General features: G+C 43.2%; 2 protein-coding genes across 2 annotated transcripts; both read left to right on the forward strand.

The window, feature by feature from the left end:
- The first annotated feature begins 56,678 nt into the window (after positions 1–56,678).
- Positions 56,679–83,075, forward strand: EDDM13 (epididymal protein 13). The gene is made up of 11 exons (XM_069457378.1): positions 56,679–56,763; positions 59,504–59,521; positions 63,970–63,993; positions 64,394–64,420; positions 67,878–67,910; positions 75,330–75,338; positions 75,678–75,704; positions 76,455–76,481; positions 77,394–77,521; positions 79,271–79,308; positions 83,051–83,075. Exons 1-11 carry the CDS (start codon positions 56,679–56,681, stop codon positions 83,073–83,075), a joined length of 441 nt encoding a protein of 146 aa, XP_069313479.1.
- A 15,944-nt stretch (positions 83,076–99,019) lies between these two features.
- On the forward strand, positions 99,020–119,027 carry ZNF667 (zinc finger protein 667). The gene is made up of 4 exons (XM_069457584.1): positions 99,020–99,228; positions 100,654–100,780; positions 103,396–103,488; positions 116,966–119,027. Exons 1-4 carry the CDS (start codon positions 99,169–99,171, stop codon positions 118,531–118,533), a joined length of 1,848 nt encoding a protein of 615 aa, XP_069313685.1. The 5' UTR covers positions 99,020–99,168; the 3' UTR covers positions 118,534–119,027.
- Positions 119,028–119,240: the final 213 nt, after the last annotated feature.

Here is a 119,240-nt window from a genome sequence, read left to right on the forward strand (position 1 = left end):
TGCACAGTGTGTACACACAACATTTTCTTGATCCATTCCTCCTTCAGTGGATACGTAAGGTTGTTTGCACATCTTGGCTATTGTGAATATGCTGCAATGAATATGGGAGTTCCAATATCTCTTTGACAGCCTGATTTTAACTTCTTGCGTAAATACTCAGAAACTGGACTGTTGGGTCAGAAGGTACTTCTTCATTTAAGTTTTTGAAGAAAATTCATACTGTTTTACACATAGGCTGCACCGTTTTGAGTTCCCATGAACAGTGTACAAGGGTTCCAATTTCTGCACATCCTCGCCACAGAGTTGTATTTGGCTGTTGCTAATACCATACCCACTATGACAGATGTGTGGTGATACTTCATTGTGGTTTTGATTTGTATTTCCTACATGATTAGTGGCACTGAGCATATTACTATATACCTCTCAGTTATTTGAATTGCTTCTTTGGAGAAATGTCTATTAAGTCTTTAGCACATTTTGGAATCGGGGTACTAGTTTCTTGTTTCTGCAGGGGTTTCTTTGCTCTTGAGATATAGAAATTAATTTCACTATAATTCCAACATCTATGATGCTTAAGATTTTATGTTCTCCAGATTCCATTTTACATATGTCTCTTGTATCTCAATTTGTTTCACAAATTTGGCTTCACTACTAACAGTTTTACTTAACTAGTACTTAACATATTGATGAGTAACCAATCAGAAATTAGTAATAATTCAGTTTCTATCCTACACGACTTTGTTACATGTCAACAGTTTTCATGCATCACTGTTTAAGGACACAGAAATATTGTTCAATTATTTCTATCTTAGGCACCCTGGTGTTTTTCCTCCTATTGTGTCAGCAAATGAATCTTTCTACCACCAAAACAATATTGAGCCAATCATGCATTCAGGAAATCCAGTCTGTGTATGTGATAGATTCCTTTAGGATTGTCCTGTGATTAGTGCATCTACACATTATTAGGACCTGGAAGGCTTTATTTATAGTTGATATTGACTTATATAGCAAATAGTTACACATAAATGAAAATTTGTTTTGCTCAAAATTGTAAAATAAAATACAAATGATGTAAATTGAAGTACCAGTACTTAAAATTAAATGGAATGATATGCAAACCAAACTAAGTATAGGTCTGGATTATAAAAACAGAGCTGACATGGTTTGTTAGCACAGCACAGTCATCTGGATAGTGTCCTTGTAACCAGCCTAGTCAGGTTCGAGGCTCCACTCTGACTCTAAGCAGTTTGTGGTGTTAGATCATTTACAGTCCCTGTATGTAATTTTTAGTTGTCTTTTTAGAAAATTTATGCCCATGAAAATATCATGCACTTCTGAAATCAAAGAAGGTAACATACACATGGCATTATAGCAGTGATTCATATGTTGTAAATGCTATTCAAAGTTTATACATTCACCTCTAAAAGACGCTTAAGGAAACAAAATTTTAAATAAATACTTCTCATTTCAATTGATATGAACAATGTAGCTCAGATCTCATGTTCCCTTGCAGGACGTACTGACTCTCCACATGAATGTTAGTACCTTGGACTTGAAGAATGGCCTCCATGGACTTGGCAGTAATAATGTTCTACTCCTCTCAGGATGTAGTTGGAATCCTAGGGCATTTCTCTCTTCCTTACCATCCCGCCTTCTTTACTTAACTGGGTGCTGCTTGAGGACCACAGATTAGACTGTCAGGCACCTGAATACAGAGCAACTTCTTGCCCATTCTTTGTAAAGGGATCTGCAAGATACACCTCTGTATGCAGCACCAAGACTGTGGCTAATTTTTGGTTGATGAGTGTTTTTATTGACTTAGATTCGAACTTTTTTTTTCTGTCTTCACAGAGTTGGCAGGGTATGACCACGGACACCACCTGTGTTCAGGTGTCTCAAGCCATCTTGATGAGCTGAAGGAACCTCAGGGATGTAGAACTTAAAATAAATTCTCCCAAGCATACTGGCTTTTCCAGTTTCCTCTACTGGATGGTGTATATGCTGGTAAATATAAATTTTCTTGGTTTTTGATTAAAAATAGAGGAGCAAAACCAACACATCCACATACATAGATTTAGAATACTGTTGTGATGAGTATCATGACAAAATCAAAGAGTCAGTGTAAACAATATTGCTACAGTTTCCTGTTGATTCTTGTTGGAGCTCATGATCTGTACCTGTGGCTACTAAAGTTTCATACTGTGCAGACACAAGTGGCAGTTCTAATGTAGCAGCAACATTTGCCCCAGATACATTTGTTACTTTTTTCAATCATACATATTTCAAAAAAATGAAATGGTCCTCACAGGTTATAAGCCAAAACTCACTGAAATTTCACCAGTAGACAAAACTCTTTATGCAACACATAGATCAGGCAACTGAATGTTGTCAGGGGCCCCAGAAGCCTCCTTCTGCCCCACGAAGCCACTACCCCAAAGACTAAATAGTTCTGTTGGTTATGTTTGTAGAAGTGGAAGTATTGGGACATAGGTTTACATCTATGTAATCTCTTAAGAGATTAGATAGCTTTTTCCTGTTTAGCATCTTATATACATGAGACCAACAGGAATTCCTTCATATTTCTCTTTTGTATACAATTCATAAGACTTATTTCTTGAACATATCCCTATTGTTATACATTATTGACAGTATCCATTAGCATTGCTTATAGGATCGTATTGTGTAAATAGGAGACAGTCAACTGAGTCATTCTACTGCTAATGGGCATGTGGGTGGTTTGGGTTTGGTGCCATTATGAGTAAGAATAGTGCCACTGTGTAAAGTGTGCAGCTTGTCTCTTGCTGACTACATGTCGGAATGTATGTTGAGTAAACTCACAGAAGGGAAATAATTGCAACTTTCTTTGGCATCTGGTAAGCTTATGCAGACACTAGCAAACAGTTTTTTAAAATGTTTGTAACCTTTTTAACATCCACCAGCAGTGTGTGAGCTCTTGGTTTGTCCACGTCCTTGCATACCTCAATATTTCTTTTCATTTTCCTTTGAGCTTTCAAGTTGTTGTATGATGGTTCCTGGTAGTGGTTTTAAGTACATTTTCCTGATTGCTAAAGACATTGGATACTTTTCAAGTGTCCATTATCCATGGACTAACATCTTTTTGATCTCTCAATGGAAACTTTTTGCCTGTTTTTAATTCACTTGTGTGGTGTGTGAGAGTTCTCTGGATGGATATGAAACTTTGTCACTCTGTCTCTCTCTCTCTCTCACTGTCTCTCTCTGCATGGGCATTCTGTCTCTCTGTCTGTGTCTTTCTCTTTTACTCTTTCCTTGTAAATATGTATGCGTGTCTTTTCATGAGACAATTCTTAATTATCATATAATTTATTATTTCATTCATATGGTTAATGTTTTTCTGTTTTGCAGGAAACATTTTCTTATTCTTAGAACACAGAAATATAATTTTCCCCTAAAACTTTCATTATTTATCTTAAACATTTAGATTAGCAATCCGTTCAGAATTAATGTGTTGTATGCTGTGAGTGATGATTGCGGTTTTTCTTTTTTGCAACATATCTAGAAAAAAACTTTAGATTATAAAAAATGTGTTGTGTTTTGGTTTCTTTCCATTTCCTCTCACTGGCCATTCTTTCCCCAGCTCACCACCTCATTCCTAGAAACATATTGGAAATTCCTCTTATCTCCTTCTACTCCTTAAAGATTCTGGCAATCCCACTAGAACAGACCACCAAAGCTATTCTTGATGTCAAAACTCTATAGTGAGCCTTTCTGATCAGAGGAAGGATTCCTGCTACAATTTCAAGAAAAACGTGCTGAATGACGGAGTAGCCTCCAGGGACTTGCCAATAGGGATGATGTTCTTGTCCCTGACTACAGTTGGAATCATGGGCAATTTCTCTCTTCTTTTTTTTTTTTTTTTTTTTTTTTTTGAGACAGAGTCTCACTCTGTTGCCCAGGCTAGAGTGCCATGGCGTCAGCCTAGCTCACAGCAACCTCAACCTCCTGAGCTCAAGGGATCCTCCTGTCTCAGCCTCCCGAGTAGCTGGGACTACAGGCATGCACCACTATGCCCGGCTAATTTTTTCTATATATATTTTTAGCTGTCCATATAATTTCTTTCTATTTTTAGTAGAGATGGGGTCTCGCTCTTGCTCAGGCTGGTCTCGAACTCCTGAGCTCAAACGATCCGCCCACCTCGGCCTCCCAGAGTGCTAGGATTACAGGCGTGAGCCACCGCGCCCGGCCAATTTCTCTCTTCTTTATCATTATTTCTTCCTTTCCTACACTGGACGCAGGTTGAAAAACAGAGATTTGATTCTCAGGCACCTGACTATAGCCAACTCCTTGGTCCTTCTCTCTAGAGGAGTTCCCCAGACAATGGCAGCATTTGGGTTGAAACATTTCTTTAATGATGTTAAATGCCACTTTTTTCTCTATGTCCAGAGAGTGGGCAGGGGTGTGTCCATTGGCACCACCTGTCTCTTGAGTGTGTTCCAGGCCATCACAATCAGCCCCATGAACTCCAGGTGGAAGAATCTTAAGGTAAAAGCTACAGGGTATGTTGGTGTCTCTATTTCCTTTTGTTGGACCCTATACTTGGTGGTACATGCTTTTTTTCCTGTGTATAGGTTGTATGTTTCAGCTAAATGGGGCAGCAAAAACATCACAAAGAAAAGAGATTTGGGATACTGTTGTTTTGTAGAGGATGAGAATATCAGTGGCTCAGTTTATACTGCATTAATAGTATTCCCTGAAGTTTCATTTTCTGTGCTCATAATCTGGGCCAGCGCTTCTATGATTTTCATCCTGTACAGGCACAAGCAGCGGCTCCAACACATTCACAGAACCAATGTCTCCCCCAGAGTCTCCCCTGAGTCTAGAGCCACCAGGAGCATCCTCGTCCTGGCCAGCACCTTTGTATCTTTCTACACCCTCTCCTCCCTCTTTCACGCTTTTATTGCTCTTTTTCATGATCACAGTTTGTGGTTGTTGAACATCACTGGGCTAATTTCTGTGTGTTTTCCAACTGTCAGCCCCTTTCTCGTGGCAAGCCCTGATCTCACTGAATCCAGGTTCTGCTTTATCTGGGTAAGAAATAAAAATTCCTCAGATCTTATAAAAAATGTGTAAATTGTATGCTTTTCACGGGGGCCCCTTATTTGTTCACTCATCTCCCTGAAAAGAGTATAGGAGAACTTAAAGGGGAGCCACGTGTCTTTCTGAGATTTACCCTAATGGCTATGTGGTTTCTTTGTTGGGTGAGGGGAGGACCTACATGGGCACAGTGAGCGTCAATAAGCAAGATGGCTTAACGGGGATGTGCAGTATTCTGTACACAGTCGTCTCAACCACATGTTGCTGGAAGGAAACTGAATGTATTCGGTTTTATCTCCTGCACCTGATAAATCTGAGTGTTTTTCTAAATGGTGAACTCATGGAAAAATCCATGCCTGCCACAGAAAGATCAAGTTCTTTGAAAAGCTCAATTTGAAAGGAAAGTGAGACATATGTACCTGTTACTTCACCTCAGGAAGTAAAGAAATAACAGAAAATTCCTTTGCAAAAGATACAAATGAGTGTTACGCTCTGACAAAGTCCATATCCACTTAAAATCAGAATCTCCTGAGAATCTGAAACTCAGGAGAATGAGACCATCATTGGCCCAGTCCCAGGGAAGACATAGGCTTGGGCGTGTCCCATGGACATAGAGGAACCACCTGAGGGAGGAGCTCCACACCGAGACAGGCCCTGGGGACCCTCCTGAGACTGCAGGGCTCCCCCCTACCTTGAGCACAGGACAGGTGTGGGTCCTGCACCAGCACGTAAAAGGCCCCTCTGACAGCCAGAGCTCTCTCTTCTCTGTAGGTCCTCCCTCCCTCCTGTCATGTCAAGCCAGGGCTTCACTGGGGACCTGCCATTGTACAGACCCGTCTACGGAGAGAGATTGAGCAAAGAGATGAAGAAGTGAAGAAGTTTTTAGAAAGAGAAAGACGGTCTAAAGACTTGAGCTCCCTCATGCCAAACACAGCAATTTTCTAACAAGTAAAGAATGTGGTCTGCCATCCAAGTACTAACCAGGCTCCGAAGTGAGGTATCCCAACAATGGAAGAATAAGCACCAGGTGTACTGGCCATTAAATTGCACTAACTGTTCAACACTAAGCTGCTCACACGGTAGTAATATTCATTGGTTGTTGGGGGGATGGGGGTGGGTAAACTCACAACTAGTGGATGCGGTGAGCATTGTATGGGAGAAATCCTGGTTTGGGGGGAGGCAAAATCATAACATGTAACCAAAATGTTTGTACTCCCATAATGTCCTGAAATAAATAAAAAAAAGAATGTGGTAAGAATTGCTTGATTAATGTGCAATCAGTGGTTTAATCTAGTTTGAGGAAACCTTTTACATATTAATTCCTCTCTACTGAAAAAATGGCCAGTCATTATCGATTAGTAATGAATATTAGTGATAATTTTTTATTCCCTTTTCAAGATTGTGGAATTAATATATTAAAACTTGGCTCAAACTAGCTTAAAGCCTTTGTTTGGGAGTCAACCTACTCTTGTATAAAAAACAATGGGAACCGGAGAAGATCCCCCGCTCGTCAGTTTGTAGTCGCTGCAGGAGGGTGGGGAGGGAGCTGTGTGGATAAACGGAGGCTTCCACGTGGAACCTCAGTTCCTGAACCCTGAATTAGGACCCAGAATATCTGGAAAGCCTCAATGATGGGTCTGAATTTTGTGGTGTGGATGTGAAGTAAACGTGGCATAATAATTAAGTGCTAGACATGATTAGCTTACAACTGGACACACAGATCCATTCAAATATAGTGAATTGTTTCTTTTAAGTTTAGGGTAAACTTTCTTGTTTAACATTTAAGCCAAGTTGGAGGGCTGCTGGTAATAGATGGAGTCTGGTTTAAATCAATGGAAATCTTAAGCAAGCTACTTAACTCTCTGAACTTCAAACTCCTTGTGAGGAGAACCAGGGAATATTACCTCCATTACATGTGGTTTTGATGGTTAAATAAGACTATGTCAGTAAAGTGCCTGATACAAGGTCATTTTGCCAAAAACAAAAACGGTGATAATTATTTTCCAATTCATTTTCTGATACTTTCTGGTATTTTTCCTTCTTAACAATTGATGTACGGACAGTGAGTCAGAGTTAAGAATTGCATTATTCAGCCCCCATGGGCAACATGGTGAGATGCTGTTTCTAAAAAAAAAGAAGAAGAGGAAGAAAAGGTAGCACACCATCCGGGGGTGGTGGCGTGTGCCTGTAGTCCCAGCTACTCAAGAGGCAGAGACAAGGGGATCACTTGAGCCCAGGAGTTTGAGGTTGCAGTGAGCTGCTGTGCCACTGCACTGCTCCAGCCTGGGTGACATAACAAGACCCTGTCTCTCTCTCTCTCTAAAAAAAAGAAAAAGAAAAGAATTATTAACTAGGATTAACTAGAATCTGCCAGAAACCATCACCTGTCATCTCAATTTCCCCAGATCCTCCCTCTTGAAACTAGTCATCTCTTCTGGTTTCCCACCTTCATTATCTTTTTTTTTTAAGAATTAGTATAACTTTTTACTAAGATGGTATTGTTTTTATTAAATACATGAAAATGGTTAAATAAAACCAAATAGTTCCAAAAGTCTTAAAATGCAAACAACAGTCCCCTCCTGATTTCTTTCCAGAGGCTAGTGCTTTACACCACCACTATCTTCACTTTCCCTCCATATTGTCCCAAAATAGTTATCAGATTTAGGGGTTAAGCAGTTACTTACTCGTTGTTGAGAAAAACAGCATATGATGCTTTTACTTCCTATCTTGTATTTTTTTTTTCTTTTTCTTGGAATTAATGATTACCTAACCACCCCTACCCTGTTTTTTTTTTTTTCACATTTGCTTTATCTTCAATGAACTTGTTTCCAAATGCCCCAAATCAATCAATAACCTATGATTATTATTATTTTTTTTTTAAGAGAATGGGACCTCAGTATGGTGCCCAGGCTGGCTTGGACTCCTGTGCTCAAGCAATCCTCCCAAGTAGCTGGGACTACAGGCATGTGCCACCATGCCCATCTAACCTATTAATATTTATATAGTTTGTTTTATAAGCCAGCTATATAGCTGGAATATTGCCTATGTTAGATCCTATTTCCTGGATCCCATGTCATCCTCTTTTTTGGTTTGTGCACTCCTTTCATTTTGCTGGAGAATTTCCTCCAGTAGCTTTCCAAAAAGGTAACCCCTGAGTCTTTGCTTGTCTAAAAATTTCTTTATCTTATCTCTACCCTTGATTATTTGGCTGAATATAGATTTATCAGTTGAAAATAGATTTTTTTCTTAGAATCTTAAAGCATGCTTCAATTGTTTTCTGTTTCTTTTTCTTTTAGTCTTCCTTTCCTTTCTTTTCTTAAAGGCATCTCAAACTCAGCAGGCCTAAAACCAAAATCAAACTCCATCAGAAAATCTTGCTACCTCCAATGTTAAAATATATCCTAAATCATGATTTCTCACTATGCCCAATCCTCTGGTCCAAACTACCATCATCCCACACCTGAACTTTTAATTGGTCATCCTGTTTCTGTATTTTTTAAATTAGAAAATATTTCGAATAAGCCACGTATGTCTTTATACTTTTTACTCCATAAAAAGTATGAAGATCTTACACACATAAACATACAGAATTGCTTGAAGTGTTTGTTTAGCATTCACTGTTGCTTTGCACACCTGCAGCTGCTTACTGCAAACACCTGGGACTCTCTAGCAGGTGACGTGTGTTCAGCCCACCCACAGGCAAGGGAGTTAGCCCTGGATAAGCCCCCAACCAATGAGTGGTGTACTAATACTCCGGCTTTCTTCCCTCCATTTCCCAGGTATCTCGGCAGTATTGAGCTTATTACCCAGTAAGAAAGGGAAGCCTTGATCACACACAGGAACATGGATGAGTCTTAGAATGATGACGAAGGTGGAGAGGGCAGATAAAGAAGGATGCACGCTGTGTGATTCTATTCATACAACATTCTAGAAAATTCTATCACTGATCTGTAGTGACAGAGAACATTGGTGGTTGCCTGGGATGGAATTGGGGTGAGGAAGGGATGACAGAGGACGTGAGAAAACCGTGGGCAGAGTGAATGCGCCCAGTCTCCATCATGGTGGAGATTTCACGGGCACTCACAGGCATCAAAACCTGGACTCCACATAGAGGGGCAGGAACTAGAGAGGAGGTTGTTGATTGCACAACACTGTGAATGTGCTAAATGCCACTGAATTGTAGAGATAAAAAGGTAAATTTTATGTTTTGTGAACTTAAACTCAATAAAATAAATAAATTAGTTAAGTACAGGATTTGTTGACAATTTGCAAAATAAATAATGACAATAAAATTACTTGTTCTCACAGACAGAAAGTGGCATGTGAGAGAAAAGAAGAAATCAAGGATTACTCCAAAATCTTTTGGACTCAGCATCTGGGAGGCTGGAGCCACCCTGAACCGAGACGGGGAAAGACAGTGTGGGTTTGGGTGTGTAGGGAGTGAGATGTCTGTGAGACGTCCTAGTGCAGAGACCAAGAACAAACGCCAACCTCAACCTTAGAGGCAGGAAGGATTGTGGTTGGATACAAATTCTTAAAAAAGCTTTCATTTGATTTTTATTATTATTTATTTTTTAAACAGAAAAAAATCGTGTATAAATATATATGGTGTACGACATGCTGTATCTATATATTGTGGAATGGCTAAATCAAGGAAATTATCGTATCCATCAACTCACATACTTTTGTGTGTGTGTGATGAGAACACTTAAACCCTACTGTCTTAGCAAATTTCAAACATTCAATACATTGTTGTTAACTATACTCACCATGTTGTAGAACAGATTTCTTGTACTCGTTCCTCCTTCCTAAGTGAAACTTTGTGCCCTTTGACCAACATCTTCCCAATGCCCAGCGTCCCCCAGTACCCTGTGACCACCATCTACTCTACTGCTATGAGTTGAACCGTTCTAGGTTCCACGCGTGAGTGAGGTCACGTGGTGTTCGTCTTTCTGACCCTGGCCTATGTCAGGGGCCTGTTGAGCTGCAGTGAGAGGCAGAACTTCCTGGTGCTGACTTGGACACGCTGTTAACTCCTCCATGTGTGGATTCCCTCAGTGAGAGGACGCGTTGCCTGCGATCCCCACAGGGACACTGCTGGTCTCAGAGGGGACTCTGTGTGTGAATCAGGTGAGAAGCACATGTCACTGCACGTGTGTGAGGATGCCTATTATACTGATTGACCATTTGACCTTCTATGCTAATTTCTGATGCTCACAGAATCTGAAATTACAAGATTGAAACAAAAGGGCATTTCCTCATCCTCCCATGAAATCCCTGGGCTCCTAATTTCTCACATCTAAACCAGGCTTCTGTCTCCTGCCTTAGAGAGAATTCAGAGCTTGGGACTTACCTAGAAAGGTGACTGACAGACAACTTAGGGAGGGTGAGAATATTAAAGAAGACTTTATTACTCATGTTTCCTGGCAGAAGGTGACCCCACCATGCCACCTGGGCCCCCAGGAACCTTAGTCTGTGGTGAGAAGGCAGACGCAGGAGAGAGGGGAAGCCCAGGATGAGCCTCACTGGGGTCTCAAAGGGAAGCCGAGCAGGCAGAGCAAGCAGTTCCAGGTCAGCTGGTTGACAAGTGTCTGAGGGCCTTGGGGCAAAGGGGCTGATCCTGGTTGTGTGGTACGTGGCCCTGTGTGGATTTAGAACAGCAGGATATTGGCTTTGTGTGTGAGTTTGAGAAGGAGCTGTCTGGGGCCTGGGTCTGGGTGGGTAAAGTTTCCTGTGCAAGGCGATTTCCAGGAAGCCCATTTCTACTGCTAAACATCTCCCAGCCCTGGGGGAGGCCGTCTGTGTCCTGTGTGGGAGGCCACAGTGTCAGCTGCAAGAACACAGAAAACAAGACAAGGTAGGAAATACAATTGACTCTGTGATAAATAGATGCCAAATAGACAAATACAGAACCTGAGGAAACTCAGTTAGAACAGAGTTTGTCAGAGAAAAAAAAAGCTCAAGTCCTTGGACGTTCTCTTTTTAAAAAGACCTTCACTTCTTCATGTCTTTCCTGAATCTCTATCCCTGAGGGGTCTATGCAATAGCAGGTTCCCAGAGAGGCCCTGGGTTGACACGACAGGAGGGAGGGAGGACCTACAGACAAGAGAGAGCTCTGGCTGTAAGAGGTGTCCTTTAGATGCTGGTGCAGGACACACACCTGTCTTGTGCTCAAGGGAGGGGGAGCCCTGCAGTCTCAGGAGTGTTCCCAGGGCCTGTCTGGGTGTGGAGCTCCTCCCTCAGGTGGCTCCTCCATGTCCCCAGGACAGGCCCAAGCCTACTTTCTTCCCTGGGACTGGGCCAATGTTTGGGTCTTCCTCCTGAGTTTCAGAATCTCAGGAGATTCTGACTTTAAGTGGATTTGGACTTTGTCAGAGGGTAACACTCATTTGCCTTTTTTGCAAAATCAATTTCCCATTATTTCTTTACTCCGTAAGGTGAAGTAACTGGTACATAGGGCTCACTTTCCTTTTGAGTTGAGCTTTTCTGCTCCTTCTGTGGCAGAAAAGGATTTTTGCATGAGTTCAGCATTTACTAAAACACTTGGCTTTTTCAGGTATAGGAGATGGAACCAAATACATTCAATTTCCTTCCAGCAACATGTGGTTGAGACGACCGTGTACAGAATACTGCACATCCCAGTTAAGCAATCCTGCTTATTGACACTCACTGTGCCCATGTAGGTCCTCCCCTCATGCAACAAACACACCTCACAGCCATGAGGGTCACCCTCAGAAAGACATACGGCTCTTATTTAAGTAATGTATACATTGTTTGAGGGTGAAGAGTGAATAAACCACTGGTCATTTTGAAAAGCCTACAATTTACACATTTCTGATTAGATTTGGGGATGTTTTATTCTTTACCCAGATGAAGCAGAGCCTGGATTCAGTGAGATCACGGCTCACCACCAAAAAAGGGCTGACAGTTGGAAAAAACACAGAAATTAGGTCAGTGATATTCACCAACCACAGACTATGATCATGAAAAAGAGCAATAAAAGCGTTAAAGAGGGAGGAGAGGGTGTAGAAAGATACAAAGGTGCTGGCCAGGACGAGGATGCTCCTGGTGGCTCTAGACTCAGGGCAGACTCTGGGGGAGACACTGGTTCTGTGAATGTGTTGGAGCCGCTGCTTGTGCCTGTACAGGATGAAAATCATAGAAGCGCTGGCCCAGATTATGAGCACAGAAAAGGAAACTTCAGGGAATACTATTAATGCTGTATAGACCAAGCCACTGATATTCTCATTGTCTACAACAGAACAGTGTCCCAAAGGTCTTTTCTTTGTGATGTTTTTGTTGCCCAATTTAGCTGAAACATACAATCCATGCAAAGGAAAAAAACTATGTACTGCAAAGTTTAGGATCCAACAAAAGAAAATAGAGACACTAACATACTTTATAGCTTTTACCTTAAGATCCTTCCACCTGGAGTTCATGGGGCTGATTGTGATGGCCTGGAAGACACTCAAGAGACAGATGGTGCCAATGGACACACCCCTGCCCACTCTCTCGACATAGAAAAAAAAGTGGCATTTAACATCATTAAAGAAATCTTTCCATCCAAATGCTACCATTGTCCGAGGAACTGCTTTAGAGAGAAGCACCAAGGAGTTGGCTATAGTCAGGTGGTTGAGAATCAAGTCTGTGTTCTTCAACCTGCATCCAGTGTAGGAAAGGAAGAGATAATGGTAAAGAAGAGAGGAATTGCCCACGATTCCAACTGTAGTCAGTGACAAGAACATCATTCCTATTGCCAAGTCTCGAGGGGTTACTCTGTCATTCAACATGTTTTTCTTCAAATTGTGGCAACAGTCCTTCCTCTGATCAGAAAGGCTGATTGTAGAGTTTTGAGAGCAAGAATAACTTTGGTGGTCTGTTCTTGTGGGATTGCCAGAATCTTTAAGGGGCAGAAGAAGATAAGAGGAATTTCCAGTATATTTCATGCAGAGTCAGCTCTGGGAATGAGTGGGTGACCTGGGGAAGCAATGGCAAGTGACAGCAAATGGAAAGACACCAAAACACAACACATTCCTCATACCCTGAATTTCATTCTACGTATGTTGGAACAAACAAAAACCTCAAATATCACTCCCAGCATGCAACACATTAATTCTCAATGGATTGCTGATCTAAATATTAAATTTAAATAATAGAAGTTTTAGTGGAAAACTAATATTTCTGTGGTCTAAAAATAGGAAAATATTTCCAGCAAAGCACAAAATACAGTAACCATAAGAATGAAATAATAAATTATATTTAAATTACCATCTCTCGTGAAAAGACACACAAGTATATGTAGAAAGAAAGAGTAAAGGAGAGAGAAACAGAGACACAGAGAGAGACAGATGCACATACAGAGAGAGAGAGTGAGAGACAGAGTCTGAATGGTTTATATCAGTCCAGAGAAATCTTACATACCACACAAGTGAATGGAAAACAGGCAAAATGTTCCAGTCAAAAGATAAAGAAAGAAGTGATTTCATGGTTACTGAATAAGTGAAAACTATCCAATGTCTTTAGTAATCAGGAAAATGTATATGAAACCACTACCTGGAACTGTCATGCAACAACCAGAAAGCTCAAATGAGAACAATAAAAAATATCAAGGTTTGCAAGGTTGTGCACAAACCAAAGCTCACACCCTGCTGGTGGGTGTTGAAATGGGTACAAACGTTTTGAAAAACTGTTTGGTAGTGTCTGCATAAGCTTACCAGATGCCAAAGAACATTGCAATATTTTCCCTTAAATGCATTTACTCAACATACATTCCTGCATGTTGTCACCAGGAGACAAGCCGCACACTTTATATAGTTGCGCTATCTTACTCATTATAGCCCTAAATGCAAAGCACCAACATGCCTATTAGCAGTAGAATGACTCTATTACCTGTTTGATATTTAGCCAGTAGGATCCTATAAAGCAATGCTAATGAATACCACCAATCATGTATAGCAATAAACATAGCTTTCGAAAGTATGTCTTAGGAATTGTATGTAAAAGTGAAACATGAAAGAATTCCTGTTGAACTCATCAATGTAAGGGTCAAACATGCAAAAGTCAACTACCTCATAAATATTACCATAGATGGAAACCTAGGTCCCAACAGGTTCACTTCATCCAATATACCCAACAGAACTATAGTCTTTGAGGTAGTGACTTAAAGGGGGCAGACGGAGGCTTCCGGGGGTCCTGACAACACTCAGTTGCCTCATCTATGTGTTGCATAAAGGCTTGTGTCCACTTGTGGAATTTCAGTGAGTTGTGGCTTATCACCTGTGATGAGCATTTCATTTTTTAAATATATATATGATTGAAAAAATCAACAGAGGATTCTGGGGAAAATGTTGCTGCTAATAATGAGTGAGAACTGCCACTTGTGTCTGCACAGGACGAAACTTAAGAAACCACAGGCACAGACCATGAGCTCCAACAAGAAACATCAGAAAATGGTAGCAATATTATACACATTGACTCTTTGATTTTGTCATAAGACTCATCAGAAAAGTATTCTAAATCAGAGTGCGTGTGTGTGTGTGTGTGTGTGTGATGGTTTTGCTGCTGAGTTTTATAATCAAAAACTAAGAAAAATTATATTTACCAGCACATACAAGATCCAGTAAAGAAAAACAGTAAACCCTGTGCGTTTGGGGGAATTTGAGTTCTACATACTTGGAGTTCCTTCTGCTCACCGTGATGGCTTGAGACAGTTGAAAACAGGTGGTGTCCGTGATCATACCCTGCCCACTCTGTGAGAATAGGAAAAAAATTTGAATCGAAGTCATTAAAAGCACTCATCAACCAAATATTTGCCAGAGTCTTGGTGTTGCATACAGAGGTATACCTTGCAGATATCCATGATTACAAAGAAGGGGCAAGAGGTGGCTACGTAACCAGGTGCTTGACAGTCTAAGCTGTGCTCCTCAAACGACACCCAGTTAAGTAAAGAAGGTGTGATGGTAACAAAGAGCGAAATTCCCTAGGATTCCAACTACATTCTGAGATGAGCAGAACATTATTACTGCCAAAGCCATGGAGGCCATTCTGCCAGATCCCAGGTACTGACATTTGTGTCAAGAGCCAGATCTTCCTGCAAGGGAACACAATATGTGGGCTACATTGTTCATATTCCCTGAAATGAGAAAATTTACTTAAACTTTTATTGTCTTAAGAGACTGCTTAGAGTAGAATGTATAAACGTTGAATAGCATGTACAATATATATTATTCACTGTTAAAATGCCATATTTGGTAGCTTCTTTCATTTTCATAACTGCATGATGTTTCACGAACATTACTTGCTTATAAAGAGAAGTAAAATTTAGATACAGGGACTTTAAACGGTTTAATATCACAAACTACTTAGAGTCAGAGTGGAGTCGTGACCTGGTTTCGCTGGTTGCAGGGAAAGTATCCTGATGACTGTGCTGTGCTAACGAACCATGTCACCTCCATTTCATATAAGCCAGACCTATAGTTAGATTTGTTTGAATACCATCCCATTTGATTTTACATACTGATAGTTCACTTTACATCATTGGTATTTCATGTTACAATTTTGATCAAAACAAGCTTTCATTTCCCTGAAAATATGTACTGTGTAGGTCAATATCACATAAGAATAAAGCCTCCAAGATCCTAATAAAGTGTAGATGCACTAATCATAGCACAATCCTGAAAGAAACTACATCATTACAAATTGGATTTACTGAATGCAATATTGGTTCAGTATTATTTTAGTAGAAAGATTCACTTGGGGACAGAATAGGAGGAAAAATACAATGATGTCTATCATAGTGTTAGATCTGGTTCCCCTTGGCCCCAGGAACAGAGAGGCAGAGTCACTGAGGCTGCAAAAAGGCAAAGGAGTTTATTAACTAGACCCGAGCCAGGGTCCAAATTCCAGAGCACCAACGCAGTGGCCTCTCCAGGAACTAGGACGCCGCCCTGCGGTAAAGGTTAAGCTTTTATACTTTTCTGTATGCTAGTTTTCACACGACACGTTATTCTGCACACAACACGTTAGTCTGCACATGACATACTAGTCTGTACACGACACACTAGTCTGCACACGACACACTAGTCTGCACATCATCCCCCTTCAGTTTATTTGTTCCTTTTGTTTAGAAGTGGCTGATCGCGTTGGCTTCAGGTTTGTTGACTCTAAGCTTCGGGCTTTTTGCACTGGCGCCAGTTGTAGTTAACATCATCCAGGGGAAGAGGAGGGTCTCCGACGGGGAGGGGGGCTGTTGTTGCATACCTTCTAGTTTTTGGTTACAAGCGATACTGGGAACACACGCCCTGCACAAGCCGTTCATGCACTGATCATGTCTTGCTCTTCTTATCTACTTAGTTAGTTGGAGGACACCTGGATTCTCCAGCTCTTTATCAGAAAGCAACTTGCAGTTACCTCCCCAGGGCTTTGTTTTCCTTTACTTTAGTGAAGCCTGCCATACGCTAAGCACCAAGCCAGCAAGCCATATATACAGAAGCAGAACTAGGCTTCTCACATCCAGGAAGCCTAGCCTATCATGGAGTTACCTTTGTTCTTATCTCTGTTTTTTATTCTGATTAACTATATTTATTAAACAACTAAAAGCAAGCATAGTCACAGAAGCGAATAGCATCAGTTAGAATCAAAGAGAGCACACATTTTCCTACTATCAATTTCTGTTCTTCAATAGAAATTATTAAACAATATTTCTGTGTCCTTAAACAATGATGTATGAAATACTAACATATACCAAAATAGTGTAGGATGGAAACTGAAGTATTACTAATTTCTGATTAATTATTAATGAATTTTTTTAATTTAGTAGTTATATAAAACCATTAATAGTGAAGAAAAATTCGTGATATATATTGAAATACAAGAGACATATGTAAAATAACATCTGAAGAACATAAAATCTTAAGTATCATAGATGCTGAAATCATAGTGAAATTAATATCTACAACTGAATAGAAATAAAAAACTGCAAAAGCAAGAAACCAGTAGCCTAATTTAAAAAAGGGCTAAAGACTTGAATGGACATTTCTGCAAAGAAGAAATACAAATAACTGAGAAGTATATACAAATATGCTCAAGGCCACTAATCAGGTAGGAAATACAGATCAAAACCCTAATGAAGTATCACCACACATCTGTCATAGTGGGTATTAGCAAAAACAAAAGATAACTGTGTGGTCAGGGTGTGGAGAAATGGGAACCATAATACAGTGTAGTTGGGAAATCAAAATGGTGCAGCCTCTCTGAAAAAGACTATGAATTTTCTTCAAAAAATTGAATGAAGAACCATCAACTGACCCAACAGTCCCACTTCTGAGTCCTTATGCAAGAAATTAAAATCAAGTTGTCAAAGAGATATTGAAATTCCCATATTCATTACAACACATTCACAATAGCCAAAATGTGCAAACTACCTAAGTGTCCATTGAAGGATGAGTGGATGAAGAAAATGTGGTGTGTACACACTGTGCAATATTATTCAGCCTGAAAAAAGAAGGAAATTCTGCAATAGCTGACAAGATGAAGGAAGGATATTATGCTAAGTGAAATAAAGCAGTCACAGGACAAATCTGCATGATCTCTCTTATCTGTGTGATCCAAATAATCAACCTCATAGAAGCAGAGAGTGGAATGGAGGCTGCTAGGAGCTGGGGAGGGGTTAATGGGGGCTTGCTTATTAATGGCCATAACGTCCCAGGTAAGCAAAATGAAAAGCTTCCAATATCTGCTGTACAACATTGTACCTATAGTGAACAACGCCAGATTGTGCACTTAAACTTTGGTGAAGTGGGTAAGTCTCATGTTAAGAGTTGTAACTATAATCAAATAACAATATATTAAAAGAGTTATGTAGAATATCTTTAAGTCAAAGCAAATAACACAGGATGCATTTGACCCCGACAACTGTTGTCTGCAACGGTTAATAATAATAACATTACCTTTTCCTCAACTGCTGCTTCTCTAACGTCAGGAAAGAGAACAGCCTCATGGAAATCATTATGAGCTTAGATGTAATCAGTGGAGCACAATTACTGTCTTTGTTATGTGCATGATATGTACAGAGTTACATAACCAAAAAACACATTTTTTAATCCCAGAAACGATTTCAGAGACATGGCTTTTGCACCTGCTAAGGAAATTCTCAGTTTCATCGTCCTGTTTATTATTCTATTACCATGAAGGCTTTATATGTATATGGCTAATAATACAGTGCTTTTATTCTATAATGTATGTAAAGTTATGTGAATAACAGATATATTTATTGCCACATTCATTAAACACCTAAATCTTACATAATTATCACTGGGAATGTTCACCAACAATCACCCTCAGTGAGGATTCCATCAAATTTCTTTAGGAGTCATTGGAGATTGGCGTAAGGTACAGTACTCTCAAATTTCTATATCTTTTAAGCTTATGACTAAGGAATTATGCCTCCCCCTGGTCTAGCTTTCCCACTGTTTCTCTTTCTTCCGCACATGAATCCCATTGCCAGACATAAGCACTTACTCAGACGCTTTATCTTTGCAGACTCTGCCTCTGAGACGGCCGAAATACACAGACACTCACCCAAACCTTTCCCACCAGCACGATGGCTGGCTCAGTGTGCAGGTCACAGCAGCTGGCATTGCATGGGACAGAGGCAGCCAGGCCCTGAGATAAAGGTTTGTGATTCTGTGACCTCCAATCCCCTCTCCTCAGAACTGCAATTATCATCTCACCTGTAGCAGCAATGACAGTGCAGACATGGGGATTCAGTAAGTTTCCTGGAAAACTTTTTCTCAGGTGCTAATTACCACCTGCCAATTACAACTTCTTGTGAGTTTCTCCAAAGAGACTGTGAAGTGTGGCGGAGGCTCTTACTTTTTCATGATCCCTGAAGGCCGCAAGGAGCAGGAAATATTGAGGTTTAATGTGTGAGAAACTAGCAGACAAGTATGTGGATCTCACTGATTTTATGCTTGTGTGAGATTTTCTTCTTGTTAAAATCAAGTTCATTCTCAATCTTCTGACCACGAAGCTGCTCCATTGTTTAACTATTCACCAAGAGAAGAAATCAGACAAACGAATGACAGAGAGTTAGTGATGAAATAAGTGTAAAATGAAAAACATGACATCAATAAATTACAATAGAATTCACTCAACTCACTTTCATAACTAAATGTAGGTCAATTTGAAAGTAATGATATGGACAATTTATAGGAAAACATATGTTACCAATGAGAACCTGGCAGGGAAGGGAAAAGTCCAAAGAGGAAAATTATCTAAAAGAGAAGAGCGATATTTATAACAGTGTCTCTCAAATAAAGCTCCAAGATGGTTTCATTGGCAGATTTTACCATTGTTTCAGCTATTAGATGAGCCAAAATGATTTTCTCAATTAAACAGCACTAGATGGTTAATGGAGTTCTCCACATTTAGTTATGTTGAATTTCCAATAAGGATCACCCATCAATTACCTAAGTAATATGGTAATTTAAAATATTGTAATAAAAATTTGGATTTCAGGCCGGGCGTGGTGGCTCACGCCTGTAATCCTAGCACTCTGGGAGGCCGAGGCGGGTGGATCGCTCGAGGTCAGGAGTTCAAGACCAGCCTGAGCAAGAGTGAGACCCCGTCTCTACTAAAAAATAGAAAGAAATTATATGGACAACTAAAATATATATATACAAAAAATTAGCCGGGCATGGTGGCGCATGCCTGTAGTTCCAGCTACTCGGGAGGCTGAGGCAGTAGGATCGCTTAAGTCCAGGAGTTTGAGGTTGCTGTGAGCTAGACTGACGCCACGGCACTCACTCTAGCCGGGGCAACAAAGCGAGACTCTGTCTCAAAAAAAAAAAAAAAAAAAAATTTGGATTTCAGACACCCAAATCCACAGTTTGATCTAGGTCCATGATGCATTCTGCCTTGAGAGGTTTTAGGCCAACTGAGAAGATGCAGAGAATACATTCCACATAAGGGCAAACTCGGTTCTGACACCAAGTGCAAGTCCATGGATTCCCCAAATCACCTTTAGATTCGATAATTGACTAGAAGAACTCATGGAGCTGCCTGAAACTGTGATGCTCAAGATTACAATTGTTATATGGAATGAGGTGGGGAAGATTGGCTACAGCTGGTTTAGCACCAGACCCTCATCAGCAATCTCCACGTGTTCAGAATTGAGTGATCCATCCACCCCAGGGGCGGCCTCATCAAAACATGGAATATTTTACCTGTGGTGTGCACAGCTATAAGTAGCAAATAATCTCCACGTGCCAAGCATGTCCCCTTATTTCATTCCCAGCACAACAATGACAGGTGGGTGTCATTCGAAGGACAAAAATTAGATTCCATTTATACAGAGAGCAGCTGTTCAAGGCACAAGGATACAGGGACTTGATTTCCTCAAGGGCCCCATGCTAAATGGAAATGAACATAAACCTAAAGCCAAACCCACAAGGACTCAACCTGTGAGCACAAGTGACCTGTGAACTTTTGACCCACTGAACTATCAGGTAGAGGGGCCACTCTCTGAGTCTTTCACATGGAATCGGGTTGACACTACCCACTCCTAACACAGAACCTCGACAACGCAGGGACATCACAAACAGCTGAGACACATGGCCTGCCTTCACAGGGTAGCCCTCTGGATCTGTTTTACATGTTGTTGGGATTATTTCTTGGAAATCGCCTGTAGAGGGGAAGGGGAGAAACAGGGAGCTCAGTGAGAACAACACTCTGATCATCCAGGAGAGAGACGATTGCCTTGAACAGCTGGTCTCTATATAAACTAGATCTAATTTTTGTCCTTCGAATGACACCCATCTGTTGTTGTGGTGCTGGGAATGAAATAAGGGGACATGCTTGGCATGTGGAGATTATGTGCTACTTATAGCTGTGCACACCACAGGAAAAATGTTTCATGTTTTGATGAGGCTGCCTTGGGGTGGATGGATCACTTAATTCTGAACACATGGAGATTGCTGATGAGGCTGTGGTGCTAAACCAGCTGTAGCCAATCTTCCCCACCTCATTCCATATAACAATTGTAATCTTGAGCATCACAGTTTCAGGCAGCTCCATGAGTTCTTCTAGTGAATTATGGAACCTAAAGGTGAGTTAGGTAATCCATAAATTTGCACTTGGTGTCAGAACTGAGTTTGCCCTTATGTGGACTGTGTTCTCTGCATCTTCTCAATTGGCTTAAAACCTCTCAAGGCAGAATGCATCATGGACCTAGATCAAACTGTGGATTTGGGTGTCTGAAATCCAAATTTTTATTACAATATTTTAAATTACCGTATTACTTAGGTAACTGATGGGTGATCCTTATTGGAAATTCAACATAACTAAATGTGGAGAACTCCAGTAACCATCTAGTGCTGTTTAATTGAGAAAATCATTTTGGCTCATCTAATAGCTGAAACAATGGTAGAATCTGCCAATGAAACCATCTTGGAGCTTTATTTGAGAGACACTGTTATAAATATCGCTCTTCCCTTTTAGGTAACTTGTCTGTTTGGACTTTTCCCTTCCCTGCCAGGTTCTCATTGGTAACATATGTTTTCCTATAAATTGTCCATATCATTACTTTCAAATTGACCTACATTTAGTTATGAAAGTGAGTTGAGTGAATTCTATTGTAATTTATTGATGTCATGTTTTTCATTTTACACTTATTTCATCACTAACTCTCCGTTGTTCGTTTGTCTGATTCCTTCTCTTGGTGAATAGTTAAACAATGGAGCAGCTTTGTGGTCAGAAGATTGAGAATGAACTTGATTTTAACAAGAAGAAAATCTCACACAAGCATAAAATCAGTGAGACCCACATACTTGTCTGCTAGTTTCTCACACATTAAACCTCAATATTTCCTGCTCCTTGCGGCCTTCAGGGATCATGAAAAAGTAAGAGCCTCCGCCACACTTCACAGTCTCTTTGGAGAAACTCACAAGAAGTTGTAATTGGCAGGTGGTAATTAGCACCTGAGAAAAAGTTTTCCAGGAAACTTACTGAATCCCCATGTCTGCACTGTCATTGCTGCTACAGGTGAGATGATAATTGCAGTTCTGAGGAGAGGGGATTGGAGGTCACAGAATCACAAACCTTTATTTCAGGGTCTGGCTGCCTCTGTCCCATGCAATGCCGGCTGCTGTGACCTGCACACTGAGCCAGCCATCCTGCTAGTGGGAAAGGTTTGGGTGAGTGTCTGTGTATTTCAGCCGTCTCAGAGGCAGAGTCTGCAAAGATAAAGCGTCTGAGTAAGTGCTTATGTCTGGCAATGGAATTCCTGTGTGGTAGAAACGGACCAGTGGTAAAGTTAGACCAGGGGGAGGCATAATTCCTTAGTTATAAGCTTAGACGATAAAGAGAGTTGAGGGTCCTGGATGACTCCGCCAATCTCCGATGACTCCTAAGGAAATTTAATGAAATCCTCACTGAGGGTGATTGTTAGTGAATATTCCCACTGATAATTATGCAAGATTTAGGTGTTTAATGAATGTGGCAATAAATATATGTTATTAACATAACCTTACATACATTATAGAATAAAAGCACTGTATTATTGGCCATATACATATAAAGCCTTCATGGTAATAGAATAATAAAGAGGACGATGAAACTGAGAGAATTACCTCAGCGGGTGCAAAAGCCATGTCTCTGAAATCATTTCTGGGATTAAAAAAAAAAATGTGTTTTTTGGTTATGTAACTCTGTACCTATCATGCACATAACAAAGACAGTAATTATGCTCCACTGAAAACATCTGAGTTCTAGTGATGCCGGTGAGGCTGTTCTCATTGAAGTCAGGGAAACAGCAGTTGAGGAAAAGGTAACGTTATTATTATTAACCGTTGCAGACAACAGTTGTCAGGGTCAAATGCATCCTGTATTATTTACTTTGACTTAAAGATATTCTACATAACTCTTTTAATATATTGTTATTTGATTATAGTTACAACTCTTAGCATGAGATTTACCCACTTCAGAAAATTTTAAGCGCACAATCTGGCATTATTCACTATAGGTACAGTATTGTACAGCAGATATTGGAAGCTTTTCATTTTGCTTACCTGGGACATTATGGCCATTAATAAGCACCCCTCCATTAACCCCTCCCCAGCTCCTAGCAGCCTCCATTCCACTCTCTGCTTCTATGAGGTCGATTGTTTCAGATCACACAGGTAAGTGAGATGATGCAGATTTGTCCTGTGACTGCTTTACTTCACTTAGCGTAATGTCCTTTCTTCATCTTGTCAGCTATTGCAGAATTTCCTTCTTTTTTCAGGCTGAATAATATTGCACAGCGTGTACACACCACATTTTCTTCATCCACTCATCCTTTAATGGACACTTGCCTTGTTTGCACATTTTGGCTATTGTGAATATGGTGTAATTAATATGGGATTTCCAATATCTCTTTGACAACCTGATTTTAATTTCTTGCATAAGGACTCAGAAGTGGGACTGTTGGGTCAGTTGATGGTTCTTCATTTAATTTTTTGAAGAACATTCATAGTGTTTTTCAGAGAGGCTGCACCATTTTGATTTCCCAACTATAGTGTATTATGGTTCCGATTTCTCCACATCCTGACCACCCAGTTATCTTTTGTTTTTGCTAATACCCACTATGACAGATGTGTGGTGATACTTCATTAGGGTTTTGATTTGTATTTCCTACCTGATTAGTGGCCTTAGAGCATATTTGTATATACTTCTCAGTTATTTGTATTTCTTCTTTGCAGAAATGTCCATTCAAGTCTTTAGCCCTTTTTTAAATTAGGCTACTGGTTTCTTGCATTTGCAGTTTCTTTTTCTATTGAGTTGTAGAAATTATTTCACTATGATTTCAGCACCTATGACAGTCGAGATTTTATGTCCTTCAGATGTAATTTTACATATGTCTCTTGTATTTCAATATGTATCATGAATTTTGCTTCACGACTAATGGTTTTATGTAACTAGTAAATTAACAAATTCTGAATAGTTAATCAGCAATTAATAATACTTCTGTTTCCATCCTACACTATTTTGGTACATGTTAGTATTTCATGCTTCACTGTTTAAGGGCACAGAAATATTGTTTAATAATTTCTATGATAGACACTATTGTATTTTTCCTCCTATTGTGTCCACAAATGAATCTTTCTACTAAAATAATATTGAGCCAATATTTCATTCAGTAAATCCAATTTGTACATGGAACAATTTCCTTCAGGATTGTGCTGTGATTAGTGCACCTACACTTTACTAGGATTTTGAAGGCTTTATTCTTATTTGATATTGACCTACACAGTACATATTTGCAGGGAAATGAAAACTTGTTTTGATCAAAATTGTAACATAAAATACCAGTGATGTAAAATGAACTATCAGTATGTAAAATCAAATGGGATGGTATGCAAACAAATCTAACTATAGGTCTGGCTTATATGAAAACGGAGCTGACATGGTTTGTTAGCACAGCACAGTCATCAGGATACTGTCCTTGCAACCAGCCCAGCCATGTTCAAGACTCAAGTCTGACTCTAAGTAGTTTATGATGTTAGATCATTTAAGGTCCCTGTATGTAACTTTTACTTCTCTTTGTAGACAAGTAATGTTCATGAAACATCATGGAGTTATGAAAATCAAAGAAGCTACCGACTATGGCATTTTAGCAGTGAATAGTATATACTGTACATGCTATTAAAAGTTTATACATTCTACTCTAATAAGTCTCTTAAGAAAACAAAAGTTTAAGTAAATATTTCTCATTTCAGGGAATATGGACAATGTAGCCCACATATTGTGTTCCCTTGCAAGACGATCTGTCTCTTGACACAAGATCTGCCAGACCTGGGATCTGGCAGAATGGCCTCCATGGCTTTGACAGTAATAATGTTCTGCTCATCTCAGAATGTAGTTGGAATCCTAGGGAATTTTGCTCTTTGTTACCATCACACCTTCTTTTACTTAACTGGGTGTCGTTTGAGGAGCACAGCTTAGACTGTCAAGCACCTGGTTACGTAGCCACCTCTTGCCCATTCTTTGTAATTACAGATATCTGCAAGATACACCTCTGTATGCAACACCAAGACTCTGGCAAATTTTTGGTTGATGAGTGCTTTTAATGACTTCGATTCAAATTCTTCTTCCTATTCTCACAGAGTTGGCAGGGTATGGTCATGGATACCACCTGTTTTCAACTGTCTCAAGCCATCATGGTGAGCAGAAGGAACTCCAGGTATGTAGAACTCAAAATAAATTCTCCCAAGCACACAGGGTTTTCCATTTTTCTCTAGTGGATCATGTGTGTGCTGGTAAATGTAATTTTTCTTAGTTTTTGATTATAAAACTCAGCAGCAAAACCACACACACACTCACACACTCTCTCTCTCTCTGATTGAGAATACTGTTCTGATGAGTCTTATGACAAAATCAAAGAGTCAATGTGTATAATATTGCTACCATTTTCTGATGTTTCTTGTTGGAGCTCATGGTCTGTGCCTGTGGTTTCTTAAGTTTCATCCTGTGCAGACACAAGTGGCAGTTCTCACTCATTATTAGCAGCAACATTTCCCACAGAATCCTCTGTTGATTTTTTCAATCATATATATATTTAAAAAATGAAATGCTTATCACAGGTGATAAGCCACAACTCACTGAAATTCCACAAGTGGACACAAGCCTTTATGCAACACATGGATGAGGCAACTGAATGTTGTCAGGACCCCCAGAAGCCTCCTTCTGCCCTCTCTCAGTCACTACCCCAGAGACTATAGTTATGTTGGGTATATTTGAAGAGGTGAACCTGTTGGGACCTAGGTTTCCATCTATGGTAATATTTATGAGGTAGCTGACTTTTGCCTGTTTGGCACTTACAAAGATGCCTTCAACAGGAATTCTTTCATGTTTCACTTTTACATACAATCTCTAAGACAGATTTTCCAAAGGTATCTTTACTGTTAGACATGATTGGTGGTATTCATTAGCATTGCTTTATAAGATCCTACTGGCTAAATATCAAACAAGTAATAGAGTCATTCTACTGCTAATGGGCATGTTGGCGCTTTGCATTGGGGGCTATTATGAGTAAGAATAGCGCAACTATATAAAGTATGCAGCATGTCTCCTGGTGACAACATGCAGGAATGTATGTTGAGTAAATGCATTTAAGGGAAAATATTGCAATGTTCTTTGGCATCTGGTAAGCTTATGCAGACACTACCAAACAGTTTTTCAAAACGTTTGTACCCATTTCAACACCCACCAGCAGGGTGTGAGCTTTGGTTTGTGCACAACCTTGCAAACCTTGATATTTTTTATTGTTCTCATTTGAGCTCTCTGATTGTTGCATGACGGTTCCAGGTAGTGGTTTCATATACATTTTCCTGATTACTAAAGACATTGGATAGTTTTCACATATTCACTAACCAAGAAATCACTTCTTTCTTTATCTTTTGACTGGAACATTTTGCCTGTTTTCCATTCACTTGTGTGGTGTGTAAGATTTCTCTGGATGGATATAAACCATTGACACACTGTCTCTCACTCTCTCTCTCTGTACGTGCCTCTGTCTCTGTCTCTGTTTCTCTTTCCTTTACTGTTTCTTTCTACATATACTTGTGTGTCTCTTCATGAGAAATCTTGATTTCAATATAATTTATTATTTCATTCATATGTTTACTGTATTTTATGCTTTGCAGGAAACATTTTCCTATTTTTGGACCACAGAAATATTAGTTTTCCACTAAAACTTTTATTATTTAAATTTAATCTTTAGATTGGCAATCCATTCAGAATTAATGCATTGTATGCTGGGAGTGATATTTGAGGTTTTTGTTTGTTCCAACATATGTAGAATGAAATTCAGGGTATGAGGAATGTGTTGTGTTTTGGTATCTTTCCATTTGCTGTCACTTGCTATTGCTTCCCCAGGTCACCACCTCATTCTCAGAGCTGACTCTGCATGAAATATACTGGAAATTCCTCTTATCTTCTTCTGCCCCTTAAAGATTCTGGAAATCCCACAAGAACAGACCACCAAAGTTATTCTTGGTGTCAAAACTCTACAATAAGCCTTTCTGATGAGAGGAAGCAGTGTTGCTACAATTTGAAGAAAAACATGTTGAATGACAGAATAACCTCCCGAGACTTGGCGGTAGGGATGATGTTGTTGTCCCTGACTACAGTTGGAATAGTGGGCAATTTCTCTCTTCTTTACCATTATCTCTTCCTTTCCCACACTGGGTGCAGGTTGAAGAACACAGACTTGATTCTCAATCACCTGACTATAGCCAACTCCTTGGTGCTTCTCTCTAAAGCAGTTCCTCAGACAATGGTAGCATTTGGATGGAAAGATTTCTTTAATGATGTTAAATGCCACCTTTTTTTCTATGTCCAGAGAATGAGCAGGGATGTGTCCATTGGCATCATCTGTCTCTTGAGTGTCTTCCAGGCCATCACAATCAGCCCCATGAATTCCAGGTGGAAGGATCTTAAGGTAAAAGCTCCAAAGTATATTGGTGTCTCTATTTCCTTTTGTTGGATCCTAAACTTTGTGGTAAATGTTTTTTTTTCCTGTGTATGGGTTGTATGTTTCTGGCAAATGGGGCAACAGAAACATCACAAAGAAAAAACCTTTGAGACACTGTTCTGTTGTAGATAATGAGAATATCAATGGCTTAGTCTATACAGCATTAATAGTATTCCCTGAAGTTTCATTTTCTGTGCTCATAATCTGGGCCAGCGCTTCTATGATTTTCATCCTGTACAGGCACAAGCAGCGGCTCCAACACATTCACAGAACCAGTGTCTCCCCCAGAGTCTGCCCTGAGTCTAGAGCCACCAAGAGCATCCTCGTCCTGGCCAGCACCTTTGTATCTTCCTACACTGTCTCCTCCGTCTTTCACGCTTCTATTGCTCTTTTTCATGATCACAGTCTGTGGTTGGTGAACATCTCTGACCTAATTTCTGTGTGTTTTCCAACTGTCAGCCCTTTTTTGGTGGTGAGCCGTGATCTCACTGAATCCAGGCTCTGCTTCATTTGGGTAAGGAATAAAAAATCCTCAGATCGAATCAGAAATGGGTAAATTGTATGCTTTTCAAAATGAGCAGTGGTTTATTCACTCATCACCCTCAAACAGTGTATACAAAACTCAAGGGGGAGCCACATGTCTTTCTGAGATGGACACTAATGGCTATGGGGCATCTTCATTGGGTGAGGGGAGGACCTACATGGGCACAGTGAGCATGAATAACCAGGATGGCTGAACTGTGATGCTCGGTATTCTCCACACGCTCGTCTCAACCACATATTGCTGGAAGGAAAGTGAATGTATTCGGTTCCACCTCCTATACCTGAAAAATCTGAGTGTTTTACTAAATGCTGAACTCATGCAAAAATCCATTTCTGCCACAGAAAGAGAGAAAAGCTCAATTCAAAAGTGAGCCCTACCTACCAGTTACTTCACCTCACAAAGTAAAGAAATAATGGGAAATTGCTTTGCAAAAAAGGCAAATGAGTGTTACCCTCTGACAAAGTCCAAATCCACTTAAAGTCAGAATCTCCTGAGATTCTGAAACTCAGGAGAATGACACAAACGTTGGCCCAGCCCCAGGGAAGAAACTAGACTTGGGCCTGTCCTGGGGACATGGAGGAGCCACCTGAGGGAGGAGCTCCACACCCAGACAGGCCCTGAGGACACTGCTGAGACTGCAGGGCTCCCCCTACCTTGAGCACAGGACAGGTGTGTGTCCTGCACCAGCATCTATAGGGCACCTCTGACAGTCAAAGCTCTCTCTTCTGTGTAGGTCCTCCCTCCCTCCTGTTATGTCAACCTAGGGCTTCTCTGGGGACCTGCCATTGCATAGACCCCTCTAGGGATAGAGATTCAGGAAAGACATGAAGAAGTGAAGGACTTTTTAAAAAGAAAACGTCCAAGGACTTGAGCTTTTTTCTTTTTTTTTTTTTTCTTTTTTTTTTTTTTTTTTCCTCTGACAAACTCTGTTCTAACTGAGTTTCCTCAGGTTCTGTTTTTGTCTATTTGGCATCTATGTATCACAGAGTCAATTGTATTTCCTACCTTGTCTTGTTTTCTGTGTTCTTGCAGCTGACACTGTGGCCTCCCACACAGGACACAGACGGCCTCCCCCAGGGCCGGGAGATGTTTAGCAGTAGAAATGGGCTTCCTGGAAGTCGCCTTTCACAGGAAACTTTATCCACCCAGACCCAGGCCCCAGACAGCTCCTTCTCAAACTCACACACAAAGTCAATATTCTGCTGTTCTAAATCCACATAGGGCCACGTACCACACAACCAGGATCAGCCCCTTTGCCCCGAGGCCCTCGGACACTTGTCAACCAGCTGACCTGGAACTGCTTGCTCTGTCTGCTCTGCTTCCCTTTGAGAGCCCAGTGAGGCTCATCCTGGGCTTCCCCTGTCTCCTGCGTCTGCCTTCTCACCACAGACTAAGGTTCCTGGGGGCCCAGGTGGCATGGCACAGTCACCTTCTGCCGGGAAACATGAGTAATAAAGTCTTCTTTAATATTCTCACCCTCCCTAAGTTGTCTGTCAGTCACCTTTCTAGGTAAGTCCCAAGCTCTGAATTCTCTCTAAGGCAGGAGACAAAAGCCTGGTTTAGATGTGGGAAATTAGGAGCCCAGGGATTTTATGGGAGGATGAGGAAATGCCCTTTTGTTTCTCATGTCCTCTGTCATCCCTTCCTCACCCCAATCCCATCCCAGGCAACCACCAATGTTCTCTGTCACTACAGATCAGTGATAGAATTTTCTAGAATGTTGTATGAATAGAATCACACAGCATGCATTCCTTCTTTATCTGCCCTCTCCACCTTCATCATCATTCTAAGACTCATCCATGTTCCTGTGTGTGGTCAAGGGTTCCCTTTTTTACTGGGTAATAAGCTCAATACTGCCGAGATACCTGGGAAACGGAGGGAAGAAAGCCGGAGTATTAGTACACCACTCATTGGTTGGGGGCTTATCCAGGGCTAACTCCCTTGCCTGTGGGTGGGCTGAACACACGTCACCTGCTAGAGAGTCCCAGGTGTTTGCAGTAAGCAGCTGCAGGTGTGCAAAGCAACAGTGAATGCTAAACAAACACTTCAAGCAATTCCACATGTTTATGTGTGTAAGATCTTCATACTTTTTATGGAGTAAAAAGTATAAAGCCACACGTGGTTTATTCAAAATATTTTCTAATTTAAAAAATACAGAAACAGGATGACCAATTAAAAGTTCAGGTGTGGGATGATGGTAGTTTAGACCAAAGGATTGGGCATAGTGAGAAATCATGATTTAGGATATATTTTAACATTGGAGGTAGCAAGATTTTCTGATGGAGTTTGATTTTGGTTTTAGGCCTACTGAGTTTGAGATGCCTTTAAGAAAAGAAAGGAAAGGAAGACTAAAAGAAAAAGAAACAAAAAACAATTGAAGTATGCTTTAAGATTCTAAGAAAAAAATCTATTTTCAACTGATAAATCTATATTCAGCCAAATAATCAAGGGTAGAGATAAAATAAAGAAATTTTTAGACAAGCAAAGACTCAGGGGTTACCTTTTTGGAAAGCTACTGGAGGAAATTCTCCAGCAAAATGAAAGGAGTGCACAAACCAAAAAAGAGGATGACGTGGGATCCAGGAAATAGGATCTAACATAGGCAATATTCCAGCTATATAGCTGGCTTATAAAACAAACTATATAAATATTAACAGGTTAGATGGCCATGGTGGCACATGCCTGTAGTCCCAGCTACTCGGGAGGATTGCTTGAGCACAGGAGTCCAAGCCATCCTTGGCACCACACTGAGGCCCCATTCTCTTAAAAAAAAAAAAAGAATAATAATCATAGGTTATTGATTGATTTGGAGCTTTGGAAACAAGTTCATTGAAGATAAAGCAAATTAAAAAAAAATCAGGGTAGGGGTGGTTAATCATTAATTCCAAGAAAAAGAAAAAAAAAAAAACAAAAACAAGATAGGAAGTAAAAGCATCATATTCTGTTTTCTCAACAACGAGTAAGTAACTGCTTAACCCCTAAATCTGATAACTATTTTGGGACAATATGGAGGGAAAGTGAAGATAGTGGTGGTGTAAAGCACTAGCCTCTGGAAAGAAATCAGGAGGGGACTGTTGTTTGCATTTTAAGACTTTTGGAACTATCTGGTTTTATTTAACCATTTTCATGTATTTAATAAAAACAATACCATCTTAATAAAAAGTTATACTAATTCTTAAAAAAAAAAAAAAAAGATAATGAAGGTGGGAAACCAGAAGAGATGACTAGTTTCAAGAGGGAGGATTTGGGGAAATTGAGATGACAGGTGATGGTTTCTGGCAGATTCTAGCTAATCCTAGTTAATAATTCTTTTCTTTCTTTCTTTTTTTTTTTTTTAGAGAGAGACAGGGTCTTGCTGTGTCACCCAGGCTGGAGCAGTGCAGTTGCACAGCAGCTCACTGCAACCTTGACCTCCTGGGCTCAAGTGATCCCCTTGTCTCTGCCTCTTGAGTAGCTGGGACTACAGGCACACACCACCACCCCCAGATGGTGTGCTACCTTTTCTTCCTCTTCTTCTTTTTTTTTATTTAGAAACAGTGTCTCACCATGTTGCCCATGGGGGCTGAATAATTCAATTCTTTTTTTTTTGAGACAGAGTCTTGCTATGTTGCCCGGGCTAGAGTGAGTGCCGTGGCATCCGCCTAGCTCATAGCAAACTCAAATTCCTGGGCTTAAATGATCCTACTGCCTCAGTAGGGGGCTGGGACTACAGGCATGTGCCACCATGCCCGGCTAATTTTTTCTATATATGTATTTTAGTTAGCCAGATCATTTCTTTCTATTTTTAGTAGAGATGGGGTCTCGCTCTTGCTCAGGCTGGTCTCGAACTCCTGAGCTAAAACAGTCCACCCACCTCGGCCTCCCAGAGTGCTAGGATTACAGGCGTGAGCCACCACGCCCAGCCAATAATTCAATTCTTAACTCTGACTCACTGGCCGTACATCAATTGTTAAAAAAGAAAAATACCAGAAAGTATCAGAAAATGAATTGGAAAATAATTATCACTGTTTTTGTTTTTGGCAAAATGACCTTGTATCAGGCACTTTACTGACATAGTCTTATTTAACCATCAAAACCACACGTAATGGAGGTAATGTTCCCTGGTTCTCCTCACAAGGAGTTTGAAGTTCAGAGAGTTGAGTGGCTTGCTTAAGATTTCCATGGATTTAAACCAGACTCCATCTATTACCAGCAGCCCTCCAACTTGGCTTAAATGTTAAACAAGAAAGTTTACCCTAAACTTAAAAGAAACAATTCACTATATTTGAATGGATTTGTGTGTCCAGTTGTAAGCTAATCATGTCTAGCACTTAATTATTATGCCACGTTTACTTCACATCCACACCACAAAATTCAGACCCATCATTGAGGCTTCCCAGATATTCTGGGTCCTAATTCAGGGTTCAGGAACTGAGGTTCCACGTGGAAGCCTCCGTTTATCCACACACCTCCCTCCCCACCCTTCTGCAGCCACTACAAACTGACGAGCGGGGGATCTTCTCCGGTTCCCATTGTTTTTTATACAAGAGTAGGTTGATTCCCAAACAAAAGCTTTAAGCTAGTTTGAGCCAAGTTTTAATATATTAATTCCACAATCTTGAAAAGGGAATAAAAATTATCACTAATATTCATTACTAATCGATAATGACTGGCCATTTTTTCAGTAGACAGGAATTAATATGTAAAAGGTTTCCTCAAACTAGATTAAACCACTGATTGCACACTAATCAACCAACTCTTACTACATTCTTTTTTTTATTTATTTCAGGACATTATGGGAGTACAAACATTTTGGTTACATGTTATGATTTTGCCTCCCCCCAAGCCAGGATTTCTCCCATACAATGCTCACCGCATCCACTAGTTGTGAGTTTAGCCACCCCCATCCCCCCAACAACCAATGAATATTACTACCGTGTGAGCAGCTTAGTGTTGAACAGTTAGTGCAATTTAATGGCCAGTACACCTGGTGCTTATTCTTCCATTGTTGGGATACCTCACTTCGGAGCCTGGTTAGTACTTGGATGGCAGACCACATTCTTTACTTGTTAGAAAATTGCTGTGTTTGGCATGAGGGAGCTCAAGTCTTTAGACCGTCTTTCTCTTTTTAAAAACTCCTTCACTTCTTCATCTCTTTCCTCAATCTCTCTCTTTTTTTTTTTTTTTGAGACAGAGTCTCACTCTGTTGCCCAGGCTAGAGTGAGTGCCGTGGCGTCAGCCTAGCTCACAGCAACCTCAAACTCCTGAGCTCAAGTGATCCTCCTGTCTCAGCCTCCCGAGTAGCTGGGACTACAGGCATGCGCCACCATGCCCGGCTAATTTTTTCTATATATATTTTTAGCTGTCCATATAATTTCTTTCTATTTTTAGTAGAGATGGGGTCTCGCTCTTGCTCAGGCTGGTCTCGAACTCCTGAGCTCAAACGATCCGCCCACCTCGGCCTCCCAGAGTGCTAGGATTACAGGCGTGAGCCACCACGCCCGGCCAGTTTCCTCAATCTCTCTCCGTAGACGGGTCTGTACAATGGCAGGTCCCCAGTGAAGCCCTGGCTTGACATGACAGGAGGGAGGGAGGACCTACAGAGAAGAGAGAGCTCTGGCTGTCAGAGGGGCCTTTTACGTGCTGGTGCAGGACCCACACCTGTCCTGTGCTCAAGGTAGGGGGGAGCCCTGCAGTCTCAGGAGGGTCCCCAGGGCCTGTCTTGGTGTGGAGCTCCTCCTTCAGGTGGCTCCTCTATGTCCATGGGACACGCCCAAGCCTATGTCTTCCCTGGGACTGGGCCAATGATGGTCTCATTCTCCTGAGTTTCCGACTCTCCGGAGATTCTGATTTTAAGTGGATATGGACTTTGTCAGAGGGTAACACTCATTTGCCTCTTTTGCAAAGGAATTTTCTGTTATTTCTTTACTTCCTGGGGTGAAGTAACTGGTACATATGTCTCACTTTCCTTTCAAGTTGAGCTTTTCAGAGAACTTGATCTTTCTGTGGCAGGAATGGATTTTTCCATGAGTTCACCATTTAGAAAAACACTCAGATTTATCAGGTGCAGGGGATGGAACCGAATACATTCAGTGTCCTTCCAGCAACATGTGGTTGAGACGATTGCGTAGAGAATACTGCACATCCCAGTTAAGCCATCTTGCTTATTGACGCTCACTGTGCCCATGTAGGTCCTCCCCTGAATCAGCGAATAAACCTCATAGCCATTGCAGTAAACCTCAGAAAGACATGCGGCTCTCCTTTAAGTTCTCGTATACCCTTTTCAGGGAGATGAGTGAACAAACAAGTGACCATTGTGAAAAGCATACAATTTACACATTTCTGATAAGACCTGAGGATTTTTTATTTCTTACCCCGATAAAGCAGAACCTGGATTCAGTGAGATCAGGTCTCACCACCAGAAAGGGGCTGACAGTGGGAAAACACAGAGAAATTAGCTCAGTGATGTTCAACAACCACAAACTGAGATCATGAAAAAGAGCAATACCAACGTGAAAGAGGGAGGAGAGGGTGTAGAAAGATACAAAGGTGCTGGCCAGGACGAGGATGCTCCTGGTGGCTCTAGACTCAGGGCAGACTCTGGGGGAGACACTGGTTCTGTGAATGTGTTGGAGCCGCTGCTTGTGCCTGTACAGGATGAAAATCATAGAAGCGCTGGCCCAGATTATGAGCACAGAAAATGAAACTTCAGGGAATACTATTAATGCTGTATAGACCAAGCCACTGATTTTCTCATCCTCTACAACACAACAGTATCCCAAATCTCTTTTCCTTGTGATGATTTTGCTGCCCCATTTGCCTGAAACAGACAACGCATATACAGGGAAAAAAGTATGTACCACCAAGTATAGGGTCCAACAAAAGCAAATAGAGACACCAACATACTTTGTAGCTTTCACCTTAAGATTCTTCCACCTGGAGTTCATGGGGCTGATTGTGATGGCCTGGAAGACACTCAAGAGACAGGTGGTGCCAATGGACACACTCCTGCCCACTCTCTGGACATAGAGAAAAAAGTGGCATTTAACATCATTAAAGAAATGTTTCAACCCAAATGCTGCCATTGTCTGGGGAACTCCTTTAGAGAGAAGGACCAAGGAGTTGGCTATAGTCAGGTGCCTGAGAATCAAATCTCTGTTTTTCAACCTGCATCCACTATAGGAAAGGAAGAGATAATGGTAAAGAAGAGAGAAATTGCCCACAATTCCAAATGTAGTCAGTGACAAGAACATCATACCTATTGCCAAGTCCCTGGAAGCTATTCCGTCATTCAGCACGTTTTTCTTGAAATTGTAGCAGCAATCCTTCCTCTGATCAGAAAGGCTCATTGTAGAGTTTTGACACCAAGAATAACTTTGGTAGTCTGTTCTAGTGGGATTGCCAGAATCTTTAAGGAGTAGAAGGAGATAAGAGGAATTTCCAATATATTTCATGGAGAGTCAACTTTAGGAATGAGATGGTGACCTGGGAAAAGAATGGCCAGTGAGAGGAAATGGAAAGAAACCAAGACACAACACATTTTATATAATCTGAAGTTTATTCTAGATATGTTGCAAAAAAGAAAAACCTCAATCATCACTCACAGCATACAACACATTAATTCTGAATGGATTGCTAATCTAAATGTTTAAGATAAATAATGAAAGTTTTAGGGGAAAATTATATTTCTGTGTTCTAAGAATAAGAAAATGTTTCCTGCAAAACAGAAAAATACTAACCATATGAATGAAATAATAAATTATGTTATTATTAAGAATTGTCTCATGAAAAGACACACATACATACATACAAGGAAAGAGTAAAAGAGAAAGACACAGAGAGACAGAATGCCATGCAGAGAGAGTGAGAGAGAGAGACAGAGTGACAAAGGTTCATATCCATCCAGAGAACTCAAACACACCACACAAGTGAACTGAAAACAGGAAAAATGTTCTAGTTAAAAAATCAAAAAGAAGTTAGTCCATGGATAATGAATAGGTGAAAAGTATTCAGTGTCTTTAGTAATCAGGAAAATGTACTTAAAACCACTACCAGGAACCGTCATACAACAACCAGAAAGCTCAAAGGAAAATGAAAAGAAATATTGAGGTACGCAAGGATGTGGACAAACCAAGAGCTCACACACTGCTGGTGGATGTTGAAAAGGTTATAAATATTTTAAAAGCCTCTTTGGCAGTGTCTGCATAAGCTTACCAGATGCCAAAGAATGTTGCAATAATTTCCCTTCTATGAGTTTACTCAACATACATTCCGACATGTAGTCAGCAAGAAACAAGCTGCACACTTTATACAGTGGTACTATTCTTACTCATAATAGAGCAGAACCCAAACCATCCACATGCCCATTAGCAGTAGAATGACTCAGTTGACTGCCTCCTATTTACACAATAGGATCCTATAAGCAATGCTAATGAATACCGTCAATAATGTATGACAATAGAGATATGTTCAAGAAATAAGTCTTATGAATTGTATACAAAAGAGAAATATGAAGGAATTCCTGTTGATCTTATTTATATAAGATGCTAACCAGACAAAAGTTATGTAATCTCTTAGGAGATTACATGGATGTAAACCTATGTACCAACACTTCCACTTCTACAAATATACCGAACAGAACTATTTAGTCTTTGGGATGGTGGCTTAGTGGGGGCAGAAGGAGGCTTCTGAGGCCCCTGACAATATTCAGTTGCCTGATCTATGTGTTGCATAAAGAGTTTTGTCTGCTGGTGAAATTTCAGTGAGTTGTGGCTTATAACCTGTGAGGACCATTTCATTTTTTTGAAATATGTATGATTGAAAAAAGTAACAAATGTATCTGGGGCAAATGTTGCCGCTACATTAGAACTGCCACTTGTGTCTGCACAGTATGAAACTTTAGTAGCCACAGGTACAGATCATGAGCTCCAACAAGAATCAACAGGAAATTGTAGCAATATTGTTTACACTGACTCTTTGATTTTGTCATGATACTCATCACAACAGTATTCTAAATCTATGTGTGTGGATGTGTTGGTTTTGCTCCTCAATTTTTAATCAAAAACCAAGAAAATTTATTTTTACCATCTAGTAGAGGAAACTGGAAAAGCCAGTATGGTTGGGAGAATTTATTTTAAGTTCTACATCCCTGAGGTTCCTTCAGCTCATCAAGATGACTTGAGACACCTGAACACAGGTGGTGTCCGTGGTCATACCCTGCCAACTCTGTGAAGACAGAAAAAAAAGTTCGAATCCAAGTCAATAAAAACACTCATCAACCAAAAATTTGCCACAGTCTTGGTACTGCATACAGAGGTGTATCTTGCAGATACCTTTACAAAGAATGGGCAAGAAGTTGCTCTGTATTCAGGTGCCTGACAGTCTAATCTGTGGTCCTCAAGCGGCACCCAGTTAAGTAAAGAAGGCGGGATGGTAAGGAAGAGAGAAATGCCCTAGGATTCCAACTACATCCTGAGAGGAGTAGAACATTATTACTGCCAAGTCCATGGAGGCCATTCTCCAAGTCCAAGGTACTAACATTCATGTGGAGAGTCAGAACGTCCTGCAAGGAAACATGAGATCTGGGCTACATTGTTCATATCAATTGAAATGAGAAGTATTTATTTAAAATTTTGTTTCCTTGAAAGTCTTCTTAGAGTTGAACGTATAAACTTTGAATAGCACTTACAACATATGAATCACTGCTATAATGCCATGTGTATGTTATCTTCTTTGATTTCAGAAGTGCATGATGTTTCCATGGGCATAAATTTTCTAAAAAGACAACTAAAAATTACATACAAGGACTGTAAATGATCTAACACCACAAACTGCTTAGAGTCAGAGTGGAGCCTCGAACCTGACTAGGCTGGTTACAAGGACACTATCCAGATGACTGTGCTGTGCTAACAAACCATGTCAGCTCTGTTTTCATATAATGCAGACCTATACTTAGTTTGGTTTGCATACCATTCCATTTAATTTTAAGTACTGGTACTTCAATTTACATCATTTGTATTTTATTTTACAATTTTGAGCAAAACAAATTTTCATTTATGTGTAACTATTTGCTATATAAGTCAATATCAACTATAAATAAAGCCTTCCAGGTCCCAATAATGTGTAGATGCACTAATCACAGGACAATCCTAAAGGAATCTATCACATACACAGACTGGATTTCCTGAATGCAAGATTGGCTCAATATTATTGTGGTGGTAGAAAGATTCATTTGCTGACACAATAGGAGGAAAAACACCATGATGCCTAAGATAGACATAACTGAACAATATTTCTGTGTCCTTAAACAGTGATGCATGAAAACTGTTGACTTGTAACAAAATCATGTAGGATAGAAACGGAATTATTACTAATTTCTGATTGGTTACTCATCAATATGTTAAGTACTAGTTAAGTAAAATTGTTAGTATTGAAGCCAAATTTGTGAAACAAATTGAGATACAAGAGACATATGTAAAATGGAATCTGGAGAACATAAAATCTTAAGCATCATAGATGTTGGAATTACAGTGAAATTAATTTCTACATCTCAAGAGCAAAGAAACCCCTGCAGAAACAAGAAACTAGTACCCCGATTCCAAAATGGGCTAAAGACTTAATAGACATCTCTGCAAAGAAGCAATTCAAATAACTGAGAGGTATATAGTAATATGCTCAGTGCCACTAATCATGTAGGAAATACAAATTAAAACCACAATGAAGTATCACTACACGTCTGTCATAGTGGGTATTAGCAACAGCCAAATACAACTCTGTGGCGAGGATGTGCAGAAATTGGAACCCTTGTACATTGTAGATGGGAACTCAAAACAGTGCAGCCTATGTGTAAAACAGTATGAATTTTCTTCAAAAACTTAAATGAAGAAGTACCTTCTGACCCAACAGTCCAGTTTCTGAGTATTTGCGCAAGAAGTTAAAATCAGGCTGTCAAAGAGATATTGGAACTCCCATATTCATTGCAGAATATTCACAATAGCCAATATGTGCAAACAACCTTACGTATCCACTGAAGGAGGAATGGATCAAGAAAATGTGGTGTGTACACACTGTGCAATATTATTCAGCCTGAGAAAAGAAGGAAATTCTGCAATAGCTGACACAATGAAGGAAGGATATTATGCTAAGTGAAATAAAGCAGTCACAGGACAAATCTGCATGATCTCGCTGATCCGTGTGATCTGAAATAATTGACCTCATAGAAGCAGAGAGTGGAATGGAGGCTGCTAGGAGCTGGGGAGGGGGTTAATTGGGGGTTGCTTATTAATGGCCATAAAGTCCCAGTTAAGCAAAATGAAACCCTTTTAATATCTGCTGAACAACATTGTACCTGCAGTGTACAATGCCAGATTGTGCACTTAACATTTTGTGAAGTGGGTAAATCTCATGTTAAGAGTTGTCACTATAATAAAATAACAATATTTTAAAAGAGTTATGTAGAATATCTTTATGTCAAAGTAAATAACACAGGCTGCATTTGATCCTGAAGGCTGTTGTTTGCTACAGTTAATAATAATAAAGTTACCTTTTTGTCAACTGTTGCTACCCTGACGTCAGGAAGGAGAGCAGCCAGACCGAAGTCACCAGAGCCCAGTTGTTCTCAGTGAAGCACAATTGCTCTCTTTGTTATGTGCATGATATGTACAGAGTTACATAATTAAACAACACATTTCTTATCACAGAAATGGTTTCAGACACCAGGTTTTTGCACCTGCTCAGGTAATTCTCACATTTTATGATCCTCTTTATTGTTCTATAACCATGAAGGCATTATAATTACATGGCCAATAAGACAGTAAATTTAGACTATAATGTATGTAAGGCTATAAGAATAACAGATATATTTATTACGACAATCCTTAAACACCTAAATCTTGCATAATTATCAGTGGGAATATTTACCAAGAATCACCCTCAGTGAGGAGTCCATTAAATTTCATTAGGAATCATCAGAGATTGGCATAAGGTCCAGGACCCTCAACTCTCTTTATCCCCTCAGCTCATAACTAAGGAATTATGCCTCCCTTGGTCTAGCTTTGCCACTGGTCTGTTTCTACCACACAGGAATTCCACTGCCAGACACAAGCACTTAACTCAGACTTTCTTTCTTTGCAGACTCTGCCTCTCAGATGGCGGAAATACACAGACACTCACCCGACCGTTTCCCACCACCAGGATGGCTGGCTCAGGGTGCAGGTCACAGCAGCTGGCATTGTGTGGGACTGAGGCAGCCAGACCTGAGATAAAGGTTTGTGATTCTGTGACCTCCCCTCCCCTGCCCTCACAACTGCAATTATCATCTCACCTGTAGCAGCAATGACAGTACAAACTTGGGGGATTCGATAACTTTTCTGGAAATCTTTTTCTCAGTTGCTAATTACCAAAGGCAATTACAACTTCCTGTGAGTGTCTGTGAAGAGACTGTGAGGTGAGTGGCAGAGGTTCTTACTTTTTCATGATCCCTGAAGGCTGCAAGGAGCACGAAATATCGAGGTTGATGTGTGAGGCACTAGCAGAGAACCATGTGTTTCTCACTGATTTGGTGCTTTTCTCAGATTTTTTTCTTGTTAAAATCAAGTTCGTTCTTAATCTTCGGACCCCAAAGCTGCTCCATTCCATAAGTGTTCAGCAGGAAAATGAATCAGACAAAGGAACTAAATAGAATTAGTGATGAAATAAGTTTAAAATGAAAAACATGACATCAATAAATCACAATAGAATTCACTGAACTGACTTCCATAACTAAATATAAGTTAATTAGAAAATAATGATATGCAACACCTAAGTGCATATATAGTATTAACATTTATTGGGCTTCGGGCAGATGGGAGTGGGGAGGAGGGGATGGGTGTATACATACATAATGAGTGCGATGTGCACCGTCTGGGGGATGCACACGCTTCAAGCTCTGACTTGGGGGGAGGGGGTACAAGGGCAATATACGTAACCTAAACATTCGCACCCCATAATATGCTGAAATTAAAAAAAAATAATGATATGGACATTTTATAAGAAAATATGCTTTACCAGTGAGAACCTGGCAGTGATGGGAAAAGTCTAAACAGGAAAATAACCTAAAAGGAAAGAGAAATATTTATAACAGTGCCCCTCAATTAAAGCACCAAGGTGGTTAATTGGCAGATGCTAACATTATTTTAACTATTAGATGTGCCAAAATTATTTTCTCAATTAAACACCACTAGGTAGCTACTGGACTTCTCTACATTTAGTTTTGTTGAATTTCCAGTAAGGACCACCCATCAGTTACCTAAGTAATATGATAATTTAAAATATTGTAATAAAAATTTGGATTTGACACACCCAAATCCACAATTTAACTTAGATCCGTGGTCCATGCTGCTTTGAGAGTTTTGTAACTGAGAAGTTACAAAAACACAGACCACACAACAGCAAACTCAGGTCTGACACCAAGTGCAAGTCCATGGATTCCCCAAATCACCTTTAGATTCGATAATTGACTAGAAGAACTCATGGAACGCCTTCAAACTGTGATGCTCAAGATTACAATTATCACATGCAATGAGGTGGGGAAGGTTGGCTACAGCTGGTTTAGCACCAGAGCCTCATCAGCAATCTCCATGTGTTCAGAATTGAGTGATCCATCCACCCCAGGGGCAGCCTCATCAAAACATGGAACACTTTACCTGTAGTGCGCACAGCTACAAGGGGTAAATAATCTCCACCTGACAAGCATGTCCCCCATTTGATTTTCAACACAATAACAAGGGATGGGTGTCATTTGAAGGACATAAAGTGTATCCCGTTTATACAGACAACAGCTGTTCAGGGTAAAGGGATATAGTGACTTGACTTTCTGAAGGGCCAAAAGCTAAATAGAAATAAACATAAATCTAGGCCGGTTGCAGTGGCTCATGCCTGTAATCCTAGCACTCTGGGAGGCCGAGGCGGGAGGATCACTCAAGGTCAGGAGTTCGAGACCAGCCTGAGCAAGAGCGAGACCCCTATCTCTACTAAAAAATAGAAAGAAATGATCTGGACAGCTAAAATATATAGAAAAAATTAGCCGAGCATGGTGCCGCATGCCTGTAGGCCCAGCTACTTGGGAGGCTGAGGCAGAAGGATTGCTTGAGCCCAGGAGTTTGAGGTTGCTGTGAGCTAGGCTGACGCCACAGCACTCTAGCCTGGGCAACAGAGTGAGACTCTGTCTCAAAAAAAAAAAAAAGAAAGAAAGAAAGAAAAGTCCTGTGCACCAAATAAGGCAGGAACCAGCAGGAAAACTCCAGAAATCTGAACATCTTGGTTGCAATCCATGTACAACAACAACCATAAACAAGTTGCTCCCCTGGGTGTGCTTGCAGGACACAAACTGGTTGGGGTGGGGGTTGTGATAGTAAAGAGAACTGAGGTTAAAAGTTTAAATGTTGGGAGGTCACCAGAATAAGATCTCATGGGGAGAACTAATCTTGTGATCTAGACATTCAATTTAAAAAAGTTTTTTTCTTACAATGAGAGGTTTAAGGTCTGAGGTGTGAATAAGAACTGGAGAAATCAGGGAAGCAGCATTTTTGTCAGTTACTATTACATTGCACAAGGTGGCTATGACTACGCTGGTGCCACTAGCATCATACCCATCTTGCATATTTGGAAAGTTTTAAATTTTAAAATCCTAACTTGAGTTTACAGCTAATTTGTACAGCTATTATGACAGGTGTCCAGCAGATGGCAGCAAAGGGCATGTGCTGGATGGTATGCCAGGTGGTTCTGCTTCATGTCACCTACCAACGTTTAAAACACCCAGCCAGCGGCTCAGCCTGTAATCCCAGCACTTGGGAGGCCGAGGTGGGCAGATTGTTTGAGCTCAGGAGTTCGAGACCAGCCTGAGCAATGAGCGAGACCCCCATCTCTACTAATAAAATAGAAAGAAATTAGCTGGACAACTAAAAATATATAGAAAAAATTAGCCAGGCATGGTGGCACATGCCTATAGTCCCAGCTACTCGGGAGGCTGAGGCAGAAGGATTGCTTGAGCCTAGGAGTTTGAGGTTGCTGTGAGTTAGGCTGACTCCATGGCACTCTGGCCTGGGTTCACACCATCTGACATTTTTTCTTTTACTTTACTAGAATGTTTTATATATTTAAATGTTATCATAAAGTATTTTATCATTATACAAATCATTATTATTAACCCTAAAGTATTACATAGAGAGAAACTGTGATTACTACGTAATGATCATCTAGATTATAATCTGTTTTATTTATTATGCAATTTTATGAGACCAAAATTATCATCGTTTTACATATTTTTAAATTTTAATTGTAACAAATTCTGTGGTAAACTGATAACATTATTATATCATCTCTCCAAATGTCAAAAAGAATTTTTTAAAGACTCAGAAAGAGAAACCAGAAAGGCAATAGAAATTAAAATGGAAAAAGATTAGCTCGATGATTGAATAAGTTGTTCAAAAAAATAGGTGAAATGCCAAAGACGAAAATATTTTAGAGCTACTAGTTTCAGCAGAACAGGGTGTAGATACAACAGTAAGGAATAGGAATGTTCTCAATTAGTCTTCTGCCCCCACGTTAATCATTACTGATGAATTCCAAGAACTGAAACAGAAAAATAAAGAATAAGTTCAAATGAACATACTTTTAAATCAATATAGGTACGTGGCTATGTATAAAAAAATAGGATACCCTTGTTAAAAATAATCCCTCAATTAAGAAACTTTAAATTTCTAACAGACAGTAGACCCTTTTGGAAAATTTACTATCCATAAATTAGTGTTATGACAAAAAATTGTCAGAACAATTTGCTAGGCAATTTGTTTTGCCTCAAAGGATTCCCTATTGTCTGTATGGCGGTGACCATTAACAATACGTTAAACATTTAACGTTGTAATTTACCTTGAAAGAACAAACAGGATGATTCAGAACAGAAACTGAGAAAAGGAGGGCATTTGGGCCATAAAACGTCACTTTTCGTTTTGCATGGAATCCTTCTGTATACGGTGGGTGCGTTTTTAGACTCTCTGTCCTGTTCTTTCGATCTAATTAGTATCCTTGTTCAAATAACACAGTGGTTTTTTTTTTTTTTCTTTTAAAGTAATTAATTTGTTTCTGACCACAATATACAGGGAAGGAGCAGGGGTGACGCCTGTGCCCCTGGTCGCACGTCTTCCCATCTGGGAGTCTGTAAACGCCCTGTAGGACACCAGGCTCACTGTCCCCACGAGCGTCTTCCCACATTCTCACAGCTGCGGAGGACTGTGAGCGCCAGGAGGGAAGTTGAGGCAGAGGCGCGTCTGCAAGGCAGGGCTCTCTCCAGTTAGGGCTCTGGCCCACTTTTGCTAAAACTAGAACCCGGATAATGATCTTCTGACCCTGTCTCATGAACAAGTAGGTCACAGGCAAATTACGTGTGCACAATGCTTACTGTTTGACGTAACCTTGTAGAAAGGCAACGAGTACGTCTTCTAAATCCTGGCAGCCTGTGACATGTGCACGGCGACCCGTGCTCCCCACATCCTGGGGTGACAGAGGAGGGGCACCGGCCACGTGCGAAGAGCGAAGCCCGTAAGGGGCTCCGACCAGGGAACCCTGGGTACTTGTCATTTTCTTTCCCGCTTTCTGTTCAGCCTGTTTCCGTGGCCTCACGAGCTGCCTTTTGCTCCAGTGATGGACCTTGGCCTTCTCGCCCCCTCTCCCCAGAGTCCGTGTCTGCCTGGTGTCCGGACCCCAGGGAAGCCACTGCCCCTTAGACCTCAGACGGGCAGCCTTGAGGGCAGCAAGGCAGCGGGGCCCATTCATTTGGTGTTTTTTGGTTTTTGTTTTGTCACAGGGCTGCGGAGATCCCGTCAAACACCTGGGCCTCGGGAAGGTTTGGTGTTCATCACTCATGGAGGAAGACCAGGTACTTTATGGCAGCGCTCGACCACCCAATAGGACCTACCCCTCTGACACCCTTGGCAGCCTCCTGGGGAGGCTCAGATAACACACTGTTTCTTATTACTGCGGTTTTAACGTATTTTTCTCCTGACCTTTCTTTTTATTTTATTTCTAGTTTTTCTTTTTGGGGTGTGTGTGTGTGTGTGTGTGTCTATGTGTGCACTTTCTCTTCTGAAGCTACTTAAGTTCTGTTCAAATATCCCATTAAAAATCCCATTGGAATATGTTTTTATCACTTTTTCTTTGCAACCACATGCCCAGTTATATACAATATTTGTTGCTTTTTCCTTTTCTTTCTTTCTTTTTTTTTTTTTTAGAGACAGGATCTCACTCTGTTGCCCAGGCTGGAGTGCAGTGGCCAATCGTAGCTCACTGCAGCCTCAAACTTCTGGGCTCAAGCAATCTCCTGCCTCAGCCTCCAGAGTAGCTGGGATTACAGGCATGCACCCTCATATCCAGATAAATTATTTTACTTTTTATTTTGTTGTAGAGATGGGGGTCTTACTATGTTGCCCAGGCTGGGCTCAAACTCCTGGGCTCAAGCAACCCTCCTGCCTCAATCTCCCAAAGTGCCTGGCCACTTTTTCTTTACAACTATATTGCACAGTATTCCGCATATGTTATGTACCCCATAAATATTTGCTGAAAGGGTGGATAACTGTATGTATATCCATAGAATGCAAGAGTAGTAGCCATGGACAAAGAATAGATCATTATTTACTGCCCTGGGAAAATATCCATAACAAATTGATAACTTAAAAAGAAAAGCAAGTTACATAACCATAGGCATGATGTAGTCTTGCTGGAAAATTAGGTATATGTGCACACAGGTGTGTGTATAGGTGTGTGTGCAGGTGTACGCAAGCAGGTGTATATGTAGGTGTGTGCAGGTGTGCATGTGAAAGTATATGTGTAGGTGTGTGCAGGTGTGTATGTAGGTGTATGTGTGCAGGTGTATATGTAGGTGTTTTCAGGTGTATGTGTGCAGGTGTATATGTAGGTGTTTGCAGGTGTGTGTGTGCAGGTGTATATGTAGGTGTGTGCAGGTGTATATGTAGGTGTGTGCAGGTGTATATGTAGATGTGTGTGTCCATCCATGCATGTAAAGCTCTACACCAAACTTTAGCCAGGTTACTATGAGGAGAACAGAATCAGGGGAGAGGAATCTACAGGGAGACCTGGGTTTTCTCTGTGTATTTAAAACTGCTATCATGGAAACAGGAAGGTTGCTCCCATTTTAGTTAAAAAAGCTTTTTGATGAATACTTAGATAGTGAAAAAAATACACAAAGTTGTATCTAATCTACACCTGCAGGAATGTCAATATTGAGGCAAAATGTGGGCCACAGCGCATGGGGTTGGGAGGGGGGCAAACGATGGATCTGACAGTGGCGGGGAGCTTTGCCCGGATGGCTGCAGAGAGTAGGAAACTCTGCCCGCAGTTCCTGCCAACAGGCAAGCAGGAAAAAAACCTAGAAGCAAAACAGCGTCAGCACTCACAGGTGCATGCTGCCTAATTACAGCCCAGTATAACTCTACTCTTGCTATTTCAGAGTTTTAATTCCCTTTAATGTGTTCAAATTGATTTATTCCCAAACCCCTCTTGCTTGGGGCCCAAGGCTATTTTTTGCTTTGGCATGTTTTACCCCTCAAAGAAGCTGTTTTTCCTGCCAGCCCTGAGGTGGGGTGAATAAATTGATCATAATTACATAGCCTGCTTGGACAGATGAAAAACAGGATGCCGTCTCTTCCCAGGGTCCCCAAGAGAGTTGTTAGGACGATTATAATGAGTCCCAGAGCGCACAGCTCAGTTTCTGCCAGGCGAGATGCTAAATTGGCATCAGAAAGTTAACTCTGAGGATCTGAGGATCTGGAAAACATTATTTGTCAATTGCTGGCCTCAAGGGTGACTTGCTTTGTTTGAATACTTATTTTAAAAAACAGTGATTATTGCCTGCTTCTGATCCTAAGTATAACATATGTATATTGAGTGAATACATTTGGAAAATACAGGAAAAAAAATGAAGACTATGTCACCCATAATCCCAGAACGTAGAGACAATTTCATATGTTTAATATTTAGTGAGTTCTTCTTATTTTTGTGTGTACACATACATACATATATGCATGTTATATATGTATATGTGTGTATAAATACATGTTACCCACACATACATTTTAAAATGCAGAACCATTGGGGGGCATTGAAGAGACTTAAACACAAGAGTGACATAATCCAAATTTCCTTTAAAGAAGGCTGTCTGGCAATGGGTGTGGAGACGGACGTGGGGCAGCCCCTGGTCAGTGGAGAGGTCACCAGGACACGGCCTGGGACCTCCAGACATGTGTTGGTTGTGCCCTGAGCTGAGGCGAGGACCATGGATGGAGCCGGAGAAAAGTTGAGAAGCGTTGAAAAAACTGGGGAGCGCAGCCTTGGGGCAGGCTATCTGTTGCAGATGGTGGTAAGGAAAAGCAAACAAGTGGTTTTAGGGTCTCCCCAACAAAAGGAAATCCTAGATGAGGAGCAGGTCAGAGGGGAGATTAAGTGTGGGGCATTGTGGGTCGTCCAGAGAGACATCTGCAGTCAGTGGGGTACCTGGGCTCAGGGCTCCAGAGCGGACGCCTGACTCAGCGCTGCCTCTGGAGGGGGGGACTCGCCCAGAAAGCTGAGAGAGGTGTGGCGAGAAGAGCCACGGGTCAGAGGAGTTTGTGCAAGGACTAAAGAAGGGATCTGGGACCCAGGGACAGCTCGAGTCCGGACAAGGGCAACGTAAGTGGAGACAAAATGAGAGACTGGCGTGAGGTTTAGAGTCAGAGTCCCTAGAACCAGGTGACTGATCGGGGCTGGGAAGAGAACAAGGGTGGCAGCTGGAGCTGAGCCCAAGGGCTGAACTGAAGAGACCTCAGGGGAGGATGCGGAACACTTGTTCCCTGAGATATGGACTGCAGCGTCCCTCCTGTACTGAACGGATCATCGATGTGCTGAAACCAGACGCCCACCCTTGTCACCAGGCTGAAGTGCTGGCCCCTCTCATGCCTGTGTCCTGCCTCCCAGTACTGCCTGGTCTTGGCCTCAGCCTCATCCTGATCTTGGTGCTGTCCCAAGGGAGTGACAGGTGGGGAGCAGTTTCAGGGCACTCAACCCCATTTCTCCCATGAGCCTCCTTCGGGTCCCCTGGAGTGCTCCCCCGAATACTGGGCACGAGCTCTGTGCTGGGTCTTGTGTGGGCCTTGGAGGGGCTGAGAGAAATCAGAGTCTTGCCCATGGGGGTCTCATGGTCCAGTCGGGGGCGGCAGACACACAAACACCCTCACCGTGGCTTTCAACGATGCTCACAACCCTGTCTCCCGTCCAATCCATCCCAAACATGCCAGTTCCTCTGCAGGAGGTGGAGTCTGGTTTCCTTTCCCTGTATCTGGTCAGGACTGACATATTTACTCGCTGGCCCTTCACAGAAAAACTGTTCCCACCCTTGCTCTAGGTCACAACGGGCCCTAGGTGCCACATTAAGGCTTTTGGATGTCATCCTATGTGTGATGGTCAGAGCGGGGGAGAAGCATGGGCCCATTTCGGAATTATAACCACCACTCTCAAATGCAGCCTCACACAGCACACACTCTTAGTATAGGCATCCACAAGAGAAAAATCCTAAACTATCCCCACCTCTCAGCCTTCCACCCCGAATCCCACTGCAACGGGTATTATGTGAAGCACCTAGTATGTACCTACACTCCATGCAAGTGATTACAGCAGTCAACAAGGAGGAAGTCTTGGACCTTGGAAAGTAAACTAAAAAAATGAGCTTCTCCTTGAGGTATTGTAGAAGGGAGACTGTCCCAGGAAGGGCAGAAGTCAGAGTTGTCTTGGAACACACAGCTAAGCCTTCTGAGTCAACCAGGTTTTTGGATTCCAGTGACAGACATGGACTTCAGCTAGCTTAGGCTAAGAGGGAAATTACCGGAAGGAATTGGTAAAGGCGAGGGAGGCCTCCCAGGATTGCAGAGAAGTCTGGAGAGCAGGCTTGGGACAGTCAGACACCTGGGGGCCCTGGAGGCTTCTGTGTCATGAACCACTCAATCCTCTCACCTGGAAAGCATGAAATCTGCTCCTCTTAGTCTTGCTTTGCTCCACTCAAGATTTAAAGTGTCAGGTAAGTACCTGATTCTTGTGGCTTAGGACACAGGTTGGTTGTCTTTGGTGGTAAAGGAACCATCTGGGGCAGGGAGCTTCGAGAGACCCTGTTTGCCTTCCATACGAGAAAATGGGCAAGTGCACTAACTATGCCCCCAGGACCACACACAGCGGGGTAGAGGTCGTTCTTCCAAAGAAAATCAGGGAACAGAATGCAGCAGCTAAGTAAGTTGACAAATGTCTGTCATACCTGGATGGGTTCGAATCCTACCTCTTCCAATTATTAGCTTCAAGAGTTGCCTTCTCTACAAAGAGTGAATAATAAATAATAAAACCCAACTCTTAAAACTATGAGTTACTAGATGTGAAGTGCTTAGATCCACACCTGGCACGTTGTAAGCCGGTCTGTCAGTGGTGTTACGATTATTACTGCATCCTTGCAAAACACAGCACCCAAGTGATGAAGCCAGGGTCAGAATCTAGGGCTGCTTCATTCCAAATCTCCCCTCTTTCTGCCAAGCCATACTGCCTTTTCAGGGTCTCGCGTGAGTTAAGTAAGACAATATGTGAGAAGTTGGTGGGGCCAGTGCCCAACGATGATGCTCAGTTAGCGTTCAGGGCTTTTTCCTTACTTCCCAAAGAAGTAGGGTTTATTTTCTGCATTGGAGGTGCCCACAGTGAATAGAGGGCCAAGTGGGCCTAAGAGGGGCCAGGGAAAAAAGACAAGAGGAATGTGCCTGGTTCTTACTCACCATCATTGTCATGTCGGAGACCACTCGTGTTTATTGACAATCTGGGCCCTGCCTATCGCGCTAACATTTCCCCCTCAGATTCCCACGAGCTTACTCGGCTCCATCCACATTGACCTTCTTTCTGCCCATCCAATTCTTTCTGTTCTTTTCTGCCTCTGGGCCTTTGCACAAGCTGTTCCCTCTGTCTAAGCTGCTCTTACTCCCGGTCTTCACCATTCGGATCTAAACTCAAATGTGACCACCACAGTGAGGTCTTTCCTGACAACTCTAGCTAAGGCAGCATCTCAACCCATCACTCTCTAACACGTGGCCCTGTTTTAGTTTCTTTGCAGCAATGACCAGTATCCGAAATTACATATATATATGTAATTACTAATTACATATTATATTTGCTAACGTTGTTTGTCTCCCTGCTCTAGAATAGAAACTCCTTGGGGCTAGAGACACTACATCCCCTCCACCTACGCTACTTGGCACACAGAGGAGCTTTACATAAAGGGCTCTCTCTTCAGCCTCACAGCAACCCTGTTAAGTAGAGTGTCTAATGGGGTTGAGAGGAGGCTTAGTATCATGGTTTAGAGCAGCGCTGTACAATATGGTCGCCACTAGTACATGTAGCTGTTTAAATTTAAATGAGGTAAAATTAAGTAAAATTAAAACTTCATCTCCTCAGTTACATTAGTCTCATTTTAAGTGCTCGGTAGCCACACGTGGCTAGTGGCTACCACCTTGGGCAGCACAGATAGAGGACGTTACTATCATCACAAAGTTCTGATGGACGAGGCCGGTTTAGAGCATACACTGCAGGTCCATACGCTTGGCTTCAGCCCCAGTCCTGCCGGTTACAAGCTACATGATCTTGTGTTAACTGTATGCTTTCAGATCTCAGTTTCTTCATCTGTAAAATGGGGCTGATAACAGCTCCTGTCTCATAGGGTTGTAAGTCAGTGTAGGCAAAGGCATTTAGAAGAGCATCTGGGATGCAGTCAGTGCTAGAAAAAAATATCAGCTATTGCTCTGATAGCTCCTTTTTACTCCTCATGAAACTGAGGTCCAAAGAGGAGAAATCAATCGTCCAAATTCACAGAGCCAGGAGGTGGAGGAGCTGAGGTTTGACCCACACCTTCCTGATTTCACAGCCAGGCTCATTCCCATCACACCTTGCCAATCCCTCCTGGGCAAATCCCTTAAACTTCTGACTCACTGCTGCCTCATCTGGGAGGGAGTTGGGGACAGAAGACCCCAAGAGACCCTCCATCCAGGAGAAGTGTGAAGGAACAGACCAGAGAGCCAGCCAGGCCCCCCAAAATGGGCTGTCTATTCCAGGACCTCAACAGTGGCTTGAGACTCCTTGGAGCTGAAAATATAAGCCTAGGACAGAGAATCACCGGTGTGGCCGGGCAGGTTCCACCAGCTGGGGCTGAGGCCCCTGGTGTGGGTGCAGCTTCGTAGGAGTAATGGCCCCTGTGGCAGGGACAGAATGCTCACCCCTCACACCCCAATCAGGCTCCGGGATCACCCTGGGAACCACACGGAGGGATTGAACTAATTCCACTGATTCCCCCGTAGAAAGCTGAGAGGCTGCTGCTGCTGGTTTAACTTTTAAATTTGGTTAGTTTTAACACGTACAGTCACTGCGCTTGTACTTTGTTTGTTTGTTTTGTTATGGTAACACAAGATTCTTTCTACTGATGTTTTTATTTAAAACTTTTTTTTTTTTTAATTTTTGGTAGGACAGGGTCTCGCTCTGTTGCTCATACTGGTCTCAAGCTCCTGGGCTCAAGGAATCTTCCCGTCTTGGCCTACAAAGTGTGGGATTACAGGTGTGAGCCACTGTGCTTGGCTTTTTAAAGAGATTTTAATATATTTTTCCACACATATTTTTTTAAATTATGGTAAAATTCAGGTAACATATAATTAACCATTTTAAGTGTACAATTCAGTGGCGCTTAGTGGATTCACTATGTTCTTCAGCCTTCACCTGTACCTAGTTCTAAAACATTTTATCACCCCCTACTCTCATTAAGCAGTAATTCCTCTTTCTCTCTCTGCCCCTAGCCCCTGGCATCCACTAATCTACTTTCTGTCTCTAAGGATTTATCTATCCTGGATATTTCATATAAATGGAACCGTATCGTATGTGGTCCTTTGTGTCTGAGTTCTTTCACTTAGCATGTTTTCAAGGTTCACCCACATTATAGCATATGTCAGTACTTCATTTCTTTTTATAGTTGAATAATATCCTAGTATGTAGATATACCACATTTTGTTTATCCGTTCTTCTGTTGATGGACATTTGGGTTGTTTCCATCTTCTGGCTATTGCAAATAGTGCTGCTATGAACATTCATAGGAATATACTTGTTTGAATACCTGTTTCCAATTCTTTTGGGTACATACCTAGGAGTGGAATTGCTGGGTCATATGGTAACTCTGCATTTAACCTTTTGAGGAACCATCAAACCATTTTCCACAATGGCTACACCAGTTGATATTCTCACCAGCAATGTAGAAGGATTTCAATTTCTCTACATCCTCTCAGTATATGTTTAATTCAAAACAGTATGACATAATTATAATAATTATTATCATTATTTTCATTATTAAGAGGAAACTGAGGCTCCGACAGATAGTCAATTGACCAAGTTCATGGAGCTGTATGGTTGGCAGAATAACGGTCCCCAAATATGTCCATGTCCTAATCCCTGGAACCTGTGAATGTGTTACCTTCTATGGCAAAGGGACTTTGCAGATATGATAAAATTGAGGTTGTTAATCAGCTGTCCCTGAGGGGAGAGATTATCTTGGATTGTCCAGGTGGGCCCAATGTAATCACTATTTTATGAATGAAAGAGGAAAGCAGGAGAGAAGTAAAAGGAGACATAGTGATGAAAGTAGAGCAATGCACCATGGGAAAGACTTGACCAGCTCTTGCTGGCTTTGAAAATGGAAGAGGGTCAGAGAAAGACTTGAAGATGTTATGCTGTTGGCTTTGAAGATGGAGAAAGCAGCAAGAAGAAACTCATACCAGCTGTATTGTGGTGAGGCAGGGATTCCCATCTATGTCTGACTGACCCCAGCGTATGTCATGACAACCACCATGATTTTTGGCCTCCTGCAGGCCCAGCACCACGTCTGTGTGCCACATAGACAAGAATGGATCACCTAAATATAATGTTGAGAAAATCAAAGCAATTTGTGAAAGAAAGATTCAGTGGCATACCATTCATAAAAAAATTTTAGGCCAGGTGAGGTGGTGCACACCTGTAGTCCCAGCTACTTTGGAGGCTGAAGTAGGAGGATTGCTTATGTTCAAGAGTTTGAGGCCAGCCTGGGCAACATAGTGAGACCCCATCTCTAATTGATAGATAGATAGATAGAAAGTAAAGCAATGAGTTCTAGAAACTCATCACTTCCTAACTGTGGTGGGAAGAATTTTGGTCTCCATGATCTGTGCCCCCTGTTGCTACTCCAGTGGCTATGTCACCCTATATGGGAAAAGAGACTTCACAGAGGTAATTAAGGTTGCTAATCAATTGACTTTGAAATAGACAGTTTATCCTGGGTTTTTCAGGGAGGCCCAGTGTAATCACATGAGCCTTTAAAAGTGGAAGAGGAAGGCGGAAGAGTTATTCAGAAAAATTTAGAGTTATTCAGAAAAAATGAGAAGGACTCCATCTTCTGTTGATGGCTTTGAAGATGGAGGAAGGAGGCCATGAGCCAAGGAATGTGGGGCCTCTGGAAGTTGAGAATGACTCCCTTCCAGCAGCCAGAAAGGAAATAGGAACCTTAGCCCTGCAACTGTGTGGAATTGAATTCTTCCAACAACCCCGAGTGAGCCTGAATGGTTAAAAATTCTATGATGAGTGTGTGTTGCTACAGGAAGGTGAGAGGGAGGTCATACTGGGTGGATATTAGGGAATATATTGAAATGTAGACAAAGAGAGTTGCCCACTATTTCACAGTTAGAGCCTTTGTGGGACATCAACTGTTGAGTGAGGCCGGGCGTGGTGGCTCACGCCTGTAATCCTAGCACTCTGGGAGGCCAAGGCGGGAGCATTGCTCGAGGTCAGGAGTTCGAGACCAGCCTGAGCAAGAGCGAGACCCCATCTCTACTAAAAATAGAAAGAAATTATATGGCCAACTAAAAATATATATAGAAAAAGTTAGCTGGGCATGGTGGCGCATGCCTGTAGTCCCAGCTACTCGGGAGACTGAGGCAGTAGGATCACTTAAGCCCGGGAGTTTGAGGTTGCTGTGAGCTAGGCTGATGCCACGGCACTCACTCTAGCCCGGGCAACAGAGCGAGACTCTGTCTCAAAAAAAAAAATTAACAGCTTCATTTTTTAGAGCAGTTTTATGTTCACAGAAAAATTGAGCAGAAAGTGCAGTGTTCCCATATACCTTCCCACGCACAGCCTCTCTACTATTAACATCTCACATTAGTGTGGTACATTTGTTACAACTGGTGAACGAATGTTCATATGTTATTATTAACTAAAGTTCATAGTTTACATTAGGGTCCACTCAGTGTTGCACAGTTCTGTGGATTTTGACAAATACATAATGTCACGTATCCACCACTATAGTATCATACAGAAGAGTTTCCACTGCCCTAAAACCCCCCTTGCCCCACCTATTTATAATAAACTTCACTTTTATGATAAAAAAATATAAAACTTGTGCTTACAAAACTTTGCAGTCAATGAATATCTGAATCCCTGGAGGAATGTTCAGTACACATTGTACATAAATAATAAAGTATTTTAAATACTTGATCCATGAAGTACTCATGTCTTAAGATATGCATGCACACGTTAGGTATCATATATACATATATTAAATGAATGTACATATGTGATATAACCATACTGTATGTATATTGTATTCTTAATGTATATACCCAGAGAATATGTGTATTGTTCTATGTGCTTTTCAGATAAAATACAATTAATTTTTTCAACAACGCTGTGAGATAGGAAATACTGTTATTCCAGTCGTATAGAGGGGAAACTGAGTTGCACAGTGGTTGAGTGACTTGCTCAGGGCACTTGCTAGTCAGTGCCAGAGACAGGTATACATATAGACATCTCGGAAGGGAATACACACAAAACTGTGAAAATAATACTTATCTCTGAGAAGAAGTGTGATAGGTGCTGTTGTTCGCTGGCTTGCTTTGCTGTTTTCCTGCAATTTTTAATTTTTTCTGGGACAGGGGCCCACAAACTTTTTCTGTAAAGGGCCAGACAGTAACTATTTTAGGCTTTGTGAGCCAGACAGTCTCTGTCACTGTTAGGTCCAGGGCCGAGAAAGAGACAGACGAAGCCTCACGTGTAGCAAAATGCTGTTTATTTTGAGCATCTGGGTGCAGATGGGTGGAGGCGAAAAAGCATCCACGTCCATGAGAGAAAAGGGGAGAGCCTTGGGTTTTATAGAGGGCTTTTCGGGGGGGGGGGGGGAGAAAGTGGGCCAGAACAGCTGCTTGTAATAAATTCTCCTTCAAAGAAACAACTCCTATGACTCCCTTGCCCCAGCCACATCCATCCTTCTGCTCTGGCGTCGTTCTTATCAGGAGCGCTAGGGAGGGATAAACTTCGTCTCTATCAGGGAGGGAGGGGGAAGGAATGCTGGCTGCAGCTGTCTGTTAGATTTACAAAGTCCGGGAACTCTCCAGACTCCAGCGACTATTTTTTTACAAGCCTAAGTTTTGCATTAACCACATTCTGTGCTATACATACTTTTCGGGTTCCCACCTGAAACAAACCTTACATTCCACCCTTTTATTATATACATATAAGAAAAGGACGGGTAAGGTATGGGAAAAGGGTAAAAATTAAAAATTAGAAAGACTGGGGAAGTGGGCGTAGTTGTCTTTCTGACTGCTTCTTGTTTTTTCTGTTCCTGGAGATCTGGTCGTCTTTGAAATGCAGTCAGGCCCATTGCAGGGGATGCGATCTTTGTACCTGAGATTTGGTTTTGGGGCAGGAAACAAAGGCCTGGAGTTCACCCCCCTGCCGTCGGTCCCCGAGCTTATCAGGAACACCTTGAGGCTGTAAAACAAATTCTAAAAGCTGTGAGCTGGGGAAATATAAAAAGAAAGATTTACATTTCTTTTCTGGGCTGCTTTAGGTGTTTGTGAAAAGAGAGTCCCAGCGGGTTGCCTGCTAGTTTGGGAGAGAGATAGCAAAGAGTAGGGAGAGCTCAGAATTGATTTTTAGCTGTTATTAGAAAATTGGGAGATTCAAGGCCACTCTAACAGTCATTACTGCTCAACTTTGCCTTGTCGCCTGAAAGCAGCTGTAGATTATATATAAACGAATGGCAAGTCCATGTGCCAAAAATATCTTACTTATTCACATTCTGTATAATTTTCATGTCATAAAATATTTTTTCTTTTGTCTTTTTTTCCCAACCATTAAAAAATGTAAAAATCACTCATAGCTCCTGGGCCCTATAAAAAAGCAGGATTTGGGCCACAGATCGTGAGATGCCAAGCACCACGCTCAGCATGAAATTGTTCTGAAGTGGTGCTTTAAGATAAATCAGCAGGTGACGTGAGAAGCAGCAGCTCCTTGTCAGTGGAGGGCAGTGTGGGCGCAGGTCTGGACGCCTGCCAGCGTCCAGGCAGGCTGGAGGGCGTGTGGGGGCAGTTGGTTTTGCCCTTGGAGCCTGGGAAGGCGCTGAGCGGCCAGAGTTCTGCTTCTCCTGGGAAGACGCCGTCCAGCCCGAACCCCAGCCTCACTATGCGCAGATCAGAGCCATTTCTGAAGATGTCCCTGTGGATGCTGCTTTTCCTGGGCTTGGCGGAAGCCTGCACTCCTCGGGAGGGTAATGCTGCCCCCAACGCCTTGTCTCCCCCGTGTTCCTTCTTACGATGGGGGGCTCCGTGGGCTGGATTCAGATTGGGCCTCATGAAGTCTAACCAGACTCCTTCTTGCTTCAGGTTTAGACATTCTCTTTTCCGTTGGTGGAGACAGTGGGGTGGAGGAGTAGCTGGTTGGTAGCCCCTGCCCTGGGAGACAGATGACTGGTGTCTGCATCCTGGTTTTTACCACTGACTCTTTGTCACTTTGGGGGAGAGACATTGCCTCTCTGAGCTTCGCTGTCCCTGTCTAACAGGAATCACAAGAATTCCCAATTCGTAGGACTGTTGTGTGTCATCGGTGAGGCCAAGGTTGGGGTTAACGTTGCTGTGGTTAGAGAGTTCTAGCGAGACTTCAGACCATTGCAATGTAAAGACAGCAACGAATATATTGGGAAGAGGACTTGAGTCTTGTGACAATGCTGAGTTCCTGTTTCCTGGTTTGAGCCACAAATATTTATTCCTGGCTCCTTCCATGTGCTTGATGGAAACAAATAAACACATTCTAGTGTCGAGATTCAGAGAAGGCCTCTCTGGAAAAGTGACATTTGAGGCGAGACCTCAACAAGGATTAGGAGCCAGCCAGCTAAACGGTTACGGAAGTCTGTGCCCGGCAGAAAGAATTGCACATGCAAAGGTCCGGGGGTGGAAGGCACTGAGTCATTTCAAGGATCTGAGAGAAGCCATTGTGTCAGGAACATGGTGGACAGAGGGAGGGTGTGGTTGCTGGGGATTGTTACAAATAAGAACAGGGAGGAGACAGGAGCCAGAAAATACAGGGTCTTGTGGGTCATATGAAGGATTTTGGATGTTATCCTAAGGCAAAGGGAAGCTGTTAAAGGGTTTTCAGCCAGGGAGTGTCATGTTTATGCACGTGTGTGTTTATTTGTGTGTGTTTGTATATATGTGTGTATTTAAACAATCAATGTTGGCCCTAGGGAAAGAATGGATTATGTGGGAATCAGAGTAGAAGGAAAGACATAAGTTAGGAGGACAATGTTTCAGTCATGGAGGTGGAGATGGGGACAAATGGAAGGTTATGGGACATTGAGAAGCAAGAGTTTATGGGACTGAGTGATGGATCAGGTGCTGGGATTAGGGACACAGAGAAGTGAAAAAATTCTATCTATAATTTGCAATTGGGCGATCGAGGCTGCCCTTAACTGAGATGGGAAAGCTCTGTAGAGCAACAGATTTTTTTAAAAAAAAACTTTATTTTGAAATCATTTTAGACTTGCAGAAAAATCACAAAAATAGGGTTTCTGAATATTCTTCACCCAGTTTCCTCCGATGTTAACATCTTACCTAACCATAGCACAGTGATCAAAACCAGGACCTAACACCAGTACAAAACGACTGAAAAAATGGACCTCATCCAAATTTCACCAACTTTTCCACTAATGAAAAAAACTATCCCATTCAAGGATGCACTGCAAGATCCCATGTTGCATTCTGCCATCCCATCTCCCTCAGTCCTGTGACTTGTCCTTAGACCTGGTGATTCTGGTTGGTCAATCTTTCTCTTGGTCTTTCATGAATTGGAACATTTGAAGAGTTCTGATCAATTGTTCTGTAGAACGTCCCTCAATTTGGGTTTGTGTGGAGACTACTCAGGACTAGATTGAGGTTGTGCATGTGGGGCAAGAATAGACACAAGCAGTGTTTAGCTCTTCTCAGCAAACTATGTCAGGGATCACATGATGTTGACACGTCTTATTACCCATGATGTGAGAGCTTTGATCACTTGGTTAAGGGGGTGTCTTCTAGGTTTCTTCATCAAGTTACTATTTTCCCTTTGTAATTAATAAATATTCTGAGGGAAATACTTTGAGACTAGGTAAATATCCTATTTCTCCTCTAGCGTTTGCCCACTGGTTTTAGCATACATCTGTGGATCTTGCTTGAAGAAAGAATTATTATAGTGTTTCTCCAATGGTGATTTTCTACTCTCACTGTTCCTTCTAAATGTATTCATTGCAATTCCTCTGTAAGGAAGAGATGACTTTCCTTCCCTATTTATTTATTCAAGTACTGTATTCATTTATATCAGTGTGAACTCAGAGATATTTATTGTACTAACAGATTACTTTTTGAAGGATAGGAGGGGACCATAAATTCTTTTTTGGACAGGCTAAGTCTGAAGTGCCTGTAAGATGTTTGAGATACCCATAGGTTGAAAGTTCCACGAGAACAGGGTTTGGAATGTCTTGTTTACTCCTGTACTGCACCTCCCTTCCCAACCAGCCTTGCAAAGGCCTGCAGAGCAGGGATTGAGTCCAACTCATCTGTGTCTCTAGCACCAAACATAGGCCAGTGTCCACAGGATTTACCAAGTGAATGTTGGTGGGATGGAGAATGGCTGGGTGGGTGGATGGTTGAATGGATTAATGGATAGATGGATGGATGGATGGGTGGATGGATGGGTAGATAATATGTATGTATGTATGGATGGATGAGTATATGGATGGGTGGATGGATGAGTACATGGATGGATAGGTGGGTGGATGGATGGAGAGTAGATAGATGGATGGACCCGGGTAGCTTTATTGATTCAGGCAGTGGGTGGATTAGCTGGTCTCCAGGGACATGTCCAGCTCTGGTCTTCTTGGTTATTGCAGTGATCTGAATCTAATGCTGAATTCTTTCCCTACTCTCTGGCTCCCTGAACCTGTTGTGATCCGGATGGCTGATGCTTTTTGCCCCCAGTAGCAACTGAAGAAAAAAGTAAGAACTGTGGAAACCCCAAGTTTGTATTCGCATAACTAGCTCCTCTCAGATTCCTTTCCATCTTGAGACACCTCTGGGAATTCTGGGGCAGGGTGGGACTTAGGTACTTTGTCTATGGCCATCTTATCTTACATCAAGGCTCACAACAAAAAGAGCTGTCCTCCTTCATCATTTTATCTGGAGAAGGAGGCTCAATGGTAGGATAGAGAGTTCTTATCAGGGAAGAAAGATGGTGGGAGATCTACACTAGAATGACATCTTGACCCACCTCACGCTAGCTGGCCATTCATAAACTGTATGGTCTCAGGGCCTCTGAACACTTTTAAAAATTATTGAGGACCTTAAAGAGCTATTTTTTAATCAGTGTGGGTTATCTCTGTTAATATTTACCTTATTATAAATTCTACATTTTTAAATTTTAAAACATGTATTTATACTGATGACCAATAAGCACACAAAAAAGATGCAGTGGTTCTTGGATGATACTTTAAGAATCACGCTCCATGTCACATGGTAGGAAAAAGATTCTCTCTCTTCCCCATCCCTCCTAGACTTCCAGACTGTAAGTTCCAAGAGGGCAGGGGTTCTATTTCATTCATCTGTTTATTCCAATAGTCTAGAAAATTCCTAGCACTCAGTAGGACTAAATAAATGGAAGGGGCTTTGCAAAATGGAAAACCCTGTGCAAATGTAAGGTAATGTTACTATTTCAGATTAAAAGGAGATGAAAGAAACCAATATAAATTAAGCACCTAGCACATCCTGAGCATTTAAAACATGTCACACACCACACCATTTGTGCTGCTATAACAGAATAGCTGAGACTAGATAATTTATAATGGCAAAAATTTACTGGGTTATGGTCTGGAGGCTGGGAAGTCCAAGATCAGAGAGTTGGCATCTGGTAAGAGCCTTCTTGCTGCATCATCTCATGATGGAAGGGCAAAGAGGAGGAGAGAGAGAGAAAGAGAGAGAGAGGGAGGGAACACAAAAGGCCTCAAGCCCTTTCATAATCGGCATTAATCCATTTATGAGAGTATAGACCTCATGACCTAAACACCTCCCATTAGATCCCACGTCCCAACACTATTACATTGGGGATTAAGTTTTCAACACTTCCTTTTTCGGAGACACATTCAAACCAACTGCCTATATATACAGTTGACCCTTAAATAACATAGGACTTAGGGGTGCTGACCTCCCATGCAGTTGAAAATCTGTATATAACTTTTGACTCCCCAAAACCTAACTACTAATAGCCTACCATTGATTAGAAGCCTTACCAACTAATAATATAAGCAGTCAATTAACACATTCTTTGTGTGTTATATGTATTAATATTGTATTCTTACAATATAGTAAGCTAGATAAATGAAAATGTTATTAAGAAAATCATAAAGAAGAGAGAATATATTTACTATTGATTAGCTGGAAGTAGATCATCATAAAGGCCTTCATCCTCATTGTCTTCACATTGAGTAGGCTGAGGAGGAGGAAGAAGAGGAGGAATTGGTCTTGTTGTCTCAGGGGTGGCAGAGGCAAAAGAAAATCTGCATATAGGTGGACCATGCAGTTCAAACCCATGTTGTTCAAGGGTCAACTCTGTGTGTGTGTGTGTGTGTGTGTATATATACACACATATGTAGGTATGTATTTAGTTAAATAGATATATATATCTGTAAGATTAACTTCTGAAACTACAAGGCTAAAAGAAAGGTTCCCAATACCCAATACCTGTGCCAACACAGTCTTATCATTGTATCGATCTTAGTTAATTTATATGTGACAAACTACGTAAAAATAGTCTCTTCATGAAAATCCTTCCACTTACAGTGGACAAGTAAATGTTCCATGAAGGAACAAAGAAATGCATGTGGAAATTAATCGTGATGGGCCATGTTAATATTAATTCTACTCTCTTCCTTGCTTTTATTTTCCATGTTGATTCACGAACTCCTGGTTCTGCTGCCCCTTCCAGTCAGCTGTGAGTCATCTCTCCTTCTCCCTAAGTAGATAGGGGGCGGCCCTTCAACCCAGAGGAGGAAGAGAGGATGAGGGAGTGGCAGAACCACTGACCATCACCTTCAACCCAGGGCAGACTCAGAGAAATGCTCTCAATCCAGATCTGCAGAGCATGAGGGTGGGGTCAGGAGGAGATGCCACTGGGTGGACTTTCAGGAGGCCAGTGAGCCTTTGTAATCATGTGTAAACTTGGTTGTGTGTGAGAAGAGAAAGAGAACAAGAAACTGTGTAGTTTTCTGGAACTATAGCTTTGATCAGATTTTCAGTGGGATTAATGACCTAACACAAATCAGGAACCTCTGCTCTAGAATGTACAACTGAATTAGATTGTGCATATTCGTTGGTGGGATTAGATGAGAAAAATATGGTTCAGGTGGATAAGACTTCCCCCTTTCCAAGAATCACCCGTCTTGTTCTCCAGTTGAGAAGCAAAGATGATGATGGGTTGTCGTGGAGACCCTCTTCTGCTAACCTCCAGAATTTCAGGTGTGGGCGGGTTTGGATTCCACAGGCCACTGGTACTCCTGGGGTTTCTGACTTCTAGGATAGATGTGTCTCCAAAGGGGTCCAGCACCCTTAGAATAGGCTGCAGCTCCCCAGTCCAGCTCCCTATCCTCTCAGGACCTACAGGTAGCAATGAGCTACCAAAAATGACTTCACTCACTTCATATTATATATTCTTTCTAAATTCATTGGCAAAATGATCCCACTGGATACCGCTGGTCCTCTCCTTCCTGCTGTTTCATGCTGACAGTGTTAAAAGGTAAGATTCTCATTCCATCTCTTTCCTTTTTGATTCTGATTGCCTTTGTCCAAAAGAGATCATTTCTGTTGACCTTCAGCCTGTTTTTCTTCTCTTGGCTGTCCAGCTCCTAATTTAAGAACTAGAAAAATCAAATACTGGAACTCTCCTTTGATTCAAAACAAATTCCCCCTCAGTATTCTCCCCCCAAAAAACAGGTGCCTGGAAATTGAGCACTTTGTGGTGGTCCGAGCTTCAGGATGGTCCACATACAGCTCAAGGAAAGCAACTGGGTGCACGAGCTAAACTCAGGTCTACCTGAGATCTAAAATTGGGTCAGACTCACTGATTTCCATCTCTGCTTTCTGAGGTCAGGTAGAAAAAGCCACCACCATCACTATCTATTTAATTATTCCTATAGATGGCAATCTGGGGCAAGTTCAGTGAAATAAGACCATGGCTTTGTAATTGAGTTTACAAGTTTGGGAGGCAGGAAGTGAGATGATGACTTGCAGAAAGGGCTCAAGGCCCAGCATCGGGTACCTCCAAATCCAGAGCCCAATTCTGCCCCTTCCAAGGTGGGGAACCTTGGAGAAGTCACCTCACCTCTCTGGGCCTAATTCACAAGGTCAAACGCAGTTACAGATGTGAAATAGTCTCAACCCAAGAAATCCAGGGTTCAATGGCTCTTCCTGACTCTGTGCCCCTCCCCCACCACACACACATCCCTGTGTAATAATGCAATTGCTATTAATCACCATCATGGTTTTTATTACTTACCTCATATCACTATTTCTAACATTTACTGAATGATACCTTGGGCCAGGAGCTAGGCTAAGTGCCTAGTATTCATTATCTTCCTTCATTGTTGACACAGCTTCAAATGGGAGATAATATCTCCATTTTGAAAGGCACAAAGAGTTCAATGATCAGCCCAAGACCATCTAGTTACTGCGATGCATAGTTTGGATAGCAACCATTCAACCCCCACACCAATATTCCCAACAATGTTAAGCATTGACTACTGGATTAATTTAAGCAATTAGGAGAATGGCTTTGGAAGCTGCATAAATACAGCACTTTCCATCAATAAATGCAGGGGTATTCTTCAGTGTCTAGGAAGCCTTACCCCAAATTAACATTCCTATTTTGTGGATGAGGAAATGGAGATTTATAGAGCAAGTCAGAGAGATCTGGGTTTGAATTCCTGCTCTTTCGCTCATCAGCTGCATAGGTCTTTACAAATCATGTAATTCCTTGAAGTTTCACCCATCCTGATCGGCAACGTGGGGACAATATCTGATCTCAGAGGGTCGGTGTGAAGCAGATTGAAGTAAGGAGCTTGGCACCTCTTTCTAGAGTCAATAAAGGATGGTCTTCTCTTCCTAGCTTGACTGAAAAACAGTTCATAATTGCCTTCCCAACCTCTTTCTCAGCTCATTTAAGCTCTCACCTGCATCAAATGCAAAGGGGCTCTCAATAATCTCACAGGGTTCTGGGTCTCAGTCCCTAACTGCTCACCATGACCCATTATGGATTCTGCTTCCCAATCTGCTCCCAGCCCCCACCATCTGATCTTGTTTTTGGTTTTCTAATTATGGCTTCATCTTCATGACCCCGCTGGACACAACATCCTGTGCCACGTCTGTAACCTTGGCCACGACGTCAACTCTCCTTCTGGTTGGGCTGCTATCAGGGATTGTAGGTAAATACCTTTCCACTTTACAATGCTTTTGAACTGTGAACTTTGGTGGGCAACTTTGAGCAAGAATTTCTGAGCAGCTAGTATGTGCCTGGACTCATGATTGGGTGATGGAAACCCAAAGATGGGTCCAATATGCTTACTCTTTAGAAACAAAATCTGGTGGGAAACAGAGACAAATAAACAGGTATTAAATTAGATTAGAGACAAGTGCTGCTCTTCCATGACAGAGCTAGAAAAAGGGATTGGGTGGAAATATTGAGGAAACTAAATCATGCCCAAGGCATCATAGCCACACTTCCTGAAGAAGTTTGTTAAATCTATTGAACTGGGAGAAATTCATTAATGAGGGCTATTTCTTTCTATTGAATTTGCACATCATTTGTTATGTCTTCTCACTCAGGTATGATGAGCAGACTGTCACCAGATGGTAAGTGTCAGCATTATAGCCTTTGGGTCTGGTCTTTCTTTTCTCCTGTCTACAAAGTAATGCAGACTTGTTGAGTCATTTGTACTTTTATTTAGTCTAAGGAACATTTCAGATATTATCCAATCATGTTTTATTTATTTGCGTTTCGATATAATGAAAATCTTTACTAGTATATAAGCTTACAGCTAGAATTTTACCTAATAATTATCATGCTGCACGTTTTTAAGTTTTAAAAATAGTGTATGAACATGGGAAAAAAATTGAGGGAACATAAAATGAAAGTCAAAATCATCTCCTTCATCACGTCCCCAGTTCTACTCTGCAGAAGCAAGCACCATTGCTGGTCTCCTGTGTATTTTCACGGGAACCACTCATACATACATATGTCTATCCTTAACTTTTTGAGTTAAAAGTATTATGTCTTTTAGCAATATAACTTTATCTCTTCATTTCAAATACCTGAACAATACTTCATTCATACATAATTTAATGAGTTTCCCTGCATGGACATTTAGTTTCTTCCCTAAAACATTTTGATCTAAGTTGTTTTGGTTTGTTTTTATGTTATTACAAACAATGCTACAATGGACATCCTTATATAATCCTTTTTTTTTGCAAATACATATCTGTTAAGATAACTTCCCAAAATAGAAGTGGCTGGGTCAAAGGATATTTACATTTTAAATTTGGACAAAGTTTTTTTTTTTTTTTTTTTTTTTTTTTTTGAGACAGAGTCTCACTCTGTTGCCCAGGCTAGAGTGAGTGCCGTGGCGTCAGCCTAGCTCACAGCAACCTCAAACTCCTGAGCTCAAGCGATCCTCCTGTCTCAGCCTCCCGAGTAGCTGGGACTACAGGCATGCGCCACCATGCCCGGCTAATTTTTTCTATATATATTTTTTAGCTGTCCATATAATTTCTTTCTATTTTTAGTAGAGGTGGGGTCTCGCTCTTGCTCAGGCTGGTGGACAAAGTTTTAACAAATTTAAACTCTCTACCAAATTTAAACAGCCCATGAGACTGCCTATTTTCCTACACCTTCAAAAACACAGATATTATCTAACTTTTTAATTTTTGATAATGTGGTGGCTGAAAAAAAATTGGCTTTCATATTTTTCTCAGACAGACCAGACTGCAACAGGAGTTACTGTCATCCATGCACTACTAGTATTACCATTTCTATTTTTCTTTAAATGGGCTCACAGTTTTTTTCTTAAGTAGATAAACTTGAAAAAGAAACTTTACCTCACTTGAATTAGTGGTACGCCAGAATTACTTGTCCTAAGAAGACAACTGTGAAGATAAATATAATGAAACAAAACACTACTATATGTCTGGAGGCTGTTCTCTCTTTGGTGGAAAGGAAGGTCAGCACGTGTTAGAGAGGTGTTAAAGATGAGTTGGCACCATTTTGAGACTTTCTCTCTGGTTGAAAGAATTGGAAAGGGAAAAGCTTTCCCACCACGTGGCACCCAAGGAGTTAAATCTGAGTCTGTGTCCACCTGAGGTCTTCTTGATCATCACCAAGAGTTCATATCCCACTACTAGACACACCTGGCAGAACAAAGGCCAAATGGGCTTCCAGAGTTTCAACCCAGATCCATTATTCACCAGCTTATGTGACCAAGGACAAGTCTATTTTCTTCCCTGTGAAGCAGGGTTAGGAACACACACTACACAGAATGGTTATAAGATTATGATAAAATGTATGAAAGACTCAGGTATTGGGGAGCTCATTAAAGTCAGTTCAACTCCCCCTACCCCCACTGTACCATGGATTCTGGAATCCAAAGCCCTCCTCCTGGTTTCTGCTGCCCCTAAGATGACAATTCCTCAGTTCTCCCCACCTTGGTTGGCGGAACAGCTGTGCTCTCTCTCTGTTTTCCCATCAACCTGGAAGTAGAACTCTCCTCTGTTGGTTCCCACAAAGAAATCTGTTCATATCTACAATTACGGAGTTTTGATGAAGATTAGAGTATGAGAAACAGTACAACTCTGGGCAGATGGTTTCCACCCTGGTGTCAGCAACTCTACTCACCTCTCCTCCCCTTTTCTTTTCTCCCCTCCACCCTCCCACACTGCGTGGAGATCCACATCCTTCTCCTCCTAACAAGCTGAACAATTCAGCTCTCCCTGACCCCTAGCCCCAAAAAATAATCCACCTACCCCATAAAAGCCAGCCCTCTGTGTTCCAGAACCTTCCTCCTTGGAAGTCAGCTGGACTTTATTTAAAAAGCAAAATGTTCTCCTTACTCCACCTGTGAAGTGCCAACCACGAAGCCCAAACCAAATATAGCCGTCCGTCTTTAGGTGTAATAACAGCTTGGCATGGAGGGTGGGTGAGGTGGGAGTCGTAGACTTAGTATACAGATGGGGAAACTGAGGCCTGCGAAGAAACAGAGCATCAGAGGCAATGCGGCCACTAACAGACAATCCACTAAGCACCTCAAATGAGCCAACAAATTTTCAATTATTCATTGGCATTGTTTCTTTTAATTTTCACAAGCCCCCTAAGAGGGCAGACACCATTATAATCCCGAGTGACCAACCTGTCCTGGTTTCCACAGGGCATTTCCAGTTTTAGCACCAAAACTCTCATCTTGGGAACGCTTCAGTCCTGGGCAAACCAGGGTGGTTGGTCTCTCCATTGTGGTTCCATTTTTACGGTGAGGAGACTGAAGCTCAAAAAGGTAGAGTAAGTTACCGAAGGTCACAGAGCCAGGCTCAGAACACAGGTCCAAATTGCTCATTGATGCTCCACTGTTCTTAGGAAAAAGTCTGAGGTCCTTAAGATGATCTTCCTGGCCCTGCCTCACCCAGCTCCCGGGACTCTCCAGCCATATCTCGTGCTGTGGTCATCTTCCACTGTGCTGCCCCTGTAGTGGGCTTATCTCAATCCTTCCAAGGCTCCAGAATCCTTCACACAGGTCCACGCCCACACTATTCCATCTGTCTGGGACGCTTTTCTCCTCCTCTTCCAAATCTCTTCCCCCGGCTAACCCTGCTCATCTTTCAGGTCTCAGACAAATCACTGCCTCCCTGGTGTCCCCATAAGATCAGCAACCATTGCCCCCTTAGAGGTGCCCACTGAACCTTGCAGGTCTAACCAGAACACTCCTCCTGCCTACACCCAGATTTGTGATGCCTTTGTCGCCTGCTTCTCTGACTAGATGTGAGCTCCCCAAGCATGTGGGTCTTGCCCACCTTCCACTATATCCTCCATACCTTGCTTAATACCCAGCACATATTAGATGTTCCATAAATATGTTAGAAGAAGGAGCATGACTGAGTCTGTGTCTTCACCTGTAAAATGAGTGAGTTGCAATGCCTCATCTCTGGTGGCATTTCCACCTCCACTGTCCTCTAACTGCTTATTTGGGGATGTCTAAGATCCAAGTCTTAATGCCGATTTCTCTCTCTACTCTGCACCTCCACCGGCTGCCTGCAACCTGGCCTCCAGATAGAACAGAAGAAGAAAGTAAGTACTGTGACAGTTTGTGTCCCTAGAGTTAGATTCTCATAACCCCCTCTGAGCCAAGGAATTCCTTTAAAAACATTCTGGGAGGGGTTGGTCCAGGCCCTGGGGTTTAGCTATTGGTCTGGCTCCAGAAGCAGCATCAGTTGAAACAGACTCCGCTGGGGAAGCCGTGTGCGCTGATGAAGTCTAGCAGCCATCCCCATGGGGCATGGGGGTGGGGAAGGGAGCCCTGCTTGGTAGTGACTGCCATTTTCCATGGTGTAAATACTTAACCATGGCTGATTTCAAGCTGCTAATGGCTCAACAGATGGCTTGTACAATTCCTGGAATTTTCCTAATCTAAGGTGTCAGCACCTCACTAAGTCTAAGTTATGTCTTCCTCATCTGATGTGTAAATTATTCCAGTGAGAAGGCCCTTACCCCATTCATCCTTCCAAAAGGAAGAGGCGGTTTTGGAGAGAGAAGAGGGCCGTGCCCTTTACAGAATGCAGGGGAACTTTCAAGGAGGAAAGATAGTGGAGCAGCGTCCCCTGCAGACAGGTGTACACGAGCTCCAGTCCTCCCTCCCTGTCTGTGCTTCTCCTCAGGGCCAAGGAATTGTCCATCCTTCATGTCCATGGCCTAGAAGAATGTCTGGCACACAGCTGGACTACACAAATGTTTCTTGAAGAAAAAGGGTGCCCCCACTACCACTAATCTGTGTTAGTTTTGCTCGTTGGAAGGAGTTGAGGAAAACTATTATTGGAGAACCTACTGCTATGACATCACTGAATTCTCATAACAGCCCTGCAAGCGAAGGGAGCCCAAGTTAGGAAAGGTGGTTTCCCCAAACTGGCTGATCATCTAAAGCTCCTTTTAAAGGACAGATTTCCACGTTCCCCCTGGACCTCCTGCATGAGAATACCAAGGGTGGGATCTGGGGATTTGTTCTTTCAAAAGGTTTCTCAGGTGCTTCTGACAATTTGGCCCAGGTGGGTTGGGAACCACCAGCATGAAGCAGGATTTAGCAAACTGCAGTCTGGTCCTCTGCCTGATTTTGTAAATACAGTTTTACTGACATCCAACCGCACCCATTCATTTACACATTGCCTGTGGCTGCTTTCGTGCTGCAATGCGGAGTAAGCAGTTGTGACTGGGATCACGTGTCCCACAAAGCCTACTATCCAGCCCTTCACAGAAAATGTTTGTTGACCTCTGAGCTAGAGCAGTGCTTCTCCGGGTCTTTGTTTAAAATTATGATCTAGGACCTCACCCCAAATCTTAAGGAAGCAGGACTTCTATGTGAAGCCTGAAGTTACATGTTTGTAACACATTTTCCACTTAATAATTCCTTTACGTAGTGAACTTGCCCATGTGGACCCACTGAATTGAACTCCGTATCAGAGCGTGTGGGCAGGGGCCCAGCATGGCTCCCTGGGGTGTGTGCACAGGGAAGGGAGTGGCGTTGCCCCAACCCCCAATCTGCAGTCTAAGTCCTACTTCCGTCCTGCTCTGGGGACAGAGAGAAAGTGATTGAGTGGTGTTGAACCACCTGCTCTGGGTCCTTGCTCGAACCTTCTGAACTTAAACACTCTCCTCTCCTCTATGAATGTCCCTTCTCTCATTTGTTATTTTAAGATAGCCTTCCCTATGACTGTGAGATAGGTTAAGTATTTGATAAAGTACCAAAAAATATGTGTATGCACGAGCTGGTGAAATCTAAGGTCTACAGTCCAGATAATTATATTGTGCCAGTGTCAATTTGTCAATTTACCTTTTTTCCCAATGTTTTGTGAGTTTAAAATTAGTAATGTTTAAACTGAGGCGCGGTAAAACTTTAAAGAGTTTATCTGAGCAAACGATTCATAAGTCAGGCAGCTCCAAGATCTCCCCCAAGGGAACGCAAGGGGCGTGGCTTTTACAGGACAAACGTGGAGGTAAAGCAAAGACCGTGCTAGCCTGGTGACAGCCCTGCAGCTGCCGTATTTGGTCTATCCCACTGCAAAGTCCCTTGTTGCTTAAGTTTGCTGGCTGCTTCTGACTGGCTGAACTTAAATTCTGTTTTTCTTTAATGTGGGCATTTCCATGAAATACCTTGAGTTAAGTTTTGCTTGTTTGCAAATCACCTCTGGGGCCTAACTCACTTCAAGTCTGGTCTCCATTTGGGTTTACTTTAAAAGTCAGAATAAAAAGTTTAAAATAGGTTTGAGATATTTGATGAAGGAATAACTGAATGGAACGCAGTGTTGATCGCATTCTCTTGCTCACTTTCGCCCACGCCGACTCCCTGACCACCGGTTCTGCCGCACCTTCCAGTGAAAAGTAAGTTATTTTTCCTTTTCTGTGGATGCCATGGATGTTTTTCGGATGCTGGGAAGAAGCAGAAACAAAAAAGAGAAGGGGATCTTTGATAGGTCTTCTGAGTTTAGGACACAGGTTGAGAGAAACCCTCCCTCTGCCGCCCCATCTCTGGGCGAGTCTGGGCAGGCTGTGAGCTCCACAGCCCCACAGAGACTCCTGAGAGCAGGTCCGGGGCTGCACAGGACTGGGAGTGTGAGCTTTCAGCCCATCAGGCCCTCAAGCTTCTGCCAGACGCCCAAGAACTAAGGACCACTGCCCCAGAATACAAGAACATATCGAGTTGCGTGTTTGTTGGGAGGGCTACTGAATGAATCAGGAAAACCAAAAGGCAGCTACTTGTTTCTTCCTCAAGCTTTCTCTTTCCTGAACCCCAGGAGAGAAAGAACAGTGGAGTGTCAGGGCATGTTCTACTAATAATCTCTGGAGGATGAATTCCCATGGAAACAGATGCCTGGGGATTCTAGCCTCCGGGAGATAAATGTGTCTCTACAGTTGTGGAGTGTCATAGCGGCATCCACCCTTTTCCACGGAATCGGGAAGAGACTTCCACTTCTCTTCTTTGGGGGGGTCTCCTCCGAGCAATAGCAGGGTGGGGTGAGCCAGGAAGGAAGCGTCATTAACACTTCTCTTTCCTTCTCCTCCCTGTGCCTCTGTCGGTGCCCACGGACCACGGCTGGCTTTTCTCCTCCTTGCCGTTTGAATCTCAACAGTATTGAAACGTAAGGTTCTTGTTTCACTTTTTTTTTTTTTTTAACCTTCTTTTGTTCTCATTCCCATCTCTGCCAAGGGAGGTCAACTCTTAGCCATGAATCACCTCTCAGCTTCTGGCCATCTTTTTAAACCCAGGGGCTGGAAAAAAATAGCTGTATTACCTTCACCTTCAAAAAGCTGGGGTGTCTCATAGAAGCCAATCCCTCCCCAAGTCAGGGGCACCTGCTGCGTGGTGATGATGATGGTGATGACAATGGCTAGAATTCCCCGAGAGCTTCCAAGGTACCAGGCACCAGAACACAGAACAGTCCTTCTAATGTATCATGTTTGTTCATTCCCCGAGACATCTTCACAAGGCAGGCATTTTCATCCGCGCTTTTCTGAGGCATAGGAAGGTTAAGTAACCAGACGTAGGCTGCACAGCGCAGTGGGGGGTCATGGGTCCCCGCCCATCTGACTCTGTAGCTTAACCATGTCGCTGTGCTGTGTGTTCACCGAAACTCATGTACGATCACTCATTTCCCTGAAAACCAGCTTTGGCTATTTCATGATGCTGTTCCCTGGAAAAGGCACGGTTTGCCAAGAAGAGGTCATGCAATTTTTTTTTTAAATTGTGATATAATACACAAAACATAAACTTTACTATTCTAACTACTTTAAAGTGTGCAACTGAGTGACACTTAGTACTTCATAATGTTGTGCAACCATCACCCCATCCATCTCCAGAACTTTTTAATCTCCCCAAACTGAAGTTCTGCACCCATTAAACACTAACTCCCCACTTTCCCTCTCCCAGCCCCTGGCAAGCACCATTGTACTTCATGTGCTGTGAGTCTGACGACTCCGGGTACCTCAGGTAAGTGGAATCGTACGCTGTGTGGTCTGTTGTGTCACCATCATGTCCTCAAGGTTCATCCACGGTGTAGCAGGTGTCAGAGCTTCATTCCTTCTTGTGGCTCAGTGACGCTCCGCTGTGTGGATAGACATGTTTGTTTTTATCTGTTCATCCATGGATAGCCATTTGGGTTGTTTCCACCTTTTGGCTGTGGCCTCACTCCTCTGGCCCACATTCAAAGCCATCTAAAACCCAACTCTAACACACTGTCTGGTCCACGCCTCCTGCCCACTCCAAACCCTGCCTTCACACAGGCTGAGCCTTGATCAAACCCAAGAGATCCTGGTATGAAAAATCAAATTGAAAAATCATACTCCAAACCTCAAGGGCACATTCCAGGTCCCAGACACGGTCCTAAGTGATGACGCATAACTACCCTCAAGTTGTCATTCTGGTTTTAGGAGCGAGGCTACTGTGGCACAGAGAGGGAGAGTAACTCACTCAAGGTCACAGAGCCGGTAAGGTGCAGGGAAGAACTTGAACCCAGGCAGTCTGGATCACCAATTGCGCTCTTAACCGAGACTCGACAATACTTGAAGCAGCTCAGAATAAGGAGGTCCCTGCCTTGCTCCTTCACTGGAAGTATTATTATTACCCTATTTTTAAGGAAGGTAAAAATTAAACTCAGAGCAGGAATCAGAACTGACAAAGAGTGTGGCATTGTAGTGTCAGTCCTGACCTCTGTGGACTTGGGACTCTTCTCCTGAAAGGCTCCCCTTCCTCTTCTATAGGATGCAGGTCACAGTTCCAGCCTCACAGAGGTATGAGGAATTAACGAGATCATGCAACCTGGGAAATTTGCCCCTTGGGGGACATCTGGCAACCCCTGGAGACATTTTTGGTTGCACAACTCAGAGACGTGGTGGGGGAGGCTGCAGCGTCTGGTGGGTAGAGCCCAGGGATGTTGCTGGACACCCTACGGTGCACAGGAAGATTTATCCAGCCCCAAATGTCGCGGAGTTTGAGAAAACGGAATCAGTGCTCAGCGAGGGGCTGTCAGCCGAATCGTCATTTATGTTTGTTCTGGTCACTCCTGTGTCTGCAATCATCCAGTCTCCGTTCCCTTCCCTCGGCCTCACTCCTCTTCATCCCCGCTGTTAGCCAGCAGTGCCCCTCAAAGAGAAAGCAGGGCCTGCCCTGCTCCAGTGACAGGGAGAAACAAACCAACCAGAAAACAAATCCCAGACACTAAACCAAAGATGGCCGAGCTCCGTGCAGGTGTTTCAGGCAGGGTCTTGGCTCCATGCAGGTGTTTCAGGTGGGTTCTCAGCTCTGTGCAGGTGCTCCAGGCAGGTTCTTTCTCCTTGCCTTTCACGTCAACCCAGGAGACATGAGGTTCGCTGGACAGTGTCAGGGTGTTGATTCATGAGGAGCTCACAGTGCAGGTGGAGAAAGATTTCTCACATAAAGATTAGGATAGAAAATAGTAAAAAGTTTATTTTACTTTCTTGAGAGAAAGAGAGAGAGAGAGAGAGAAGAAAAATGGCACGGCACTAGAAATGTAGGGGGAAATGCCTGGAGCTGAGGAAAAGCAGCTTGGTGTTTTTAAAGGGTAAGAATGATTTTTTTTTCTTTGCTGCAGACTGATAACACAAGCGGCTGTTTGCTTTTCCAGTTTTTTCTTTTCTCTCTGAGGCCGGCTTTATCAGAGTCCTTGAAGTGCAGTCCTGGCAGGAACTGAGGGGGAGTGCTTGCACCCCTACTGTCTGTTTAGGGCTTTTCAAGGCTATGAAACAAACTCTTAGAGATAATGAGTTAGGCTTGAAGACAACGAGTTGAGTCCCAGTTGTTCAATCAAACAAAGGGGCAGTTGTGTTATGAGTTTTTCTTTTCAAAGGAGCAGTTACATGCTGTGAGTTTATTCCTCTCACTTTCTGTTTGACAGTTTATTTTTCTCTGTCAGGTCATTAGTAAAACCACATTTCAGAGAGAAGCTGAGTTTTAAGGCAAACAGACCTGGGTTGGAACTTCACTCCCACCACCTGTAATTTGGGTTTAACTTACCCCAACACCCTTAGATTCTATTTCCCTACCTGATTAATGGTGATAATAATCTTTTTGGAGGGAATTCAGTTTTATAATGCAGGGGTCAATTGGCACACTTTTTGTAGTAAAGGGCCAAATAGTAAATATCTTAGGCTTTGAGGGACAGATGGTCTAGGCCCAAACTACTCAACACTGCCCTTGTAGCATGAAAACAGCCATAGATAATACACAATGAGTGGGCAGGGCTATGTTCCAATAAAGCTTTATTTACAAAAGCAGGCATCAGGAATACCCAAATGTCCATCCACTGATGAATGGGTGAATAAAATGTGGTCTATCCATACAATAGGTTTTTTTTTTTTTTTTTTTTTAGATAGTGTCCCACTCTGTTGCCCAGGCTGGAGTGCAGTGGCACAATCATAGCTCACTATAACCTCTAACTCCTGGCCTTAAGCAATCCTCCCACCTCAGCTGGAAATAGAGGTGCACACCACCACACCTGGCTGATTTTTTTATTTTTGTAAAAATGGGTCTTGCTGTGTTGCCCAGGCTGGTCTGAAACTCCTGGCCTCAAGTTGTGCTCCTGCCTCAGCCTCCCAAGCACTGGGATTACAGGAGTAAGGCACCATGCCCAGCCCATACAGGAGAATGGTATTCAGCCATAAAAAAAAAAAAAAAAAAAAAGAAATGAAGCACTGATACAGGCTACAATGAGGATGAACCTTGAAAACATGATGCCCAGTTATAGAAGCCAGACACAAAAGCCACATAGGGTGTGGTTCTATTTACATGAAGTGCCCAGAATAGACAAATCCATAGATAAAGAAAATGGCTTAGTGGTTGCCTAGGATCACAGGTGAGAGAGGCACTGGGGGGGGGGGAAATGGGGGTGACTGCTCAAGGGTACGGTTTGGAGGAGACAGCTAATGGGTGCAAGGTTTCTTTTGGGGGTGATGAAAATGTTCTAAAACTGATTGTGGCAATGGTTGCACAACTCTGAATGTACTAAAAAATATTGTCTTGTATGCTTTTAAGGGGTGAATTGTAAATTATGTGAATTATATTTCAATCAAGTTGTTATAAAAGATAAGTTCAGAAAACAACAGGTGGTGGGACGTTGTAACCTGCCACCCTGTGGTGTGAAGTATGCCAGGTGCCCACGTCACAGTGACATCGAATACAAGGGAAGGAAGGGCTTGAGGGGGACGTCCTTCCCAGACTGAGATCACCCCTAGGCAAGTCCTCCCAGGGGTCAGGTTCCCCTCTGACCCACACGACGGGGCCCTCGAGGATCCACCCCAGTCAAGTCCTGACTATTTGCCATGACCACGGGGGCTCCCTGTCCTTCACTCCCAGTCTCCCTCCTCTGACGGTGTGACACTTCCCCTACATGTGGCCTCATCTTTCCTGGCCCCTCGGACTCCACACTCTGGACACTGCCTGCTCCCCAATCTCCGTCTTGCTTCCTGGATGCCCACTTCCCTCTGGGTGGACAACATCAGAGATCCTCGGTAAATGCCTCACTGCATGCAGCCCTGGGGTTTGTGGGAGGCTTGTCTGTGCCAGGACCCTGCAGGTGGTGCAGACCCGAGGGATGAATCTGACGTGCTCATTCCTCCACACCCACACGGAGTCTGATGGGGGAGAATGACAAGTAACAGTTAAATTACGACATGCACCACTTCCTGAGGGAGGGGCAGCAGGGACAGGGCAAAGAGAAGATGCCAGGGGACCCAGCCAGGCTTCTCAGGGGAGGAGTAGCTTGGGGGGCTCTTGTTGAACCTGCTTGTCTGGGAGTCTTTATCATACTGCCTTTGGTGATTCAATCTGCATGTCCTTGTCTTCCTCAGGTTTGCTGAGCCTGCAGGTGTTGAACGGTGAGTCTGCATTCACTCTTGTGCACAGAAATATAGAGTTATTAGCTTTTTTTTAATGCAGGCATAGCCTTTAGATATCATCAAACCTCATACTCTTTTATTACCATCACCATCACAAATGTTTAACATGTCTTTATCCATCCAACAAATATGAATTAATGTAGCTACTCTGTGCTAAGTCTTACTCTCTGTGATGGAGATACGGCAGGGAATAACACAGACACAAATCTGTGCCCAAGTGGAACTTGCATTCCAATGAGAGGAGAAAGGAAAGAAATCACTGGGGAAGTAGGTTCCAAGTCTGCTGGATGTTCTGCCCTGTGAAGACACTAGAGTGAGGGAGACAGAGACTGGTGTGGGAGAGGTGGGTGAGTTTTTAAAGGGCCATCAGGGAAGGTCATATTTGAGCAAAGACTTGAAGGAGGTGAGGAAGTGGGATGTGTGTACACCTGGAGGAAGGGCATTCCAGGCAAAGGGAACAGCATGTGCAAAGGCCCTGGGGGAGGAGAGTGCCTGCACAGAGGGATGCCAAGGAGGCCGATTGCGTTCCCTTCTGTTCTCATTCGAAGCACCCAGAAGCATGTTTACAGCTTGGTCTCCATCCATTTCAAAACTCACTGATGCTTTCTTTTCTTTCTTTTTTCCTTTCATTCCTCCTCCTCCCTCCCTCCTTCCTTCGTTCCTCCTTTTCTTCCTTCCTTTCCTCCTCCTGCTTCTACTTCTCCACTTTCTCCTCTTCTTCCTTTTTAGAAGAAACAAGTGGCTGCAAGGAAGAAGGTCAGTGCATGGGGCCGTGACTTTCCCTGTCTAGAGGACAGTGAGTGCCTTCTGCCCGGGTCCTAACAAAGCCTTGTGAAGAGAAGATTTCAGGGAGTCAAGGCTGGGGGCTTCAGTGTGGGGGAGCCTGTCTTCCTGAGGGCATCCAAAGTCTTCAAGCCACCTGCCCCTTCCATACTCCTCATGGCTACCAAGGAAACCCAACATCCTGAGGTATGAGAGGGAAAAGGGCACTGTCTTCCTCAATGTTTGCATTTCCAAGAGATGGCTCCAAGGTCCTTGAGAAAAATCATCCCAGGTCATAAAATTAGCGGGAGGCTTATTTAGCTTTTAAAAAGATTTGCATACACTTCAAAGAAACAGAGACTTAACAATAACACATTTTCTAAAATAAATCCTCTAAGAACAAAGGACAAGGAATCGTCTCTTCCTGAATTTTCAACAGGGAGAAATAATGTTGAGTAAGTAAAAACCACCTTTGTACATCACATGAGGATTGAAAATAAGAAAGTGAGGTGGTCTGATCAGGGTGCTAGAAAGATCCTTCTAGCAGCCATGTGGAAGATGGGTGGAGAAAGAGGAAGCCTGACACAGGAGGCTGACACAGTCATCAGGAGAGCCGTCAGCTGGGGATCAAGGGGAGAGGGGGTGTGGTGAGAAATCTAGGCAGACTCAAGATGTTTTGCATGGGAGGTGTGGGAGAGCAGGAAAGATTTCCAACTGTTTGCCCAGGATACTGGATGGAAACCAAATGATAAAGCCCCGGCAACGATGGATGTGGACCAAGATTTCAGCCCAGGGGGCAGGTGCAGACGTGGGTTTGGAGCTCAGAATGTTGATTCAGAAATGGCAGGAACTTCTTGGGGAGGAGGGAAGGCCGCCTGCCTGAGTCGCCATCCTCATCCTCTGCAGTTAAGCCCGCCCTGGCCACCAGCCCGTCCAAGAAAATGCTTCCCAAGAGGAAGAACGGATGGAACATTTTGAAATGTGCCTACATGGTGATGACCTTCCTGTTCGTGTCCTACAACAAGGGGGACTGGGTAAGAAGGAGCCAGCACCAGGGAGCCTGTGTGCTGCAGAGGGAGGGGATGAGGCGGGGATTAGAAGGTGAGGAGGAAGAGGAGAGGGAAGGAGGCGGCCTAGGAAGTGCCACATACAAAAGGCAGGAGAGGAAACCCCTTCTGTAAACAACCTCTCTCCCCTCTCCCTCTCTTCCTCCCTTCCTTCCCCCTCCCCCACCCCCAGGCTGGGAGAAAAGCCACTCCCTTCTGTACTAACAGAGCCCTATAAAGGATTCCACTCATCCGTTCTGTCTGTGCACCGCCCACCCCCCCATAAGGGCGGTTCATAAGGGCCAAGTCCTCTACTGATTGCTGGGGACTGCAACAGCTGAGCTGGCTTCAAGCAGGTCCTAATCCTGTTAGGGAGGCAGGAAGGAGAGAGGGCTGGGCTGCCAGGCGAGGGTGGTGTTTCATAGGCCCCTCTGGCAGTGTGCTAGTGGGAGGTGGGCTCTCAAGGGAAGGGTGAGCTTCCTGAAGGAGACAGCTCCCCTGTGTCTTAAGGATGAATGGAATTGTCCAGTTGAAGGGGGTAAGGGGGAAGCCTTCCAAGAGGAGGAAACACCACACGCAAACGGTTGGAGAGACGACAGCAGGGCAAGGTGCTGGGCCTGGCAAGTCACCATCCATTCACCCATTCATTCATTCACTCCTCAACCATTCCTGTGGGGCAGCTGCCCTGTGCTAGATGCTGGGGATGCAGAGGACAAAGCCACAGAGCCCTTGAGCCCACAGGGCACACACAATAGGTACAGGGGGACCAGGAGGACACAAGCAGCAAGCTCCACAAAATGAACTCAGGGTGACATCAAGAGCATGCAGCCGTGGGCGGCTTTCCCTGGGCAGGCATGTTTGGATGGAGAGAGGAGTGAGTAGGAGGGTCCTGTTATGGGAATGGCCTGGGGACAAACGCTGCCAGAAGCAAAGCAAATGTGCATGGCAGGCCCTGAGGTAGGAACAGCTTGCACCCTCAGGGACCCCAGGAGAATCAATGTGACCTGAGAGTCCAGTCACGTGGGGTTCTTGTAGACCACAGCAAGGACACTTTTATTCCAAGTTTGATGGAGAGCCTTAGCGACCTCCAATTTGAGTTGTGAAAGGGTCACTCCGGGGAGTGGGTAGAAGCAGGAGAGTGGGAGGGGGGGTCCACATGGCCAGGGTGGGAGACTGGGTGGCTGGTAGGGATGAGAGATGCACAGTGAGTGGTTCTATAGCAGAACTGCTGAGGGATCGGGAGTGAGGGACAGAGGAACTGGACAAACCAAGGAGATGGGCCCCAGACTCTGACTTGAGCCCTTGGTAGACTGGTGATTCTCCAACAGGGGTGGCTTTGTCACCCCAGGGACCCTCAGCAGGGTCCAAAGCCTTGTTTGGCTGTCACACCAGGAGGAAGTGACAACGGCACCCAGGGGTCGAGTCCAGGGATGCTGCTCAACATTCTGCATTGCCCAGGACAGCTCAGCAGGACAAAGAATGGTGCAAGTCAAAATGCCAGAAGTGCTGGGGTTGAGAAACGCCAGCTCTGGGGATGGTGCTGTTTCTGGGGATCAGGAGGAGGGTGGGAACTGTGAGGGGGAGGTGGAACAGACCAGCAAGACCATGGGATGTCACAACAGGAGGGAAGGGGCAGAGGAGGAGGGCAGGAAGGAAAGAGTGGAGAAAGGGAGAAGCTTGCTTGCCTCACCTGTTTCTCTCTCTTTTCTCGGTCTGCTCCCTTGTCCACCTCCCAAGTGCTACTGCCACTACTGTAACCCAGACCTGGACATCAGGTATGCTGTGGCAGGGGCGTGGCGGGTCGGGGTGGGGAGAGCTTCATCCCAATCACCCAGCGTTTGAGGTAGGGGACCCAGGTGGGTTTGGAAGTTGTGGTCATAGAATTGCAGAATTACATGAAAAGTCCCAAGTTGAATTTCAAGCCGCTGCCTGACATGGCCCATGGAGCACATTGCACACAATGGGGTCCGGCAGAGATGGAGGAATTCATTTAAGAAGCTCCTCGATAAATTTTCTTTTGGATTTTTGGAAATTGTGGTAAAATATGTACAACATAAAATTTACCGTTAGTGATAGTAAGAACACTCACAATATTGTCCAACCATAGCCGCTATCTATTTCCAGAAATTTTTGGTCATCCCAACAGGAAACTCTGTATCCATTAAATATGGTGTAATGCCGCGCCCCCCCCCTCCCCCCACCCCGGGCCCAGCGACCACTAATTCACTCTCTGTTTCTGAAGACTTGTCTATTCTGGACTCTTCCTATAAAGGAATCGTGCAGCCTTCTGTGCCTGGTGTTGTCTTGTCTAGCATGTATTTCCAAGGTTCACCCATGTTGTACCACGTATCAGTACTTCGTTCCTTTTTACGGATGAATAATATCCCATGGCTTACCCCATTTTGTTTATCCATTCATCAGCTGAAGGACATTGGGTTCTCTCTACCTTTTGGCTGTTGCGAATGGTGCTGCCAGGAACATTCCTGTATGAGTTTTTGTTTGAACATCTGTTTTACATTCTTTTGGGTACATACCTAGACGTGGAGTTGCTGGGTCTTGTGACAATTCCAGGTTTAACTTACTGAGGAACTCACTCAATAAATTTTTATTGAGCAGCTACTCATCGATGGATCCCAGATTCAGTGGTGAATGGGGCAGACAGATATAAAACAAATAAATAGATGATTACAGATGATACTTAGAGCTACAGAGGAAAAGCACAGGATGTTGTGAGAAAGAAAATGGAAGAACCCTACTGTGGATTGTTGGGTGGTCAAGGAAAACCTCTTTGGAAAAGCAACAGTGATCTGAGAATGAGAGGTAGTCGGACACACAGAAAACAGGTACAAGAGACTCCAGGTGAAGGTACTGGCTTGTGCAAAGGCCCTGGGGTGGAAAGTGGCCTAGACATGCCTGGAGTCTGAAAGAAGGATGGAGGCTGGAGAAGGAGGAGGGAGTTGGGTGGTGTGTACAGGCAGACCCCTTGGACCTGGACAACCATGCAAGCATTTTGGATCCAATTCTAGAAGCCATGGGAAGCCACTGAAAGGTTGTCAGTGGGCAAGTGACAGGTTCCAGCGATTTGGAGTAAAGTGCAGAGGTTAGTTAAGAAGCTACTCAGTTTCCATGAAATGACTAGCTTGGACGAGGCCAAGGTAAGTAGACAAGTGTGAGATTTCTCTTCCCTAGATGGCTACAAACAGCCTCCTCCCTGGCCTCTCTTGCACTGCCCACCTTTCGTCCTTCGTCCTCTCTCCACCAGCCACAGTGCTCCTTTTAAGAAATGCAAACTCAATTATGTGACACCATTCCGGCCCCCCCCCTTCCTCCAATGAGTCCAGCATAAATTCCAGCAGTGGAACCTCATCAGCTGTATCAGCGGTTTTTAAACTTTTAAAGAAAATAAAACGGCAACACTTTTCTAATGAAATCTTACATGGAATCCCAATATATAAAAGATTCAAAATCGCTTTTTATTACCAAAAATACTTTCCAAGGCTGGGTGCAGTGGCTCATGCCTGTAATCCTAGCACTTTGGGAGGCCAAGATGGGAGGATTGCTCAAGCCCAGGAGTTCAAGATCAGCCTGAGCAACATGGCAAGACCCTGTCTCTACAAAAAAATAGAAAAATTTAGCCAGGCATGGTGGTGCACTCTTGTAGTCCAAGATACTCTGGAGGCTGAGGCAGGAGGACTGCTTGAGCCCAGAAGTTTGATGTTGCAATGAGCTATGATAATGCCACTGCACTCTAGCCTGGGCAACAGAGCAAGATCCTGTCTCAAAAGAAAAAAAAAAACTTTTAATAAGATTAACTGTGTGACATTTACTTACTATGAAGCCAGCAGATGAGATTTGCAAGCAGAGATTACAGATGGCCTTGCTTTCTTTCAGTGTTTTCTTTTGCTTATCGTATAAGGAGCAAAATCCTACCCCACAGAGAGAAACTGTTGCAAATGGTAACAGTTATCTAACAGCTTGCCTTCAGTTAATAGATTCTTCCAAGGTGTACGTGAAAAACATGCAACAGGTTGATATAGGTTTCCAATAAATGAAAAATTTTAGTGCACCTGTTATGTTTTAATCACAGCTTTTAAAAAATAGTTTCATTTTTGAAATGAGAATCAAAGCAAACCTTTGTGAAATCCCTGAAGGATCCCAGGGCTTCACAGAACATGGCAGGAAGACGCTGCACCACATGGTCAAGTTCACCTCTTCGGCATGGTATCCAGGGACTCTCAGCCTCGAGACCTTTCCTGCCTCTTCAACCTTTTCTCCACATCTCTTTCCCCCTCCACCCTACCCACATTCCACCTCCATCCACATTAACCCGTGTTTGGTTCCCCCTGAGAACACTACATTTTCCCACTCCTTTATGCCATTGCACATGTTGGTCCCTACGATGGGAACAGCCTTCACTGCCTCTTGTCTGCCTAAAAAACTCCTTAAGATTCACCCCAGCATGGTTTTGGTTCCAGAGTTCTTCAGATCCCACTGGGAGGAGAGCTGAATAAAATGAATGGTGTTGAATGGAGTTTCAAGCTCTCTCAAACCATACTTTAAAGCATTAGTCACATCACATTTTTATTTTCATATTATAGTGTCCATCTGACCCATTGAGCCAGAGGTTGGCAAACTTTCTCCAGGAAGGACCAAATAGCAAATATTTCTGGCAAGCCATCTGGTCAATGCTGCTGCTGTAGCCCAAAGCAGCTACAGACAATACACAAAGGGATGGTTGTGGCCCTACCCATCAACTGATGAATGGATAAACAAAACATGGTACATTCCTACCACGGATATTACTCAGCCATTAAAAAGGAATGAAGTGCTGATACATGCTGCAATGTGGTTGAACCTTGAAAACTTTATGCAGAGTGAAAGACGCTGGACAAAAAAAGGTCACATGGTGTGTGATTCCATTTGTATGAAACATCCAGATTAGGCAAATTCATAGAGACAGAAGGCAGATTAGTAGTTGCCAGGGGCTAAGGGGGAGGGGGCAAGGGGAAGTGACTGCCTAATGAGTTTCTTTTTTGGATTGATGAAAACGTTCTGCTATTAGATGACAATGAGGGTTGCACAACCTTGTGAATGTACTGAAAGCCATTCACATTTTAATTCATTTTAAATGAATTGTACATTTAAAAATGGTCAAGATGGTGAATTTTATGTTATGTGCATTTTACCTCAACAATTTCCCCAAGGGGGGGAAAAAAAACCACAAAGAATTAAAGACGAGAGGAACCCAAGGGGGCAGCTGCCCCAACCAGGTGGTTGGAAGGCCCTCTCCAAGGAAGAGACATTGGCGGGCACGGCTGGCGGAGCCAGGCTGCAGGACCTGCGGGAAGTGCGCCCCAGCCTATGGACACCCTGGCAGGGCAGAGGGATGAGGCAGGCAGAGGTGGTGGGGCTGCTCGCACAGAGATCCAGGGCCAGATGGGTGTACAAGGCAAGGAGTGTGGGAATGCATGGAGACAAACGCACCAATACTTCTCTCTCCTTTCTTTCCTTCCTTAGAAATGACCCCTGCTGTTCTTTCTAGTGACCCTGCTCCATGTCAGCCTTCTCCAGGTCTCTATCTCCCAGGTGCTGTCACCTCCTCGGAAAGCTCTCTGTGCTCTGGACTGCCACTGTGGGGTGAAGAGTGGGGTCTTCTTCCGAAAGGACTGACACTCTGTCTGGGGCTGGTGGGAAGGTGCCTCTGGGGGTCCAGAGAGCTGAGCCTCTGCAGAGGTGTCCCCTGCTCTCCCCCACAGCATTGTCACAGCCCTCCCCACTGTTTCTGTAATAAAATGTACACTTGCTGAAGTGGGTGAACGCTTGGGTCTTCTGTTCGCCCAGCAGCGAGAACTAACAGGTAGGGTGGGGACTGAGGAGCAGGTACACTGCCAGTTAATGCCAGCAGCATGTCCACCTGCTCAGAGGGACAACAGCTTGCCCAAGGCCACACCAGAGTCAGAGCTGACATTTGACCCAGGTTGGACAAAGTCCCTATTCTGTCATATAAAGACTTGGGGCTCCCCACTGAGGAAATACGGTGTGAGGAAGAGGCTGCCCGGGGTAAGCTGTGTCCCGCCCGCATGATTCTTGCCTGTATTGCAGGTCAGTGTCTCTTGAGGCTTTCTGGGTACAAACCCCAGCTCCCCCTCTTACTGGAGATGCGGCCTCAGAGAAGTTATTGTTTCTTAATGCCTTATTTTTTCATCTGTAAAATGGGGATATTTACAGATAAGCCTCTTATTATCATGGTCAGAACCAACGGTTGGTTCTTAAAAAAACTGGATCCAATGGGTAATTAAAAATACTTTAACCATTTTGTTTTAAACATGTAAGTATACACTCATTTGCCAATCTTTTGATATAAGACCAAGGTTTTTTCTGTTTGTTTTGTTTTGGGTTTTTTTTTTTTTATGAATCTATGGACCTTCAATTTCCAGTTTGTCCCTTAAAAGGGAAACAGAGACATAGGCATTCTCTCAAAGCCTGGGTCTCCACAAACAGAAACGAGGAAGATATATGACCTGATCTAGAATCCAGTTTACTTGAACGCTCTAATACTAGGTTCTTTCTCCTAGATCAGCACTATCCAAAGAACTTATGTGGTTCTGTATCTGCCTTGCTTAATATGATAGCCACTAACCACATGTGGCTATTGAGCACTTGAAATGTGGCTAGTCTGAATAAGGGACTGAATTTTTCATTGTATTTAATTTTAATTAATTAAAAAGCCACATGTTATTAGTAACTGCCACATTGGACAATACAGGTCTTGACCACTGTTCTCAACCCTGGGTGCACACAGTTAGAATCACCTGGGAGATTTTAAAATACACCTATTTCCATGTGCCACACTCAGAACAACTGAATCAGAATCTCCAGGGGTGAGGCCCAGGCATCATTATTTTCATAAGCTCCCCAGGTGGAGCTAGGGCCAAGACCCACTAGTCTAGACCTTGTGGCCTCTTTGTGGACAAAGCAATGATCTTTGCTTAAGGAAGTCTTTTTTCCGAACAAAGCCCCAGGATAGGAGATAGTCTGGGATCACTGAATCTTTCAGAACCTCAGTTTTGTCATCTGTAAAATGAGGCTAAGTGTACTTACCTCACAGGGCAGTTGCAGTAACATTTGTAAGACAGTAAGGAAAATACTGAGTACATGGTAATTATTCCCTTCCTACTCCATCATTTTATTAATAAATCTTCATTCGTTCAACTGAATACCCAGGAAGGAGATGGGAATATTTCCTTCGAATGACTAAGGTCTACAAAAGCTAGGATACCTTAATGCAAGGTCATGGCCAAATGTGGTGCACCACCTATTTTCATAAATAATGTTTTATTGGAACACAACCATGTTCATGTGTTTACATATTTTCTGTGGCTGCTTTGGAGCAAAAGCAGAGTTGAATAATTGCAACAGGATCTATAAATCTCATATATTTCTTAGTGGCAGACCATAGTATGAGGGGACACTGCTGTAGAACCAAACACAACTCACATAATTCTGAGGTAGACACAAAGCACATGGGACTTTTCTTTCACAAACTCAGCCCCGACATCAACTCTAGAAAAGAAATAAGGCAGTGGTTCACACCTGTAATCCTAGCCATTTGGGAGGCTGAGGAGGGAGGAACACTTAAGGCCAGGAGTTTGAGGTTGCAGCCACTGCACTGTAGCCCGGGCAACAGAGGGATACCCTGTCTCAAAAAAAAAAAAAAAAAAGAGAGAGAGAGAGAAACAGAAGAATAAGGTTGGGGTACTCATACCTAAACTCCTGAGTTTCAGAGTCCAGCAGACTTCACAAATGGTCACAGACAACCACACTGAGAATGTCACAGTCACAAAAACACAGCTACATTCACATGCTGGCAAACCATCATACTCTTCAGCCACCACATACACAGTCTCTCTCAGTAACATAAGCCCCAAGCACAATCACACACCCAGCTACAGGCAAAACATACTTGCACACTGTCACACGTGTGCAACTATCTTCAATGCAACCTCCAGCATGATGCCACGCACACAAGTTTGAAACAACTGCTGCACCCTAGCTCTGTCCTGGGGACTCTTGACTTCTCATCTTTCCCAACCCTAGCCTATGGATGAATTCCTTGGGGAATGTATCTTCTCAGTGTTAGCTTTAGGACGTCACCAGAGGTCATGGAGGTGGGGAGGGTCTGATCAAATCCAAGAAAAGGACTGGATTCTGAGCCTGACTCCAGGACAAACTCACTGCCTTAGAAAGCTCATGAGCCTCTTGGGACAAGGTTGCCTCATTCAGAGAGAACGGGCAAAACAGGGCCCGACTAAGATCCAAGACATCTGATCCTCAGCACTCTGGTCTCGCTACACTAGGCCATGTGGTCTCTGGATGCATAAAGCTTTTTCCTCAGTCTAGGGCTTCCCAAACTTTCCCACCAAAGTCCCCTTAAACAGCAGAAAGACTCACACCCACTCTTGGGAGGTTGTTTAAGAAAAACACCAAAGAAACTGCTAAGTAACAGATTTATTCTGAGGTTTCTTGAATATCTCAGCCACACCTCTTGTTCTAGTACTACCAGATGCTCAGAATAATCTCCCAATCCACAAAAAAACCCACAAAACTTACAAACCCTGAAGAGATAGAATTAGTAGGGGCCTTGGAGACAGAAAGACCTGGATTCAAAATCCGCTTGACCCTTTCTAGCTGTGTTACCTTAGGTGTGTTATTTAATGTCCCCATGCCTCAGTTTCCACACTTGAAAGCTGGAGATTTTTGTTGAAACAACTCAGAGAAGGGTTATAAGGATTAAAGAAAACCTTAAATAGAAAAAACCACTTTTGACTAGGATCAGCAATCAGTTAAGTACTACTGGTAGTCATTGTGGTGACAGCAGTAATAATAGTAAAAGCCCGAAATACCTGTTAGCTAATATTTTCATTATTATCACCACCTAATCATAGAAATGGGAAACTAAAACTTGTTCCTCACAGATTTACTCTAGTACCTTGTACCCAAAATTTCCTCACTCATAGAGTCACATGGGCAAAACTGCAAGCCCTGGGTTTCCCTCACACATATGCACACCTACACAACCACAAAAACTGGGTCTCCACATACAGGCAGGTACACACAGGGTCACAAACAGTAGCTTCCCATACACAACCACAATAACTTAGCCTTACACAAACACATACACACAATACACAATCACAAAAACTGAGTTCAAAAGAGTCAGATAATATTTTAGGCCTGTGGGTTACAAGATCTCTGTAGCAACTACTGAATTGTACTATTGTGCAAAAACAGCCATAGACTATATGTAAACATACACCAGCGCACGTGTTCAAAATCAGTGGTTCCCGAGACAGGTGTATACACTACAAAAACTGGGTGTCACACACACACATATACAAGCACACACATTCACTATCAGTGGTTACACATACACAGCCACACAAACTGGCCTCTAAAGCGTTTGACAGTAGAAATTTTAGGCTTTGTGGGGCTATACTGTCTCTGTTGGACTACTCAATTCTACCCTTGTGGAAAAGCGGATACAGATGTTAAACAAACATACGTTCAAAATCTGAGCTCCTCCCCAGGTACACAGCCAGAAAAGCTGGGTCTCACACACATGCAAGGGCACACAGCTACAAAAACTAGGTCACATACACACTTATATGGAAACACACATTCACAAACACACATATCCACGATAACACAGTCTCGGTTTCACATACACAAACGCACAAAAGCCAGAACCCGCACAACCAGAAGGCCGGGGCGAGGTCACACCTCACACGTTCTCTCACAGAGACTCACAATCACGCAGTGGTAACCTCACGCCCCGCCGCGGTGGGCAACCCTGGACCCCACCGCTCCCCCTCTCCAGCCCCGCCAGCCCCGCCAGCGCCTCATCCCCGGCCGGGTCCCAGTCTTACCTTGGCACCGCCTCAAGCCGAGTCCGAGTCCGCCTCCGACCCCGGGCGGCGCAGGCGCAACACGACATGGAATGGAAACTGGCCGCGGGGGTTCCTGGGAACTGTAGTCCGGGCGCCGTGCAAAGGACTCTAGGCCTCCTCAAAAAGGCGCAGGTGAGAGTACCCACTCCTGGCCAGAAGGAACGTCCCTCCGCCCCTCTCCAGAATCACTCTGTCTCCGGAACAGACAGATCAGAGCAGCGAAGCCCGAGACCTCTCCACCTCGCGTTTTGGTGTGGCCGTCCACTGCCACGCCGCGGAGGCTTCTGGGAGTTGCAGGCTGAGTTCGTAGTACGCACGCCCAGCTGCGCGCGTCCATGTCCGCATCCAAGGGTGCTGAACTCGGGGCCGGGGGCTGAGGGTGCTGGGGCGTTAAGCCCCAAACGGGAACATGCCGGGGAGGACAGCAAATTGGGGAAGTTATGTTTAGTAAAAGAGCTCAAGGAAGGGCCTCAGCGCCCGAGTAGGTGCACGTACCTTCGTGAAGAGGTGCAAGTGAAGCCCAGCGTGCCTGCCCAAAAGAGACCCTGAGCGCGCAACTGCGCGCTACTACAGAGAGGTGGGTGGGTGGGGGCGGTGCTCCCTCCCGAGGACGGCTCTGATTGCGTGAACGTGCTTGCGTGGTGCTACGCGTCACGAGAAGGCGGGGCCTAGCGGACCGGTCCCGGAGAGACGTGAGCGCGCGCGCGCGCCGTGTGGCCCTGTTTGGGGGCGGGGCCTCACGCTCCGGGGGCGGTGCGCAGGGGTGGGGGGCGCGAGAGCGTGGGGCTCCTTCGCGGCTGTTACGGTGGGCGCTGCCAGAGCCAGACCCAGGGATGGGGGTGAGGGCGACTGCGAGTGTGTGGGGCGTGTCTATGAGAGCTTGGGGCTGCGCGGCCGAGTATGCGTGGGCTCTGAGTTTGCGTGGGTCGTGCACCTGCACTGGGTGGTGTGCGTGCAGTTGTGCCTCTGTGACTCTTCGGGCTTGTGTGCCTGTGGCTGCGGGCTGTGTGTCCGTGATTGTGTAGTGGACTCCAGGTTGAAGTGAGATGGGGTTGTCCGTGTCTCCCAGATTCTACCTGTATGGTGAAGGGAGCTGTGTCTCCGGACCACGTTTTATAGATCACTACGTAATCAGTGGCATTTGCATAAGGAAACAGTGGAGCCTGTAGGGAGCTGGGGGTGGTGTGTGAGTGTGGCTCTGAAGATTTCTGTTGTTGGGAGCGAGTGTGTGTTGCAGACTGATGAGGCTATTTATAGTAGTGGGATGACTGTGATTTGAGTCAGTGTCTTCCACTAAGTGTCAGTGGCTTTGTGGTCGTGTATGGCAATGTGTGACTGATTGTGCCATCCTGGTGTATATCTCACTAAAACTGTGGAAATGAGGGTCCTCGTAGGGATAATTGTGAGTGGCTGTACAGGTGTGGTTGGCTACTCTGGAAACTTCATTTGTGCAAGATTTTCCTCCTGGGTGAAATAGGAACATAATAGCATCTGCCTGGGTGCTATTAAATGTGATAGCACAGCTGAAACACCCCACACAGAGCTTGACACATACAGAACATTCTCTTTGTGGGTGTTAGTTGTAGTGCTGGTGGTCATTCTTCTTTGACACAGTACAGAGATAGGGGTGTAGTGGTGAATCCTGGAAGAGTTTGCGTCTCTGAACTTGGGACTGGGTGTTCTTCGTCCTTGTAGCAGAGGATATGACCATCTCCCAGTTAAACAATGGTGCCCCCTGTAGCCGAGCACCTGCATTGTCTGTTTCTGCATGAGTGTGCATTTGAGGGGAGGGCAGAGCCCACCTCGCCTCTGGGACCCAAGGCTGCATATGGTTGTGCCTCCATACACGTGATTAAGAGCATGGACTCTGGGCCCCGCTGCCTAGCATTGACTCCTGGTTGCACCACTCACTAGTTGTGTGACTTTGGGAGAACTTACTTACATCTGCACACCTCAGTTTCACCTGCAAAGAGGGTTAATAACAGAACCAGCCTCAGGCTTATGGTGAGCAATAAAAATAAGTAGAACAGTGCCTGGAAGAAAGGAAGCGACATATAAATGGTCATTGTTTTTATTATTAGCATAGTAACTGCAGGGATCCCACACTTAGAGAATAAAATCCATAGGTAGAAAATAAAAAATGTAAGTGCCAGAGTAAAGGTTTCAGGTCCAGAGGTCAAATAAAGTCTAGATCAGGGCTTAGATTTAGAATTTTCTAGGCAGGGCACTGGGAGGGCAATGGTGGGATGGAGGAGGTGGGGACAGGAATAGGGGGTCTTCCTGGGTGGAGATGGCTCTAGGGAGCCTGTGGGGTCAGGACCAGAACTGAGAAGTGGCAGGGACTAAGGAGTGTTTCCATATAACACAGAGGTCTGGGAATATCTCTTTGCAGACCAGGGCTTCTCAGCCTTGGCACTAAGGGCATTTTGGGCTAGATAATTTTTTGTTAGGGATTGGGAGGGGAGCTATCCTATGTATTATAGGACGTTGGGCAACATCTGTGTGCTCTACCCACCAGATACCAGTAGCACACCATCCCCCACCCAGTTATGATGAGCAAAAATGTTTCCAGACACTGTGATGTGTCCCCTGGGGGGCAAAATCACCCCGGTTGAGAATCATTGCTGTAGAGGACCATAATGTGGGCACACCCTGGACAGACTCAAGGCATAAAGATAGGAGAGCAAGGGGCCTGGGGAAAGTGGGAAGGGAGGAGAGGATAAAGGGATAGCATTCTGAGATGAGAAGAAAGGTGTCCATGGCCTGCAGCCGGGTAGGCTCCGAGACACATTGATTCATTCAGCAGTGGAGCACCATGCTAGTCTCTGGTCAAGACAGACAAGGTTCCTAAACACCTGAGCTTGCATTTAGTAGGAGAGACAACAGTAAAATCTACAATAGGTGCTGATAGGTATTTTGAAAAATAAAGAGGGGTGAAAGGATTATAGGGTGATGGCAGATGCTGTTTTCAGAATCAACATCCAAACTTCCCATGGGCATCTCAGTCAACTCTCCTGAGCCAGGAACGGCCACCATTGGTGACTTCTTTGGAATCCCTTGACTGGGGAATCAAAGAGTTTGGCTTTGAGCTTATCAAAGACTTTTCCAGTGGTGAGGTGTGGGCCTCAGCAGAGAGAGGTCTGATTTCCAGCCCTGCCCCTGAGACAGTGATTCTAAACTATAACTTTGCATTGACATTACCCTGGAAAGCTTTTAAAAAAATAAGAATAAAAGGCCCAGACTCAGTTCCCAGAGATTCTGATATAATTGGCCTGGCATGGTACACAGCCATTGCTATTTATTAGAAAGCTCCCAAGAGACTCTCCTGGACACACAGGCTTGAGAGCCACAGCTCTGAGTGCCTGCGGCACCCCTGGCTCCTATAGAGCTTGTGGGAATGAGAAAAATTATTTGGAGGAGGGAGGGGAGTATGCAGATGACCTGTGCTTGGATAGCTTACGGAAAGCAATCTTCACAGCTGCATTTGCCTGCAGTAGGGGGACTTGGAGCCCTGCCCTACAAGTGAGGGAAGCAAATCTGCTCTCGGGGAAGTGGCAGGCCTAATATACAGCGCCCATGTTCTTTCTGTTATAGACCATAGAGATAGGCATTAACCCTCCTCCACTATTCTGGGATATTAGTCAAAAGTTTGAGAATTCCCAGGCGAAGAACAGCACTTCGGTCTCAGAGGCCCTGTGGCTGGAGTGCTGGCTCATTTGAGCCCATTGCCACATCCCTCTCCAGCCCCATGTTGGTAGCTCACAATCAGCTGTGGTGGGAGTATTTACACCATGGAACTGGCAAATGCTACAAATCACCTCCCAACATTCCACATCCAAGCTGCTTGTTAAACATTCACCAGCCTACCACTGCCCTGGTGTCTAATGCAGAGGGCCCAGAATTCAGGTGTCCAGGACTCTAGGCCAGGCCCTTTGGTCCCAATTTCTGCATGAGGGAGGCCTTGCTTAGAGCAGCCAGAAAATTGAAGGCCAGGCCACTCAGATTGTCACTGAGCCACAACTCCTCAACCTGAACATGGTGAGCTCTAACTTTCCCCAAGTCCTGAGGCACTCTGCTATAACAAAGAGAAACTTAGGGGGATGTTCTCAGGAAGCTGCTCACCACACTGATGCCTCTTGGACCCTGCCAGGGAGGACAGTGGACTCCTATCCTGCATGAGGAGAGCAGAGTGTGCCACTTGTGGATAGGGGCTCAAATCTAGGCTCCATCAGTCAAAGCTCTGTCACAATGGGCAGGTCATCTTCCCTCTCTCATCCTTAAGACGGAAATTGAACCCTGTATGGTTGATTTGCTCTAAAGATTAAAGGAGAGTATATATCACATTCAAAATATCCAGTGCAGCTTTCCTTCTTATCATTTTGTTTTGTTTTATTGAAACAGGGTCTCACTCTATTGCCCAGGATGGAGTGCAATGGTGCAATCATAGCTCAGTGCAGCCGCAAACTCCTGGCCCCAAGCGATCCTCCTGCCTCAGACTCCCGAGTAGCTGGGACTACAGGTATGCGTTACCACACTCAGCTGAGTTTTAAATTTTTTGGAGACAGGGTCTTGCTATGATGCCCAGCCTGGTCTTGAACTGGTCTCAAGAGATCCATCCACCTCGGCCTCCCAAAGCGCTGGGGTTACAGACATGAACCACTGTGCCTGGCCTTATCATTAGTATTAACTGAGGAGATGATGTTGCCACTTGAGCATTGAACTCATTCAACACACACACCTGAGTGCTTACACAGAGCACATGGACAGAGGACAGTAAACCTGGCCTTCTCCCCAAACTTAGCCCACAGAACTGGCCCCACTTGGCACTCATAACATCAACAGCAGTGATGATATTAGTACACACAGCTTACCTTAATGGAGCACTGACTGATATGATTTCATCTCATCCTCACGACAGCAGCCCTTCGTCCTCCCTTTGCAGATATAAAGGAGGGTGGTAAAGGCTCAGCAAGGTTCAGGAACTTCTCCAAGGTCACACAGCTACACACACAAGAACATTGGTCAACGCACAGTGTCCAGTGGAGGACAAGAGGTGAAGGCGGAAGGCAAATGTGGTAACAACTAAATGTGGTTCCCACTTAAAGAAATGGCACCTGGTGCCAGTGGAAGAGGCACCTACCCTGGCCTGAGGGCAGGGGTGTGGAAGTCTCCTTGAAGAAGTGAAGGTAAAGAAAGTTAATTCCTACTGTGGGGCAGTTCAGTCCTTCGATGAGCAACAGTTAACCAGCCCTTCCCCCATGCCGGTTGCTGCTCCAGGCACTTGGGATCCACAGAGCCCCATCCTGGAGGTGTGCACTCGGGTGGATGGAGACAAAAGACAGTGATCATTACATATAATAAGTGAGCATGGCTGGGCGCGGTGGCTCACGCCTGTAATCCTAGCACTCTGGGAGGCCGAGGTGGGCGGATCGTTTGAGCTCAGGAGTTCGAGACCAGCCTGAGCAAGAGCGAGACCCCATCTCTACTAAAAATAGAAAGAAATTATATGGACAGCTAAAAATATATATATAGAAAAAATTAGCCGGGCATGGTGGTGCATGCCTGTAGTCCCAACTACTCGGGAGGCTGAGACAGGAGGATCCCTTGAGCTCAGGAGTTTGAGGTTGCTGTGAGCTAGGCAGACACCACGGCACTCACTCTAGCCTGGGCAACAAAGTGAGACTCTGTCTCAAAAAAAAAAAAAATAAGTGAGCATGTTAGACCATGATAAGAGCTATGGAAAAGAAAAAAATCTGGATAGGGTAAAGGAGATCAGCAGTGGTGGGTAGGTGGGGCGAGGGCAGGTTGCATTGTTGAAATGGCCAGGGTGAGGCTCGCTGAGGAGGTGAGGTTTAAGCCATGGCTGAAGGGAGTGAGGGACTGAGGCACAGTGTGCCAGCCCATCCAGGGACTAGCAAGGAGGCACCAGCTTGGGGGTGGGGTTGTGGGACCTGAGTTTGACTCTTCATCCTCACAACCCTAGAAGTTCTGTATTGTCCCTACTTAACAGGTGAGGAAACTGCTGCACAGAGGTTGAGTGACTTGCCCAAGGTAACACAGCTAGTGAGACCAGTTGGTCACTGCTGAGCTGGGGGGCTGCCCCACCCTGACCCCCAACCCTAGCTAAAACTAAGCAGGGCTCAGAGCCTCTGTCTGACGTCGGTGTCTGGACCCGTAGCGTGTACCTGAGGCAGGGCTGGAATCAGGGCTCCTTTCTGCCTCCTGGGGGGACCTTCCAGGCCAGCGCCAGCGATCACCAGCCAACCTTTTCATCTCGCCATTACTGCTCTGAATGAATGACACGTTTTTTCAACAGCAGGTCACTGACAAAGCAAAAGAAGCCTATTTATTGGGCCCGAGAACTGGAAGAAATGGCGGAAGGGTCGCTGTGTTCATTGACTGCTGCTGCTGTGACAAATTATCACGAACTTAATGGCTTCCGATGACACTCATTTATTCCCTTACAGCCCTACGAAGCAGAGTATGCCGTGGTGCCGCAGGGGCCCCGGTTCCTTCCTCTATCTTCGGAGCCAGACGCGTAGCATCCTCCACTCTCTGAATCTGGCCCTCTTGCCTTCCATTGAAAAAGAGCCCACTGGGATAATCCGGGATTATGATATTGCGAAATAACGTATCTGGTCTTTGGCCCTATTTCTTGATACGCAACTTCTAAAATCCATGGAGTCTCCAAGTGGCGTCTGTCCATATGCTAATGAGCTGGCCACCGGAAGGACCGAGGGGGGGTAGGAGGGAGTAGAGAAGGGCTGGGGATTGAGCGGATCACCAGTGGCCCATGGTTCAGTCAATCATGTCTACGTCATGGCGCCTCCGTGTTACGCAATGGCGCCTCCATAGAAACCCAAAGGGAGCGTTGGGCGATCTTCCGGTCTGCAGAGCGCCAGAAGGATCCTGCAGGCTGGCGCGCCAGGGTTGGCATGGTGGCTCCGCGATCTGCGCATCTAATCGTCTTGTGATATCCTTTATGATAAATCTTTTATCTTTGTAATATCCTTTACAATAAATAGGTAAGCATCGGTATTACCCTGAGTTCCGTGAGCTATTTTAGCAAATTAATTGAACCCGAAGGGGGGGTTGTGGGAACCCCAACGTGAAGCCAGTCGATCAGAAATTGTAGACGCCTGGACTGGCCCCTGGTGTCTGGGGGTGAGGGTGGGGGTGGCCTCGGGGACTGACCCCTCGGTCCGTGGGATCTGACGCCATTCCCAGGTAGCGTCAGAATTGAATTAGAGGACCCCCAGCTGGTCTTGACTGTAGAATTGCATGCTTTCTTGGTGCGTAGGGTGACATCCCCACATGTATGTCTTCACGGAGGTCTTTTGTGTCGATGGCGGTTGTGGCGTGAGAGTAGAAGAAAAACTAATTTCCTGACCTCCAAGATCCTTAACTTAATCACGTTGGCAAAGTCTTTTGCTATGTAAGGGCCACCTTCATGGGTTCTGGGATCAGGATGTGGCTATCTTTTGGGGGCTATGCCTCTGGTCCACCGCAGGCACTAATTCCTCCCAGCCCTTGGACCCCCACCCTAGCCCCAGGCAGGCCAAGCCAGGCACTGGCTCAGTATGGCTGGCCTGTGTGGCTTAAGGGCCCTCCTGGATCCTGGCTCAAGTGGAGGGGACCCCACCCTCCCCCCTAGTGAGAGTAAGAGAGAAGTGGGGTGTGGCTTAGGAGTGGCTGGGGAGCTCCACCTCCAGCTGCTCCTGTGCCCACCCCCCAGCCCCATATATAGCAGAACCAGCTGCTCATTGGTCCTGCTGTCTGAGGCTGATACAGCCACCTCTCAGGTTGAGCCATTCGCTAGGAAGACTCCCAGGTCACAGCCTGTAGTCATACTCAGCTACGATTTTTTACAGCGGAAGGGCACAAAGCAGTATGAGCAAAGAGAAAAGGTTTATGGGAGAGAGTACTGGGGAAGCCAGCAAGCTCCCAGGAGTCCTCACCCCACTGGAATCCCATGGAATAACTAATCCCCCTGGAACACACTAATTCCCGCCCCCCGCAGTAATGAGTTAACGTGTGAAATGTCCGCCAGGCACACTGTTGGAGACTCGGTGTCCATGCTGGTTACTGTGAGATGGTCCCAGGTGGACAGCCTCTGCCTGGCAGGTGCCAAAGTTCCCGACTTCCAGAAGGAAAGCAGGCCTTCAGCATTAGCCATAAATTCTGTGGCTAACTGGGCTCTCCCGCCCCGCCCCCCGCCCCCCCCCCCCCCCCCCATGCACACAGCAACTCACAGGGGAGCCATTCTTACCATTCAGGGAAAGTTTTATATCAGTGTAGGGAACTGGCAGCCTCTCAGGACAACAGTCTCAAGCCTGGTGGGTTGACGCTTCTCAACTTGTTTCCTCTGACCCAGGCAGAGGGAAGGTGGGCACAGCATGATTAAGAGCCAGGCATCGGTGGAGGGGGGGGGGCAAATACCCCACTTTGAACCCTGGCTCTGCCCCTTTGCTGCCTTGTGACCTTGGGTGAGTGATTCCTACCAGTCTGTGCTTCCACATCCTCATCTGGAAAATGGTGTTAACAATAGCACTTGCAAGAAAAATGATAAGCCTCAGACAGTTGCCTGGCACATGTAAGCATTCAATATTTATTAATCTTGTTAAAATTATTCTTAGGTTGGGGCCAGGCGCAGTGGCTCACACCTGTAATCCCAGCGCTTTGGGAGGCTGAGGCGGGAAGATCACTTGAGGCCAGGAGTTCAAGACCAGCCTGGGCAACATAGCAAGACTCTGTCTCTACAAAAAATTTTAAAAAATTAGCTGGTCATGGTGGTGCACACCTGTAGTTTTAGCCACTCTGGAGGCTGAGGCAGAAGAATCACTTGAGCCCAGAAGTTGGAAGCTGCAGTGAGCTATGATGGCACCACTGCACCCAGCCTGGGCAACAGAGCAAGATCCTGTCTCTAAAATAATAATTCATCTTAGTATTACCTTTTACTGTTATTTTTTTCCTACTGCTTTATCTTAGAAAGAAAGAAACATAATAAAGCAAGCATTATTCTGGTCGGGCTCCCTTAAACAGTACAGGCCATCTTATGGTTCACGGTTTTACATCAAAACATACCCATTATCTAACTCTGAACTTAAGCATGGCCTTGGTTTTGTTATCTTCCTCCACCCCCAGGGGAGGGAAAAAAGCAAACATCTGTAGAGGGAAACACCCATATTTCCACTTTCCTGGCTGCATTCTGCTTTAACTTTTTCATAGAGAAGTCACAAAGAGAGCTTTGGGGGATGTGTTCACTGTTGTCACACCAGGGCATGGTGATGATGTTCATCCAAGGCACGTGCTGAAGGATTTAGGGATGAACTGTCATCAGGCTACAGCTTTTAACCAACTCCATTTTTTAAAAGCATAAAGAAAGTGTTAACATTTTTCTGAGTAATCAGAAGTTCATTTTACTGGTTTTTTTTCCTCTTCTCAAGATTTCACGCTTTCCACAATGAGGGAAATAAAAAGTATGTCCCCATTCCTGCCCTTCTCCAAATGACAAGTTTGGAGGGCTGTGGAATGGCTGCCAGGAGAACTGTTTCCCTGCAGTGGGGTTTCAGCCTAGGTTGAATAACACCTTGATTTCAGCCCACAAGGAAGCATGTTGCGGCTGTGGTTATTGAGCACTGGCTCTATGTCAGGTGGGTTCTCAGCCCTGGGAATAGAGCAGTGAACAAAACAGCCAAGGTCCCTGTTTTCCTCAAGCCCAAATCATGTGTGTATATCTGTGTGAGTGTGTGTGTGTACTAACCATGTAAACACATGCATAAGCAAGCTGTTCTCAGGAAGCAACAGGTACTATGAAAAAAATGAAGCAATACAATAATATAGGCCCCACAGTATGGAGTGGCACTGTCCTACAGAAATATAATGCAAAATATATAATTTTAACGTTTCCAGTAGACACATTGAAAAAGGAAAAAAAAAAAAACCAGAAGGTAATCATTAAGTTAATTTTAATAATCAGATATTTTACATTCTTTTTTCATACTAAGTCTTCAGAATCCCATATAAGTTTTATACACACAGCCCACCTCAAGCTGGACCCTTAATTTTCATCAGAGGTACCCGATCTGTACTTAAATTTCATAAAATTCACCATTGGAAAAGTAGAGTCACATACCCAAGTTGTTCCAAACATACTAAAAAGGTTTACAATAACTGAATTATCGGTTTTTTCACTTTAAATTATTTTTAATTTAATAATTTTTTTTATTAATTATTGTTTTAATAGTAAATTGCTTGAGATTAAATTAAGTTGAGTTCCCTCAGTGGCCCTAGTCTTATCTCCAGAGCTCAGTTGTTGCATGTGGCTAGTGGTATGTGCCTTGGACAGGACAGGTATAGACCGAGGGTGGAGGTGCTTTTGGACAGGTGGTAAGAGGGGCCGCCTTGAGGAGGTGAAATCTGACCACATCTTACCCCTTCCACCCCACCCACCCTAGTCCACTCTGCCAGCATTTCCCCCTAGATTTCTGCACAGCTATCTAGTGAGTTCCCTCCTTGGCCCTTGCTTTTCCCCCAACATGCACAGTTTATTTGCCAGAAAACCACACAAAAAAATTTTGTTGAATGTTAAGCCAAATGATGTCACTCCCCTGCTCAGGTCCCCTTTCTGTCCCTGTGATGCCACACTTGGGATCAGATCCAAGCTGCTCACCACCTGCTTCATGATCCCCCCCCTCCTGCCCTCAGCCAGCTCCTCCCTGCTGCGTTCACTCTGCTTCAGCACCTACCCCTTGCTTCCCTCCACACTCCAAGCCTGCCCCTGCCCTGGGGCTTTGGCACCTGCTGTGCCTCTGCCCAGAATGCTCTTCTCCTGACACCCATGTGGCTTGCTACATTCAGACCTCAGCTAAATGTTGCCTCCTCAGAGAGGTCTTCCCTGACTACCCTGTCACTCTCTATCCCCTGCCCCAGTCTTTTGTTCCTTCATAGCGATGACCTTGGCTATCATTGTGTTTTATATGGACTTGTTTTCCCTACTGGGATGTAAGGTGCATGGAAGCTGGCACTTTTAGTCCCTAACTCTCTGCTCTCTCCCTAGCACCTGGGACTGCACCCGACACCTCACAGGCACTCAATAAATAATAAATACTTGTCAAATGGATGACCAGGGCGGGGCACAGTGGCTCACACCTATAATCCTAGCACTTTGGGAGTCCAAGGTGGGAGGATCGCTTGAGCTTAGGAGTTCAAGATCAGCCTGGGCAACATTGCAAGACCCAGTCTCTGCAAAACATTTTTTAAGTTAGCCAGGCATGGCAGTGTCCCCCAGTAGTCCTAGCTACTCAGGAAGCTGAGGTAGGAGGATTCCTTAAGCCTAGGAGTTCGAGGTTACAGTAAGCTGTGATCATGCCATTGCACCCCAGCCTGAGTGACAGAGTGAGACTGTCTCTAAAAAAAAAAAAATTTTTTTTTAAATGGATGATCAGGTGTCTGATCACAGTCCTCATTAGCCCCCTGATTGAGAGCTTGCTATGATCTTAGGAGCAGTGTTGGGGATGCCATTCCCTGACCCTGAGGGGTGGCCAGAATGCTCCAGATGTCCTGACTTCTGTGTGTGTGTATGTGTGTCCAGGGCCTGTGGACTCTGGGACCACTGAAGAGGCCCCCTCAGCCCTGTGACCTCTCTTCTCCCCAGCTCTGCCTTCCCAGTAATCTGTCTCTCTCTGAATGTGGACCCCAAAGAGGAAGGAAAAGATGCCTCCTGTACGAGGGAAATCCAAACCCAAGGTAAGTGATGATGCCTCTTCTTTCAGGAATAGTCCATCTTGTCTTATAAGATGTGGACCACTTGCTTCCCTTCCACGGAGACTTCCAGCCTGTCAGAGACCCATCCAGCACCTGGTCCCTGGTTTATTCCCATCACTGTGGGAATGGGAGCCTGAGTAGGGCCCAGTGGCCCTCTCTCTGTTCCTCTCAGTGTGCACACGACCACTCAATTGTCTGTTCAGCATCTCCAGGGGCTCTGCCAGTGCCGGGAGAGATACCCTCCCCCGAGGGAAGATGAGAGCCACTGTGATTTCTCAGGGTAGAGATGAATGCCCGGTGGGGACCTGCTGAGGCAGAGGGGGATTCAGTGTGTACTTCAGAGTTAATCTCATCGTGACACTTTGTTTACATGTAGGAAATCTCTCTAGCTAGGTCCCAAGACCAAGGGGCACCGTATATCTCTTTTATTCCCTGAGGTGGTACGGTCAGCCTTCTGTGGTCAGCATGCTTCACGCCTATAGACGATCAGGTGGTTTCTACAACAGCATCTCAGGTGCAATTTCCCATAACAAACTCATTTGCCTTCAGAGTTACGTGCATTAGCTCCTTCTTGCTGTTGTAACAGATTAACCACAAACTTGACAGCTCGAAACAGTACATGTTTATTATCATGCTGCTTCATGAGGTGGAGTCCAGGCACAGTGAGGTTTGGTGGCATCCTCTGTGTGGCGAAATCCAGGTGTCAGCTGGCTGCTTTCTCATCTGGGGCTGGGGTCCTCTTCCAGGCTCACTGGGGATCGGCCAGATTCAGTTCCTTCTCATGCTTTCCACATCACCCTCTTTTTCTATATCCATCCAACAACAAGAAATAACCAAGCTAGCCAGGTCAAGGCCCAGGCCAATCTACCTATTTTAAGGTCTCCCTATATAAAAATTAACTGGTCAGTAACCATGTCACACCCTCAGAGAACCTTTTGCCATGTGTAACGTATTCACATGCTCTTCAGAGATAGCATGTGGTTGGGAGCTGGGGTTTACTAGCTGTAACACCTTCGGTAATTACCTCACCTTCAGTGGGCCTCAGTTTCCTCGTCTGTGACATACTGTGATCCCACTGGCAGTGCCTCTGGCACTGGTGAGTGTGAACACTAAGTGAGCCAGTGTGGTTGGGTGCTTACAAAAATGCCTTGGCTTTGTAAAATGCCCATTAGTATCAAGTTGTTACATTTTTTATGCAACATGATCTTTAGTAACAGCTATATCATATTGCATTGTGTTGTGTTTATTATATTTAATATACCTGCTCCTTTTGGCCTCAGAACCCAGAATGCTTCCTGAATAATTCCTGGCACCATGTGTCTCCTGTGTTTGGGCTGCGTCCACTGGTTTCTCCAGCTGTGTGGAACCAGGAGCCTATGGTGAATGGACATGTGATTTCCATTTCAGGCACCAGTGACGTTCGGGGATGTGGCCATCTACTTCTCCAAGGAGGAGTGGGAATGCCTGAGCCCCAATCAGAAAGATTTGTACGAAGATGTCATGATGGAGAACTACCAGAACCTGGCCTCGATTGGTAAGGCCCTCCTTCCCCCATGATCCAGAATCATCCTGCTGATGGACATGTACGTCAGGGTCTAGTCAGGAAAACAGAAGTCAAGTGCAGTTTTTGTTTTTTTTTTTTTAAGTATTTTTGACGGACTTATTGAGATATAATTCACATACCATACAATTCACCCATTTAATGTACAATTCCATGGTTTTTAGTGTATTCACAGTTATGCATCCATCACTGCAATCAATTTTAGAACATTTTTATCACTCCCAAAAGAAACCCAGTTACGATTAGAAATCAGTCTTCACTTCCCCCACCTACTCACCCCCCCCCCCCATTAGGAAACCACTAGTCCACTTTCTTTCTCTATGGATTTGCCTATTCTGGGCTTTCATACAAATGCAGTCATAAATATTTAATATGTGGCCTCTTTCACTTACAATGCTTTTGAGGTTCATCATGTTGTAACAAGTGCCAGTACTTCATTCCTTTTCATTGTAGGAATAGACCACATTTTGCTTATCCATTCATTAATTAATTGATGGGCATTTGAGGTATTTTCACTCTCTGGCTATTAACTATGTTGCTAAGAACATTAATATGTAAGTTTTTGTGTGGATGTAAGTTTTCATTTCTCTTAGGTATATACCAAGAAGTGGAATTGCTGGGTCATATGTAAACTCTGTATGTAACCTTTTGAGGACAACCTAGTTGTTTTAAAAAAAATTCATACATTGCTTTAACAGGTGCTGCTAAAAGTGAATAGTGGATATTGATGTATTAGTGGAAATAAACCCAAACTCCATAAAATAATTTTAAGAGGTTTATTCTGAGCCACGTGTGTGTGACCACTGGCCCCAGAGTACATTTTCAAGAGGTTCTGAGAAAAATGTGCCCGCAGCAGCCTGGTTACAGTTTGGTTTTATACATTCATGGAGACAAGAATTACATGTAAGATAATAAGTCAGCATGTGGAAGGCGTACATTGGTTTGGCCCAAAAAGGCTTACAGGTTATAGGTGGGTTTAAAGATTCTTTGATTTGTAACTGGTTAAAGAAATGAAGCTTTGTTGGCTCCCAGCATTTTAAGTTAAGGATGTTTGTTAATCAGAGACAAGCCACCAGACATTTACCAAAACTCAAGTGATCTAGTGCCTGGCACAAAATAAATGCTAATTTATTGGTTGACTGTATGAATAAACAATTGAATTAAAAAAAAACAACTCAAGTGATCTGTAAATTCGTGGCCAGCAGGTGTGGTTTAACCTTTGTCTTGCATGGCCTTAGGCCCTGTTAATGATTTAGTATCTTATTCTTATTCTCAGGTAATTCCAAAAGGGAGGGGGCATGATGAGGCATGTCTGACCTCATGTCTAGCAACTCAGCTTTAACGTTTTTCTGGGGTCCCCTTGGCCAAGAGGGCATCCATTCAGTTGGCTGCGGGGGACTTAAGATTTTATTTTAGGTTGGGCACGGTGGCTCATGCCTGTAATCCTAGCACTCTGGGAGGCCGAGGCAGGCGGATTGTTTGAGCTCAGGAGTTTGAGACCAGCCTGAGCAAGAGCAAGACCCCTGTCTCTACTAAAAAAATAGAAAGAAATTAGCTGGACAACTAAAAAATATATATACAGAAAAAATGAGCCGGGCATGGTGGCGCATGCCTGTAGTCCCAGCTACTCGGGAGTCTGAGGCAGGAGGATTGCTTGAGCCCAGGAGTTTGCAGTTGCTGTGAGCTAGGCTGACGCTATGGCACTCTAGCCCGGGCAACAAGAGCGAGACTCTGTCTCAAAAAAAAAAAAAAAAAGATTTTATTTTAGATCACAGATGTAGTGCAGAGATTGTAACTGTAGGACACTGCCACCATCCCTGGGGCTGTGGGGACAGAGGGAAGGATTTGGGGGTTTAGGACTTAGAGGAAAGTCCCCACAGAGCTGAAACTCAGACTCTTGTGTTCTGTGACTCTGTCCTCTGATACCGTCATTTGCTAGAGTAACTCACAGAACTCAGGAAAGCGCTTTACTTATATTTGCCAGTTTAGTATAAAGGATATCACAGAAGATGAGCAGCAGCTGGGAGGGTGCAGAGGGCGGCTACGGGGGAGGGGTGCAGGGCCCACGTGCCCTGGCTGTGTGGCTGCATACTCTGCCCTCCACTTGTGCGGCAACCGGGAAAGTTTCCCAGTACAGTCCTTCTGGGCTTTTATGGGGGCTTCATCACATAGGCAAGGTTGATTAAATCACTGTCCACTGGTGATCAACTTGACCTCCAGCCCCTCTTCCCTCCCAGAACTCAGGAGGTAGAGCTGAAAGTACCCACCTTCCTGTCATAGGGTTGGTTCCCCTGGCAACCAACCCCTGTCCAGGAGCCCCCAGCCACCAGTCATCGCATTAGCATACAAAAAGACTTACCCATTTGGAGATTGGAAGGGTTTTAGGAGCTCTGTGCCAGGAGACAGCCATGAAGACCACATGTATTTATTATAAATCACAGTATCACACTCCCCTATCTCCAGCTGCCTTCACATCCTATGTGCTCTCTTCTTGCTAATAAACCTTCAACACCTGTGAACACAGGGTGTGGCTCTGAATTCTATGGTGTCCACATTGTGGTCAATTCACACGTTTGTCCCTTGTGCAGGTTTTTCCTGTCGGAGGCCAAATGTGATCACCTTATTGGAGAAAGGGAAAGCGCCCTGGATGGCGGAGCCATTGAGAAGACGCCAGGGCCCTGGTGAGTGATGGAGAACCAAGGCGTGTGTTAGTCCATTGGAGCTGCTGTGGCAGGATACCATACAGCAGGTGGCTGATAAACAACAGATACATATTGCTCACAGCTCCGGAGGCTGGAAGTCCAAGATCAAGGTGCAGGCAGATTCGGTATCTGATGAGGGCCCAGTTCCTGGTTCGTAGATGGGGCCTTCTCCCTGTGTCCTCACATGGGAGATAAGGGACAAGGGAGCTCTGTGGGGGTCTCATTTATAAGGGCACAAATCCCATTCATGAGGGCTCTACCCTCATGACCTAATCACCCCCCAAAGGTACTGCCCTTAATACCATCACTTTGTGGGTGAGGATTTCAGCATATGAATTTGGAGGGCCACAACATTCAGTCTGTTGCAATGTAGAAAAGTAGGCGTTCTGCACAGGGGTCCATGTGATTGTAAGGAGGGCAACCTCTTTAGGGTATTATTTTAGAGCCTCCCCCCTTCCAAAGGCCCGGGCCTATGCATAGAAGTCAGGTCTCTTTAATGTGAGTCCTTGAGAGAGAATAACCAACATTCAAAAGCCCTCACTAGCTGTCAGGCACTCTTCTAAGTACAGGTTCCTCCCAGCAATCCTATAAAGTGGGTACTGTTACTACCCCGAGGTTACAGATAAGCAAACTGAGACCCAGAGAGGTTTAGTGACTCAACCAAGGTCACCCAGCGAGGATGTGGCAGCAGAACAGGGTTTGAAGCCCAACCTGTGCCTGTATCCAGAGTTTGACACCCTCTGCCCCACCTGTTGCCACCCGCTCAGAGGAGGTGTATGCTGACCTCTGATTGATTATAACACTAATCATGATAATGTTTAAATTTGTATTATTTTCATCCTTTAAAAATTTTTTTAAAATCTTTTCTGTAACTGTTCTTTTTGGCTATTCCTTTCCTTTACAAATAGATTCCTCTTTGGTTGGCAGGTATATATTCTTTTATATGTTTCTTTAAGTAGCATGCATTGAATTTCTGCTTAGACAGACACTGTCTAGGGACTAGAGGTTGGCAGGGGGTGTGAGCCAGGAGAAAAGTGCACCAATCCAGGCATCCAACTTTGGTGACGTCCGTGTCTGAGGGTCCATGATAAGACACAGCCAGATGGCAGCCCAGTGCAAGCAGAAGGGCCCATCTTCATATCTACCTGAGAGGGGAAGAAATATCCTTCATTAAAACACTGTTACAGAAGAAACTTAGCCACATTACATAAAATTTAGAAAAAAGAAAAGATAAAAGTAGTTATGCAACTATACAACTGTTTATTTCATGAAATGGATTGTCATACTTATTTTCATAAAATTTATATATTTTTGCTTTTTTCCACATTTTGTTTTAGTGGAAATGTTCTACATTAGTAGTCTCTTGTGTCCTGTTTTCCATTTAGATTCTAATTGCTTATTAATATCAGCATGTTTCTATAAGTGGCTGGCTTTGCTTTTTTTCTGTTGTATCAAGTCACAGAAGTGGGATCACCATGTCAAAAGGTAGGACCGCTTTTCAGACTCTAGATGCTCCCGAATTACTTTTCAGAAGAATTGTCAATCACCAGCTTTCCATAAGAAGCCTGGCACTGAGTCTTCTTCAGTTGTGAAACCTCACAAATTGTGTGTGTCTTGGTCACAATTTGTTTCTGCGAGAATGAAGTACAGCCTGTGTGACTCCATGGGGACAAAACTCCTGAAACTTGCACCTGGTTTCCTCTGGACTTTGCCCCAGTAGCCTTTTTCCCTCTGCTCACTTGCTTTGTATCTGTTGCTGTAATAAATCATAGTCATGAGGACAACATGAAAAGGAGAATTATCAAATCAACACCATCAATAGCAATGGGGTGTAGTGTCAGTTTCATTTTCTTACTCACTAGTATTGGAGATTGTCATTAAAACTTTTCTCTTAATTTGGTAAATTAAATGAATAGCAGTCAGCTTTTATTGAGAACTTACTATGTGTGCAGGTTCTATGCTAACGTCCATGAGCTCTTTATCTCATTAAATACCCATAGCACTTGTAGGAACCTCTGTCATTTCCACATGTTGGATAGGGTTGGAGTCTCAGAAAGGTGAAATACCTTGCTGGGGTCTCCTGTAATCCCTGGCAGTTTCACTCTTGAGCACCTGTGGACACACTAGACATCTACTCTGGTCTACACACACACACACACACACACACACACACACGGGAAAGACCACACTGTCTTGTGTATTTGCTGGCATTTGTTTGTTTTCTGTTTTTACTTTTTCTCCTATGGATTTTCTCCTGGTAATTTTTCCCCTTCTACCAGTGACTTTGTTTCTTCTTTTCAACTTCTATGGTAAGCTTTCATACAGAAAAGACATTAACCATTTGACATCACATTTTACTTCAAACATTTCCCCATTCTGTCCTGAAGCTTTTTCTTTGTTTTTTTTTTTCTTTTCCAAATTGTGGTGTTTGGTTTTTTTTGTTTTTTTTTTTGAGACAGAGTCTTGCTCTGTCACCTGGGCTAGAGTGCTGTGGGGTCAGCCTAGCTCACAGCAACCTCAAACTCCTGGGCGTAAGAGAGTCTCCTGCCTCAGCCTCCCAAGTAGCTGGGACTACACCACACGACCAAAAAATTAGCCTGGCTAATTTTTTGTATTTTTAGTAGAGACAGGTCTTGCTCTTACTCAGGCTGGTCTCGAACTCCTGACCTCAAGCGATCCTCCCGCCTCAGCCTCCCAGAGTGCTGGGATTACAGGCGTGAGCCACTGCACCTGTCCCTAAAGCTTTTTATTTTACTTATCTCTGATTTTTCTTTTTGGTTGTATGAAAGTTGTTTTCATTTTCATGTGCTTGAATGTGTGCATTCATGTTGTAATTTCTCCTGCTATTTCCACAGTTAGAAATTCATCTGCTTTGTAGAGGATTGGCTATAGTCCATGTTATTTTAGTTTGATTTTTAATGCCTTTATAATTTAACACTGAACCGAATTTGGTGCTTAATTTTGGTGTATGCTGGGATCTAAGGGACATCCACACTGAAGACAGGGAGAGGAGCTGAGCGCAGTGTTGTATTCCACACAAGAAAGAGTGAGGCCCTGAGTGAAGGAAGGTGCTGAGAGAAAAGAAAGGAAGACAGGAGTTGATGTGACTTATGGGCTGAGGAGCAGGAAGGATTCTAGGATAAATCTTGGGTTTCTTGTTTGGCTAGTGCTGCTAGCTTCACTGTGAAAATTCCAATAATTTCCCTTTCTTAATTCCTCATTTTGCCGGTTGTTTTTTGGTACTTCTGACAATGATAATTATAGTGATAGCTACTCCCAGATACTCCCCAACTGCAAGTCCACAAAGCATTCTCCAGAACCCTTGGAGCAAGATGTGTTTCACACTTCAGAATTGTTCAGATCTTAGAAAGGTGAACAGGTCGTACACTGCATATTGCGTAACACATCCCGCAGGGGCTGGAGCAGCACCTGGAAATCAAGCACATTAATACAGCTGCAACAAACACATGACTCGTCTTCCTCAGTGCAGTAAATGGAGGCCGTGAATAGCCTCTTTGCACTTCAGGTGGGATTTTGTTTAAAATATTCAAACATCCAAAAAGAAAAAAATAAGAGCAAAGAAAGCTTTGGTTCTCAGTTTTTTGGATACTGGAATGGCAGATGGGAGATTGTAGTATGTGCCAGAAATTTTGTCCATGTTATTTCCAGTTTTCACAAAAACTCTGTAAGGTAGGTCTTTGTATCTACATCTTGAAGAAGAGAATATGCTGTTGGTAACAGAGGTGAAGAGAGGGTCTCAAGGTGATACAGGTAAATAGCAAACACTTCAGTAAAGTCTGCTATTAAAGCACAGCTATGCAACAGAAATATAATGTGAGTCACCTGTGTAATTAAATTTTTCTAGTACCTACATTAAAATAAATTGTAAAAAATAAGTAAAATTAATTTTTTTCTTTTTTTTAATTTTCATTTTTTTATTCTTATTTCAGCATATTGTGGGGGTACAAAAGTTTAGATTATATATATATTGCTCTTGCCCCCTGATGTCCCCCCCCAAGTCAGAGCTTCAAATGTGTCCATCCCCTAGACAGTGCGCATCGCACTCATTATGTATGTATGCACCCATCCCCTCCCCCACCCACATCTGCCCAATACCCAATCAATGTTATTCCTAAATGTGCTCTTAGGTGATGATCAGTGAAACCAATTTGATGGTGAGTACATGTAGTGCTTATTTTTCCATTCTTGGGATACTTCACTTAGTAGAATGGGTTCTAACTCTTTCCAGGAAAATACAAAAGGTGCTATATCACCATTGTTTCTTATAGCTGAGTAGTACTCCATGGTATACATATGCCACATTTTATTAATCCACTCATATATTGTTGGGCATTTGGGTTGTTTCCACATCTTCGCAATTGTGAATTGTGCTGCTATAAACATTCGGGTGCAGATATCTTTGTTATAGAATGTCTTTTGTTCTTTTGGGTAGATCTCCATAATATATTTTATTTAACCCAATATATCTAACATACTACAACATATAATCTATTTTTACAATGAAATACTCTGCATGCTTTTTTCCTGTCGTAGTCATCACTGTCTGGTGTATATTTTACACTCAAAGCACACCTCAGATCAGACCAGCTATATTTCAAGTGCTCATTAGCTACATTTGACTAGTGGCTACTATACCGGACAGCACAATTCTAAAGCCTGTGTTCTTGGTTGTGCCACATTCACTCAGATTAATAATCAGTCTGCTACACAGGTACTTATTTTGAGTCATCTTGGACTTTTGTACCACACTCCAGTTTGTCTATTTTACTAAACAATAGATTGAATCTTTTTAGCCTAATGTGTTGCCTTTTTTTTTTTTTAAAAGATTCTTTTACTCCTGAGTTTAAAATCTTCACCTTTCTAAATATCTAAATACAGTCGTATGCCACATAATGACCTTTCAGGCAACAGTGGACTGAATATGTAATGGTGATCCCATAAGATTATATAAACTGCATTTTTTGCTGTATAATTTTTAAATTTTTAATTATTATGGGTACATAATTGTGTATCCTTATTAGGTACATGTGATGTTTTGATACAAGCATATCAATGTAAATTGATCAAATCAGGGTAATTGAGGTATCCATCACCTCAGGCATGTACTGTTTCATTCTGTTAGGAACATTCCAATTCCACACTTTTAGTTATTTTAAAGTATACCCTAACTTACTGTTTTTTGTTTTGTTTTGTTTTTTGTTTTTTTGAGACAGAGTCTTGCTCTGTTGCCTTGGCTAGAGTGCCGTGCGTCAAGCTCACAGCAACCTCAAACTCCTGAGCTCAAGCAATCCTTCTCCCTGAGCCTCCTGAGTAGCTGGGACTACAGGCATGTGCCACCATGCCCGGCTAATTTTTTTTCTATATAGATTTTTAGCTGTCCAGATCATTTCTTTCTATTTTTGGTAGAGACAGGGTCTCTTGCTCAGGCTGGTCTCGAACTCCTGAGCTCAAACAATCCACCTGCCTTGGCCTCCCAGAGTGCTAGGATTATAGGCGTGAGCCACCGCGCCCGGCCCTAACTTATTGTTGATTATAGTCACTTTGCTGTCCTATCAAATGTTCATTTATCTATTTTTGTACCCATTAACTATCCACTCATTTATCCCTCCCTCCCCGCTACCCTTCCCAGCCTTTGGTAACTGTCATTTTACTTTCTGTCTCCATGAGATCAATTGTTTTTCATAATGGCTCCTACATATGAGTGAGAAAATGGGAGATTTGTCTTTCTGTACTTGGCTTATTTCACTTAACATGAAGTTCTCCATTTCCATCCATACTGTTGCAAATGGCGGGATTTCATTCTTTTTTGTGACCATATAGTATTTCATTGTGTATGTACCACAATTTCTTTATCCATTCATCTATTGCTGGACACTTAGGTTGATTCCAAATCTTGGCTGTTGTGAACAGTGCTGCAATAAACATGGGAGTGTAGATACCTTTTTGATATACTGAATTCCCTTCCTTTGGATATATACCCAGCAGTGGGATTGCTGGGTCATATGCTAGTTCTATTTTCAGTTTTTTGAGGAACCTTCATTTTGTTTTCCATAGTGGTTGCACTAATTTACATCCCTACCAACAGTGTATGAGGGTTCCCCTTTCTCCAAATCTCACCAGCATTCTTTATTGCCTCTCTTTTGGATATAAGCCATTTTTAACTGGGGTGAGATATGTTATCTCATTGTACTTTTGATTTACATTTCCCTGGTGACTAATAATGTGGAGCATTTTCTCATATACCTGTTGACCCTTTGTATGTATTCTTTTGAGAAATGTCTGTTCAGATCCGTTGCTCATCTTTTAATAGGATTATTTGATTTTTTTCCTATTCAGTTGTTGGAGCTCCTTATGTATTCTATTTACTAATCCCTCGTCAGATGGGTACGTTGCAGATATTTTCTCCCATTCTGTGGGTTGTCTCTTCACTTTGCTCATTGTTTCTTTTGCTGTCCAGAAGCTTTTTTAGCTTTATGTGATACCATTTGTCTAATTTTCCTTTGGTTGCCTGTGTTTTGGGGGTACTACTCAAGAAGTCCTTGCCCAGACCAATGTCCTGAAGTGCTTCCCTAAAGTTTCCTTTTAGTAGTTTCATGGCTTCAGGTCTTAGATTTAAGTCTTTAATCCATTTTTTTTTTTTGTTGAGACAGAGTCTCACTTTGTTGCCCAGGCTAGAGTGAGTGCCATGGCGTCAGCTTAGCTCACAGCAACCTCAGACTCCTCGGCTTAAGCGATCCTACTGCCTCAGCCTCCCGAGTAGCTGGGACTACAGGCATGCGCCACTATGCCCGGCTAATTTTTTCTATATAGATTTTTAGTTGTCCATATAATGTCTTTCTATTTTTAGTAGAGACGGGGTCTCGCTCTTGCTCAGGCTGGTCTCGAACTCCTGACCTCAGAGCGATCCACCCACCTCGGCCTCCCAGAGTGCTAGGATTACAGGCGTGAGCCACTGCGCCCGGCCATCCATTTTTATTTGATTTTCATATATGGCAAGAAATAAGAGTCTAGTTTCATTCTTCTGCAAATGGATATCCAGTGTTCCCAGTACTATTTATTGAAGAGACTGTCCTTTCCCTACTATGTGTTCTTGGCACCTTTGTTGAGGATAAATTCACTATAGATGTGTGGATTTATTTCTGGGTTCTCTATTCTGTTTCATTATTCTATGTGTCTGTTTTTATCCCAGAACCATGCTGTTTTGATTAGTACAGCTCTGTAGTATAATTTGGAGTCAAGTAATGTGATTCCTCCAGTTTTGTTCATTTTGCTCAGGATGGCTTTGGCTATTCTGGGTGTTTTGTGGTTCCGTATGAATTTTAGGATTATTTTTTCTGTTTCTGTAAAGAATGTCTTTGGTATTTTGATGAGTATTACATTGAATATCTGTAGATTGCTTTGGGTGGTATGAACATTTTAACAATATTGATTCATCCACCACATGGGCATGGAATCTCTTTTTATTTTTTTGTGTCCTCTTTAATTTCTTTTATCAGTGTTTCGTAGTTTTTTGCTGTAGAGATCTTTTACTTAAGCTTAATCCTAGGCATTTTATTTTATTTGTAGCTATTGTACATGGGATTACTTTTTTTTTTTCAGATTGTTTACTGTTGTAATATATAGAAATGCTACTGATTTTCATATATTGATTTTGTAGCCTACACCTTTACTGAATTTCCTTATCAATTCTAATAGTTTTTTTGTGGAATCTTTAGGTTTCTCTAGATATAAGATTATATCATCTGTAAATAAGGATAATTCGACTTCTTCTTTTCTACTTTGGATGACCTTGATTCTTTCTCTTGTCTGATTGGTCTAGCTAGAACTAACAGTAGAATGCTGGATAACAGTGGTGAGTGTGGGCATCCTTTTCTTGTTCCAGATTTTAGAGGAAAGGCTTTCAGTTTTTCCCCATTCAGTTTGATGCTAGCTGTGGGTCTGTCAGATATAGGCTTTTATCGTGTTGAGGTAAGTTCCTTCTATACCCAATTTTCTGAGAGTTTCATGATGAAGGAATGTCAAATTTTATTAAATGCTTTTTCAACATAAAATGATCATACGTCTTGTCCTTCATTCTGTTGATGTGATGTATCACATTGGTAGATTTGTCTTTGTTGAACCATCCTTATATCCCTGGAATGAATCCCACTTCATCATGATGAATAATCTTTTTCCTGTGTTGTTGAATTTGGTTTGCTACTATTTCATTAAGGATTTTTGCATCTGTGTTCATCAGAGATATTGGCCTATAGTTTTCTTTTTTTGTCATGTCTTTGTCTGGTTTTAGTATCTGGGTGATATAGGACTCATAGAAGGAGTTTGAAAGTGTTCCCGCCTCAATTTTTAGAAGAGTTTATATGGAATTTGATATTAATTCTTTCTTGAATGCTTGGTAGAATTCAGCAGTGAAGGCATCAGGTCCTGGGCTTTTCTTTGATGGGAGACTTTTTATTACTGCTTCTATCTCATTACTTGTTATTGATTTATTCACATTTTGCATTTCTTCCTGGTTCAGTCTTGGTAGGTTGTGTGTCTAGGAATTTATCCTTTTCTTCTAGGTTTTCCAATTTATTGGCATAGAGTTGCCTGTAGTCATCTCTGATGATCCTTTGGATTTCTGCAGCATCAGTTGTAATGTCTCCTTTTTCCTCTCTGATTTTATTTATTTGCATCTTCTCTCTTTTTTTCTTAATCTAGCTAAGTGTGTGTTAATTTTGTTTATCTTTTCAAAAAAACTGTTTTGTTGTGTTGATTTTTTTGTATTTTATTGGTTTTAATTTCATTTATTTTTGCTCTGCTGTTTATTATTTCTTTTCTTCTGCTAATTTTGGGTTTGCTTTGCTCTTTTCATTAGGTTATTTGTTTGAAACCTTTCTACTCTTTTGATATAGGCACTTATCGCTATAAAATTTCTTCTCATTGCTGTGTATCCAACAGGTTTTGATATGTTATGTTTTAATTTTCACTCGTTTTGAGAAATTTTTAAATCTCCTTAATCTCTTCATTGACCGACTGGTCATTCTGGAACATATTTCTATGTCTTTCTATGTTTTTCAGTGTTCCTGTTGTTAGTTATTGATTTCTAATTTTATCCCATTGCAGTCAGAGAAAATACTTGATATGATTCCATTCTTTTGGTGTTCTCTTGAATTTTTAAGACTTGTTTTGTGGCCTAAGGTATGGTCTATCCTTGAGAGTGATCAACACGCTGATGAGAAGAACGTGTATTCTGCAGCTCGTGGATGAATCATTCTGTAAATATCTATTAGGTCTATTTGGTCTATAGTACAGATTAAGTCCAATGTTTCATTATTGATTTTCTGTCTGGATGAACTATCCAGTGCAGAAAGTGGAGTGTTGAGGTCTCCAACAATTATTTTATTGGGTCTAGCTCTTTCTGGGTCTAGCTCTCTCTTTATCTCTGATAATATTTGCTTTGTATCTGGTTGTTCCAGTGTTGAATGCATATATATATTTGGAATTGTTATGTCCTCTTGCTGAATTGACCCCTTTATCATCATATAGTGACCTTCTTTGTCTCTTTTTACAGTTTTTGTCTTGAAATCTATTTTACCTAATGGTAGTATAGTATATCTACTCCTGCCCTTTTTTTGGTTTCCATTTGCATGGAATATTTTTTTCCATCCCCTTATTTTCAGTCTGTGTGTTTTTATAGGTTAAATGTGTCTCTTGCAGACAACATATGGTTCACTCTTGGTTTTTTATCCATTCAGACACTCTAGTTTTTGATTGGAGAGTTTAGTCCATTCACATTCAATGTTATTGATAGGTAAGGGCTACTGCCATGTTGTCACTTGATTTCTGGTTATTTTGTGGTTCTCACTTTCTTCCTTACTTCCTTTTTTTTGTTCTTCTTTTGAGACAGAGTCTCACTCTGTTGCCCGGGCTAGAGTGCCATGGCGTCAGCCTAGCTCATAGCAACCTCAAACTCCTGGGCTCAAGCAATCCTTCTGCCTCAGTCTCTCAAGTAGCTGGGACTACAGGCATGTGCCACCATTCCTGGCTAATTTTTTTTTCTATATATATTTTTTAGTTGTCCAGATAATTTCTTTCTATTTTATTAGTAGAGATGGGGTCTCGCTCTTGCTCAGGCTGGTCTTGAACTCCTGAGCTCAAATGATCCGCCTGCCTTGGTCTCCCAGAGTGCTAGGATTACAGGTGTGAGCCACCGTGCCCCGCTCCTCCTTACTTCTTGTCTTCCTTTGTTAAAAGTGATCTTCTCTCGTGTGTTTTAATTAATTTTTGTGTGTATCTGTTGTAGGTTTTTTGATTTTGAGGTTACCATGAGACTTGCAAAAAACATTTTATAACCGATTATTTTGAGCATATGACAGTTTAGCTTACAAAAAAATAAGCAAAGGGAAATCTAACAGAAATTCTACCCTTTAACTCCATCCCCCTGCTGCTTTTTAAGTTTTTGTTATTTCCATCCATATCTTTTTATACTATCTATCTTTCAAAAAGTTGTAGTTATTTTTAATAGGCTTGTCTTTTAATTTATATACTGCAATTATGGCAATAGAGTATTCTGTGTTTTGTGTACTTACTGTTGTCAGTGAGTTGGATGCCTTCAGATGATTTCTTATTGCTCATTAGTGTCTGTTTCTTTCATATCAAAGAACTCCTTTTAGCATTTCCTGTAGGACAGATTTGGTGTTGATGAAATCTCTCAGCTTTTGTTTGTCTAGGAAAGTCTTTATTTCTCCTTCATGTTTGAAGGATAGTTTTACAGGATATGATATTCTAGTGTTAAGGTCTTTTTCTTCAGCACTTTGAATATGTCATGCCATAAAGTCTCCAATGAGAAGTGTGCTGCCACATGTGTTGGAGCTCCTTTATATGTCGTTTTTTTCCTTTTTTTCTTGCTCTCTTAGGGCCCTTTCTTTATCTGTGACCTTCAGGAACTTGATTATTAAATATTTGTTTCAATTAAATCTGCTTGGTGTCTGTGACCTTCTTGTAACTGAATACTAATGTCTTTCTTCAGGTTTGGGAAGTTCTTTGTTATTATTTCTTTGAGTAAACTTTCTACCGTGATGTCTCTCTCTCTCTGTCTCTCTCTCTACCTCCTCTTTAAGGTCCCAATAACTCTTAGATTTGCCCTTTTGAGGCTATTTTCTAGATCTTGTAGGCATGCTTTATTCTTATTCTTTTTTTTTTCTCTTCTGTGTATTTTCAAATAGCCTGTCTTCAACCTCACTAATTCTTTCTTCTGCTCAGTCTGCTGTTGAGAGACTCTGATGAATTTCTTAGTTTGTCAGTTCAACAGTTAAGCTCTACAATTTGTGTTTTTTTTTTTTTTTTTATTATTTCTCTGTTAAATTTCTCTGTTAGGCCTCTGAATTCCTTCTCTGTGTTGTCTTGAAGTTCATTGATCTTCTTCAGGGCAGCTATTTTGAATTCTTTGTCTGAAAGGTCATATATCTCCAAGATTAATCACTGGTACTTGATTTAGTTTGTTTGGTGATGTCATGTTTTCCTGCATGTTCTTGATGCTTGTGGATGTTCATTGAAGAGTTAGGTATTTATTTTAGTCTTCCCAGTTGATCTTGTTTGAACCCATCCTTGGGAAGACTTTTCAGCTATTCACAGGGAATTGAGTGTTGTGATCTAAGTCTTTGGTCACTGCAGCCATATCAGCACTGGGGTGCCCCAAGTGCAGTAATGACTCTTGCAGACTCCTGGCAGTACTGCCTTGGTGAACTTCAGTAAAATGGCAGAATTCCCTGGATTGTCAGGCAAAGTCTCTCACTTTCTTCCCTTCCTCTGTGTGCTGGGCTGCAGAAATTGGGGGAGGAGTGATGTAGGCACTCCCTCATGACCAACAGCGCCAGGTCACTCCGGAAGCCATTGCAGTCTCACCCAAAGCCCATGGTGACTGCTGCCTGGCTACATCTGATGTTATTCAAAGCCCAAGGGCTCCTTAGTCAGTAGGTGGTGAATCCTGCCAGGACTGGGTCTTTCCCTTCAAGGTAGCATGTTTCCTTCTGGCCCAGGTTGGGTCCAGAAATGCCTCCCAGGAACTAAGGCCTGGACTCAGGAGCTTTAGGAGTCTGGTACTTTGTTTTACCATGGATGAGCTGGTACTCAAAACAAAGTCCTCTGAACTTTTCCGTTTCCTTTCTCCAAGTGGAAGAAGACTCTCCCTGAGCCGCGTTGCTTGTAGCTGGGGCTTAATGATATGGGCACTGGCTTGGCCGCAGCTGCTGGTGTCTCACTGGGTCCGTGCACCCCAAGTCGGCTGACTTGGAGCCAGAACAGCCACAGGAATTGACCAAGGACTGCAGCCTTTGTGGCCTGACTGCTTTAGGAATTTAGTCCAGGCTGCTTTTGTCAGGTGGTAGTGGTGCTAACTGGAACTTGGGTTTCAGGGCATAGGATTTCCCTCTGGCTGGGCTGTTCTAAATGCTCCCTCCATGGGCACTGGCAGAATTCGTCCCTGTGCTGTGTTCCCCTGTGCCAGGGCTGCCCTAAGTTTCAATGCAAAGTCCCACAATAACTTCAGTCTCTCTCCCCTGGGCACACAGATTCTCTCTCCACTCAGCGTCCCTGTGTGTCACTGCTGGGGAATAGGGGTGGGTGGCGTAGGCAATGCAACATTGTCTTTTCTGGCCTCTTCAGTCTTTCCTTTATATAATGTTAAAACCAGATAGTATGATCGCTCACCTGATTTTTGGTTCTTCCAATAATGCTTGTGTGGATAGTTGGTGAATTTGGTGTTTTAGGGGAGGGACGATTGTTGGAGGTATCTATTTGGCCATCTTCCTTCACCTACCCTCACAGTGCATTTCTTAGAATGTATCCCTGTCAGTAAGCGACACATGACTGTACTCAATTCTAAGTGCTACCAGATTCGTTTTTGTACTATTTGATTTTAAGAATACACTTTTAAAATTTACAAGTTTATTGAAGTATAATTTACATATCATAAAATTCATCTCTATCTGGCATATAATTCAGTGATTTTTGATTAGTTCATCAAATGTGCAGCCACCACCATAATCCATTTTTAGAAAATTTTCATCAGCACAGTAAGATCCCTCATGGACCTTGAACCCTATGCAACCACTAATTTTCTGTCTCTATAGATTTGACTTTTCTGGATATTTCATCTAATAAAAATACATTTATCTGATGAACAACCTATGGAGTTTAATGTGCAATATATGGTATAACATTTTTCCTATAAATCTTTATTTATTTTCAAATTATAGACTCTTCTGAATTCCAGTTATTAAATATGTCTGTAAAACCTTTGGTATGATAATTGAAACCATAAGACATCCAAAATTTATTTTGATTATCATGATTATTATTGTTATGATTAGTAATGATAATTCCTGCCTTATATTGTAGAAGCTGCAGTTTTTCAGCACAGGAGAACAGAAACATTTAATTTCTTGATGTCTTTCAGACTCAGGGTCTAAGAAGTTACCTCCAAATCACTGCAACAAATCTGGGCAAAGCAGCTCTCAGAAACCAGTTTCTGCACAACAGAAAGTTCCCACAGGAAAGAAGGGCTGCAAGAAAAGTTCAGTCCTAATAAAATCCAAGAAAGGGCATTCGGGGAAGAAATCTTTAAAATGTAATGACTGTGGGAAAACCTTTGGTCAAACCTTCTCTCTTAAACTTCATCAGAACACTCATATTGGGGAACGGCCTTATGAATGCAGTAATTGTAGAAAAGTTTTCAGACAGGTTTCATCCCTCATTCTTCATCGGAGAATTCACAACGGAAAGAAAAGCCATGAATGTGATAAATGTGGGAAAAGGTTCAATCAAAAAATAACCCTTATTCTACATAGGAGAATTCATGCTAGAAAGGAAACCGCCGAGTATCGGAAGGCCTTGATTCAATGCCCCTCTGTCGGTATACATGAGAAAATTCACATTGTCGAGAATATCCACCAGTGCAAAAAATGTGGGAAAGCCTTTAGTCAGATGTCATCCCTTTTACTTCACAAGAGAATTCACAATGGAAAGAAAAAATATAAATGCAAGCAATGCGGAAGAGGCTTCAAAAAGAAATCAGTCTTTGTGATACATAGAAGAATTCATACTAGGGAGAAAATCCCTGAAAGTGAGAAGGCCTTAAGTAAGAGTCTACAGCAGAGGTGTTACCAACTACAGAATCCTTATAAATGCAGAAAATGTGGGAAATCCTTTAATAGGATTTCGCCCCTTATGCTTCATCAGAGAATTCACACTTCAAAGAAACCCTACAAATGTGATAAATGTAAGAAGACCTTCGGACGACTTTCAACCCTTATTCTGCATCTAAGAATTCACAATAGAAAGAAAAAATACAGATGCAATAAATGTGAGAAGGTCTGTAATCGCTATTCATCCCTCATTCAACACCAGAAAGTTCATGCAAAGAAAAAGAAACGATTTGAGTGTAAGGAATGTGGGAAGATGTTTTCTGGAACTGCAAACCTTAAAATACATCAGAATATTCATTCTGAAGACAAACCTTTCAAGTGTAATAAATGTAGTAAAGTTTTTGGCCGCCAGTCATTTCTTATTGAACATCAGAGAATTCATACGGGAGAAAAACCCTATCAGTGTGACGAATGTGGGAAAGCCTTCAGTCACCGAATATCTCTTACTCGACATAAGAGAATTCACACCGAAGATAGACCCTACGAATGTGATCAGTGTGGGAAGGCCTTCAGCCAGAGTGCACACCTTGCCCAACATGAAAGAATTCACACTGGAGAGAAGCCGTATACATGTAAAACATGTGAGAAAGCCTTTAGTCAGCGCACATCCCTTATTCTACATGAAAGAAGTCATACTGGAGAGAAACCCTATGAATGTAATGAATGTGGGAAGGCATTTAGCAGTGGCTCAGACCTTATTCGACATCAGAGAAGTCATTCTTCAGAGAAACCCTATGAGTGTAGTAAATGTGGGAAGGCATACAGTCGGAGCTCCTCCCTGATTCGACACCAGAATACACATTCTGAAGAAAAACCCTAAGGTGGTTTTAAATCTATAAAAGTGAAGGATGAAGCTATCAAAGAGGCAGAGGTATGGGGAAAATGTATTTGTGTATAACATAAATCTTGTCTATATGGGACCATTTCATGGTGTGTCCCAGTTTAAGAGACAAAGAGCAAAAGTCATTCATGACTTTTGACCTCAGGATTTGAAACTGTCTACAGCAAGTCCAGAATATTGGATTAGTCTTTGTGAGTGAAGACCATTTTTCACTTGATAATAATTATTGATATTTTCCTTCCAGTGTAGTTTTAAAAATACTTCATTGGTCATGTACAACAAAGTAGAATTGTGAAGTCCATTTTTCTGAGTGGGGCTTTTGAGCCTCATTTGATGTCACTTGAAGAAACTTTTGAGTCTGTTCCTCAGAACTAGACGTATCAAATAGAAGGGACTTCCTGGCAAAACAGGGTGCCACTTTCAGCTGACAGAAACTGTGGTTGAGAAGAAATAAGAATGAGTCTTTAGGTAAATGAAGATATCATGCATAATGGTGTGTAGCAATAGAGTTCTTACCAAACTGTCTCCGTGGTTATGATGATATATAATCTTCATGATGTGAAAATCTAACATGGCTGAGACAGGCTAACAGAAAAAGTACCAGGATATACTGAAGAACAAGGAACTTCAGAGCCGACAGAAATCGTGAATGTTTTCTTTGAAGATAAATTGTCTATATTTATATG

The sequence above is a fragment of the Eulemur rufifrons genome, chromosome 24 (assembly GCF_041146395.1).
Source record: "Eulemur rufifrons isolate Redbay chromosome 24, OSU_ERuf_1, whole genome shotgun sequence".
NCBI lineage: Eukaryota > Metazoa > Chordata > Mammalia > Primates > Lemuridae > Eulemur > Eulemur rufifrons.

Coding starts and splice junctions, on each gene's coding strand:
- ZNF667 (XM_069457584.1), top strand. CDS start 99,169: ATGTGGACCCCAAAGAGGAAGGAAAAGATGCCTCCTGTACGAGGGAAA. Junction 99,229..100,653: donor GAGGGAAATCCAAACCCAAG/GTAAGTGATGAT, acceptor TTTCCATTTCAG/GCACCAGTGACGTTCGGGGA. Junction 103,489..116,965: donor GAGAAGACGCCAGGGCCCTG/GTGAGTGATGGA, acceptor GATGTCTTTCAG/ACTCAGGGTCTAAGAAGTTA.
- EDDM13 (XM_069457378.1), top strand. CDS start 56,679: ATGCGCAGATCAGAGCCATTTCTGAAGATGTCCCTGTGGATGCTGCTT. Junction 64,421..67,877: donor GAGCAGACTGTCACCAGATG/GTAAGTGTCAGC, acceptor CCTGGCCTCCAG/ATAGAACAGAAGAAGAAAGT. Junction 79,309..83,050: donor AACCCAGACCTGGACATCAG/GTATGCTGTGGC, acceptor TTCCTTCCTTAG/AAATGACCCCTGCTGTTCTT.